At 41.0% G+C, this 122,525-nt stretch overlaps 2 protein-coding genes across 6 annotated transcripts; one reads left to right on the forward strand and one right to left on the reverse strand.

Moving 5' to 3' along the window:
* The first annotated feature begins 34,212 nt into the window (after positions 1–34,212).
* Positions 34,213–101,321, forward strand: LOC128703658 (zinc finger protein 271). 5 transcript variants are annotated; one of them, XR_011394154.1, is made up of 4 exons: positions 34,213–34,467; positions 69,015–69,278; positions 78,856–78,898; positions 100,530–101,321. XR_011394154.1 is itself a non-coding variant. In XM_053798411.2 (2 exons), the coding sequence occupies exon 2, from the start codon at positions 70,692–70,694 to the stop codon at positions 71,454–71,456; it is 765 nt and encodes a 254-aa protein (XP_053654386.1). In that variant the 5' UTR covers positions 34,219–34,467; positions 69,015–70,691; the 3' UTR covers positions 71,457–77,808. The 5 variants fall into 5 exon arrangements, 2 of the variants coding, with proteins under 2 accessions (XP_053654386.1, XP_053654387.1); XR_008409347.2 differs by lacking the exon at positions 100,530–101,321 and adding an exon at positions 89,170–90,459; XR_011394155.1 differs by lacking the exon at positions 78,856–78,898 and having other exon boundaries at positions 34,234–34,467.
* A 957-nt stretch (positions 101,322–102,278) lies between these two features.
* LOC128703721 (digestive cysteine proteinase 3-like) lies at positions 102,279–121,586 on the reverse strand (the record flags this gene model as incomplete). Its single annotated transcript, XM_070101390.1, is given in 5 exon segments — positions 102,279–102,972; positions 108,145–108,310; positions 109,619–109,810; positions 120,196–120,381; positions 121,434–121,586. Coding segments are annotated over 5 exon segments (903 nt in total), but the record flags the coding sequence as incomplete, so codon positions are not given.
* Between the last annotated feature and the right edge of the window lie 939 nt (positions 121,587–122,525).

Genomic DNA, 122,525 nt, shown 5'->3' on the forward strand with positions numbered 1-122,525 from the left:
GATTGAATAAATTATGTGGATGTTCCCAGTGATGGTGCAGCTGCGACGCCAGGATAACATCAAGTGTTGGTGAAGCAGCGTGTTCCATTGATAACCGGAGTTCACTGTCTCAGAGAGAGAGAGAGAGAGAGAGAGAGAGAGAGAGAGATGCACTGATATCAGAAACACTACCTGATCACCTGAACACCATGGGTTCCGCTGAACACCATGGGTTCCGCGGAACACCATGGGTTCCGCTGAACACCATGGGTTCCGCTGAACACCATGGGTTCCGCTGAACACCATGGGTTCCGCGGAACACCATGGGTTCCGCGGAACACCATGGGTTCCGCTGAACACCATGGGTTCCGCTGAACACCATGGGTTCCGACTTTGAGGTATTGTTGTTCTACACTTCTGTAGGATGGTTGTCACCAGGGAATGTACTCAACAGTTCTACTCTTCTGTAGGATGGTTGTCACCAGGGAATGTACTCAACAGTTCTACACTTCTGTAGGATGGTTGTCACCAGGGAATGTACTCAACAGTTCTACACTTCTGTAGGATGGTTGTCACCAGGGAATGTACTCAACAGTTCTACACTTCTGTAGGATGGTTGTCACCAGGGAATGTACTCAACAGTTCTACACTTCTGTAGGATGGTTGTCACCAGGGAATGTACTCAACAGTTCTACACTCCTGTAGGTTGGTTGTCACCAGGGAATGTACTCAACAGTTCTACACTTCTGTAGGATGGTTGTCACCAGGGAATGTACTCTACAGTTCTACACTTCTGTAGGATGGTTGTCACCAGGGAATGTACTCTACAGTTCTACACTTCTGTAGGTTGGTTGTCACCAGGGAATGTACTCAACAGTTCTACACTTCTGTAGGCTGGTTGTCACCAGGGAATGTACTCAACAGTTCTACACTTCTGTAGGTTGGTTGTCACCAGGGAATGTACTCAACAGTTCTACACTTCTGTAGGTTGGTTGTCACCAGGGAATGTACTCAACAGTTCTACACTTCTGTAGGTTGGTTGTCACCAGGGAATGTACTCAACAGTTCTACACTTCTGTAGGATGGTTGTCACCAGGGAATGTTTACCTGGAGTTTACCTGGAGAGAGTTCCGGGGGTCAACGCCCCCGCGGTCTGAGACCAGGCCTCCTGGTGGATCAGAGCCTGATCAACCAGGCTGTTGCTGCTGGCTGCACGCAAACCAACATACGAGCCACAGCCCGGCTGATCCGGAACTGACTTTAGGTGCTTGTCCAGTGCCAGCTTGAAGACTGCCAGGGGTCTGTTGGTAATCCCCCTTATGTGTGCTGGGAGGCAGTTGAACAGTCTCGGGCCCCTGACACTTATTGTATGGTCTCTTAACGTGCTAGTGACACCCCTGCTTTTCATTGGGGGGATGGTGCATCGTCTGCCAAGTCTTTTGCTTTCGTAGTGGGTGATTTTCGTGTGCAAGTTCGGTACTAGTCCCTCTAGGATTTTCCAGGTGTATATAATCATGTATCTCTCCCTCCTGCGTTCCAGGGAATACAGGTTTAGGAACCTCAAGCGCTCCCAATAATTGAGGTGTTTTATCTCCGTTATGCGCGCCGTGAAAGTTCTCTGTACATTTTCTAGGTCGGCAATTTCACCTGCCTTGAAAGGTGCTGTTAGTGTGCAGCAATATTCCAGCCTAGATAGAACAAGTGACCTGAAGAGTGTCATCATGGGCTTGGCCTCCCTAGTTTTGAAGGTTCTCATTATCCATCCTGTCATTTTTCTAGCAGATGCGATTGATACAATGTTATGGTCCTTGAAGGTGAGATCCTCTGACATGATCACTCCCAGGTCTTTGACGTTGGTGTTTCGCTCTATTTTGTGGCCAGAATTTGTTTTGTACTCTGATGAAGATTTAATTTCCTCGTGTTTACCATATCTGAGTAATTGAAATTTCTCATCGTTGAACTTCATATTGTTTTCTGCAGCCCACTGAAAGATTTGGTTGATGTCTGCCTGGAGCTTTGCAGTGTCTGCAATGGAAGACACTGTCATGCAGATTCGGGTGTCATCTGCAAAGGAAGACACGGTGCTGTGGCTGACATCCTTGTCTATGTCGGATATAAGGATGAGGAACAAGATGGGAGCGAGTACTGTGCCTTGTGGAACAGAGCTTTTCACCGTAGCTGCCTCGGACTTTACTCTGTTGACGACTACTCTCTGTGTTCTGTTAGTGAGGAAATTATAGATCCATCGACCGACTTTTCCTGTTATTCCTTTAGCACGCATTTTGTGCGCTATTACGCCATGGTCACACTTGTCGAAGGCTTTTGCTAAGTCTGTATATATTACATCTGCATTCTTTTTGTCTTCTAGTGCATTTAAGACCTTGTCGTAGTGGTCCAATAGTTGAGACAGACAGGAGCGACCTGTTCTAAACCCATGTTGCCCTGGGTTGTGTAACTGATGGGTTTCTAGATGGGTGGTGATCTTGCTTCTTAGGATCCTTTCAAAGATTTTTATGATATGGGATGTTAGTGCTATTGGTCTGTAGTTCTTTGCTGTTGCTTTACTGCCCCCTTTGTGGAGTGGGGCTATGTCTGTTGTTTTTAGTAACTGTGGGACGACCCCCGTGTCCATGCTCCCTCTCCATAGGATGGAAAAGGCTCGTGATAGGGGCTTCTTGCAGTTCTTGATGAACACAGAGTTCCATGAGTCTGGCCCTGGGGCAGAGTGCATGGGCATGTCATTTATCGCCTGTTCGAAGTCATTTGGCGTCAGGATAACATCGGATAGGCTTGTGTTAATCAAATTTTGTGGCTCTCTCATAAAAAATTCATTTTGATCTTCGACTCTCAGTCTGGTTAGCGGCTTGCTAAAAACTGAGTCATATTGGGACTTGAGTAGCTCACTCATTTCCTTGTTGTCATCTGTGTAGGACCCATCTTGTTTAAGTAGGGGCCCAATACTGGACGTTGTTCTCGATTTTGATTTGGCATAGGAGAAGAAATACTTTGGGTTTCTTTCGATTTCATTTATGGCTTTTAGTTCTTCCCGCGATTCCTGACTCCTAAAGGATTCTTTTAGCTTAAGTTCGATGCTTGCTATTTCTCTGACCAGTGTCTCCCTACGCATTTCAGATATATTGACCTCTTTTAGCCGCTCTGTTATTCTTTTCCGTCGCCTGTAAAGGGAGCGCCTGTCTCTTTCTGTTTTACATCTACTCCTCCTTTTTCTTAGAGGAATAAGCCTTGTGCATACATCGAGTGCTACCGAGTTAATCTGTTCTAGGCATAAGTTGGGGTCTGTGTTGCTTAGTATATCTTCCCAGCTTATATCGGTTAGGACTTGGTTTACTTGGTCCCACTTTATGTTTTTGTTATTGAAGTTGAATTTGGTGAATGCTCCCTCGTGACTAATCTCATTATGTCGGTCTGGGGCTCTGCGCATACATGACTGAACCTCAATTATGTTGTGATCTGAGTATATTGTTTTTGATATGGTGATATTTCTTATCAGATCATCATTGTTAGTGAAGATGAGGTCTAGTGTATTCTCCAGTCTAGTAGGCTCTATTATTTGCTGGTTTAAATTGAATTTTGTGCAGAGATTTAAAAGCTCGCGTGAGTGTGAGTTTTCATCAGAGGTGCCTCCTGGTGTTATTACTGCAACAATATTATTTGCTATATTCCTCCATTTTAGGTGCCTTAAGTTGAAATCCCCCAGGAGCAAGATGTTGGGTGCAGGAGCTGGAAGGTTTTCCAGACAGTGGTCAATTTTTAACAGCTGTTCCTGGAATTGCTGGGATGTTGCATCCGGAGGCTTGTAGACTATCACAATGACTAGGTTTTGGTTCTCGACCTTTACTGCTAAAACTTCCACTACATCATTTGAGGCATTTAGCAGTTCTGTGCAAAAAAGTGACTCTGCAATGTACAGGCCAACCCCCCCCCCTTTTGCCTGTTCACTCTGTCACATCTGTATAGGTTGTAACCTGGGATCCATATTTCGTTGTCCAAGTGATCCTTTATGTGGGTCTCAGTGAAAGCCGCGAACATTGTACTCAACAGTTCTACACTTCTGTAGGTTGGTTGTCACCAGGGAATGTACTCAACAGTTCTACACTTCTGTAGGTTGCTTGTCACCAGGGAATGTACTCAACAGTTCTACACTTCTGTAGGTTGGTTGTCACCAGGGAATGTACTCAACAGTTCTACACTTCTGTAGGATGGTTGTCACCAGGGAATGTACTCAACAGTTCTACACTTCTGTAGGTTGGTTGTCACCAGGGAATGTACTCAACAGTTCTACACTTCTGTAGGTTGGTTGTCACCAGGGAATGTACTCAACAGTTCTACACTTCTGTAGGTTGGTTGTCACCAGGGAATGTACTCAACAGTTCTACACTTCTGTGGTTGGTTGTCACCAGGGAATGTACTCAACAGTTCTACACTTCTGTAGGATGGTTGTCACCAGGGAATGTACTCAACAGTTCTACACTTCTGTAGGATGGTTGTCACCAGGGAATGTACTCAACAGTTCTACACTTCTGTAGGATGGTTGTCACCAGGGAATGTACTCAACAGTTCTACACTTCTGTAGGTTGGTTGTCACCAGGGAATGTACTCAACAGTTCTACACTTCTGTAGGATGGAAATATAAACACATATGCAGTATAATGTGATCCTTTATTGACAACGTTTCACCCACACAGTGGGCTTTTTCAAGTCACATACAGATCTACCTTGAAAAAGCCCACTCTGTGGGTGAAACGTTGTCAATAAATAATAATAATAATAATAATAATAATAATAATAATAATAATAATAATAATCTTTATTTACTACAAGTACATGTACATGGTATACAGCCCTAGCTGACAACAATGACATACTACTACATAGAAAGCCACTTGTTATGCTGAGCATCTCGGGCAAATTAGGTCAGTGTCCCAGGATGCGACCCACACCAGTCGACTAACACCCAGGTACCCATTTTACTGATGGGGAACATAGACAACAGGTGGAAAGAAACACGCCCAATGTTTCTACTCTGGCTGGGAATCGAACCCAGGCCCTCGCCGTGTGAAGCGTGAGCGTTAACCACCAGGCCACCATTATACTGCATATGTGTTTATATTTCCATTGTGTCGGTATTTGATACCATTTATTTCCACTTCTGTAGGATGGTTGTCACCAGGGAATGTACTCAACAGTTCTACACTTCTGTAGGATGGTTGTCACCAGGGAATGTACTCAACAGTTCTACACTTCTGGTGGATGGTTGTCACCAGGGAATGTACTCAACAGTTCTACACTTCTGTAGGTTGGTTGTCACCAGGGAATGTACTCAACAGTTCTACACTTCTGTAGGTTGGTTGTCACCAGGAAATGTACTCAACAGTTCTACACTTCTGTAGGATGGTTGTCACCAGGGAATGTACTCAACAGTTCTACACTTCTGTAGGATGGTTGTCACCAGGGAATGTACTCAACAGTTCTACACTTCTGTAGGATGGTTGTCATCAGGGAATGTACTCAACAGTTCTACACTTCTGTAGGTTGGTTGTCACCAGGGAATGTACTCAACAGTTCTACACTTCTGTAGGATGGTTGTCACCAGGGAATGTACTCAACAGGATTTTTGAACTGAGAGAAGAATTGATTTTTTTTATCCAGTCTCAAAGGAAAGAAGGTTTTACAAATATGCTAGAACTGTCGGAATTAGAACCAGCATACCTTACCTGGACTTTACCTGGAGAGGGTTTCGGGGGTCAACGCCCCCGCGGCCCGGTCTAAGACCAGGTCTTTTGATGGATCAGGGTCTGATCAATCAGGCTGTTACTGCTGCAGGCGCATGAACCACAACCCGGTTGGTCAGGTACTTTAGGGCTTGTCCAGTACCTTCTTGAAGACAGTCAGGAGTCTATTGGTAATCCCCCTTATGTATGCTGGGAGGCAATTGAACAGTCTTGGGCCCCGGACACTTATTGTGTTGTCTCTCAGTGTACTCGTGGCGCCCCTGCTTTTCATCGGGGGAATGTTGCATCTCCTGCCGATTCTTTTGCTTTCATATGGAGTGATTTTCGTGTGCAGGTTTGGTACCAATCTCTCCAGAACCTTCCAAGTGTATATTATCATGCATCTCTCTCGACTTATGAAAACTTTGAGGACCAGTCCCTGGACCCATTATGTACCTCTGTAATCTTTTGACTACCGCCCACAGGATGGGTATGGGGTGCATAATAAACATATTAAACTAAACTAAACATAACTCTCTCTCGCCTGCGTTCGAGGGAATACAGATCAAGGACCTTCAACCGTTCCCAGTAATTTAGGTACCTTATCGTACTTGTGTGCCGTGAAAGTTCTTTGTACACTCTCCAGGTCTGCAATGTCGCCAGCCTTGAAGGGGGCCGTTAGTGTACAGCAGTATTCCAGCCTAGAGAGCACAAGCAATTTGAAGAGAATCATCATGGGCTTGGCGTCCCTAATTTTGAAGGTTCTCATTATCCATCCTATCATTTTCCTAGCGGATGAGGTAGATACATTGTTGTGGTTTTTGAAGATGAGATTCTCTGACATTATCACTCCCAGGTCCTTCACATTACTTTTCCGCTCTATTGTGTGGTTAGAATTTGTGGTATACCTGGAGTTTACCTGGAGAGAGTTCCGGGGGTCAACGCCCCCGCGGCCCGGTCTGTGACCAGGCCTCCCTGACACATTTTTAATTTCTTCAAGTTTAACATATCTGAGTAGTTGAAATTTCTCCTCGTTGAACTTCATATTGTTTTGAGTGGCCCATTCGAAGATTTGGTTGATGTCCACTTGGAGTCTCGCTGTGTCTTCGATGGAGATCACTGCCATGGTGATTCGGGTGTCATCCACAAAGGAAGACACGGAGCTATCTATGGCTTACATCTCTGTCTGTCAGAAATGAGGATGAGGAATAGAATGGGAGCGAGTACTGTGCCTTGTGGAACAAAACTTTTTACCGTGGTTGCCTGGGACTTTACTCTGTTTACACTAAGGAACTAAAAAGGCTTTTCTTGAGAAATTTGAACTTTGGATCGGAAGAGCCGAAGGTAAAAATTTAGTTCAATTTCCATGTGTGGATGCCATGCTAGGGAAAAAGGAAGCATTCGGGTGCATATTCTCCAGCATTTACAAAAGCTGTGGGATGAATTTTAGCGATACTTTCCGGAGGTGGACGCGACAAGGGATGGGTTTTCTTTCATCAGGAATCCATTCGTAACAGATGTTTATGGTGTTCCAGAGGCTATGCAGGAGTAGTTCTTGGGCCTGAGAAATGATTTGGCAGCTAATGATGTGTACCAGCGTTCTACCATGGTCCAGTATGATGTTACTTAAATCTGTCAACACATGCAGTGAGATTTCTTTTGTCATTTGCATCAACTTACATGTATGAGAGTGGATTTTCATGTTTGTTGCCCACTAAGTCCAAACAGAGGAATCGGCTTGCAGTTGACAGCCATATTCGTTGTGTATTATCAAGTACCAGTCCTAACATTATCAAGTACCAGTCCTAACATTATCAAGTACCACTAACATTATCAAGTACCAGTCCTAACATTATCAAGTACCAGTCCTAACATTATCAAGTACCACTAACATTATCAAGTACCAGTCCTAACATTATCAAGTACCAGTCCTAACATTATCAAGTACCACTAACATTATCAAGTACCAGTCCTAACATTATCAAGTACCAGTCCTAACATTATCAAGTACCACTAACATTATCAAGTACCAGTCCTAACATTATCAAGTACCACTCCTAACATTATCAAGTACCAGTCCTAACATTATCAAGTACCAGTCCTAACAATATCAAGTACCACTCCTAACATTATCAAGTACCAGTCCTAACATCAAGTACCACTCCTAACATTATCAAGTACCAGTCCTAACATTATTAAGTACCACTCCTAACATTATCAAGTGCCACTCCTAACATTATCAAGTACCACTAACATTATCAAGTACCAGTCCTAACATTATCAAGTACCAGTCCTAACACTATCAAGTACCACTAACATTATCAAGTACCAGTCCTAACATTATCAAGTACCACTCCTAATATTATCAAGTACCACTCCTATCATTATCAAGTACCACTAACATTATCCAGTACCACTAACATTATCCAGTACCACTAACATTATCAAGTACCACTCTAACATTATCAAGTACCACTCTAACATTATCAAGTATCACTCTAACATTATCAAGTACCACTCTAACATTATCAAGTACCACTAACATTATCAAGTGCCACTAACATTAGCAAGTACCACTCTAACATTATCAAGTACCACTCTAACATTATCAAGTACCACTCTAACATTATCAAGTACCACTCCTAACATTATCAAGTACCACTAACATTATCAAGTACCACTCTAACATTATCAAGTACCACTAACATTATCAAGTACCACTAACATTATCAAGTACCACTCTAACATTATCAAGTACCACTAACATTATCAAGTACCACTAACATTATCAAGTACCACTCTAACATTATCAAGTACCACTAACATTATCAAGTACCACTAACATTATCAAGTACCACTCTAACATTATCAAGTACCACTAACATTATCAAGTACCACTAACATTATCAAGTACCACTCCTAACATTATCAAGTACCACTAACATTATCAAGTACCACTCTAACATTATCAAGTACCACTAACATTATCAAGTACCACTAACATTATCAAGTACCACTCTAACATTATCAAGTACCACTAACATTATCAAGTACCACTAACATTATCAAGTACCACTCTAACATTATCAAGTACCACTCTAACATTATCAAGTACCACTCTAACATTATCAAGTACCACTCTAACATTATCAAGTACCGCTAACATTATCAAGTACCACTAACATTATCAAGTACCACTCTAACATTATCAAGTACCACTCTAACATTATCAAGTACCACTCTAACATTATCAAGTACCACTCTAACATTATCAAGTACCACTCTAACATTATCAAGTACCACTCTAACATTATCAAGTACCACTAACATTATCAAGTACCACTAACATTATCAAGTACCACTCTAACATTATCAAGTACCGCTCTAACATTATCAAGTACCACTAACATTATCAAATACCACTCCTAACATTATCAAGTACCACTCTAAAATTATCAAGTACCACTCCTAACATTATCAAGTACCACTAACATTATCAAGTACCACTCTAACATTATCAAGTACCACTAACATTATCAAGTACCACTCTAACATTATCAAGTACCACTCCTAACATTATCAAGTATCACTCTAACATTATCAAGTACCACTAACATTATCAAGTACCACTCTAACATTATCAAGTACCACTCTAATATTATCAAGTACCACTCTAATATTATCAAGTACCACTCTAACATTATCAAGTACCAGTCCTAACATTATCAAGTACCACTCTAACATTATCAAGTACCACTCTAACATTATCAAGTACCAGTCCTAACATTATCAAGTACCAGTCCTAACATTATCAAGTACCACTCCTAACATTATCAAGTACCACTAACATTATCAAGTACCACCAACATTATCAAGTACCACTAACATTATCAAGTACCACTCTAACATTATCAAGTACCACTCTAACATTATCAAGTACCACTCTAACATTATCAAGTACCACTCTAACATTATCAAGTACCACTAACATTATCAAGTGCCACTAACATTATCAAGTACCACTAACATTATCAAGTACCACTCTAACATTATCAAGTACCACTCTAACATTATCAAGTACCACTAACATTATCAAGTACCACTAACATTATCAAGTACCACTCTAACATTATCAAGTACCACTCTAACATTATCAAGTACCACTCTAACATTATCAAGTACCACTTTAACATTATCAAGTACCACTCTAACATTATCAAGTACCACTCTAACATTATCAAGTACCACTCTAACATTATCAAGTACCACTAACATTATCAAGTGCCACTAACATTATCAAGTACCACTCTAACATTATCAAGTACCACTCTAACATTATCAAGTACCACTAACATTATCAAGTGCCACTAACATTATCAAGTACCACTCTAACATTATCAAGTACCACTAACATTATCAAGTACCACTCTAACATTATCAAGTACCACTAACATTATCAAGTACCACTAACATTATCAAGTACCACTCTAACATTATCAAGTACCAGTCCTAACATTATCAAGTACCAGTCCTAACATTATCAAGTACCACTCCTAACATTATCAAGTACCACTAACATTATCAAGTACCACCAACATTATCAAGTACCACTCTAACATTATCAAGTACCACTCTAACATTATCAAGTACCACTCTAACATTATCAAGTACCACTCTAACATTATCAAGTACCACTCCTAACATTATCAAGTACCACTAACATTATCAAGTGCCACTCTAACATTATCAAGGACCACTAACATTATCAAGTACCACTAACATTATCAAGTACCACTAACATTATCAAGTACCACTCTAAAATTATCAAGTACCACTCTAACATTATCAAGTACCACTCTAACATTATCAAGTACCACTCCTAACATTATCAAGTACCACTAACATTATCAAGTGCCACTCTAACATTAACAAGTACCACTAACATTATCAATTACCACTAACATTATCAAGTACCACTAACATTATCAAGTACCACTAACATTATCAAGTACCACTAACATTATCAAGTTCCACTCCTAATATTATCAAGTACCACTAACATTATCAAGTACCACTAACATTATCAAGTACCAGTCCTAACATTATCAAGTACCAGTCCTAACATTATCAAGTACCACTAACATTATCAAGTACCAGTCCTAACATTATCAAGTACCACTAACATTATCAAGTACCAGTCCTAACATTATCAAGTACCAGTCCTAACATTATCAAGTACCAGTCCTAACATTATCAAGTACCAGTCCTAACATTATCAAGTACCACTAACATTATCAAGTACCACTAACATTATCAAGTACCAGTCCTAACATTATCAAGTACCAGTCCTAACATTATCAAGTACCAGTCCTAACATTATCAAGTACCACTCCTAACATTATCAAGTACAAGTCCTAACATTATCAAGTACCAGACCTAACATTATCAAATACCACTAACATTATCAAGTACCAGTCCTAACATTATCAAGTACCAGTCCTAACATTATCAAGTACCACTAACATTATCAAGTACCAGTCCTAACATTATCAAGTACCAGTCCTAACATTATCAAGTACCACTAACATTATCAAGTACCAGTCCTAACATTATCAAGTACCACTCCTAACATTATCGAGTACCACTAACATTATCAAGTACCAGTCCTAACATTATCAAGTACCAGTCCTAACATTATCAATTACCACTAACATTAACAAGTACCAGTCCTAACATTATCAAGTACCACTCCTAACATTATCAGGTACCACTAATATTATCAAGTATCACTAACATTATCAAGTACCAGTCCTAACATTATCAAGTACCACTAACATTATCAAGTACCAGTCCTAACATTATGAAGTACCAGTCCTAACATCAAGTACCACTCCTAACATTATCAAGTACCACTCCTAACATTATCAAGTACCACTCCTAACATTATCAAGTACCACTAACATTATCAAGTACCACTAACATTATCAAGTACCACTCCTAACATTATCAAGTACCACTCCTAACATTATCAAGTACCAGTCCTAACATTATCAAGTACCACTCCTAACATTATCAAGTACCACTAACATTATCAAGTACCACTAACATTATCAAGTACCACTCCTAACATTATCAAGTACCACTCCTAACATTATCAAGTACCAGTCCTAACATTATCAAGTACCAGTCCTAACATTATCAAGTACCAGTCCTAACATTATCAAGTACCACTCCTAACATTATCAAGTACCACCCCTAATATTATCAAGTACCACTCCTAACATTATCAAGTACCACTCCTAACATTATCAAGTACCACTCCTAACATTATCAAGTACCACTCCTAACATTATCACGTACCAATTCTAACATTATCAAGTACCACTCCTAACATTATCACGTACCAGTCCTAACATTATCAAGTACCAGTCCTAACATTATCAAGTACCAGTCCTAACATTATCAAGTACCACTCCTAACATTATCAAGTACCACTCCTAACATTATCAAGTACCAGTCCTAACATTATCAAGTACCACTCCTAACATTATCAAGTACCAGTCCTAACATTATCAAGTACCAGTCCTAACATTATCAAGTACCAGTCCTAACATTATCAAGTACCACTCCTAACATTATCAAGTACCACTCCTAACATTATCACGTACCAATTCTAACATTATCAAGTACCACTCCTAACATTATCACGTACCAGTCCTAACATTATCAAGTACCACTCCTAACATTGAAAAGTTTATCAGTGAGAAGAGAATCCATAAATCTGGTTCTGAGGATAAGTGAAATTAATTATATTTCCAAGAAAAATGTTGACTGTGTACTTCATAATTTCAAAATTATCTTCGTTAGAAAGAAATTTCAAAGCAAAATGTTAGATATATATATCTCTAGAACTTTTTTCAAGGGTTCTGTAGAACTGTAAAGTAGAACTTAGTAAATCATTAGTATCTTCAACACAATCACTACAAATGGGTATTATATTGGGTTTGTTGAAAATTATAAATGTGATAATTATTTACAAAGTAAGAGATATGTCTTCAAGACTGGATGGAAGAAAACTGGACTTAGGGAAGCAAATGATGGATACAACACAACTTTAATTCCATCACTGGTCAATGGAAGGATTCACTGGGCTCCTCGGGTGGTGGGGAACCCATCACTGGATGGAAGGATTCACTGGGCTCCTCGGGTGGTGGGGAACCCATCACTGGATGGAAGGATTCACTGGGCTCCTCGGGTGGTGGGGAACCCATCACTGGATGGAAGGATTCACTGGGCTCCTCAGGTGGTGGGGAACCCATCACTGGATGGAAGGATTCACTGGGCTCCTCAGGTGGTGGGGAACCCATCACTGGATGGAAGGATTCACTGGGCTCCTCAGGTGGTGGGGAACCCATCACTGGATGGAAGGATTCACTGGGCTCCTCAGGTGGTGGGGAACCCATCACTGGATGGAAGGATTCACTGGGCTCCTCAGGTGGTGGGGAACCCATCACTGGATGGAAGGATTCACTGGGCTCCTCGGGTGGTGGGGAACCCATCACTGGACGGAAGGATTCACTGGGCTCCTCGGGTGGTGGGGAACCCATCACTGGATGGAAGGATTCACTGGGCTCTTCAGGTGGTGGGGAACCCATCACTGGATGGAAGGATTCACTGGGCTCCTCGGGTGGTGGGAAACCCATCAATAGATGGAAGGATTTACTCGGGGCTCCTCGGGTGGTGGGGAACCCATCACTAGATGGAAGGATTCACTGGGCTCCTCGGGTGGTGGGGAACCCATCACTGGATGGAAGGATTCACTGGGCTTCTCGGATTGTGGGGAACCCATCACTGGATGGAAGGATTCACTGGGCTCCTCTGGTGGTGGGAACCCATCACTAGATGGAAGGATTCACTGGGCTCCTCAGGTGGTGGGGAACCCATCACTAGATGGAAGGATTCACTGGGCTCCTCAGGTGGTGGAGAACCCATCACTGGATGGAAGGATTCACTGAGCTTCTCGGGTGGTGGGGAACCCATCACTGGATGGAAGGATTCACTGGGCTCCTCGGGTGGTGGGGAACCCATCACTGGATGGAAGGATTCACTGGGCTCCTCGGGTGGTGGGGAACCCATCACTGGATTGAAGGATTCACTGGGCTCCTCGGGTGGTGGGGAACCCTTCACTGGATGGAAGGATTCACTGGGCTCCTCGGGTGTTGGGGAACACATCACTAGATGGAAGGATTCACTGGGCTCCTCGGGTGGTTGGGAACCCATCACTGGATTGAAGGATTCACTGGGCTCCTCGGGTGGTGGGGAACCCATCACTGGATGGAAGGATTCAGTGGGCTCCTCGTGAGGTGGGGAACCCATCACTGGATGGAATTATTCACTGGGCTCCTCGGGTGGTGGGGAACCCATCACTGGATGGAAGAATTCACTGGGCTCCTCGGGTGGTGGGGAACCCATCGCTCGATGGAAGGATTCACTGGGCTCCTCGGGTGGTGGGGAACCCATCACTGGTTGGAAGGATTCACTGGACTCCTCTTGTGGTGGGGAACCCATTACTGGATGAAAGGATTCACTGGGCTCCTCGGGTGGTGGGGAACCATCTCTGGATGGAAAGATTCACTGGGTTCCTCGGGTGGTGGGGAACCCATCACTGGATGGAAGGATTCACTGGGCTCCTCGAGTGGTGGGGAACCCATCACTTGATGGAAGGATTCACTGGGCTCCTCGGGTGGTGGGGAACCCATCACTGGATGGAAGGGTTCACTGGGCTCCTCAGGTGGTTGGGAACCCATCATTGCATAGAAGGATTCACTGGGCTCCTCGGGTGGTGGGGAACCCATCACTGGATGGAAAAATTCACTGGGCTCCTTGGGTGGTCGGGAAACCATCATTGGATGGAAGGATTCACTGGACTCCTCGGGTGGTGGGGAACCCATCACTGGATGGAAGGATTCACTGGGCTCCTCGGGTGGTGGAGAACCCATCACTGGATGAAAGGATTCACTGGGCTCCTCGGGTGGTGGGAAACCCATCACTGGATGGAAGGATTCCGTGGACTCCTCGGGTGGTAGGGAACCCATCACTTGATGGAAGGATTCACTGGGCTCCTTGGGTGGTGGGGAACCCATCACTGGATGGAAATATTCACTGGGCTCCTCGGGTGGTGGGGAACCCATCACTGGATGGAAGGATTTACTGGGCTCCTCGGGTGGTGGGGAACCCATCACTGGATGGAAGGATTCACTGGAGGGAAGGATTCACTGGGCTCCTCGGGTGGTGGGGAACCCATCTGGATGGAAGGATTCACGGGTGGTGGGGAACCCTCCTTGGGTGGTGGGGAACCCATCACTGGATGGAAGGATTCACTGGGCTCCTCGGGTGGTGGGGAACCCATCACTGGATGGAAGGATTCACTGGGCTCCTCGGGTGGTGGGGAACCCATCACTGGATGGAAGGATTCACTGGGCTCCTTGGGTGGTGGGGAACCCATCACTGGATGGAAGGATTCACTGGGCTCCTCGGGTGGTGGGGAACCCATCACTGGATGGAAGGATTCACTGGGCTCCTCGGGTGGTGGGGAACCCATCACTGGATGGAAGGATTCACTGGGCTCCTCGGGTGGTGGGGAACCCATCACTGGATGGAAGGATTCACTGGGCTCCTCGGGTGGTGGGGAACCCATCACTGGATGGAAGGATTCACTGGGCTCCTCGGGTGGTGGGGAACCCATCACTGGATGGAAGGATTCACTGGGCTCCTCGGGTGGTGGGGAACCCATCACTGGATGGAAGGATTCACTGGGCTCCTCGGGTGGTGGGGAACCCATCACTGGATGGAAGGATTCACTGGGCTCCTCGGGTGGTGGGGAACCCATCACTGGATGGAAGGATTCACTGGGCTCCTCGGGTGGTGGGGAACCCATCACTGGATGGAAGGATTCACTGGGCTCCTCGGGTGGTGGGGAACCCATCACTGGATGGAAGGATTCACTGGGCTCCTCGGGTGGTGGGGAACCCATCACTGGATGGAAGGATTCACTGGGCTCCTCGGGTGGTGGGGAACCCATCACTGGATGGAAGGATTCACTGGGCTCCTCGGGTGGTGGGGAACCCATCACTGGATGGAAGGATTCACTGGGCTCCTCGGGTGGTGGGGAACCCATCACTGGATGGAAGGATTCACTGGGCTCCTCGGGTGGTGGGGAACCCATCACTGGATGGAAGGATTCACTGGGCTCCTCGGGTGGTGGGGAACCCATCACTGGATGGAAGGATTCACTGGGCTCCTCGGGTGGTGGGGAACCCATCACTGGATGGAAGGATTCACTGGGCTCCTCGGGTGGTGGGGAACCCATCACTGGATGGAAGGATTCACTGGGCTCCTCGGGTGGTGGGGAACCCATCACTGGATGGAAGGATTCACTGGGCTCCTCGGGTGGTGGGGAACCCATCACTGGATGGAAGGATTCACTGGGCTCCTCGGGTGGTGGGGAACCCATCACTGGATGGAAGGATTCACTGGGCTCCTCGGGTGGTGGGGAACCCATCACTGGATGGAAGGATTCACTGGGCTCCTCGGGTGGTGGGGAACCCATCACTGGATGGAAGGATTCACTGGGCTCCTCGGGTGGTGGGGAACCCATCACTGGATGGAAGGATTCACTGGGCTCCTCGGGTGGTGGGGAACCCATCACTGGATGGAAGGATTCACTGGGCTCCTCGGGTGGTGGGGAACCCATCACTGGATGGAAGGATTCACTGGGCTCCTCGGGTGGTGGGGAACCCATCACTGGATGGAAGGATTCACTGGGCTCCTCGGGTGGTGGGGAACCCATCACTGGATGGAAGGATTCACTGGGCTCCTCGGGTGGTGGGGAACCCATCACTGGATGGAAGGATTCACTCGGCTCCTCGGGTGGTGGGGAACCCATCACTGGATGGAAGGATTCACTGGGCTCCTCGGGTGTTGGCGAACCCATCACATGATGGAAGGATTCACTGGGCTCCTCGGGTGGTGGGGAACCCATCACTGGATGGAAGGATTCACTGGACTCCTCAGGTGGTGGGGAACCCATCACTGGATGGAAGGATTCACTGGGCTCCTCGGGTGGTGGGGAACCCATCACTGGATGGAAGGATTCACTGGGCTCCTCGGGTGGTGGGGAACCCATCACTGGATGGAAGGATTCACTGGGCTCCTCGGGTGGTGGGGAACCCATCACTGGATGGAAGGATTCACTGGGCTCCTCGGGTGGTGGGGAACCCATCACTGGATGGAAGGATTCACTGGGCTCCTCGGGTGGTGGGGAACCCATCACTGGATGGAAGGATTCACTGGGCTCCTCGGGTGGTGGGAAACCCATCACTGGATGCAAGGATTCTGTCGACTCCTCGGGTGGTAGGGAACCCATCACTGGATGGAAGGATTCACTGGGCTCCTCGGGTGGTGGGGAACCCATCACTGGATGGAAGGATTCACTGGGCTCCTCGGGTGTTGGGGAACCCATCACTTGATGGAAGGATTCACTGGGCTCCTCGGGTGGTGGGGAACCCATCACTGGATGGAAGGATTCACTGGGCTCCTCGGGTGGTGGGGAACCCATCACTGGATGGAAGGATTCACTGGGCTCCTCGGGTGGTGGGGAACCCATCACTGGATGGAAGGATTCACTGGGCTCCTCGGGTGGTGGGGAACCCATCACTGGATGGAAGGATTCACTGGGCTCCTCGGGTGGTGGGGAACCCATCACTGGATGGAAGGATTCACTGGGCTCCTCGGGTGGTGGGGAACCCATCACTGGATGGAAGGATTCACTGGGCTCCTCGGGTGGTGGGGAACCCATCACTGGATGGAAGGATTCACTGGGCTCCTCGGGTGGTGGGGAACCCATCACTGGATGGAAGGATTCACTGGGCTCCTCGGGTGGTGGGGAACCCATCACTGGATGGAAGGATTCACTGGGCTCCTCGGGTGGTGGGGAACCCATCACTGGATGGAAGGATTCACTGGGCTCCTCGGGTGGTGGGGAACCCATCACTGGATGGAAGGATTCACTGGGCTCCTCGGGTGGTGGGGAACCCATCACTGGATGGAAGGATTCACTGGGCTCCTCGGGTGGTGGGGAACCCATCACTGGATGGAAGGATTCACTGGACTCCTCGGGTGGTGGGGAACCCATCACTGGATTGAAAAATTCATTGGGCTCCTCGGGTGGTGGAGAACCCATCACTGGATGGAAGGATTCACTGGGCTCCTCGGGTGGTGGGGAACCCATCACTGGATGGAAGGATTCACTGGGCTCCTCGGGTGGTGGGGAACCCATCACTGGATGGAAGGATTCACTGGGCTCCTCGGGTGGTGGGGAACCCATCACTGGATGGAAGGATTCACTGGGCTCCTCGGGTGGTTGGGAACCCATTACTGGATGGAAGAATTCACTGGGCACCTCGGGTGGTGGGGAACCCATCACTAGATGGAAGGATTCACTGCGCTCCTCGGGTGGTTGGTAACCCATCGTTGGATGAAAGGATGGAAGGATTCACTGGGCTCCTCGGGTGGGGAACCCATCACTGGATGGAAGGATTCACTCGGCTCCTCGGGTGGTGGGGAACCCATCACTGGATGGAAGGATTCACTGGGCTCCTCGGGTGGTGGGGAACCCATCACTGGATGGAAGGATTTACTAGGCTCCTCGGGTGGTGGGGAACCCATCACTGGATGGAAGGATTCACTGGGCTCCTCGGGTGGTGGGGAACCCATCACTGGATGGAAGGATTCACTGGGCTCCTCGGGTGGTGGGGAACCCATCACTGGATGGAAGGATTCACTGGGCTCCTCGGGTGGTGGGGAACCCATCACTGGATGGAAGGATTCACTGGGCTCCTCGGGTGGTGGGGAACCCATCACTGGATGGAAGGATTCACTGGGCTCCTCGGGTGGTGGGGAACCCATCACTGGATGGAAGGATTCACTGGGCTCCTCGGGTGGTGGGGAACCCATCACTGGATGGAAGGATTCACTGGGCTCCTCGGGTGGTGGGGAACCCATCACTGGATGGAAGGATTCACTGGGCTCCTCGGGTGGTGGGGAACCCATCACTGGATGGAAGGATTCACTGGGCTCCTCGGGTGGTGGGGAACCCATCACTGGATGGAAGGATTCACTGGGCTCCTCGGGTGGTGGGGAACCCATCACTGGATGGAAGGATTCACTGGGCTCCTCGGGTGGTGGGGAACCCATCACTGGATGGAAGGATTCACTGGGCTCCTCGGGTGGTGGGGAACCCATCACTGGATGGAAGGATTCACTGGGCTCCTCGGGTGGTGGGGAACCCATCACTGGATGGAAGGATTCACTGGGCTCCTCGGGTGGTGGGGAACCCATCACTGGATGGAAGGATTCACTGGGCTCCTCGGGTGGTGGGGAACCCATCACTGGATGGAAGGATTCACTGGGCTCCTCGGGTCGGGTGTTGGGGAACCCATCACTGGATGGAAGGATTCACTGGGCTCCTCGGGTGGTGGGGAACCCATCACTGGATGGAAGGATTCACTGGGCTCCTCGGGTGGTGGGGAACCCATCACTGGATGGAAGGATTCACTGGGCTCCTCGGGTGGTGGGGAACCCATCACTGGATGGAAGGATTCACTGGGCTCCTCGGGTGGTGGGGAACCCATCACTGGATGGAAGGATTCACTGGGCTCCTCGGGTGGTGGGGAACCCATCACTGGATGGAAGGATTCACTGGGCTCCTCGGGTGGTGGGGAACCCATCACTGGATGGAAGGATTCACTGGGCTCCTCGGGTGGTGGGGAACCCATCACTGGATGGAAGGATTCACTGGGCTCCTCGGGTGGTGGGGAACCCATCACTGGATGGAAGGATTCACTGGGCTCCTCGGGTGGTGGGGAACCCATCACTGGATGGAAGGATTCACTGGGCTCCTCGGGTGGTGGGGAACCCATCACTGGATGGAAGGATTCACTGGGCTCCTCGGGTGGTGGGGAACCCATCACTGGATGGAAGGATTCACTGGGCTCCTCGGGTGGTGGGGAACCCATCACTGGATGGAAGGATTCACTGGGCTCCTCGGGTGGTGGGGAACCCATCACTGGATGGAAGGATTCACTGGGCTCCTCGGGTGGTGGGGAACCCATCACTGGATGGAAGGATTCACTGGGCTCCTCGGGTGGTGGGGAACCCATCACTGGATGGAAGGATTCACTGGGCTCCTCGGGTGGTGGGGAACCCATCACTGGATGGAAGGATTCACTGGGCTCCTCGGGTGGTGGGGAACCCATCACTGGATGGAAGGATTCACTGGGCTCCTCGGGTGGTGGGGAACCCATCACTGGATGGAAGGATTCACTGGGCTCCTCGGGTGGTGGGGAACCCATCACTGGATGGAAGGATTCACTGGGCTCCTCGGGTGTTGGGGAACCCATCACTTGATGGAAGGATTCACTGGGCTCTTCGAGTGGTGGGGAACCCATCACTGGATGGAAGGATTCACTGGGCTCCTCAGGTGGTGGGGAACCCATCACTGGATGGAAGGATTCACTGGGCTCCTCGGGTGGTGGGGAACCCATCACTGGATGGAAGGATTCACTGGGCTCCTCGGGTGGTGGGGAACCCATCACTGGATGGAAGGATTCACTGGGCTCCTCGGGTGGTGGGGAACCCATCACTGGATGGAAGGATTCACTGGGCTCCTCGGGTGGTGGGGAACCCATCACTGGATGGAAGGATTCACTGGGCTCCTCGGGTGGTGGGGAACCCATCACTGGATGGAAGGATTCACTGGGCTCCTCGGGTGGTGGGGAACCCATCACTGGATGGAAGGATTCACTGGGCTCCTCGGGTGGTGGGGAACCCATCACTGGATGGAAGGATTCACTGGGCTCCTCGGGTGGTGGGGAACCCATCACTGGATGGAAGGATTCACTGGGCTCCTCGGGTGGTGGGGAACCCATCACTGGATGGAAGGATTCACTGGGCTCCTCGGGTGGTGGGGAACCCATCACTGGATGGAAGGATTCACTGGGCTCCTCGGGTGGTGGGGAACCCATCACTGGATGGAAGGATTCACTGGGCTCCTCGGGTGGTGGGGAACCCATCACTGGATGGAAGGATTCACTGGGCTCCTCGGGTGGTGGGGAACCCATCACTGGATGGAAGGATTCACTGGGCTCCTCGGGTGGTGGGGAACCCATCACTGGATGGAAGGATTCACTGGGCTCCTCGGGTGGTGGGGAACCCATCACTGGATGGAAGGATTCACTGGGCTCCTCGGGTGGTGGGGAACCCATCACTGGATGGAAGGATTCACTGGGCTCCTCGGGTGGTGGGGAACCCATCACTGGATGGAAGGATTCACTGGGCTCCTCGGGTGGTGGGGAACCCATCACTGGATGGAAGGATTCACTGGGCTCCTCGGGTGGTGGGGAACCCATCACTGGATGGAAGGATTCACTGGGCTCCTCGGGTGGTGGGGAACTGGGCTCCTCCCATCACTTGATGGAAGGATTCACTGGGCTCCTCGGGAGGTGGAGAACCCATCACTGGTGGGGAACCCATCACTGGATGGAAGGATTTACTGAGCTCCTCGGGTGGTGGGGAACCCATCACTGGATGGAAGGATTCACTGGGCTCCTCGGGTGGTGGGGAACCCATCACTGGATGGAAGGATTCACTGGGCTCCTCGGGTGGTGGGGAACCCATCACTGGATGGAAGGATTCACTGGGCTCCTCGGGTGGTGGGGAACCCATCACTGGATGGAAGGATTCACTGGGCTCCTCGGGTGGTGGGGAACCCATCACTGGATGGAAGGATTCACTGGGCTCCTCGGGTGGTGGGGAACCCATCACGGGTGTTGGGGAACCCATCACTTGATGGAAGGATTCACTGGGCTCCTCGGGTGGTGGGGAACCCATCACTGGATGGAAGGATTCACTGGGCTCCTCGGGTGGTGGGGAACCCATCACTGGATGGAAGGATTCACTGGGCTCCTCGGGTGGTGGGGAACCCATCATCACTGGATGGAAGGATTCACTGGGCTCCTCGGGTGGTGGGGAACCCATCACTGGATGGAAGGATTCACTGGGCTCCTCGGGTGGTGGGGAACCCATCACTGGATGGAAGGATTCACTGGGCTCCTCGGGTGGTGGGGAACCCATCACTGGATGGAAGGATGGGCTCTTCGGGTGGTGGGGAACCCATCACTGGATGGAAGGATTCACTGGGCTCCTCGGGTGGTGGAGAACCCATCACTGGATGGAAGGATTCACTGGGCTCCTCGGGTGGTGGGGAACCCATCACTGGATGGAAGGATTCACTGGGCTCCTCGGGTGGTGGGGAACCCATCACTGGATGGAAGGATTCACTGGGCTCCTCGGGTGGTGGGGAACCCATCACTGGATGGAAGGATTCACTGGGCTCCTCGGGTGGTGGGGAACCCATCACTGGATGGAAGGATTCACTGGGCTCCTCGGGTGGTGGGGAACCCATCACTGGATGGAAGGATTCACTGGGCTCCTCGGGTGGTGGGGAACCCATCACTAGATGGAAGGATTTACTGGGCTCCTCGGGTGTTGGGTAACCCATCACTGGATGGAAGGATTCACTGGGCTCCTCGGGTGATGGCGAACCCATCAAGAACATTTAAGATATACAATTTATAAGGTTCAGTTATTCAGTATTTATTTGGTTTTGAGTGAGTAAGTGATCTTTGAGAAGAGACTTGAATTTATAAACAGGTAGTGTTTCTTTTATATTTACAGGTAATGAATTCCAGATTTTAGGGCCTTTTATGTGCATTGAGTTTTTGCATAGTGTGAGATGGACACGAGGAACATCAAAGAGTGATCTGTGCCTTGTGTTATGGTCATGTGTTCTGTTGAGGTTGGCAAGGAGATGTTTGAGGGGAGGGTTAATATTAGAGTTAAGTGTTCTATGTATGTAATAGGTGCAGTAATAAGTATGGATGTTTTGTATGGTGAGTAGGTTTAGTGTATTGAATATTGGTGGAGTGTGCTGCCTGTAGTGAGAATTTGTTATCATTCTAACTGCAGCCTTTTGTTGTGTAATTAGTGGTCTGAGATGGTTAATTGTTGTTGAGCCCCATGCACAAATTCCATAGGTGAGATAGGGGTAAATAAGAGAGTGATATAGGGCCAGGAGGGCTGACTGTGGAACATAGTACCGTATCTTCGATAGTATGCCTACAGTCTTGGAAATTTTCTTAGAAATTTGTTGTATATGTGTATGAAATTTGAGTCTATTATCAAGGTGGATTCCTAAGAATTTTCCCTCTGTTAGCTTTGTGATAGGTGATCCGTTTATCATTATGTTAAGAGGGACATCTGTAGCTCTGTTACCAAACTGAATGAAGTAGGTTTTGTCAATGTTTAGTGTAAGTTTGTTAGTCCTCATCCAGGTAGATATTTTCTGTAATTCGGTATTTACAGTATTGGCTAGCGAGACTGGGCTCGGGTGAGAGAAGACATATGTAGTGTCATCTGCAAAAAGTGTGGGTTTGAGTAATTGCGAAGCATTTGGTAGGTCGTTTATGTATAGGAGAAAGAGAAGAGGGCCAAGGACACTTCCCTGTGGGACACCAACTGTAATTGGTTGAGCGGAAGAGCTTGCCCCATTTGTGTACACATATTGGCTTCTGTTGCTGAGGTAAGACTTGAGGTAGTTGAGGGAGTGCCCTCTAATACCATAGTGTGACAATTTTACGTGGAGCAAGTCATGGTCAACTGTATCAAAAGCTTTACGTAAGTCAATGAAGATCCCCAGTGGGACTTCTTTTTTCTCTATTGCAGTGTATATATGTTTTAGCATGTGTATAATAGCATCATTAGTATTTTTATTAGGCCTGAATCCAAATTGGCAGGGGTTGAGAATGTTTTGGGAGATGAGGTAGGAGTAGATTCGTTTATGAATTAATTTTTCGAAGATTTTTGAGAGAAGGTGTAAATTGGATATTGGCCTATAGTTATTCAACTCTGTTTGGTCTCCTCCTTTACGGATCGGGGTGACCCTTGCTATTTTGAGAGCTGTAGGGAAGGTGGAGGATTCAATGGATTTGTTAAAGAGTGTTGCAATGATTGGTGATAGTACTTGTGACACTTTTTTGTATATAAAGGGTGGTAAGGTATTTAAATCTCTTGCCTTGTTTTTTAGTGCATTGATAATAAGGGAGACTTCGTATGGGTTAGTCGGAGCTAGGAACAGTGTGTTCGGGTAGTTGCCAGTGAGGTAGTCATTTGGTGGGGTATCTGAGCTTGGGATTTTATTGGCAAGGTTTTGTCCTATAGTGGAGAAAAAATCATTGAGTCTGTTTGCTGTTTCTGTTGGTGGGAGTTGGGGTTCATCTGATTTTGCTAATTTTATTTTGCTATTTCGTGATATCTTTTTTGTTCCCAGAATTTCTGATAGGGTCTTCCAGGTCTTTTTTATATCACCTCGTAAGTTGGATAATCTGTTCTCATAATACAGTTTTTTTGCCCTTCTTATCAGGCTGGTTAGGATTGACGAGTAACGTTTTGTTTGGTCTCTGGTTATGTGACCCATTCTGTACTGTTTTTCATATCGGTGTTTTGTATTTATGGATTTGAGAATGCTGGGTGTTAGCCAGGGACTGTTCAGTCTCTTAGCTGTCATCTGTTTAGTTTTTTTAGGGCAGTGCTTGTTATAGAGGTATTGGGTCTTTTTTAGAAAATTATTAAAACATTCGTCAATATCTGTATAGATTTCTAGCTCAGTGTGCCAGTCAATGTTTGTTACTGATGTTGTGAAGTTATTAATGGCTGCCTCATTGTGAAGTCTGAAGGTGACTTTAGTAGTGTCTTGGGGTATTTTACCAAGAGTTGTTATGAGGAAAGTAGGGTAGTGGTCTGTGGTATTATCTGTAATTATGCCTGATTTTAAAGGGGATATGGTGTTGGTCCAGATGTGGTCAAGTAGGGAAACACTAGTCTCTGTAACTCTTGTAGGTTTTGTTACTGCTGGTAGCAACATGCAGTTACTCATTGTGTTTGTGAATTCAGTAACGTGTGGGTCCTGGTCTTGTAGGAGATTTATATTGAAGTCACCTGAGAGTAGTAAGTGATCTTTGTTCATGCGTGCATCAGTTATCATACTTCCTAGGTTTTGACTAAATTGGCTAATGTTTGATTGTGGAACTCTGTAGATGTTTATCACTGTGAGAGGTTTTTGTAGGTATTTGGATTTGAATTTAGCAATTATATATTCCCCATGTTCATCCCTTGTGCAAGTATTAGTGATACATTCTAGTTGGTCTGAGTAGTATATAGCTGTGCCACCCCCTTGTTGGTCTGGCCTACAGTTGTGTATGGCTGTGTAACCAGGAATGGCATAGACATATGTAGTATCAGGCTTTAGCCAGGTTTCAGTTAGTGTAATGATGGACATATTGGCATGCAAGGAATTTAGTAATGCTAGGAGGTCATCGTAATGCTTGCTTAAAGATCTGATATTGTAGTTAAAGATAGTTATGTTGTTGTTGGCTCTGAGAAGTGCCTTTAATTGTTCTGCTGTGTAGTAATTACAGTAACTGTTTGAATCATTTAAGTCATTAAATAAGAGGTTGGTATCAGGATCAATGCTTGTAATCATAAGATTTGTAGTGAATCTATAGTTAGAATTAAGTATAAAACAAAGTAAATATTCTAAAGCTAAAAAAATAGCACCTGAATTATTTAACAAATGTAAAAATAATGAGCTAAGGTAGTTTTTTAAAGCTAAAATAAAGGAGACAATATAAAAGGGACTAAAATAATTTGTGGTGAACAAATAAAGTGATGATCAAATAATGGAGCTTGGGAATATGATAGTAGGTAGTACTTTAAAGGTAATTCTTTAAAGTTAGAATTATAATATAAAATTGTAATATAAAAGGGACTAATATAAGTTGTGGTGAACAATAAAGTGGTAATCAAATAATTGCACTAAGGTCTAATATAATATGACTTTTGTGGAGTCTATGTTTTGAGCTAGAATGAGCTATAGTATATAACAATATATATAACAATGTATATAACAATATATATAACAATATATATAACAATACAAATTAAAAATAGCACCAGTCTCTCACTAGTAATTGCAATATGGTCTAATATAATGAATTTGGTATTGACTATAGTACAACTGAGTTTAATCTAATAATATAAAAAAGGCACAAGACTCTCAATTGTAATTGCACTAAGGTGTTATATAAGTTGTTTACAAGAATTAGAGTATAACTAGATTTAAATTGACAAGATAAAATATACAAGTTAAGGTAGCAAAAGAATAAAAAAAGTAGAAAAAAAAATATATGAGGTAGTTGGTACTAGTTAGCAAAAGATAGTTAAGGGCCTTGAACAATAATATAATTGAAATATACACTAATTGCACACACAATATAGTCACTAAGATATGAAAACAATCTTAGAGTAGGAATTATAATATAAACTTATAATATAAAAATACAAATTGAAATGGTACTTGCAATTGCACTAGGGTCTGGTATAGGTTGTTGACAAGATCAGGAGTATAACTAGATTTAAATTGACAAAATATAATTCACAATTAAAGTACCAAAAGAATAATAGTAAAAAATAACCAGGGTAATGTCTTGGTTATAATATGATAGTAAGATGGTGGACAGGTACACAGGTACAAAGGATAATATATGGTTGGAGTTGAATATACAAACTTGAAAATTTGGCAACAAAATGTTATGGGAAGTATAAAATAATGTTTAACCCTATCAGGGTCCGTCCCGTAGATCTACGGCTTTACGTTCAGGGTCCAAACCGTAGATCTACGCCATGAGCTCAGCTCACTCTGATAAACTGTGAGTGGTACATTTGGGCCTAGATATGAGAGAATACATCTATGTGGTATGTGTGCACCACATAAAACAGATCCTGCAGCACACTGTGTATAATGAGAGAAAAAAACTTAAATCATGATTTTTCGATTAAAACGGCAACTTTGCAGTGTTTTTTCGTATGTTTTTTATAGTTGTATTTGCGATTTCTTGGTCTCATTTGATAGAATGGAAGACATATTACAGAAATAGAGATTATTTTGATTGGTTTTAGCACTGGAAATGGCTTGAAACTGAGCTCAAAGTAGCGGAAATGTTAAATTTTTGCCGATATTCAAGAGTAAACAAACGACCTCACACGTCTAATACACGTCAGCTGGTGGGTCTAATATACATTCACAAATATGGTGATGATATTTATACAATTATTACAGTATTGCATAACAGTAAATCTTCTATTTTTTGGTGTGAATAAAAATTCATTATGTGAATAAAAAATCAAAATGGAATTTATTTGTAAAGCCTCAAAACATAACTAATGAACAGAGGAAACGTTAGTTTAGTGCCAGGAATGCCTACATTGTTTATTCTGGACCCTATTTTGAAATTGGAATATTTTGAACTTTGTGTTAAATTGGCCAAATTAACAATTTCCGATCACTTTATTTTGTAGTTGAAACAGTTGACTTGGCGATTTCTTGTGTTCAATCGATAGAATAGAAGTAATACTAGTGAAATAGCTAAGAATTTGGTTGATTGGAATAATGTAATTGGCCTAAAATGGGAGTCAAAGTCGGCAAAATCGCCGATTCGTAAATGTCGCTGACACATCAAAATTCGCGAGAGCATAATTTCGTCAATTTTCCACCAAATTTCGTACTTTTTGTTTTATTACCTTCACAAAAAGATTCTCTACGATTTCATAAGAAAAAATAACAAATTTTTTTTTTGAAAATTCTTGGACACTGGTGCGTGACTCCAGATTTGGGCCTTGGACCCTGAAAGGGTTAATGTACAAAAGTAAAATTGACTGGTAGTAAATATGGTGTTTAATAAAATTTTAGTAAGTAATAATGATTACAAAAAAGTGAAAAAGTAATGTTTATTTCATTCAATATTGCACTGGTAGTTATACTAGAGGTTATATGGCAGTACAAGGTAATTAAGAGTACTCTAAGATAGTAAATGTGGTATTAAAACAGGTAAAGGTAATTAGACAAGTAATGGTTATTAAATGTCAAAAATGTTAAGAGTAAATTGAAATTATAGTAAAAATGATAATTATTAATTTTAGTAAGTAATATCAATTGATAGTATTTAAAAAAAATATGAGGTAGTAATATGGACAGAGAAAGTATCAATTCAGCTAATGTTTAAGCAAACAATAGTAAATAAGAAAATTACATAAGGTGACTTATGCTTACTAGTAAAATCACAAAATGAGGTAGTTGATTATTTAATTACTAAGAGATTGTACAATGAAATTTGAACAATAATGGAGCAAAACATACACTACACTACGTAGGCTTTTAGGTTGGACATTGTTTAGTTATTCTCTGTAAGATTAGTATCCCTGAGAAATCGTGATAGATCATTCTCGTTCGTGATTGTGTACAGTTGACCTACATTTGTTTTCCTAACAAGAATTTTCCCATCTCGTGTGAAGCATTGGTGTATTGTGTCATTATTCTCCCGCTTAAGTTTTCTGACTCTATACAGGAGGTTCTGACGTTTTTTGGTAAGACACTCGTTTATGTATACCTCTTTCTTTACTTTAATAGATGCAATAATTAAGTCTGATGCAATAATTAATAGATGCAATAATTAATAGATGCAATAATTAATAGATGCAATAATTAAGTGAGTGGAATCTAAGCATAACACTTTTTCTACCATGGGATCCTAGTAACCTGGCTTCTTTTATTTCAGACTCTGGTACAATAACACTTGTTTGGTCCTTTATGATCTGCAGAGTAATTTCTTTACTGTTTGTTTGGTTCATATCACTGGGAAAAAGTGGACTGTTAACTATTACTGCGTCCGATAGTTTATCTTGTTCAGTTTTATCTTCTTGGAGAGCAAAGTAGTCACTGAACTGGTTATCTAAGTTGTTCTTCCATTCTTTTACTGCTTCTTCAACCTTTGTATTAAGAGATATTATTTGTTGGGTATGGCTATCTATGACTGCTTGGATGGTCTTGTCACAGTTAGTCATTCCTGGTGTTGATAACTTTTGTTCAAGACTGAGGATTTTGTTCTCGAGTTGTGTCATCCTGGTGTCTTGTTTTGTTAGCGTCTCTCGAAGATTCATATTTTCAATAACTAAGTTGGAGATGCATGTTTTTAGGGTATCTGGATCGTTGGTCATACCTGAGAGCTGAGAGACTACTTGGTAGGTTGAATCCGGGGAAGAGAGGGGAGGATGGGCTGGTGGCAGCCATGTTTGTTGTTATTGTTGTGGTGTCGCCTTGAGCGGTGGTGAGTGGGGTGGTTGCTGGGGCCGGCGTCCTCCTGGCTACACTTGTTGAATAGTTGATTTTTCGGTGTTTTCTTGCTGGCCTTGGTGCTGTTTCCTCTTAGGTTGCGCCTCATAATACTACAGGAATTGTTGTAGTTAAGAAGAAGTTGTAGTTATACAAAGCTTAGGGTTACGTTGTTCGGCTGGCAGCGGGGTGTTGCTTTCGGTTTGTGGGCAGTCTTCCTTTAATCTCTATTATTTTCGATTTGTAGGTTTCACTGTTGGTAATCTTTGGTCATTCTGGGTGCTACGTTGGGTAGTGCAGTTTTGCTTGTAACTAGGTCATCATAGGAGCATTGGTAGCTCTGATAGTTGGAGAAAAGTACGGAGCTTGGAAGTCGCTGCTGCGACCAGGAAAAGTGTAAGGTAGGGTTATTGTATCTCACTCTTGTGTTAACATCTGAGCTTCACCAGTGCTCAATGTCGGTCCATATACATCCTTCATAACCTGGAATCAATTTGTTTATTATATACATTTAAATAAGTTTATATATTGGTGTGTGGAGGTCAATGTTTAATAAGTCTTATTATTACCCGGGAAGAACAAGATGGAAATAAATCACTTCGTCTGACATTTTTATTTTGTGTGGATTATGGTAAGTAATTTACATGAATATTTCTATGTTAATTCTGATCAACTTTATTTGTGTAACAATAATTGTGTATCTGTATCTAAATAAACTTAGTTGGTGAAAAAGATCATTGATAAAACAATATATTTCACCTCTTGTAAGGTCTTTAATTGAATATATTTAATTGTTTGGGATAATATATTTCACTGGTGTCTTATTATCTAGCTGCTGTATAGCCCTTGTGGTTTAGCGCTTCTCTTTGATTATAATAATAATTATTATCTAGCCTAGAACAAACTTATACAGATGGGATTTTTTTGTATATATCAATAATGTAAGTGTCAGTACTTTATTATGTTGTTCTTATTATGCAAATTTTCTGGTATTAAGTTACCTGTGCAATAGAAATATATTTAGTATCTAGGGAAATACTTTTTTTTTTAATGTAACCTAATGTTACTTTACCTAAGTTATATTTTATAGCTGGTCGCTTAGGTTAGGCTAAGGTTAATGTTAAGGTAAGGTTAATGTTAAGGTAAGGTTAATGTTAAGGTAAGGTTAATGTTAAGGTAAGGTTAATGTTAAGGTAAGGTTAATGTTAAGGTAAGGTTAATGTTAAGGTAAGGTTAATATTAAGGTAAGGTTAATGTTAAGGTAAGGTTAACGTTAAGGTAAGGTTAACGTTAAGGTAAGGTTAACGTTAAGGTAAGGTTAATGTTAAGGTAAGGTTAACGTTAAGGTAAGGTTAACGTTAAGGTAAGGTTAACGTTACGGTAAGGTTAACGTTAAGGCAAGGTTAACGTTAAGGTAAGGTTAACGTTAAGGTAAGGTTAACGTTAAGGCAAGGTTAACGTTAAGGCAAGGTTAACGTTAAGGTAAGGCTAATGTTAAGGTAAATTTAACGTTAAGGCAAGGTTAACGTTACGTTAAGGTTAGGTTAATGTTAAGGTAAGGTTAACGTTAAGGTAAGGTTAATGTTAAGGTAAGGTCAATGTTAAGGCAAGGTTAACGTTAAGGCATGGTTAACGTTAAGGCAAGGTTAACGTTAAGGCAAGGTCAACGTTAAGGCAAGGTTAGCGTTAAGGCAAGGTTAACCTTAAGGCAAGGTTAATGTTAAGGCAAGGTCAACTTTAACCCTTTCAGGGTCCAAGGCCCAAATCTGGAGTCACGCACCAGTGTCCAAGAATTTTCAAAAAAAATATTTGTTATTTTTTCTTATGAAATCGTAGAGAATCTTTTTGTGAAGGTAATAAAACAAAAAGTACGAAATTTGGTGGAAAATTGACGAAATTATGCTCTCGCGAATTTTGATGTGTCAGCGATATTTACGAATCGGCGATTTTGCCGACTTTGACTCCCATTTTAGGCCAATTACATTATTCCAATCAACCAAATTCTTAGCTATTTCACTAGTATTACTTCTATTCTATCGATTGAACACAAGAAATCGCCAAGTCAACTGTTTCAACTACAAAATAAAGTGATGGGAAATTGTTAATTTGGCCAATTTAACACAAAGTTCAAAATATTCCAATTTCAAAATAGGGTCCAGAATAAACAATGTAGGCATTCCTGGCACTAAATTAACATTTCCTTTGTTCATTAGTTACGTTTTCAAGCTTTACAAATAAATTTCATTTTGATTTTTTATTCACATAATGAATTTTTATTCACACCAAAAAATAGAAGATTTACTGTTATGCAATACTGTAATAATTGTATAAATATCATTACCATATTTGTGAATGTATATTAGACCCACCAGCTGACGTGTATTAGACGTGTGAGGTCGTTTGTTTACTCTTAAATATCGGCAAAAATTTAACATTTCCGCTACTTTGAGCTCAGTTTCAAGCCATTTCCAGTGCTAAAACCAATCAAAATCATCTCTATTTCTGTAATATGTCTTCCATTCTATCAAACGAGACCAAGAAATCGCAAATACAACTATAAAAAACATACGAAAAAACACTGCAAAGTTGCTGTTTTAATCGAAAAATAATTATTTCATTTTTTTTCTCTCATTATACACAGTGTGCTGTAGGATCTGTTTTATGTGGTGCACACATACCACATAGATGTATTCTCTCATATCTAGGCCCAAATGTACCACTCACAGTTTATCAGAGTGAGCTGAGCTCATGGCGTAGATCTACGGTTTGGACACTCACCATAAAGCCGTAGATCTACGGGACGGACCCTGAAAGGGTTAAGGATACGTTAAAGTTAGGTTAACGTTAAGGTTTGGTTAACGTTTAGGTTAGGTTAAGGTTGGGTTAACGTTAACGTTAAGGTTAGGTTAACGTTAACATTAAGGTTAGGTTAACGTTAAGGTTTGGTTAACGTTAAGGTTAGGTTAACGTTAAGGTTAGGGTAAGGTTGAAATTAGGTTAGCACAGCATGTTAGGTTAAGTTAGCACAGCATGTTAAGTTAGCACAGCATGTTAGGTTAGCACAGCATGTTAGGTTAGCACAGCATGTTAGGCTAGCACAGCATGTTAAGTTAGCACAGCATGTTAGGTTAGCACAGCATGTTAGGTTAGCACAGCATGTTAAGTTAGTACAGTATGTTAGGTTAGCACAGCATGTTAGGTTAGCACAGCATGTTAAGTTAGCACAGCATGTTAGGTTAGCACAGCATGTTAGGTTAGCACAGCATGTTAAGTTAGCACAGCATGTTAGGTTGGCACAGCATGTTAAGTTAGCACAGCATGTTAGGTTAGCACAGCATGTTAGGTTAGCACAACATGTTAAGTTAGCACAGCATGTTAGGTTAGCACAGCATGTTAGGTTAGCACAGCATGTTAAGTTAGCACAGCATGTTAAGTTAGCACAGCATGTTAGGTTAGCACAGCATGTTAAGTTAGCACAGCATGTTAAGTTAGCACAGCATGTTAGGTTAGCACAGCATGTTAAGTTAGCACAGCATGTTAAGTTAGCACAGCATGTTAGGTTAGCACAGCATGTTAAGTTAGCACAGCATGTTAAGTTAGCACAGCATGTTAAGTTAGCACAGCATGTTAAGTTAGCACAGCTTGTTAGGTTAGCACAGCATGTTAGGTTAGCACAGCATGTTAAGTTAGCACAGCATGTTAGGTTAGCACAGCATGTTAGGTTAGCACAGCATGCTAGGTTAGCACAGCATGTTAAGTTAGCACAGCATGTTAAGTTAGCACAGCTTGTTAGGTTAGCACAGCATGTTAGGTTAGCACAGCATGTTAGGTTAGCACAGCATGTTAGGCTAGCACAGCATGTTAGGTTAGCACAGCATGTTAGGTTAGCACAGCATGTTAGATTAGCACAGCATGTTAAGTTAGCACAGCATGTTAAGTTAGCACAGCATGTTAGGTTAGAACAGTATGTTAGGTTAGCACAGCATGTTAGGTTAGGTTAGCACAGCATGTTAGGTTAGCACAGCATGTTAGGTTAGCACAGCATGTTAGGTTAGCACAGCATGTTAGGTTAGCACAGCATGTTAGGTTAGGTTAGCACAGCATGTTAGGTTAGCACAGCATGTTAGGTTAGGTTAGCACAGCACGTTAGGTTAAGTTAGCACAGCATGTTAGTGGTTTTATTTTGTTCTTAACAGTACTTTATTACATATAAACTACATTTTGCACACTGCATAAAGAAATAGTTTGATAGTTTAACTTGGGTTATGTTATTAATGTTAATTATCACTTCTTACCTGTTTGTTTAAAAATACAGTGATACCCCGAGTTTGGAACTTTCTTCGTTCCACAGGGCTGTTTGGGCGCCGTTACTGAACGAATTTGCTCCAATAAAGAATAATGTAAATTAGATTAGTCCATTTCAGTCCCCAAAAATACACTTGCAAAAACACTTACAATAATACACTTACGTAACTGGTCGAGTTGAGAGCAGTTCAACACTCGAGGTACCACTGTATAGCTTTCCATTGTACAACTGCTTAATATCAAAGAATTTATGTCATAAATGATATTCTTATTTTGCAAATAGTAAAGCCTCCATAAAATATAAGATTTAAGATAAGATTTCATTCGGATTTTAACCCCGGAGGGTTAGCCACCCAGGATAACCCAGAGCAAGGTTATCCACCCAGGATAACCCAGAGCAGGGTTAGCTACCCAGGATAACCCCGGAGGGTTAGCCACCCACAATAACCCAGAGCAGAGTTATCCACCCAGGATAACACAGAGCAAGGTTATCCACCCAGGATAACCCAGAGCAAGGTTATCCACCCAGGATAACCCAGAGCAGGGTTAGCTACCCAGGATAACCCAGGGCAGGGTTAGCCACCCACAATAACCCAGGGCAGGGTTAGCACCCAGGATAACACAGAGCAAGGTTAGCCACCCTTGTGGTCCTTCCTGTAGCTTTGTAGGCGTCCTGTAACTCGATCGCTAGCGCACTCAGTTCACACACTGAGGTCCAGAGTTCAAATCTCCGGTAGGGCTGGAAAACATTAGGGACGTGTTTCCATAAGACACCTGCTGTCACTGTTCACCCATCAGTATGAAATGGGTACCTGGGTGTTAGTCGACTGGTGTGGGTCACATCCTGGGACAGAACTGACCTAATTTGCCTGAAATGCTCAGTATAATAAGCAGCTCTCTGTATAGTAGTATGTCATTGATGTCAGCTAGGCCTATGTACCTTGTATATGTACTTGTAGAAATAAAGATATTGTCCTCCCCAGGTGCAACCCTCATCAGTCAACTAACACCTAGGTACCTACTTACTACTAGGTGAACAGGAGGATTGATCCCAGGCCTGCACATGTCAAAGCCTGTCAGCATGAGCCAGTTCATGAAGAGAACCAAAAGGTACCTGATGAATGTAGCTTCAGAAAGGAAGGAGAGCTATTTTCTTGTATAGCTAACATACGTGTACCTATTATTGTGATCTGATCCTATCTTTAATATTAATGTAAATAACTCACTTTACCTTATTCCTAGTATATCTCCTTTTATTGTTTAAATAATAAGGTATTACAAGGACCCTAATGGAAATAAGTCACTTTGGCTATTTTTGGGGGGTTATCCTAGGTAATTTACACATATATTCCTATGTATGACAATTTATGTTTCTGTATTGATGTGTACCTCTACCTGAATAAATTACTTACTCGGTGTGTGAGCTGAGGATGCTGCCAGTCAAGCCATGAGCATCCCTGCAGTGCTTCCTGGTGTAATTTAGTGTCATCTAATAATGGTAGTGCACTTTTTAACTTTCAGGTAAAAATAGTTTGGCAAGGGATTTGGATACTATATTATTAGCTGTCTGATTTCTACATTATTTATCTTCATTATATGTATGGCTCAAGAAATAAGCATTATTATTAATACTACTACTATCATGTCTGCTTCCAACCACTTACATGTAAGCAAATTGCATTCACACAATATCAATTTGGCATCTTTAAATATTGTGTATCCCTCTGCTATTCTGTTATACCTGGAGTTTACCTGGAGATGGTTTTGGGAGTCACTGCCCCTGTGACTTAGTCTCTGATCAGTCCTCCCAGTGCATGGTGCTAGCATGGAGTCCTCCCAATGCATGGTGCTAGCATGGAGTCCTCCCAGTGCATGGTGCTAGCATGGAGTCCTCCCTGTGCATGGTGCTAGCATGGAGTCTTCCCAGTGCATGGTGCTAGCACGGAGTCTTCCCAGTGCATGGTGCTAGCATGGAGTCCTCCCAGTGCATGGTGCTAGCATGGAGTCCTCCCAGTGCATGGTGCTAGCATGGAGTCCTCCCAGTGCATGGTGCTAGCATGGAGTCTTCCCAGTGCATGGTGCTAGCATGGAGTCCTCCCAGTGCATGGTGCTAGCATGGAGTCCTCCCAGTGCATGGTGCTAGCATGGAGTCCTCCCAGTGCATGGTGCTAGCATGGAGTCCTACCAGAGCATGGTGCTAGCATGGAGTCCTCCCAGTGCATGGTGCTAGCATGGAGTCCTCCCAGTGCATGGTGCTAGCATGAAGTCCTCCCAGTGCATGGTGCTAGCATGGAGTCCAACATAAACATCACAGCTGGGCTGATCATGAACTAACTTTATAAAGTTACCAAGTTCCCTCTTGAAGACAGGGGTCTGTTGGTGATCCCTCCTGTTGAACTAAGGGAGGGTTTTAGGCTGTTATGGATAAAGTTCTTCTCAGAGCTTGACTGGCTGAGGTGCATCGATTGACTCAGTAATAACCGTTGATTGTCCCCAGGGGTGTCACTAGCACACTAAGAGACAACACAGTAAGTGTTAGGGGCCCAAGACTGTTCAACTGCCTCCCAGCATACATAAGGGGGATTTCCAATAGACCCCTGGCTGTTTACAAGCAGGCACTGGACAAGCACCTAAAGTCAGTACCTGACCAGCCAGGCTGTGGCTCATATGTTGGATTGTGTGCAACCAGCAGTAACAGCCTGGTTGATCAGGCCTTGATCCACCATGAGGCCTGGTCACAGACTGGGCCGCGGGGGCATTGACCCCCGGAGCTTTCTCCAGGTAAACTCCAGGTAAGCCCAAATCAAGGTGTTATTTTTGCTAATCTCCCAAAATAATAAAATTTGCTCTAGAAATAGCAATTCTTGCTATGGTATAGCTACCTTGTGGGTATTTAAAAGATTAAAATAATGCACAAGTTCTCAAAAAGATGGGCTTGCAATGTTAGGCAAAATTATTTCATGTGCAAATTGTTATTTTGCTGCTAGAATGCAGCATGGAAGGACAAGTTGATGGTTAGTATACAGTCGCATGACATGCCTGGCCAGTCATACAGAAGTCAGTTGACATGCTGGGCCAATCACAGTGAACATGAACAAAAACATGATACAGTGGTCCCTTTGAGTTATATCTGGAGTATAACTGGAGAGAGCTCCAGTGTAAATAGACTATCAGATTTAGTTAAATTAGTAATTAGGTTGTTGAAAAACAGTTGTGACAGTAATACTAGATACAGTCTGCTAAACTGGTTACAGTATGTATTAGGCAAGTTTAGGACATGTTTGATACAAAAAAATTTGAACCAAGTGTCAGAAAGGGAACTTTTTTGTACACTTTTCATGGAGCTTGTAAACAAGTTACAACTAACCTAATTTCTGTATGGAGATAAACACGCATACTTATTTTTGCATGATACAATATTTGTACAAAGGTGAATGACACTAGAGGTACATACTGAAAGCCCCTTAATATTAGTGCAGAACATTTCTGGCAAACTTAAGACTAACTTAAGATTAATAAGGCAATGCCAAATGGTTTTACATATACAATCTTTTAGGTAATTGTAAATATAAATTTATGAGTTAAAATGGATATAAGAATATCCTATTAGTATGTATTGACATTAAGGAGATACAATTAATGTTTTAAAGGTTGAAAGGATTAGATGTTAAAAGTAAGGTTATAATATATACATATTTTAGTGGCATTGAGAATATGGATATATAGTTATGTCATGTTTAGCTGGTGTTGGGATGTGTTAGAGAGAAGTGTTTTATAATGGTAGTTTTGAAGATGCTGGCTGAGACAGTGACTCTGATTTCTAGCAGAGAGTTCCAGATTTTGGGCCCTTTCATGTGCACTGAATTTTTACAGAGATTTAGCCAGATACTGGAAGTGTCACAGAGATTTTTGTGCCTAGTATAATGTCTACGGGTCCAGTTGCAGTTATCAAGAAAGTGTTTCAGGTCAGGATTTTTATTAGAATTTATTGTTCTGTAAATGTAGGATGCACTGTAGTAAGAATGAATGTTTTGTTTAGTGAGTAGGTTTAGGTCTTCGAAGAGTGGGGGGAGGGGGGGTTATCTAGCAGTGGACTGTGTGATCATTTGTGCTGCAGCATTTTTGTTGAGCTATTATTGGCTTAAGGTGATTGCTGTTGTGAATCTCCAGACACAAATAGCACAAGTGAGTAGGGATATATCAGTGAATAGTATAATGCAAGTAGTTGCATGTGCTACATAATAAACTATCTTTGAAAAGATGCCAACTGGTTTTGACACTTTTTTATGTGGGTGCTGAATTTCAAGTTACTGTCAAGTTTCAACCCCAGAAATTTTCACTCGTTATGTTTAGCAGTACGAGTATTGCCAATCATAATGTTTAGCTGAATGTTATTCGCTCTGCTTCCAGACATAATATAGAAGGTTTTGTCAGTGTTAAGTGAAATTTTATTGGTAGTCATCCAGGTTGAAATTTTTAAGAGCTTTTCATTAACAGTGTTGTTGAGTGATGCTGGATCTGGGTGGGAGATAACAAAAGTTGTGTCATTAGCAAAGAGGATAGGTCTAAGTTGTTGCGATACATTTGGAAGGTTGTTGATGTATAATAAGAATAGTAGGGAGCCAAGGACTCTTCCATGTGGAAATGTTTATGTCCAGAGATGTATTGCTGTCTGTTAGTAAGGTAAGACTTTATATATGCAAGTGATACTGTAATGATCAAGTTTGTGAAGTAGGATGCTGTGGTCAAATGTATCAAAAGCTTTCATTAGGTCAATAAAGAGTCCTAGTAGATATTAATTTTTTTAGTGCTGTGTAAAGTAGGTCTAGCATTTTTATAACTGCATCATATGTGCTTTTGTTTCTCTTGAAGCCAAACTGGCAGGGGTTGAGAATGCTTTGCGGTGTTATAAAGGAATATAATCTTGAAAATTTTGGATAGGAAAGGCAAGTTTGATATTGGCCTATAGTTATTTACGTCTGTTAGGTCCCCATCTTTGTGCACTGGAGTACCCTTCTTGCTATCTTGAGTAATGTCAGGAAAGTGAATTAATAATTGTGGTGACTTTCATGGACTTGGTTGGTGCAAGTATAATATAGTGCAGTACACATGTTTAAACTATAGAAAACCCTTTATGCAGAGTATTTACCTGGAGTTTACCTGGAGAGAGTTCCGGGGGTCAACGCCCCCGCGGCCCGGTCTGAGACCAGGCCTCCTGGTGGATCAGAGCCTGATCAACCAGGCTGTTGCTGCTGGCTGCACGCAAACCAACATACGAGCCACAGCCCGGCTGATCCGGAACTGACTTTAGGTGCTTGTCCAGTGCCAGCTTGAAGACTGCCAGGGGTCTGTTGGTAATCCCCCTTATGTGTGCTGGGAGGCAGTTGAACAGTCTCGGGCCCCTGACACTTATTGTATGGTCTCTTAACGTGCTAGTGACACCCCTGCTTTTCATTGGGGGGATGGTGCATCGTCTGCCAAGTCTTTTGCTTTCGTAATGAGTGATTTTCGTGTGCAAGTTCGGTACTAGTCCCTCTAGGATTTTCCAGGTGTATATAATCATGTATCTCTCCCTCCTGCGTTCCAGGGAATACAGGTTTAGGAACCTCAAGCGCTCCCAATAATTGAGGTGTTTTATCTCCGTTATGCGCGCCGTGAATTGAAGGCAACCTTAAAATTAACTTATAATTTCTGGACAGTTATACAGATAAATTACTGCAATGCTGTGGTTTGCAGCATCTGATATTTTATATACCGTAACAGTTTTATTTATGATTTATTGCATTTTGAGATCTTGTGTAATAATTTGGTATAGTATTTGTGTTGGTGAATACTGAGGTAGAACATATTTTCGGTTAATACAGCCTCTCCTCATTTAACGACTGAGTTTCATTCCTAAAACCACATCGGTAAACGAATTCGTCTCTAAGTGAGGAGCATACTGTATTGGTAGTGGGTTTGTGTCGACCATCTTTGATATTGTTTTAATGTCACCTTTGCATCATTTATAACATTTCTGGTATATTTTTAAATGTTTATACAGTAGTGTACTGTTTTTTGTAATAAACACAATATAAAAGAATTCAGCTCTAATATACATTATTTAGGTCTGCATACTGGTCCGAGAGCCCGTCGTAAGTCCGAGTCATCAGTAAACAAGTACATCGCTAAGTGAGGAGAGGCTGTACAGGTCTTCCTCAACATTCGCGGGCTTCACACATTCGCGAATTCCCAACCGCCAAATTCCCAGCTGCCAAATCATATTTAAGTTTACCGCCACGATTCCTTACTACCCTCCCTCCGACCCCCCACAACTGGCAGCCAGCCCTCCCACCACTCAGTGTGGTGAGTGTTTTGTTTGTTCATATTTGCTATTAAACTACAGTATAAATAATGTAAACCCATCCATGACTGCATATTAGAATGGCTATTCGGACAGGTATTGGAAGGTGACATCATGTGTTTACTCTTGAACACAGCAAAGAATCAAACATTTCTGCTACTGCTAATAATAATAATAATAATAATAATAATATTAATATAATAATAATAATAATAATAATAATAATAATAATAATAATAAATACGATAGAATTGAAGAAGGAAATTGTACAAAAATACGAGGGCTGAAGCAGTGGTGAAGGAAGTGGTTGACACATCGTCAGTGTGGCTTTGTTTATGCTGGAGTGAGTATTAGTCTCCGTGCAGTGGTAGAGGCAGTGGTAGAGGCAGTGATAGAGGCAGTGGGTGAGGCAGCAGTTGAGGCAGTGGTAAAGGCAATGGTAGAGGCAGTGGGTGAGACAGTGGTAGAGGCAGTGATAGAGGCAGTTTGTGAGGCAGCAGTTTAGGCAGTGGTAGAGGCAGTGGTAAAGGCAATGGTAGATGCAGTGATAGAGGCAGTGGGTGAGGCAGTGGTAGAGGCAGTGGTAGAGGCACTGGTAGAGGCACTGGTAGAGGCACTGGTAGAGGCAGTGGGTGAGACAGTGGGTGAGACAGTGGTAGAGGCAGTGATAGAGGCAGTGATATTTACTAACATATATGTTATAAATAATAATAGTACATTATGAATAACATTTATTATTATTATTATAAATGTTATTAATATTAACATGTACTATTATTATTTATAGCATATATGTTAGTATTATTATTATTATAATAAAAAAGAAGCGCTAAGCCACAAGGGCTATACAGCGTATATATGTTAGTAAATACCACTGCCTCACCCACTGCCTCACCCACTGCCTCACCCACTGCCTCACCCACTGCCTCACCCACTGCCTCTTCCACTGCCTCAACCACTGCCTCACCCACTGCCTCACCCACTGCCTCTATCACTGCCTCTACCACTGCCTCACCCACTGCCTCTATCACTGCCTCTATCACTGCCTCAACCACTCCAGTCACACTCAATCTACAAGCACCAAATACAATGAATTATTGTGAAATGTTTGGAAGAGCACGGAGACTAATACTCACTCCAGCATAAACGAAGCCACACTGACGATGTGTCAACCACTTCCTCCACCACTGCTTCAGCCCTCGTATTTTTGTACAATTTCCTTCTTCAATTCTATCGTATTTATTATTATTATTATTATTATTATTATTATTATATTAATATTATTATTATTATTATTATTATTAGCAGTAGCAGAAATGTTTGATTCTTTGCTGTGTTCAAGAGTAAACACATGATGTCATCTTCCAATACCTGTCCGAATAGCCATTCTAATATGCAGTCATAAATGGGTTTACATTATTTATACTGTAGTTTAATAGCAAATAATGAACAAACAAAACACTCACCACACAGTGGTGGGAGGGCTGGCTGCCAGTTGTGGGGGTCGGAGGGAGGGTAGTAGGGACTCGCAGTGGTGGAGGCAGTGGTATTTAACCCTTTGACTGTCGCGGTCGTATATGTACGTCATGGGAGATACTGTGTTTGATGTATCTATACGCATAAATTCTAGCGGCTTCAAATCAAGCGGGAGAGGGCTGGTTGGTCTACACGAGAGAGAATGGGTCTCATTGGTCGGTGTGCACCCTGTGAAAAAAATCTGGGACTCAGCGGTGCATTGTGGGAACGCCATCTTGGTAGTCCATTTTCACCATGCCTCGCGGTAAGAAGTTCCTCACTCCTCGGCGGATTGGAGGTCTTTTGTTCCCAAGTGATAGCTCAAACAGTGATGATAGTGTCAGTGAAAGTGAATTCCCTGGTTTTGAAGCGGGTGTGACCGAGAAAATTACCCAGGATAACATAATTAGTGATGAAAACCCAGATGACCCACAACCATCCACCTCTGGTGCTGGGCCGGCTCGTTCATGTTCACCTGTACCAGGACGAAAGAGGAAACTATTTGCCCGTGTACAAGACTCAGATGTGAGCAGTGCAAGTGATAGTGATAGTGATTTCAAGGTTATTGAAAGCACTTCTAGTTGTGACAGTGAGGGTGAATATTCCCCAGTGAAGCGGCAGTATATACGACGTCGCATGCGGTCTGGTAGTGTGCCATATGCTCTTCCAAGAGGAAGGAGTACATCTCGGAGCACATCCCGTGGCCCTACACCACGTCCTGATAGTGAAGATGACGATATTGTTACGATGGGTATAAATGATGTGAGTGAGGCAGCAGGCGGTGGTGGTGATAGTGACGGTGCCATGAGTCATGTGACACCAGCAGCGGGCCACGCTAGTGCCCGCGCTGCTGACTCTGCACAACTACAACCCGCCTCGGCCGACCCCACACTCTCACAACCACAACCTGCACAACCACAACGACATTACAATATCCAGAACGCACCAGCTGACCGCATCTGGGATTGGCATCAAGATGACGAGTTTGTTCCCAATCCCCATGACTTTGATGGAGGACAAAGTGGAATACGGCCATCATGTACACTTGGAAACAATCCCACTGAACTGGAATGCTTTCAGTTGTTCTTCGATGAACCCCTGATGGACATTATTGTCAGGGAAAGCAATACATACTATGAGTACACCATGGCAAACACTATGCTTTCACCAAGATCATGCCTACACCAGTGGAAGGACACAACTGTGGCAGAGATGTATCTGTTCTTTGCCACAATAATGCTTATGCCACATGTGTATAAGCATAGTGTCAACACATACTGGGCGACAGACCGCCTGATTTCAACCCCTGCTTTCAGTGACATTATACCAGTGAATAGATTTGTGTTACTGTTACGTATGTTACACTTTTCAGACAAAACCAGGCCTGACAGAAGCGACAGGTTATATAAGATCAGACGTGTGTTTATGTACCTGAAACAAAAGTGCTGTATGTATTTTTATCCCTTCAGGAAGCTTGTTATTGACGAGTCTTTGATTTTGTTCAAAGGAAGACTCTCATTCAAGCAGTATATACCAAGCAAGAGGAAACGCTTCGGTATAAAGTTATTTGTTCTGTGTGATTGCAAAACTGGTCTGGTTTTGGATATAATTGTGTACACTGGCGGTAAAACAATGGAAGATACCAGGAAGTTACTGGGTATCTCTGGTGATGTGGTTAGAACAATGATGGAGCCATATCTTGGTAAGGGGCATATTTTATATACTGACAACTGGTACACAAGCCCTATACTCAGTGATTTCTTGCGAGTGAACATGACAGATGTGTGTGGCACAGTGCGTAGAAATCGTAAACATATGCCTAGGTTCGAAGCTGGCAGTCGTAGAGGTGAAGTGCAGGTGTTTGCTGCCAATGACATCATGGCATTTCGGTGGCATGACAAACGTGATGTCACACTGCTGACATCAGTTCACCGACACGAAATGGTAGAGACTGGCAAGCAGAATAGAGAGACCAATGAACCTATTGTAAAACCTGCAGCTGTGATGGATTACAACCTCAATATGCGCTTAGTGGACAAATGTGACATGCAGATTGGGTTTGCTGACTGTGTTCGCAAGAGTTATAAGTGGTACATAAAACTGTTTTTCCATCTTCTTGACATTTCCATGCTGAATGCTTATAATATGTATAAGTTGAAGACCAAGAAGAAACCCAAATATGGTGAATTTTGTTTGTCAGTCATCAGACAAATAATATTCAAGTACCAAGAAACAACACCTGCAATAGACCAGCGCCCACGAAATTATCAACACATGTCCTCTCGTCTGAGGCCTGGTGATCACTACCCCATACCACTGCCTGCTACTACTGCCAAGAAAAATGCTCAGAAGAGGTGTTTTGTCTGTGGACATACCACAAAACGCCCACAAAAACGCAGAGACACTCGTTTTATGTGTGAGGAGTGTAAGACACCATTGTGCTTATACCCATGTTTCAAAGAATTCCACAAGCTGCAGCACTTCTAATAAAGTGTCCAGTGATTGTACATATGTATATATATATTATAAAGCAATCGTAATAAACATTTGTTTACATTGTTTGTTTGTGTAAACAAGTTTTAGCAACATTATAATGATACGAGTGTTTTTGCTATAATTGTGTTACATTCAACGAGTGTATATTTGAACATTGCACAATAATTTGGTCTCACAGGCCACAAAAGTTATGTGAAAAAATAAAATAGTGAAAAAAACAAGAAACCATCGAATACAAGTAAATAAAAGTTTACCGGGTGAGCGGCAGTCGCCGCTGTTGCCGCCAGCAGATCAATTTCAGCAAAGTTCAGGACTCTATATCTCGGTAAGTACTGATGGGAAAATTTTTTTTTTGGGACTAAAACAATCAGAAAAATAATCTTAACATTTTCATAAGAAAAAATAATTTTTGTTTTTTTTCGAATATTTTGCGACACCAGGAGACACTTCAGGATTGGGCCCTTTGACAGTCAAAGGGTTAACGACAAGTTAGGGAAGCAGTATTGTATTATATTTCCCTACAATATATTGGGGCACCAAACATTCACGGTTTTTCAACATTCAAATTCAAATTCAAATTCAAAGTTTATTCTCTATAAGGATTACAATGCTGAGTTTACAGAAATTTGGTTATTGTGTGGTTTACATGTAGTAAAATTGTGATTACAGAGTGTACCACTAGAACGCTTAGCATGGCTAGGCATTTCGGGCATACTTAGTTTTATTCTTAATTGTAAAATATTACAAATTATGAGGTAAGTTGGTATTATGGCTAAGTGACTAAATACTAGTTTGTGAGTTTAGCAATGTGAATGCTTTTGTTTTGGCACAGTACATAGTTTCAGTATTGGAGTATCACAGGATTCATTATTTTAAGATTGAGATTAATATTTCTGTTTATGGTCAAATGAGTGAGTGAGTGTAAGTGTGAACCACCAGGTGGTATTAGTGTAGTTAGTTGACGGGGTGTATCAGGGAGATAAGATGTTTTCTAATGGTAGTTTTGAAGGTGATGAATGTGTCTGCAGTTCTAGAGTTCTCAGGTAGGGTATTCCAGATTTTAGGGCCTTTGACATACATTGAATTTTTGTAAAGGTTTAGTCGGACACGGGGAATGTCGTAGAGATGTTTGTGTCTGGTGTTATGCCTGTGGGTTCTGTCACAACTATCAAGAAAGCGTTTTAGGTCAAGGTTGATATTAGAGTTTAAGGCCCTGTAGATGTAGATTGCACAGTAGTAAGTGTGGATGTACTGAACTGGGAGTAAGTTTAGGTCTATGAAGAGTGGGGGGGTGTGTTGCCAGGGATGGGATTTAGTGATTATTCTTACTGCAGCTTTTTGTTGGGTTATTATTGGCTTTAGGTGTGTTGCTGCAGTTGATCCCCAAGCACAAATAGCATAGGTGAGGTATGGATAAATAAGTGAGTGGTATAGTGTGAGAAGGGCATTTTGCGGCACGTAGTATCGTATCTTGGAGAGGATCCCAACCGTTTTGGATACTTTTTTGGTTATATGCTGGATATGGGTGCTGAAATTCAGGTTGTTGTCAAGGTATAAGCCTAGGAATTTTCCCCCATTATTTCTGGTAATTAGAGTGTTGTCAATCTTAACATTAATTTGTGCATCTCCTGCTCTGCTACCAAACATAATATAGTAGGTTTTGTCAGTGTTAAGCGTAAGTTTATTCGCGAGGCTCTTGATCCCCTAACCCTCGTGAATGTTGAGGGAGACCTGTATATATGTTGAAACAGATTGATGATAATGTTGACTTCATTCATCACTACGAATGTTAATATAATTTAGATTAACTGGGTTGCTCTTGATGCATCACTCTGTAGCACAATTCATCTAAGCAGGGTTTAACTCTTTCAGGCTCGGTCCCGTTGTATCATGGCTTTGAAGCCAGTGTTGATCCTGTAGTACAGCACCATGAGCTTAGCTCACTCTGATAAGCTGTGAGCAGTAAATTTAGGCCTGGATATGAGAGAATGGGTCTATGCATTCCAGGGTATAAAAGTTATTACTTGGGTTGCATAAAAATAGGCTAGACAGATATTTCTGCTGGAGGTTGGATAAGAGAAGGCTTGTTTCCATGTTCCTCCTCTGTAATGTGCTTGTATAATATTAGGAGGAGAGACTATGTGATGGCAGGGTTTACAGGTTTACACTGAAATTCCACCAATCATCTCATGAAATTCAAGGACTCCCGATTAGTGATCAAAGAAGCTAATTTCCGCATTCGTAAGTGCCTTGAATCAGCATTAATCACTGTTTCTAATGCAAACAAAACAAAGGCAGCTTCATCATCTCTGAAGTCTTAGCGAGAATCCTCCTGAAAACAGTAAACCCTGCCATCACATAGTCTCTCCTCCTAATACTACACAAGCACATTACAGAGGAGGAACACTGAAATAGGCCTTCTCTTATTCAACCTCCAGCAGAAATGTTTGTCTAACCTATTTTTATGCTACCCAAGTAATAACTTTTATACCCTTTTACTCAGGTGTAAGTTGATTGTTTTACCATATTGTGTTACTACTACAACTAATATTATTACTACTACTGCCACTAGTATTACACCTCACTCTAAGCCTATATATATCCTCTGTGTCCATGTATTGTTTGTAATGGCTTGATAAAGCTCCTGGAGAGCAAAACATTGCCACAATAAAATGTCACATTAGTTGCATTTGTGTCCTCTTACTTAACATATTGTCAGTAATTCTACCAATATTAATACAATATGCTAGTTATATTTACAGAAATATGTTGTATGCTTACTCTTATGGACCACTAAAAAGTTTTAATACCCAGCTGGAAAATTAAGTAAAGCTTTATGTTGAACATATATACAGTACTGACAAGATGAAGAATTAGACATATGTGCAACATCTGAGTGTCTCTGTGATTCACCATTCAGAGGTTTTATCAGTACCAGTTCAAAGACAAAATGGCAGTAGTAATAATACTCCTTATTTCCATAAGTACATGTGCAAGATATACAAGTCTAGCTGACATCAGTGATAGCCTAGTTGACATCAGTGACATAATACAGGTTGACCCATCACTAGTCCGGAATCAACGGGACCTGTAGGGTGCCCGATTACAGAATGGTTAGGTTAGAATACACTTAACCCAACAGCGATATTTACGCATTGCCAATTTCGCCCACTTTATGCCTTGTTCCAGTCTACCAAACTCTTAGCTATTTCACTAGTATTTCTTCTATTCTGTCAATTCAGTACAAGAAACTGCCCATTTACCAATTTCAACTACCCAATAAAGTAGTCAGAAATCAGTAATTTGGCCAACGTCACACAAATTTAAAGAGATGCCAATTTAAAAATAGGATCCAGAATAAACAGTGCAGATATTCCTGGCACTAAAATAACATTTTCTCTGTTCACTAGTCACATCTCCTGGACCCTCTATTATTATGCTTGCTTTCCATTTTGAATTTTATTCATACAAAAAATAAAAGATTTACTGTTATGTAGACTACTGCATTATTGTAATAATTGTATAAATAATGTTAACCCATTTGTGACTGAGTATTAGACCAGCCAGTTGGACACGTATTGGACGGTGATGTCATTTGTTTACTCTCGAACATTGGCAAAAATCGAACATTTCTGCTACTTTGAAACCAATCAAAATCATATGTATTTCTTTAATATATCTTCCATCTTATCAAATGAGACCACAAAAATGAGAATTCAACCATAAAATCCATACAAAAATGCACTGCAAAGTCGCTGTTTTACACCAAAAACATGGTCGTTTCTTTTTCTCATTATGCACTGCATGCTGCAGGATTTTTTTTTTTATATAGCGCACACTTACTACACAGACTTATTCTCTCATATGTAGGCCCAAATTTACCGGTCACAGCTTATCTGAGGGAGCTGAGCTCATGGCGACTGACAGTGGCTTAAAAGCTGCCTTATCTTTTATGGACAATGTACGGTGTATGTACTTGACATAGCAAAAAGCATTTCTTTTGTTCATTAGAACCATGGCTAGGGCTAAAAGTGAGCAGGTTATAATAATGGAGAAAAAGTAATTGGAATGACTTATGCAGCAAGTAGCACCACCGAACAGAAGCGGCAGGTTGGTATGGCTACCCCGGTATGATTTGAAATTGTTAGCTGAAATTAGTGCTGGATTACTGATGGAACCAGATTACTGATTGCCGGATTAGTGATGGCCGACCTGTACTATATAGAAAGCCCCTTGTTATGCAGATCACTTTAGGCAAATTAGGTCAGTTTTGTCCCCAGGATACAACCCACACCAGTCGACAGCACCCAGGTACCTATTTTACTGATAGGTACTGTGGATCGAACTATGGACCTCAGTGTGTGAGATGAGTGCTAGCAATCGAACTATGGGACTCTGTAAACAGTAGAATTATATACAAAAGACAAAGTAATCATTCCCTCAGCCTTGGAGTTGGTGAAGAACACTGCAGTTCTGAACAATCTACTGTCTCCCCATTATGTCCTTGAATTTGTATTGATAAAGCCACTGGATGGTGAAATGTCTACAATAAAGATACCCAGATGTTGCACATGTCTAATTCTTCATGAGAGCTTTATGCTGCTTTAATAAAATCTGTGTACATCATGTTATTTTTAATACAATTCCCTTTAACTATTTAGGGGACAGTAATTTTTATCTAAAGCTTACAACTTGCATGAAATATCTTGCAAAGTCAGGAGCTTTCCATGTCTACCATTAAGCATTACATGCAGACCCACTTATACAGCAAATTAGGTTCTGGGCTACTGCTGTAAAGTGAAAATTGCTGTAAAGTAAAACAGCGTTTTTCACTTTCAAATGCACATAAAAGCCTGATAACATGTTTTCACTATTACCATGTTTTGCGGCTTATGAGATGTGTCTTATAAAACTTATTTTAGTTTCAATGGCTTGGCATCGGACATAACTGGGAGAGCTACAGCCCACTCCACACCCCAAACTTATAGCTCCCATCACTGACCTTCGGTTTATAGAACGCAGGGTGGTTTTTGGAGACATTTCATGGAAAAAAACATGCTTCTAATAAGCTGCAAAATACGGTATATATTAAGCGAGCAATAAAGTTAGGTCTAAACAGTGCATATGCAGTACACATTACTTACCTTAAAATATTTTCATCCTTAGCTTATAGTGAGTGATGAATATGTATATTGTAGGAAGTTTGAAAGAAGAGTGAGTAAAATTACTGAAATGCTGTAAAGTGAAGCACTACATCATGTATATTGTAGGAAGTTTGAATGAAGAGTGCATAAAACTGAAAACCATTGCATTACTGAAATGCTGTAAAGTGAAGCACTACATCATGTATATTGTAGGAAGTTTGAATGAAGAGTGCATAAAACTGAAAACAATTGGATTACTGAAATGCTGTAAAGTGAAGCACTACATCTTGTGGAAATAAAACATTCATTTCACAACAAAAATTATTTGTTTTATTCCAAGAATTATAATTTTTTTACACTGCTTTGTTCTAGTATGTCAGATTAACCCTTTCCAGGTTGGTGCCATACTAGTACGGCTTGCACGCCAGGGTTGGTGCCATACTAGTACGGCATGCACACCAGGGTTGGTGCCGTACTTTTACACATAAATTCTAGCGCCTTCAAATCTAGCGAGAGAAAGCTGGTAGGCCTACATATGAAAAATGGGTCTATGTGGTCAGTGTGCACAGTATAAAAAAATCCTGCAGCACACAGTGCATAATGAGAAAAAAAACTGACCGTGTTTTTGCTTTAAAACAGCGGCTTTGCAGTGTATTTTTGTATGCTATTTATGATTGTATTCTAGTTTTCCTGGTCTCATTTTATAGAATGGAAGACATATTACAGAAATTTCGATGATTTTGATTGGTTTCACAATGAAAAGTACCTTGAAATTGAGCTCAAAGTAGCAGAAATGTTCAATTTTTGTCAAAGTTCAAAAGTAAACAAATGCCACGTGTCCAATACACATCAACTGGTGAGTCTAATATTCTTTTACAAGTGCGCTGATATTATTTATACCATTTCTACACTAATGCAGTAGTCTGCATAACAGTAAATCTATTTTTTTGTGAGAATAAAAATTCAAAGTGGAAAGCAAAAGAAATGTAAGAGGGGCATGGGGACATGACCAATGAACAGAAAAAATGTTATTTTAGTGCCAGGAATGTCTGTCTTGTTTATTCTGGACCTTATTTGGAAATTGGCAAAATTGCCAATTTCTGACCACTGTATTGGATAGTTGAAATTGGTAATTGGGTGGTTTCTTGTACTCTTTCGATAGAAAAAATGGAGCTCTAGCAAAATAGTTATGATTTTTGTCGACTGGTACATTGGAATTGACTGATAATAGGGCTCAAAGTGGGCAAAATCGCCGATGCGTCAACATCGTCAAGACTGCTAACTTCGCAATAGCATAATTCCGTAAGTTTTCCATCAAATTTCATACTTTTGGTGTCATTATGATTGGGAAAAGATTCTCTATCATTTCATAAGAAAAAATAATTTTTTTTTTTAAATTTCCGACCCTGAGAACAAGTTTAGGAGAGGGCCTGCCAACCCTGAAAGAGTTAAATTTGTGAGTTTTGTTAAGATCACTCTCTTGATTTCCAGGAAATAACAGGAAGAAGATCCCAGCCACTGAAAACTATGGTGCAGTGGACCCTCGGCTAACACCTGCATCGGATAACGCCAAAATCGGTTAACGCCTCACTTTGGCATAAAAAAATTGGCTCGGCTAACACCAAAAAACTCGGTTAAGAGCTTTTGTCCCAAACGTGTTGGCACGGCACCCTAAGCGGGCCCGGCCACTCGCTCCGTGTACCAGCCAGTGTGCTTTGTTTACAAAGCCAGTGGGAACGATTCCACGTGTACACGCTATATGTTTTTCTATTATTCCATTGTTTTTGGTGCTTGTAACTGCTAAATAAGCCACCATTGGCCCCAAGAAAGCTTTTAGTGCCAACCCTATGGTAAAGAATGTGAGAAACGCAAACAATTTAAGAAAAAGTTTGTAGAAAAATACGAAAGTGGTGGTAGTAGAGGGTGGTAGTGGTGGTGGTAGAGGGTTGTAGTGGTGGTGGTGGAGGGTGGTAGTGGTTGTGATGGTAGTAGAGGGTGATAGTGATGGTGGTAGGTGGTGGTACAGGGTGGTGATGGTAGAGGGTGGTAGTGGTTGTGATGGTGGTAGAAGGTGGTAGTGGTTGTGATGGTGGTAGAGGGTGGTAGTGATGGTGGTAGAGGGTGGTAATGGTTGTGATGGTGGTATGGTATGATAAGGCATGGTGAGGCTGAAAAATATGTGCAGGACTTTAAGGGGTACATAGAGGCTGAAAAATTAAAAACCCAACAAGTGTTCAGTTGTGACGAAACAGGCCTGTTTAGGAAGAAAATGCCAAATAGGACCTACATTACTCAGGAGGAAAAGGCACTCCCAGGACACAAGCCAGAAAAGGACTTGTTACCTGAAGTCTTTATGGAAGGGGATTTCCCTTCCAAACAATAGAACACCTTCATCGTCTGCCTTCCTCCGTCTCATCACTCAACAAGTCCACAATAAAGGTAAGTGTGATATTATTGTTTTATTCTTCATGTTTCATTGTTTTCTGTGTAGGGAAATGTGTATTTCATGTAAAAAAAATTTGTTTAATACTTTTCGGTGTCTGGAACGTATTAATTGGTTTTCCATTATTTCTTATGGGGAAAATTAATTCAGTTGAAGGCTAAATTGGTTAACCCTTTCAGGGTCGAGAGGCCCTTTCTTAACCCCTTCAGGGTCCAAGGCCAAAATCTGAAGTGGTGCCCCAGTGTCCAAGAATTTTCCAAAAAAAAGTTTGTTATTTTTTCTTATGAAATGGTAGAGAATCTTTTTGTGAAGGTAATAAAACAAAAAGTACGAAATTTGATGGAAAATTGACAAAATTATGCTCTCGTGAATTTTGATGTGTCAGCGATATTTACGAATCGGCGATTTTGCCGACTTTGACTCCCATTTTAGGCCAATTACATCATTCCAGTCGACCAAATTCTTAGCTATTTCACTAGTATTACTTCTATTCTATCGATTGAGCACAAGAAATCGCCAAGTCAACTGTTTCAACTACAAAATAAAGTGATCGGAAATTGGTAATTTGGCCAATTTAACACAAAGTTCAAAATATTCCAATTTCAAAATAGCGTCCAGAATAAACAATGTAGGCATTCCTGGCACTAAACTAACATTTCCTCGGTTCATTAGTTACGTTTTGAGGCTTTACAAATAAATCCCATTTTAATTTTTTATTCACATAATGAATTTTTATTCACACCAAAAAATAGAAGATTTACTGTTATGCAATATTGTAATAATTGTATAAATATCATCACCACATTTGTGAATGTATATTAGACCCACCAGCTGGCGTGTATTAGACGTGTGAGGTCGTTTGTTTACTCTTGAACATCGGCAAAAATTTAAAATTTCTGCTACTTTGAGCTCAGTTTCAAGCCATTTCCAGTGCTAAAACCAATCAAAATCATCTCTATTTCTGTAATATGTCTTCCATTCTATCAAATGAGACCAAGAAATTGCAAATACAACTATAAAAAACATACGAAAAAACACTGCAAAGTTGCTGTTTTAATCGAAAATCTTGGTATCAGTTTTTTTCTCTCATTATACACAGCGTGCTGCAGGATTTGTTTTATGTGGTGCACACATACCACATAGATGTATTCTCTCATATCTAGGCCCAAGTGTACCACTCACAGTTTATCAGAGTGAGCTGAGCTCATGACGTAGATCTACGGTTTGGACCCTGAACGTAAAGCCGTAGATCTACGGGACGGACCCTGAAAGGGTTAAACTCGTTCTCAGGGTTGAAAGTTTTTTGGGAAAAAAATTTATTTTTTCTTATGAAATGATGGAGAATCTTTTCCCGATCATAATGACACCAAAAGTATGAAATTTGATGGAAAACTTACGGAATTATGCTCTCGCAAAGTTAGAGGTCTCGACAATGTTGACGCATTGGCGATTTCGCCCACTCTGAGCCCTGTTTTTGGCCAATTTCAGTGTACTAGTTGACAACAATCATATCTATTTTGCTAGAACTCCATTTTTTCTATCGAATGAGTACAGGAAACCACCCATTTACCTATTTCAAGTATCCAATAAAGTGGTCACACAAATTTCAGAAGTTGCCAATTTCCAAATAGGGTCCAGAATAAGCAGGACAGACATACCTGGCACTAAAATAACATTTTCTCTCTTCATTAGTCACGTCCCCAGGCCCCTCTTACATCTCTTTTGCTTTCCACTTTGAATTTTTATTCTCACAAAAAATAGAAGATTTACTGTTATGCAGACTACTGCATTAGTGTAGAAATGGTGTAGAAATGGTATAAATAATATCAGTGCACTTGTGAAAGAATATTAGACTCACCAGTTGATGTGTATTGGATGCTGGGCATGATTTGTTTACTTTTGAAATTTGGTAAAAATCGAACATTTCTGCTACTTTGAGCTCAATTTCAAGGTACTTTTCATTATGAAACCAATCAAAATCATCTCAATTTCTGTAATGTCTTCCATTCTATAAAACGAGACCAGGAAAACTAGAATACAACCACAAAAACCATACGAAAACACACTGCAAAATCACTGTTTTAAACCAAAAAGACGGAGTTTTTTTTTCTCATTATGCACTGTGTGCTGCAGGATTTTTTTTATACTGTGCACACTGACCACATAGACCCATTCTTTCATATGTAGGCCTACCAGCTTTCTCTCACTAGATTTGAAGGCGCTAGAATTTAGGCGTTCTAGTACGTCAATATCCCTGGTGCGTAAGCCATACTAATATGTCGGAAACCCTGAAAGGGTTAAAGGCTAGCTCACTGGAACGGATTAAAGGTGTTAGCCGAGGGTCCACTGTACTCTACGTCTTCTAGTTAGTACAGGTCTCCCTCAACATTCAAGTTTTCAACTTTCACGGGCTTCACACATTCGCGAATTCCCAACCGCCAAATTCCCAGCCACCAAATTCCCAGCCGCCAAATCATATTTAAGTTTCCCGCCACCTGCGAGTCCCTACTACCCTCCCTCTGACCCCCGCAACTGGCAGCCAGCCCTCCCACCACTCAGTGTGGTGAGTGTTTTGTTTGTTCATTATTTGCTATTAAACTACAGTATAAATAATGTAAACCCATTCATGATTGCATATTGGAATGGCTATTTGGCCAGGTATTGGAAGGTGACATGTGTTTACTCTTGAACACTGCAAAGAATTAAACATTTCTGCTACAGCTAATAATAACAAAAATAATAATAATAATAATAATAATAATAATAATAATAATAATAATAATAATAATAATAATAATAATAATAAATATGATATAATTGAAGAAGGAAATTGTACAAAAATACGAGGGAGTGGTTGACACATCGTCAGTGTGACTTTGTTTATGCTGGAGTGAACATTAGTCTCCCTGCTCTTCCAAACATTTCACAATAATTCATTGTGTTTGGTGCTTGTAGATTGAGTGTGACTGGAGTGGTAGAGGCAGTGATTGAGGCAATGGTATTTAATAACATACATGTTAATAATAATACATGTTATTAATAATAAGTACTATTATTATTTATAACATATATGTTATTAAATACATACATGTTAATAATACATGTTATTAATAATAACATGTACTATTATTATTTATAACATATATGTTATTAAATACCACTGCCTCAACCGCTGAATTATTGTGAAATGTTTGGAAGAGCAGGGAGACTAATGTTCACTCCAGCATAAACAAAGTCACACTGACAATGTGTCAACCACTCCCTCGTATTTTTGTACAATTTCCTTCTTCAATTATATCGTATTTATTATTATTATTATTATTATTATTATTATTATTATTATTATTATTATTATTACTATTGTTATTATTAGCAATAGCAGAAATGTTCGATTCTTTGCTGTGTTCAAGAGTAAACACATGATGTCACCGTCTAATACCTTTCCTAATAGCCATTCCAATATGCAATCATGAATGGGTTTACATTATTTATTCTGTAGTTTAATATCAAATAATGAACAAACAAAACACTCACCACACTGAGTGGTGGGAGGGCTGGCTGCCAGTTGTGGGGGTCGGAGGGAGGGTAGTAGGGACTCGCAGTGGTGGAGGCAGTGGTGGAGTCTGTGGTATTTAATAACATACATGTTATTAACATACATGTTATTAAATAACATACGTTATTAAAGCATAACATGTATATATTTAGTACAATTTACGACGTTTTCATGTATTTTATGATTATTCATGGTTCAACAAGTTACGGAAGCAGTATTGTAATATATTTCCCTACAATATATTGGGGCACCAAACATTCACGGTTTTTCAACATTCGCGAGGCTCTAGATCCCCTAACCCTCGTGAATGTTGAGGGAGACCTGTACATACTTATAACTACGTACTCTCCAGTCTTCTAGTTAGTATGTGCTTAAAACTATGTACTCTCCACTCTTCTAGTTAGTACATACTTGAAACTATGTACTCTCCAGTCTTCTAGTTAGTACGTACTTCAAACTACGTACTCTCCAGTCTTCTAGTTGGTACGCACTTCAAACTATGTACTCTCCAGTCTTCTAGTTAGTATGTACTTAAAACTATGTACTCTCCAGTCTTCTAGTTATTACATACTTAAAACTATGTACTCTCCAGTCTTCTTGTTAGTACATACTTAAAACTCTACTTAAATTGCTTGTCATGTTTTTGGCAAGTACAGTAATTCATCTTAAATTTTAAAAGTTTGAATGTGTGGAGCTCTAGCTTTTGGGTCTCCAGAGGGTGTTAACCCATAGCTTCTATACAATTTTTATTTGTTTATGTGGTATAAATAATGTAATAAAACATTTGTAGGCACAAAAGAAAGTCACTAATATGCAATGTATTTCAGGCAAGTTGATTCTGTTGCTTAAATGTTACTTATAATAATAATAATAATAATAATAATATTTATTTTGACATGATACATGTATGTACAAAAAAGTATAATAGTTGGGTGTACATGCCAAAAGCCCTTTTATATGTAAAGCATTTTGGGCAAACTTAAAATTGACTTAAGATTATTAAGGCAATAGCAGTACATATGGTCATTAGATGAGTTACAATGAATACAAGAGACTTGAGTACAGTGGACCCTCGACCAACGCTATTAATCTGTTCCTGAGAGCTCATCATTAGTCGAAATAATCGTTAGTCGAGTTAATTTTCCCCATAAGAAATTATGGAAATCAAATTAATCCGTTCCTGACACCCCAAAGTATTGAAAAAAAAAATTTACCACATGAAATATTAATTTTAATACACACAAACTGAAGAAGACATGTACAATTACATGACACTTACCTTTATTGAAGATCTGGTGATGATTGATGAGATGGGAGGAGGGGAGAGTGTGGATGGTGTTAGTGTTTAGAAGGGGAATCCCCTTCCATTAGGACTTGAGGTGGCAAGTCCTTTTCTGGGGTTACTTCCCTTCTTCTTTTAATGCCACTAGGACCAGCTTGAGAGTCACTGGACTTCTGTCGCACAACATATCTGTCCATAGAGGCCTGTACCTCTCTTTCCTTTATGACTTTCCTAAAGTGGTTCACAACAGTGTCATTGTACAGGTTGCCAACACGGCTTTGCAGTAGCTGTCTGAGGGTGATTTTCATCAAAAAATGTTTGCACTTTAAGCCACATTGTGCACATTTCCTTTATCTTTGAAGTAGACAACTTCTTCAATTTCTCTATCTCCTCCTCCGGAGCAGTTTCCTCAGGTCTGGCCTCTTGCTGTTGAAGATAATCTTGCAGCTCATCAGTAGTTAGTTCTTCATTGTCCTCCTCCACCAACTCTTCCACATCCTCCCCACTAACCTCCAACACCAAGGACTTCCCCAATGCCACAATTGATTCCACAACTGGCATAGGCTTCTCAGGGTTAGCCTCAAATCCTTCAAAATAACTTTTGTCTAAACATTCTGGCCACAGTTTCTTCCAAGCAGAGTTCAAGGTCCTCTTAGTCATTTCCTCCCAAGCCTTACCTATAATGTTTACACAATTGAGGATGCTAAAGTGATCTCTCCAAAACTCTCTTAAAGTCAATTGAGTTTCTGAGGTCACTACAAAGCACCTTTCAAACATAGCTTTTGTGTAGAGTTTTTTGAAGTTTGCAATGACCTTCTGGTCCATGGGCTGCAGGAGAGGAGTGGTATTAGGAGGCAAAAACTTGACCTTGATGAAGCTCATGTCCCCAGAAAGTCGCTCTGCCAAGTCTGAAGGTTGACCAGGAGCAGTGTCTAATACCAGGAGGCACTTAAGGTCCAATTTATTTTCCAGGAGGTAATTTTTCATAGTGGGGGCAAATGCATGGTGTAACCAGTCATATAAAAAGTCGCTAGTGACCCATGCCTTACTGTTTGCCCTCCACAACACACACAAATTAGCCTTGAGGACATTGTTTTTCCTGAACACTCTGGGAGTTTCAGAGTGATACACCAATAAAGGCTTCACTTTGCAATCACCACTAGCATTAGCACAAATCAACAGAGTAAGCCTGTCTTTCATAGGTTTATGTCCTGGGAGTGCCTTTTCCTCCTGAGTAATGTAGGTCCTGCTTGGCATTTTCTTCCAAAACAGGCCTGTTTTGTCGCAATTAAACACTTATTCACGTTTCAGTCCTTCAGCCTCTATGTACTCCTTGAATTCCTGCACATATTTTTCAGCTGCTTTGTGGTCCGAACTGGCAGCCTGACCATGCCTTATCACACTATGTATGCCACTACGATTCTTGAATCTCTCAAACCAACCTCTGCTGGCCTTAAATTCACTCACATCACCACTAGTTGCAGGCATTTTTTTAATTAAATCGTCATGCAACTTCCTACCCTTTTCACATATGATCGCTTGAGAGATGCTATCTCCTGCTATCTGTTTCTCGTTTATCCACACCAATAACAGTCTCTCAACATCTTCTATCACTTGCGATCTCAGTTTCGAAAACATAGTTGCACCTTTGGCAAGAACAGCTTCCTTGATTGCCGTTTTCTTGGCCACAATAGTAGCGATGGTTGATTGGGGTTTTGTGTACAACCTGGCCAGGTCAGAGACACACACTCCACTTTCATACTTAGCAATGATCTCTTTCTTCATATCCATAGTGATTCTCACCCTTTTTGCTGTAGGGTTGGCACTAGAAGCTTTCTTGAAGCACATGGTGACTTATTTTGCAGGTGCAATCACTAAGAACGCTGTGATAATATGAAATGTTCCAATTGTATGTTTGGATGCGACTGCGGTGGCTGGCTTGTAAACACTGGCACCCACGGGACAAGTGAGGCGCGCTCGGGCCACATGTGGACTCGTCTAGAACAGAACGAATTGTGTTGGTCGAGTTTTTTAGCGTTAGTCGAGGCAAAATTTTGCGTTAAAATGTATCGCTAGTCGGATTTAATGTTATATGATGCCAGCGTTGGTCGAGGGTCCACTGTATTCTTTTAGGTCATGCTATATGGCTTTAACCCTTTGACTGTTTCAGCTGTATATATACGTCTTATGAGCCAGTGTTTTGGACATATATACAATGGACCCTCGACCAACGGCTTTAATCCGTTCCAGAGAGCTAGCCTTTAGTCGAATTTTCCGTTAGTCGAATTAATTTTCCCCATAAGAAATAATGGAAATAGAATTAATCCATTCCAGACACCCAAATGTATTAAACAAAATCATTTATTACATGAAATACATATTTCCCTAAGCAGAAACGAATGGTACATGCAAAATAAACAATAATTAAATGCTACTAATCTTTATTGTGGAGTTATTGTTGAGTGATGTGCCAGCAGCAGGGGAGATTCAGGTGTTCTATTGTTTGGAAGGGGAATCCCCTTCTATAAAGACTTCAGGTACCAAGTCCTTTTGTGGGGTTACCTCCCTTCTTGGTTTTTTAATGCCACTAGCTTGAGAATCATTGGACCCTTGTAGGACAAAATATCTGTCCAGAGAGCTCTGTTTCTCACGTGCCTTTAGGATTTCCCTAAAATGGGACACAAGAGTGTCATTGTACATGTTGCCAGTATGGCTTGCAACAGCTGTGACAGGATAAAATTCGTCCATAAATGCCTGCACCTTTGTATACATTGTACACATTTCCTTAATCCTTGACGAAGGCAACTTCCTCCGTCTCTCTTCCTCCTGATCTGAAGCACATTCCTGAGCTGTGATCTGTTGCTGTTGCACCTCAAGCTCTTGCAGCTCTGCACCAACACTTCCACATACTTGCCACAAACCTCCAACCCCATGGACTTTCCCAATGACACAATTGATTACACAACTGGCATAGGCTCCTGAGGGTTAGCCCCAAACCCTTCAAAATCCCTCTCTTGTACACATTGTGGCCACAGTTTCCTCCAAACAGAGTTCAAAGTCCTGCAAGTCGCTCCCTCCCAAGCCTTACCTATAAGGTTTATGCAACTGAGGATATTGAAGTGATCTTTCCAAAACTCTCTTAGGGTCAATTGAGTGTCTGAGGTCACTTCAAAGCGCTTTTGAAACACTGCTGTTGTGTAGAGTTTTTTGAAGTTTGAAATGACCTGCTGGTCCATGGGCTGGAGGATAGGAGTTGTATTAGGAGGCAAAAATTTAACTTTTATGAAGCTAAACTCCCCTGCAATTTGCTCTTGCAAGTCGTGAGGGTGAGCAGGAGCATTGTCCATTACCAGGAGGCACTTGAGTGACAATTTCTTTTCCAGGAGGTAATTTTTCACAGTGGGGCCAAACACACCATAAAACCATTCCAGGAAAATTTCCTTAGTGACCCATGCCTTACTGTTTGATCTCTGCATCACACACAAATTACCCTTGACGATATTGTTTTTTCTGAACACTGGGAATTTCAGAGTGATACACAAGTAAAGGCTTCACTTTGCAATCACCACTAGCATTACTACATAATATAAGTGTGAACCTGTCTTTCATAGGCTTGTGTCCTGGGAGTGCTTTTTCCTCCTGAGTAATGTAGGTTCTGTTTGGCATTTTCTTCCAAAACAGGCCTGTTTTGTCACAATTAAATACTTATTGGGATTTTAAGTTTTCAGTCTCTATGTACTCCTTAAAATCCTGCACATATTTTTCAGCTGCTTTTTTGTTTTAAGACAGAGTAAAGCAACTGAAGCTAAATCATGTTTATAAAATTGCTCACAAACAGTGTCCAGAATATCTTGCTGTCAGTTTTGTCAAGGTTGGGAACCAAAGCAATCATAGTACTAGGGGGAGAGAACACAACTTTGTAGTAGCCACAGTCAGTGGCCAGGCTTCAAACACCTTTCATTGTACAGCAATAAAGGAATGGAACAGACTGCCTGTACATGTCAAAGCCAGTCATAACATGAACCAGTTCAAGAAGAGTGCCAAAAGGTGTCTGATGAATGTAGCTACAGAAAGGGAGGGAAATGATTTTTTTATTTTTTTTAGCTAACATGTGTAATTTTACCTTATTCCTAGTAATGACCCTTGTATTGTAGATAGTCTTAATGACCCTCGTGTAGTAGATAGTCTTAATAGTATGATAATAAGATGTTATCTTCATTATAGAATAATAATAAGATATTACAACCTTTTTTTTTTTCAACAAGTCGGCTGTCTCCCACCGAGGCAGGGTGACCCAAAAAAGAAAAAAAATCCCCAAAAAGAAAATACTCTCATCATCATTCAACACTTTCACCACACTCGCACATTATCACTGTTTTTGCAGAGGTGCTCAGAATACACAGTTTAGAAGCATACACATATAAAGATACACAACATATCCCTCCAAACTGCCAATATCCCAAACCCCTCCTTTAAAGTGCAGGCATTGTACTTCCCATTTCCAGGACTCAAGTCCGACTATATGAAAATAACCGGTTTCCCTGAATCCCTTCACTAAATATTACCCTGCTCACACTCCAACAGATCGTCAGGTCCCAAGTACCATTCGTCTCCATTCACTCCTATCTAACACGCTCACGCACGCTTGCTGGAAGTCCAAGCCCCTTACCCACAAAACCTCCTTTACCCCCTCTCTCCAACCCTTTCGAGGATGACCCCTACCCCGCCTTCCTTCCCCTATAGATTTATATGCTTTCCATGTCATTCTACTTTGATCCATTCTCTCTAAATGACCAAACCACCTCAACAACCCCTCTTCTGCCCTCTGACTAATACTTTTATTAACTCCACACCTTTTCCTAATTTCCACACTCCGAATTTTCTGCATAATATTTACACCACACATTGCCCTTAAACAGGACATCTCCACTGCCTCCAACCATCTCCTCGCTGCTGCATTTACCACCCAAGCTTCACACCCATATAAGAGTGTTGGTACTACTATACTTTCATACATTCCCTTCTTTGCCTCCATAGATAACGTTTTTTGACTCCACATATACCTCAACGCACCATTCACCTTTTTTTCCTCATTAATTCTATGATTAACCTCATCCTTCATAAATCCATCCGCCGACACGTCAACTCCCAAGTATCTGAAAACATTCACTTCTTCCATACTCCTCCTCCCCAATTTGATACCCTCATCACCTTACTCTTTTCTATGTTCACTTTCAACTTTCTACCTTTACACACATTCCCAAACTCATCCACCAACCTTTGCAATTTTTCTTTAGAATCTCCCATGAGCACAGTATCATCAGCAAAAAGTAACTGTGTCAATTCCCATTTTGAATTTGATTCCCCAAAATTTAATCCCACCCCTCTCCCGAACACCCTAGCATTTACTTCCTTTACAACCCCATCTATAAATATATTAAACAACCATGGTGACATTACACATCCCTGTCTAAGACCTACTTTTACCGGGAAGTAGTCTCCCTCTCTTCTACACACCCAAACCTGAGCCTCACTATCCTCATAAAAACTCTTTACAGCATTTATTAACTTACCACCTATTCCATATACTTGCAACATCTGCCACATTGCTCCTCTATCCACTCTATCATATGCCTTTTCTAAATCCATAAATGCAATAAAAACTTCCCTACCTTTATCTAAATACTGTTCACATATATGCTTCAATGTAAACACTTGATCTACACATCCCCTACCCACTCTGAAACCTCCTTGCTCATCCGCAATCCTACATTCGGTCTTACCTCTAATTCTTTCAGTTATAACCCTACCGTACACTTTTACTGGTATACTCAGTAAACTTATTCCTCTATAATTTTTACAGTCTCTTTTGTCCCCTTTCCCTTTATATAAAGGGACTATACATGCTCTCCGCCAATCCCTAGGCACCTTCCCTTCTTTCATACATTTATTAAACAAAAAGTACCAACCACTCCAACACTATATCCCCCCCTGCTTTTAACATTTCTGTCATGATCCTATCAGTTCCAGCTGCTTTACCCCCTTTCATTCTACGTAATGCCTCACGTACCTCCCCCACACTTACATTCTGCTCTTCTTCACTCCTAAAAGATTGTATACCTCCCTGACCAGTGCATGAAATTACTGCCTCTCTTTTTTCCTTAACATTTGAAAGTTCCTCAAAATATTCTCGCCATCTACCTAATACCTCCATCTCCCCATCTACTAATTCCCCTACTCTGTTTTCAACTGACAAATCCATACTTTCCCTAGGCTTTCTTAACTTGTTTAACTCACTCCAAAAATTTTTCTTATTTTCATTAAAATTTCTTGACAGTGCCTCTCCCACTCTATCATGTGCTCTCCTTTTGCACTCTCTCACCACTCTCTTTACCTTTCTTTTACTCTCCATATACTCTGCTCTTCTTATAACACTTCTGCTTTGTAAAAACCTCTCATAAGCTACCTTTTTCTCTTTTATCACACCCTTTACTTCATCATTCCACCAATCACTCCTCTTTCCTCCTGCCCCCACCCTCCTATAACCACAAACTTCTGCCCCACATTCTAATACTGCATTTTTAAAACTATTCCAACCCTCTTCAACCCCCCCACTACTCATCTTTGCACTAGCCCACCTTTCTGCCAATAGTCGCTTATATCTCGCCCGAACTTCCTCCTCCCTTAGTTTATACACTTTCACCTCCCTCTTACTTGTTGTTGCCACCTTCCTCTTTTCCCATGTATAGAGTCAGAAAACTTAAGTGGGAGAATAACGACACAATACACCAATGCTTCACACGGGATGGGAAAATTCTTGTTAGGAAAACAAATGTAGGTCAACTGTACACAATCACGAACGAGAATGATCTATCACGATTTCTCAGGGATACTAATCTTACAGAGAATAACTAAACAATGTCCAACTTAAAAGCCTACGTAGTGTAGTGTATGTTTTGCTCCATTATTGTTCAAATTTCATTGTGCAATCTCTTAGTAATTAAATAATCAACTACCTCATTTTGTGATTTTACTAGTAAGCATAAGTCACCTTATGTGATTTTGTTATTTACTATTGTTTGCTTAAACATTAGCTGAATTGATACTTTCTCTGTCCATATTACTACCTCATATTTTTTTAAATACTATCAATTGATATTACTTACTAAAATTAATAATTATCATTTTTACTATAATTTCAATTTACTCTTAACATTTTTGACATTTAATAACCATTACTTGTCTAATTACCTTTACCTGTTTTAATACCACATTTACTATCTTAGATTACTCTTAATTACCTTGTACTGCCATATAACCTCAAGTATAACTACCAGTGCAATATTGAATGAAATAAACATTACTTTTTCACTTTTTTGTAATCATTATTACTTACTAAAATTTTATTAAACACCATATTTACTACCAGTCAATTTTACTTTTGTACATTAAACATTATCTTATACTTCCCATAACATTTTGTTGCCAAATTTTCAAGTTTGTATATTTAACCCCAACCTTTATATTATCCTTTGTACCTGTGTACCTGGGTACCTGTCTACCATCTTACTATCATATTATAACCAAGACATTACCATTGTTATTTTTTTACTATTATTCTTTTGGTACTTTAATTGTGAATTTTATTTTGTCAATTTAAATCTAGTTATAATTTTGATCTTGTCAACAACCTATACCAGACTCTAGTGCAATTGCAAGTACCATTTCAAATTGTATTTTTATATTATAAGTTTATATTATAATTCCTACCATCTGTCCATTTAACTTTGTTTATTTTTTTTTTTTTATTATTATCACACCGGCCGATTCCCACCAAGGCAGGGTGGCCCGAAAAAGAAAAACTTTCACCATCATTCACTCCATCACTGTCTTGCCAGAAACTTTGTTTACCATTACTTAATTTTAGTCCCTTATATATTTTCTCCTTTATTTTAGCTTTATATAACTACTCTAGTTTATATATTCACAATTGTTAAAATAATCAAGGTGCTATTCTCAGGTGCTAAAGTAGAATAAGTTCACAATTTTGCCATTACATTCCAAAGCTCATTTATTTGATTACCACTCTATTGTTCACCACAACCTATATTAGTCCCTTTTATATTATAATTTTATACTATAATTCTAACTTTAAAAAATTACCTTTATAGTACTACCTACTATCATATTCCCAAGCTCCATTATTTGATCATCACTTTATTTGTATTAGTCCCTTTTATATTGTCTCCTTTATTTTAGCTTAAAAAAAAAAAAAAAAAAAAAAACTACCTTAGCTCATTATTTTACATTTGTTAAATAATTCAGGTGCTATTTTTTAGCTTAAGACTATTTACTTTGTTTTATACTTAATTCTAACTATAGATTCACTACAAATCTTATGATTACAAGCATTGATCCTGATACCAACCTCTTATTTAATGACTTAAATGAATCAAACAGTTACTGTAATTACTACACTGCAGAACAATCAAAGGCACTTCTCAGTGCCAACAACAACATAACTATCTTTAACTACAATATCAGATCTTTAAGCAAGCATTACGATGACCTCATAGTATTACTAAATTCCTTACATGCCAATATGTCCATCATTACACTAACTGAAACCTGGCTAAAGCCTGATAGTACAGATGTCTATGCCATTCCTGGTTACACAGCCATACACAACTGTAGGCCAGACCAACAAGGGGGTGGCACAGCCATATACTACTCAGACCAACTAGAATGTATCACTAATACTTGCACAAGGGATGAACATGGGGAATATATAATAGCTAAATTCAAATCCAAATACCTACAAAAACCTCTCACATTGATAAACATCTACAGAGTTCCACAGTCAAACATTAGCCAATTTAGTCAAAACCTAGGAAGTATGATAACTGATGCACGCATGAACAAAGATCACTTACTACTCTCAGGTGACTTCAATATAAATCTCCTGCAAGACCAGGACCCACACGTTACTGAATTCACAAACACAACGAGTAACTGTATGTTACTACCAACAGTAACAAAATCTACAAGAGTTACAGAGACTAGTGTTTCCCTACTTGACCACATCTGGACCAACACCATATCCCCTTTAAAATCAGGCATAATTACAGATAATACCACAGACCACTACCCTACTTTCCTCATAACAACTCTTGGTAAACTACCCCAAGACACTACTAAAGTCACCTTCAGACTTCACAATGAGGCAGCCATTAATAACTTCACAACAGCAGTAGCAAACATTGATTGGCACACTGAGCTAGAAATCTATACAGATATTGACGAATGTATTAATAATTTTCTAAAAAAGACCCAATACCTCTATAACAAGCACTGCCCTAAAAAAACTAAACAGATGACAGCTAAGAGACTAAACAGTCCCTGGCTAACACCCAGCATTCTCAAATCCATAAATACAAAACACCAATATGAAAAACAGTACAGAATGGGTCACATAACCAGAGACCAAACAAAACGTTACTCGTCAATCCTAACCAGCCTGATAAGAAGGGCAAAAAAATTGTATTATGAGAACAGATTATCCATCTTACGAGGTGATATAAAAAAGACCTGGAAAACCCTATCAGAAATTCTGGGAACAAAAAAGATATCACGAAATAGCGAAATAAAATTAGCAAAATCAGATGAACCCCAACTCCCACCAACAGAAACAGCAAACAGACTCAATGATTTCTTCTCCACTATAGGACAAAACCTTGCCAATAAAATCCCAAGCTCAGATACCCCACCAAATGACTACCTCACCGGCAACTACCCGAACACACTGTTCCTAGCTCCGACTAACCCATACGAAGTCTCCCTTATTATCAACGCACTAAAAAACAAGGCAGGAGATTTAAATACCTTACCACCCTTTATATACAAAAAACTGTCACAAGTGCTATCACCAATCATTGCAACACTCTTTAACAAATCCATAGAATCCTCCACCTTCCCTACAGTACTCAAAATAGCAAGGGTCACCCCGATCCACAAAGGAGGAGACCAAACAGAGTTGAATAACTATAGGCCAATATCCAACTTACACCCTCTCTCAAAAATCTTCGAAAAATTAATTCATAAACGAATCTACTCCTACCTTATCTCCCAAAACATACTCAACCCCTGCCAATTTGGATTCAGGCCTAATAAAAATACTAATGATGCTATTATACACATGCTAGAACATATATACACTGCAATAGAGAAAAAAGAAGTCCCACTGGGGATCTTCATTGACTTACGTAAAGCTTTTGATACAGTTGACCATGACTTGCTCCACGTAAAATTGTCACACTATGGTATAAGAGGGCACTCCCTCAACTACCTCAAGTCATACCTCAGCAACAGAAGCCAATATGTGTACGCAAATGGGGCAAACTCTTCTGCGCAACCAATTACAGTTGGTGTCCCACAGGGAAGTGTCCTTGGCCCTCTTCTCTTTCTCCTATACATAAATGACCTACCAAATGCTTCGCAATTACTCAAACCCACACTATTTGCAGATGACACTACATACGTCTTCTCTCACCCGAGCCCAGTCACGCTAGCCAATACTGTAAATACCGAATTACAGAAAATATCTACCTGGATGAGGACTAACAAACTTACACTAAACATTGACAAAACCTACTTCATTCAGTTTGGTAACAGAGCTACAGATGTCCCTCTTAACATAATGATAAACGGATCACCTATCACAAAGCTAACAGAGGGAAAATTCTTAGGAATCCACCTTGATAATAGACTCAAATTTCATACACATATACAACAAATTTCTAAGAAAATTTCCAAGACTGTAGGCATACTATCGAAGATACGGTACTATGTTCCACAGTCAGCCCTCCTGGCCCTATATCACTCTCTTATTTACCCCTATCTCACCTATGGAATTTGTGCATGGGGCTCAACAACAATTAACCATCTCAGACCACTAATTACACAACAAAAGGCTGCAGTTAGAATGATAACAAATTCTCACTACAGGCAGCACACTCCACCAATATTCAATACACTAAACCTACTCACCATACAAAACATCCATACTTATTACTGCACCTATTACATACATAGAACACTTAACTCTAATATTAACCCTCCCCTCAAACATCTCCTTGCCAACCTCAACAGAACACATGACCATAACACAAGGCACAGATCACTCTTTGATGTTCCTCGTGTCCATCTCACACTATGCAAAAACTCAATGCACATAAAAGGCCCTAAAATCTGGAATTCATTACCTGTAAATATAAAAGAAACACTACCTGTTTATAAATTCAAGTCTCTTCTCAAAGATCACTTACTCACTCAAAACCAAATAAATACTGAATAACTGAACCTTATAAATTGTATATCTTAAATGTTTCTCACAATTATATCACATAAATGTTAAACCTAAAACCCAATCTAACTTTATTATTTTTTAAATACACTACCTAACAGAATACTCCATACGACTGAATGTACAACAATGCATGCAACCATATGACCTGTCTTTGTAATACTCATTTGTGCTTTATAGTTATCTGTTTACAATAATGTATTATCACTGATTTCATCATTGCTTAGTTAATTTTAAGCCAGCCCGAAATGCTATGCATAGTATAAGTGGCTTTGGCATGCTGCTCTTTTCTGTATTTTTTTGTACCTCTGTATGTATGCTCAAATTGTTAATAAATAAATAAATAAATAAATAAATAAATAAATAAATAAATTGCATATGACTCCATGAGCAATTCCTTGATGTAAGTTATTTTGTTGTTTGTCGATGGCTTTGGACCCTGTATGTTTGCAAAGATAAATGTTATATTGATGGAATTTAGGGAGGCTTTGTTTGCTGGCACTAATATCTGTTGTTCTGGAGTGGAGTGACTGTGCCTCTACTCCAGAAGTGATTTCAGTTGGTGTAGGATTTCTGTCATTTATTGCCAGTCTCTTTGTCTTCCTGGCACTAAAAAAACTGCCTTCTCTGGAGAGGTTTTGGCTCCCCTCTTTTGTTTCCCATGGTCTGAGTGATCTGTATTTTCTTGTATCCTTTAGATGATGATGTGCCTGACAGTATAATAAAATTTTTGATATAATAAAAATTGCGTTGTGTACAGCACATTGTGAGAGTCGATATATGCTATTGATATTTGTTTGTGTGTCTAGTGTGATTAAATAATAAATCTAAGTGAAATATGATATGAAAACATGTGTATAAAACATCTGATCCATAAAAAATTATTAGAAAAAATGGAAAGAATATTAAAACTATGCTTGTCAGTATGACAAACTCTCATGTTGTCATAAAATGAGCACAAATGTCACCTTCAGACCTTCATATCTCCATAATTAATATAATTTCACTCATTCTAGTTTTTTTTTTTTGTACATCTAAAGTCGGTGAGATTTTTTTTTTTTTTAAATATCCAGCAATGAGAACACATTGTTTTGAACCAATAGGCAGTTTAAGGGTTAAGTAAATGACACTTTTAGTAAAATATGTATTAGTTACTGTCTTGACAGTTATTTTCAGGATTTTATGGAGATTATTCATATATAGTAGGTTTCTTTTGTAGAACATTCTTCTGTGCTCATTAACAAATTTCATAACAAAAATATCACATTAAAACTCATAGAGGATAGATGTAATTTCTGTGAAGAGTGACTTTTTTTTTTTTCACATATTTCCTATCTTTACTCAGGCTAGGGAAAAATATCAGATTTTGAAATATAAATCTAATTACATTATGCAATTTTGAGTAACATTTTTACCCTCTTTTTGGGTTAGAATATGCATTATGACAGGATAATTTAAGGAAAATAAAGATTTTTGAAAGTGCTCACTATCTAATGAGACTATTTTCTTTATTCAGTAGCACCAGAGAGAACGTGCAACATCGCTCTTCATCACATCATCCACAGCAGTTTCTTGGCTCCTCCATAAACCAGCATTAAAGTGTTGCAGCATAACTCTCCAGCAGCATCATGACTTCTATTATCTTATATTTACAGTAGACCATCGATTAGAATGTTATCTGTAACTTTTTCGTTACGTGACTGTTCCAAAATTGTGACATATTTTTGATCATCACTCCATGGAACTTTTGGGGAAGAAAGCTGAAAGCATGTACAAGAAGGTTAGTAACTGCTAATTTCATTAACTACATATTGCTGCACCATTAACAGTCATTCACTTACCCTCTTACACAGATGGTGAATGTGTTAGTGATTGATAATTAAGTGTGGAAAGTAAAGGAAAAGTGAAAGAAGAGTCTCGTGGCACTGACATGATATAAGTTTGTATGTAAAGTTCTGAGTCTAGACAATATGCACTGTTTATAAATTGTTTATCACTATGAGAAAAAAAACAACAAATGTGACTAAATTAGTTTATTCCTGCATACAAGTCAATATGTGGTATTTTCATATCCTTTGCTTCATGTGTGCTAAAATTTGAAGATACTGGAGATAGTTTATATACAAATTAAGAGGATTGACAGGAACTTCACCTGACCATGAGAGCGATTCCCCCAGTGTTTATATCTGTTTATCTTTCTTTGCATAATAAATGTTAGAACAGAAAGGAACCTGGATGTAATATGTATATAGTACCTACTTCAGGTATGGTATTTTTTACTGATATTTTCAGGTGGTAGTGGTTTTGGTGGACCCAGGTGATAGTTGTCAGGTAATAGTTAAGGAACTGCTTGTCATATGTTTGCACAGGTACTGTACAGGGTCACATCCGTGCACTCCACACATTTCCATATCAACAAGAAAAGACAACTACAGTGAATAGAAAACTTGGTCATTTTTAAGTTTTGACAAATTACAAAGCTTTAAAAACATTTAGTTATCCTTTTTTTGGGGGAGTCTAATGAACATAACCCTATTTTTCCTATATGTTCTTCTGGGCCTAGAACAACTGATGCCTTAACATCAACTGTATGAAGTACTGCAGGGTAAAAGAGACCAAAGGTACATTACAGAATTTCTTACTCCAATACAACCATTACTTTAGTGCCAGAGCTTCAACCATCCACCTCAGCTAACAATCCACCTCAGCCCAGTAGGGTTTAATGTCTAAAATAAATTTGCAAGGATCTTAGAGATGTAAAATCACATCAGTGTCTAGTTTGTTGAAAAAATTCTCTTCATAACCTCTAATAAAATTCTATAATAGCATGTATGAATCTTTCGTCAAACATTATATTGGCAAAATAAGTGAGGGGAATTATGGTAGTGTTTTAGTGTCTTAAGCAATAACATTAATAAATTTAATATAACTTTATGTTCATACAAGGTATTAAGACAATTTTTTTATTCATTGTATAACAAACTTTTAAAATACTTTTTAGTAGAATGCAAAACTTGATACAGTGGAAGAGTCATACAGTTATAAAAAAAATATTTAAAAGAAAAGTTTAAATAATAAAAAGTGTTCATATGGAAAAAAAATATTTCTCGGCTTAAGAGATTCCAGTAAAGTTTAGTTTTGTTATATATATCAGAGTTCAAGGCTATTTTTAATAATAAAATTTGAGGTCAGAATGAGTGCTCATACTGAAAATAAATTGCATCAGTGTTCATTCTGTCTTAAGGACTTCACACGGCATGGAAATTTACTGAAACATATGAAAACTCACACTGGAGAGAGACCATATCAGTGTTCAGTGTGTCTAAAAGACTTTGCCTGTCATCAAACTCTTTCACGTCATTTAAGGGTTCATGCTAGTGATGAACCTTCTCAGAGCCCACAGAGTGTAAATGACTTAACAAATAAATCAAATTTACTCAAACCTGCACGAGTTTGTAAAGGAAAGAAATTGTATCCAAGTTCAGGGAGTCAACGACGTTTGCCTAGAAAGATAGTTCTTGGCTCAGGAAAGAAAGTTGTTAATCAAACTAAGAAGCTTCCTGTCAAAGAGAAGCGATATCAGTGTTTGGAGTGTGAAAAAGACTTCTTGCAACATGTAGGTCTCCTGAAACATATGAGAGTTCATATAGAGAAGACACTGTCCCAGAGGACAGTGTGTGAGAAACAAAATTCTAATGTGAAAGACGTTTGTCAAGATGAAGTTAATACCGCAGATAAATTATATCAGTGTTCAGAGTGTCCAAGAGAGTTTACACGATATGCAAATCTAGTAAAACACATGAGACTGCACACAGGAGAGAAACCATATAAATGTTCTATGTGTTCGTATCAGTTTCCATTATATGTACATCTAATAAAGCATTTGAAGGTTCATATTGGAGAGGAACAAACTCAGTGCTTAGAAACAGTAGAAGTTGCTGCAGATGAGTTGCATTAGGTGTCAGGTATAGTTTACATAAAAGAAATTACAGTGGACCCCCGCATACCGATTTTAATCCGTGCAAGAGGGGTCATTGTTATGCGAAATAATCAGTATGCGAATGAATTTTCCCCATAAGAAATAATGGAAATCAAATTAATCCGTGCAAGACACCCAAAAGTATGAAAAAAAAATTTTTACCACATGAAATATACATTTTCCTACACACAAAGAGAAGGATACATGCACAATAGTAGAGTAGTACATGCACAGTATATATTGTGCATGTACTAGTCTACTAAATGAAGAATAAATGACACTTACCTTTATTGAAGATGCAGCAATGACTGATGAGACACTGTGTCCTGGGAGTGCCTTTTCCTCCTGAGTACTGTAGGTCCTGTTTGGCATTTTCTTCCAGAACAGGCCTTATCACACTGTGTATGCCACTACGATTCTTAAATCTCTCAAACCAACCTTTGCTGGCTTTAAATTCACCAATATGAGCACTAGTTCCAGGCATTTTTCCCTGTTCACTTGGGTGTTAGTCGACTTGTGTGGGTTGCATCCTGGGAGACAAGATTAAGGACCCCAATGGAAATAAGTTAGACAGTCTTCGATGACACTGACTTTTTTGGGTTATCCTGGGTGGCAAATCCTCTGGGGTTAATTGTTTCTTGGTATTCTCAATAAGCCACACCAACAACGGTGCTACAGCAGCAGCAGCAGCTGACGGTGGTACAGCAGCAACAGACGATGCTACAGCAGCAGCAGACGATGCTACAGCAGCAGCAGACGATGCTACAGCAGCAGCAGCAGCTGACGGTGGTACAGCAGCAACAGACGATGCTACAGCAGCAGCAGACGATGCTACAGCAGCAGCAGACGATGCTACAGCAGCAGCAGCAGCTGACGGTGGTACAGCAGCAACAGACGATGCTATAGCAGCAGCAGACGATGCTACAGCAGCAGCAGACGATGCTACAGCAGCAGCAGCAGCTGACGGTGGTACAGCAGCAACAGACGATGCTACAGCAGCAACAGACGATGTTACAGCAGCAGCAGACGATGCTACAGCAGCAGCAGCAGCTGACAGTGCAGCAGCAGCAGCAGCTGTACCACCAATAGTAGCGATGGTTGATTGGGGTTTATTATACAACCTGGCCAGCTCGGAGACACGCACTCCACTTTCATACTTATCAATGATCTTTTTCTTCATCTCTATTGTAATTCTCACCCTTATTGCTGTAGGGTTGGCACTAGAAGCTTTCTTGGGGCCCATGGTCACTTATTTTCCAGAAAAAGCACTGAAAACACTGTAATAATACGAAATATTCCGATTGTATGCTTGGATGTTACCGCGGAGGCTGGCTGGTAAACAATGCCACCGGCGGAACATGTGAGCGTGGCTCAGGCCGCACATTGGACGCGTCTCAGACGAAAATCGGTGAGCGGGTTTTTAAGCGGTATGCGAGGCAAAATTTTTGCGATTAAAGCAAGCGGTATGCGGATTAATCGTTATGTGATGCCATCGGTATGCGGGGGTCCACTGTACATGAGAGTTCAGCGTGTCAAAGCTCGTTTTCAGAGAAAGAAATATCTTGATGTACAAGAGAGAAATAATATCTGCTTGGTGTGTCTAGCAGGTTTTTTATGACATGTAAATCTAGTAAAACTTGCAGAAGTTAATATAGTAGAGAATCTTGTTAAAACTCAGAGATATAATACACTTTTCATATAAAAATCTCTGGAAATCTAAGGCTGTCTGTATTATTAAAAAATCCACTCTAGATAATGACTTTTTTTTCAAAAATATTTAAAATATGTATATTTTTATATTCACTGTAAATTATGGTAAGAAACTAAGACAACTCATACAACATTATCCTAGTTATATATCATTATTGTGGTATTTACCATGTGAGTTACAATACTGTAAATTATACTCTAGTATGAGAAAAACTGTAATACGAGTCCTTTCTTCATACTACAGTTTAACCACCATTGGAATTTTAACAAGTACATGTACATAAGTTAAAGCCCAGTGTTGGGTAGAACAAACAAGTCAAGGACTCCACCACAGTTGCCTTTTTTAGCAACTGTTGGTATCTTGCTATTGTTTCCATCAATACCTTAGTAATTATACTCAAGCAGTGTGCCAGAGTATAGTGGTAAAAGCACTTTTATATGGGTGTGAGGCATGAGCTTCAAATTTTAAATTGAAGAGAAGGCTGGAGGCAGTGAACCTCTTTAAGGGAAACTCCTTGTAGCAGTCAAAAGGCTTGATCTAAGGAACTGGACCTTTTGGTCTTCTTCCTCCAACTGAACATAAATACCCCCATTCCTTCCTTCCCTGCCCCATCCCTCATCTCTCTTTCCTTTCCTGCTTTTGGCCTTTGGGGTCTTATTAATACATTGGCCGTTTTCCACCAAGGTAGGGTGGCCCAAAAAAAGAAAAACTTTCGTCATCATTCACTCCATCGCTGTCTTGCTAGAGGCATGCTTACACTACAGTTATAAAACTGCAACATCAACACCCCTCCTTCAGTGTGCAGGCACTGTACTTCCCATCTCCAGGACTCAAGTCCAGCCTGGATTGGGGAAAGAGTGTCGTTGTCCGTCCCATCCCGTTGAGGTCCTTAGTGGTGGTGGTGGTGTTTGCTGTGGAATCTGGATCTAGGGATGTCCTGATATTCCTCTGGAGTTCTGGGGGGTGGGGTTACAGTGTTCTTTGAGTGACGGGTAGATCTCTAGGCAGGCTTCTGACATCCTCTCTTTTGTCCACCGATGTCCATGGATGTGAGGTTACTGTCCTGGATTGCTGGTTTACCGACATGAATGGCAGGGTAGGGCATGGGTTCCATGCAGCATTTGCACTGCTAGCTACACTTGAGTGCCCCTTTGGGCACAGAGAGGGGGGATATATGATTCCTTTCATTCCTCCTAGGAGCTACCCTTCCACTCACCCCCCCCCCCACTTCCCTTTATTTTCTCAGAAAAAATGAAACCTTACCATGGAGCCCCATGTCTGTGAAATTCCTCGTCCTATACTCCTTTATGTCCAACGTCTGCAAGTCTTTGACTTAGCTTCCAGCTTCTCCCCATACAGTGCAACGATTTTCAGACTGTCCGCTCATATCAGGATAGACCACCTCCAGTCCTGCACCTAGACGACCACGACCATTAATGGATGACACTGTCTCAGTTACCTCTCACCCTTCCCAGAAATGATCGTCATTTTTTTTTTTTTTTAACAAGTCGGCCGTCTCCCACCGAGGCAGGGTGGCCCAAAAAAGAAAGAAAATCCCCAAAAAGAAAATGCTTTCATCATTATTCAACACTTTCACCACACTCACACATTATCACTGTTTTTGCAGAGGTGCTCAGAATACAACAATTTAGAAGCATATACAGTGGTCCCTCGTTTTTCGTAGTTAATCCATTCCTGGAGTTGCTACTATTATCGAAATTATGATTTTCGAATAAATTTTCCCCATAAGAAATAATGTAAATACAAATAATCCGTTCCTGACACCCAGAAGTATTAAAACAAAAAATTTTTTTTACATGAAATATAGATGTAGTACATAAACAATACAATGGGAAATGATGAATGAAACATTAACAGCATAACACTTACCTTTATTGGAGATTCTTCTTAGTGTATGGGAGACTGGAGGAGGAGAGAGATTGGATTGTTTACAGTTTGGAAGGGGAATCCCCTTTCATCAACACCTCAGGTACCAATTGCTTTTCTGGGGTTGCTTCTTTTCTCTGTTTCTTAATCTTAATGCCACTAGGACCACCTTGAGAGTCACTGGAGTCCTGTCTCGCAAAATAACTGTGGACAGCGCTCTGTTTCTGGCGTCTCTTTAACACTTCCCTAAAATGGCCCAAGACTTTGTCACTGTACATGTTGCCAACATGGCTTGCAACAACCTTGTCAGTGTGATGTTTCTCCATAAAGCTTTCCATCTTACCCCACATAGCAAAAATCTCTTTAATTTCTGAAGAAGGCATCTTCTTCCATCTGTCTTCCTCCTCCTCTGCAGCAAGATTCTGAGCTGCGATCTGTTGCTGTTCCTGCTGAAGCTCTTGCAGCTCCTCAGTGGTGAGCTCTTCATTGTGGTCTTCCACCAACTCTTCCACATCCTCCAAACTCACATCCAACCCCATGGAACTCCCCAGTGCCACAATTGATTTAACAACAGACATAGGCTCATCAGGGTCAGTCCTAAACCCTTCAAAATCCCTCTTGTCGACACAATCTGGCCACAGTTTTCTCCATGGTAGCTTATTTAGTACTTGCAAACACTAAAATGAGTGGAATATTATGAAATATTCCGTAGGAGCACGTGAGGGGACCTTCGCTCACTGTAAACAATGCCAGACTGGCTGGGTAGGGAGGCCGCCCCGGCTCACACTGTGCGTACGCGTTCCGGATGAACTACTATTCGCGAGTCAACCTATGATTAGCGAGCCCATGTTTATACGAAAATATCCCTATGATTTCCGAAATCTAGGATTCCTGAGAACTACGAAAAACGAGGGACCACTGTACATATAAAGATACACAACATATCCCTCCAAACTGCCAATATCCCAAACCCCTCCTTTAAAGTGCAGGCATTGTACTTCCCATTTCCAGGACTCAAGTCCGACTATATGAAAATAACCGGTTTCCCTGAATCCCTTCACTAAATATTACCCTGCTCACACTCCAACAGATCGTCAGGTCCCAAGTACCATTTGTCTCCATTCACTCCTATCTAACACGCTCACGCACGCTTGCTGGAAGTCCGACATGAAGACAGTTATTTCCTATACACACTACGTAATGGACTAAGTTTTTAATTTTCCAGCAGACATCTCCCACTGACTATCTTTCTGAAGTAGACAAAATATTTCGTTTCATGCTCTTAAGAGTGGTGCACACATTGTTGTGGTCTGAAGTGCTGGCCAGGCACTGGTCATGATTCATAAACATACAATTGTTCACCATGATTTTCAGTAATGTGATGCTGACATTTTGGAACAACCTGAGCTCCAAGACCTCCCAATTCTGTACTTCCTGCCTGTGGACAGAGATGATATCCTTGTAATATCGCTAAGTTAACTTTTGACTGCCATGAACTTCCATCCTCTGTTTACATTGCTGTACACCACTGATAAGTATGGAAATTGATTCCTTGGTAATAGCAATGTAGAAATCGCTGGTGCTTTGGTCACCTGGCAAAATATTGCAGGTCACTGGTAGAATGCTGCTGACCATAGCAATCCATCGTGTAGCCAACCTCCCCTTGTCTTCATTGTAAAGAGGTGCACTTAGCTTATTCTTGCCATTCCTAGGTTTTCTTAAGGCAACGAGAGATCCACTGTCTCGAAGAGAAAGAGGGTTACTCTTACGCAACCTCCCATTTCTTCCTTCAAGGGAGACTTCATTGGCTTTCTTATTCTGGAGATGCTAGACAGCCTCAAACCTGGGTAGTCCTTACTTATGCAGTCACCTCTTTAGTTTCCACTTCCACAGTCCTCTCTATGTCTAACCCTTTTGTCACCTTAGGCTACAAGGTTCCTACTTTATCATCTACTGTCCTTCATTTTGCATGTTTTTACATCTAAAAAAAATCACCAGAGCACAAATCTCCTTTTACCCCTAATTCACATATCATTTCCAAACAGTTTCCTTTTCCTTTCTTTGAATCTGGTCCTTTACCTCATAATGCATCTGTTACTGTTGTGGAAGTTCATCCACCCCCCCACATAGAGTTGCTCCTGCTCCTGTCCCCAATTAAGTTTCTTCCCAAAATACCTGTAATCTCTCCCCTTCCCCATCCTCTTCATCTTTGGTGACTCTTGTTGTCTCTCCACTCTTTACTCGACCAACATCTTCTGTCTGCCTCTGACTCCATGCTTCCTGCAGCTTTCCTGTCATCTGAAACCATTGAAGCCATCTCTGCATTTATCGAAGAGACAAATCCAATGATGGATACTGATCTTCCTATCACTTCTCACTCACACCTTACTCAGCCTTGTATACAACACCTTCACAGCATTCCAGTCCTTCTCTCCTTATACATCTGCCAATCCATGAAATATTACTGCTTAAACCATTAACTGTAATATTGTTTTTATTATGTGCAACTTGAAGATTATTATTATTATAAACCTCCACCTTGACTACCTCACATAAGTATTAAGATTAAATGAAGATTTTAAAAGTTAACCACTTATCTTGTCTAGATTTAAGTACTTATTTATTATGTACTAGTATTAGTCTGCCCAAAATGCCCCAGCATGATAGTGGCTTTCTATGTACTTGGCAAACCAAAATTGTAATTACACGAAGAATTAAAATCTTTATTCTTTATACTAATTTCTTGCTACCTCCACATGTAGACTTTACTGACCCTACTAGCGTGTAGACAGCTTCTGCTTAAGATTACAATACAAGCTTTCTGTTATAGAAACAATGTATCGTGCCAAGATAAAACCATTCCCATGCCATTACTAAATTATACTAATTGTAATAATGTTATATGTTTCTTGCTACCTCACTGTTGTCAGTCTTATTAATGATAAACTTTTTAATTACCTGACTTTTATATTATTGTAAAATAATGAATGTTAAAATGTACTGCTCCATAACTTGTGTCAATATAGAGTAGTCAGTAAGAATTAGGATTAATCTGCCCAGAATGCCTAGGCATGCTGGTGACTTTCTTTGTACTTAATATTTTGAGATGTCAAGTCTAAGGGCAATGTGTGGTGTAAATATAATTTGTAAATACAATTTGTAGTTTGGAAATTAGGAGGAGGTGCGGGATTACCAAAACTATTATCCAGAGGGCCGAAGTGTTATTGAGGTGGGTTGGACATGTAGAGAGTATGGAACAAAATAGAATGACTTTGAGAGTGTATAAATCTGTAGTGGAGTGAAGGCAGGTAGGGGTCGGCCTAGTAAAGGTCGGAGGGAGGCGGTAAAGGAGGTTTTGTGTGAGAGGGGCTTGGACTTCCAGCAAATGTATGAGTGTGTTAGATAGGAGTGAATGGAGGCAGATGGTTTTTAGGACTTGACATGCTGTTGGAGTGTGAGCAGGGTAACAGTTATGAAAGGATTCAGGGAAACAGGCAGGCCAGACTTGAGTCCTGGAGATGAGAAGTACAGTGTCTACACTCTGAAGGAGGGGTGTTGCAGTTTTATAACTGTAGTGTAAGCATGCCTCTGGCAAGACAGTGATGGGGTAAATGATGGTGAAAGCTTTTCTTTTTCAGGCCACCCTACCTTGGTGGGAAACAACTGATGTGTTAATAATAATAATAAAATAATAATTTTGTAATGTGTAAACCCCACATTGAAAGCTTTGCCAAGAAATAAAAATTTTCATTTTCATTTCAGTTATGCTTCTATTTCCAGGTCATGACTTAGAGTGGAATATTCGAGGCCTGAGGTAATCAAGGTGAGCTTCACGTGTTGCTCTCCTAGTTTTTCTCTGTTTAAAAGAACCAGAATTGCTCTCCACTGTTATCCATCCCATTTTAGATTATATCTTATTACATTCAACGAATCATTTTCTCACTGGGACATTTAATAAAAGTGCACTTCTTGTGCATGCTGGTATACAGTATTCCCAGATCTTTGTTCATGTTTCACTGTGTTACACTGTAGCCTATATCTGTTTGAACTGGTGGTATACAGTCTGCTCTTTTCTATCTTTCTCCATCTCAATTATTATCCATTCCTGATTTGATTTTATAGTTTCTTCCTTACCTCCACTTCTCTTAATAGGTGATTTTAATGTTATCATTCCCTCTGGGGAGGGACTCACTGTGAGTTTCATGGTGATCAGTTAGAGGCTTTTCTCACTTCTCTTCCACTCCTTGTTTTATATAGAGGTACTCCCACGTACTTTGACCCTCGCATTTGAACTGTCTTGCATGGATCCCTGTTTATTCTTCTACTGCAATCAATTTTACCTGGTCTGTGTTCCCAAATTTACACAGCAGTGATAATTTTCCTATCCTCCTTACTTTCCATATACAGTAGACCGTTATTTAGCACAAGTTTATTTGGCACGATTTGAGTATAGCACGATTGAAGAATTGCGGCACAATTTTATGTAACACGTCGTATGATGAATTTAACATGGTTCAGTTTGCGAGAAGGTAAAAAAAAAACTAAACTGACCCAGGAAATCGTAATGACACGTTTGCAAACAAACCATACCACGGGTGGGGATAGAACCCGCAATCAGAGAGTCTCAAAACTCCAGACCGTCGCGTTAGCCACTGGACCAGCTAGCCACAATGAGATTCGTCCAACTTGGTATATTTCTACACCATAGGAAGGTTAGCATAGGTGCCACTGTGACCACAAATGCAAGTTTTTACAGACGAATCTCCAGCTAGCGTGGCCATGACGAACTCTAGCTCAAGTCCCCTCAAAGCCATCAACATGACTCATGAAATCGTAATGACACGATTCCAAACAAACCATACCACGGGCAAGGATAGAACCCGTGATCATAGTCTCAAAACTCCAGACTGTCTGTTAGACGGTCTGGAGTTTTGAGACTCTATGATTGCGGGTTCTATGCCCGCCCGTGGTATGGTTTTTTAAAAAAAAAAAAAAAACTTCCCTTTTCCTCAAGTGGCCACCTTGTTGTAGTTCAGCTGGGGAGACCTCCCGCTGTCCCCAGCCACCCCCCGACACCACCCCACCATCAAAGCATTCGTACTTCATACATGTACAGTCCAACTTCTTTGCTACATGCTTGTGATTGTGAATTGTGTTTTGATCTTTTAATTGCTATATCTTGTATCTACCAAGCAATCATGATACCCAGTAAGCATACCAGTGTTGCTCAAAGTGGCAAGAAAAGGTGTAAACATTTAAGTCTTAGAATTAACGAAGGAAACGAAGATATTAGACAAGACATCCTGTGGCCATAATGAAGGGTTATTTTGTACACACAAAAAAAGGTAAACATAAGTTTGTGTGACTGACTGACTTAGTGACTGACTGCTTACTGAATGATTTGACTGACTTACTGAATGATTTGACTAACTGAATGACTTGACTTACTGAAAGACTGACTTGCTGAATGACTTGACTGATTTACTGAATGACTTGATTGACTTACTGAATGACTTGACTGACATTGAATAACTTGACTGACTTACTGAATGACTTGACTGACTTACTGAATGACTTGACTGACTTACTGAATGACTTGACTGACTTATTGAATAACTTGACTTACTGAATGACTTGATTGACTTACTGAATGTCTTGACTGACTTACTGAATGACTTACTGAATGACTTGACTGACTTACTGAATGACTTGACTGACTTACTGAATGACTTGATTGACTTAATGAATCACTTGACTGACTTATTGAATAACTTGACTGACTTACTGAATGACTTGATTGACTTACTGAATGTCTTGACTGACTTACTGAATCACTTGACTGACTTACTGAATGACTTGATTGACTTACTGAATGACTTGACTGACATTGAATAACTTGACTGACTTACTGAATGACTTGACTGACTTACTGAATGACTTGACTGACTTACTGAATGACTTGACTGACTTATTGAATAACTTGACTTACTGAATGACTTGATTGACTTACTGAATGTCTTGACTGACTTACTGAATGACTTGACTGACTTACTGAATGACTTGACTGACTTACTGAATGACTTGACTGACTTACTGAATGACTTGATTGACTTAATGAATCACTTGACTGACTTACTGAATGACTTGACTGACTTACTGAATGACTTGACTGACTTATTGAATAACTTGACTGACTTACTGAATGACTTGATTGACTTACTGAATGTCTTGACTGACTTACTGAATCACTTGACTGACTTACTGAATGACTTGATTGACTTACTGAATGACTTGATTGACTTGCTGAATGACTTGATTGACTTACTGAATCACTTGACTGACTTAATGAATCACTTGATTGACTTACTGAATGTCTTGACTGACTTAATGAATCACTTGACTAACTGAATGACTTGATTGACTTACTGAATGACTTGACTGACTTGCTGAATCACTTGATTGACTTACTGAATGTCTTGACTGACTTAATGAATCACTTGATTGACTTACTGAATGTCTTGACTGACTTAATGAATCACTTGATTGACTTACTGAATGTCTTGACTGACTTAATGAATCACTTGATTGACTTACTGAATGTCTTGACTGACTTAATGAATCACTTGATTGACTTACTGAATGTCTTGACTGACTTAATGAATCACTTGATTGACTTACTGAATGTCTTGACTGACTTAATGAATCACTTGATTGACTTACTGAATGTCTTGACTGACTTAATGAATCACTTGATTGACTTACTGAATGTCTTGACTGACTTAATGAATCACTTGATTGACTGAATGACAAAGTTAGACACTCCAGTACAACCAACAACTTCAGTACCAGAACCTCTACCATCCACCTCAGCCCAGTAGGACCACAACATAACTCTCCACTCTCTTCACAATCATCCACAAACACCAGCACCCACAATTTAAGGTAAGAAATACTATTATTTCTGTTACATAATACATCACAACAATGAACTACAATATACATATTCACTTTTATTTTTGTAAGATGTGGAGGCCTAAAAAAGAGTTGTTTGGCTTTTTTTGGGCTCTCAGGAACGTAAACCTGTTTTTCCCATAAGTTCTTCAGTTCATCTAACATGGTTTTTTACCTAACACGGTGTTTTCAGGAACGTAACTACCGTGTTAACCCGTAAATGGTCAAACCGCTAGTGCCCCAAACGTATATATACATTTTATTTTTCTTGCCTTCAAATTTGGCATGACTGGCCTGAGATGCCTTGTCAGCATAGAATGGGTCCTAACACTCAGTGTGCATGGTATTAAAAAATCTGGGACCACTTAGTACCTTGTGGGAGCACCAGTTCAAATGAGCGTCAGCTAGAGCAAACACCTGGGATTCACTGATGTCATGTAGTATTAACACTCCCATTTTAAGAGGAAAGTGATTTTTACGCTGAGTTTAGTGGCTTTGAGGTGGATGTGGCCACAAGTGGTCGAGGAAATATAAAAAAAAACTCGATAATAACCCATGTGCAATATTTGTGCAACACCCTTTCAGAATGTCTTATAACCTATGCCCTAAGTAAAGAGAAACAATTCTGGCTGGCTGGCAGGCTGGCTGGCTGCCTGGCTGGCTGCCTGCCTGCCTGGCTGGCTGATTGACTGGCTGATTGACTGGCTGATTGGCTGGCTAGCTGGCTGGCCAGCTGCGTGGTGGCCAGCTGTGTGGCTGGCTGGCAGCTGGCGGCCTGGCTCTATCTCCGTTTGTCTGTATCTATGTCTGTCTGTCTCTATCTTTGTCTCTGTCTATTTCTGTCTTTGTCTCTGTCTTCTCTTTCTATCTGTCTATCTCTGTCTCACGGGTACACGTAAATACAAGTATACATAGTATAAATTACCTAGGATAACCCAAAAAATCAAGACAAAGTGCTATACTCTGCTTGAAGATGTGAGTAAATGTGATGATGCAGTCTTGTGGCTCTCTCTGAGACAGAGAGCTAGATGGATAGACAGAAAGAGAGGGAGCTTGACAGACAGACAAATAGACAGACATGTTTGTGTACCAGCGAAAAGAAAGCCAGGCCCTAATCTTTTCTTATCAAGTCTGATCACTGCATCCTCGTGAATGCTCATCAAATGTCAGCTCTTATCAAATGTTATCTCATCTTATCCATGCTTCAAGGGCAAGGAACTTATTATTTTATTATTATTACGTACTCTTCTCCTCCTCCTCCCTCTCCTCCTCCTCCCTCTCCTCCTCCTCCCTCTCCTCCTCCTCCCTCTCCTCCTCCCTCTCCTCCTCCCTCTCCTCCTCCCCCTCCTCCTCCTCCTCCTCCTCCTCTTCTTCTTCTTTCTCCTCTTTCTCCTCTTTCTCCTCCTCCTCCTCTTTCTCCTTCTCTTTCTCCTCCTCTTTCTCCTCCTCTTTCTCCTCCTCCTTCTCCTCCTCCTTCTCCTCCTCCTCCTCCTCCTCTTTCTCCTCCTCTTTCTCCTCCTCCTCCTCTTTCTCCTCCTCCTCCTCCTCTTTCTCCTCCTCCTCCTCTTTCTCCTCCTCCTCCTCCTCCTCTTTCTCCTCCTCCTCTTTCTCCTCCTCCTCTTTCTCCTCCTCCTCCTCTTTCTCCTCCTCCTCTTTCTCCTCTTCCTCTTTCTCCTCCTCCTCTTTCTCCTCCTCCTCCTCTTTCTCCTCCTCCTCTTTCTCCTCCTCCTCTTTCTCCTCTTTCTCCTCCTCCTTTTCCTCCTCCTCCTTTTCCTTCTTTCCTCCTCCTTTTCCTCCTCCTTTTCCTCCTCCTTTTCCTCCTCCTTTTCCTCCTCCTTTTCCTCCTCCTTTTCCACCTCCTTTTCCTCCTCCTTTTCCTCCTCCTTTTCCTCCTCCTTTTCCACCTCCTTTTCCTCCTCCTCCTCCTCCTTTTCCTCCTCCTTTTCCTCCTCTTCCTCCTCCTTTTCCTCCTCCTTTTCCTCCTCCTTTTCCACCTCCTTTTCCTCCTCCTCCTCCTCCTTTTCCTCCTCCTTTTCCTCCTCCTCTTCCTCCTCCTCCTTTTCCACCTTTTCCACCTTTTCCACCTCCTTTTCCTCCTCCTCCTCCTCCTTTTCCTCCTCCTCCTTTTCCACCTCCTTTTCCACCTCCTTTTCCTCCTCCTCCTTTTCCACCTCCTTTTCCTCCTCCTCCTCCTTTTCCTCCTCCTCTTCCTCCTCCTCCTCCTTTTCCTCCTCCTTTTCCTCCTCCTCCTCTCCAAAACATTGCTGGGACATATAAATGCTTTGTATATATTCCAAGACAATAGTAAATGACCAAGTCAGGTGTAAATGTCCACCTGTCAGTGTGTTTGTGATAATTTCAGTACCTAATACTAGTGTCAGAACAAAGAATGGTTATAAAATGACAAGAACTACTATAAATTGTTTTTATCAGAACATAAAAATTATATAAAATATATGAAAAATAGAAAAAAGGTTTATCAGCAACACTTCTGCAAGTGGCAGGACTCCATGTTGCTGTCACTTGAGCATCCAGTGCCAACTTCTCGGCCTCATATCTCAGTAAGTACTGACCCTAAAAAATATTTTTTATCCTATAACACTTAGAAAAATGTGCTTTTTTTCAATAAAAAAAAAAGATTTTTATTATTCAAAATATTCGGGGCACTGGGGTAGGGAACATATATATACGTTTGGACCGTTTACGGGCTAAATAACTGTCTAGTGTATATTCCCAACCACCTCATAGCCCATGTTGACAATTTGAACTTGAGAATTGGGCCCTTGGTGAGGAACTCTTTCCTTGGTCCTCCTGTGATGAGCTGTTACAATTATTTATGACCTCTGTTTTAACTGCAGCTTCAAATGCAATCCCCTAACCTTGAGTAGGCACTTGTACTCATGGAGAACATGAGGAGTATGCTTCATGGGGCCATTATTGTTAAAGTAGGACCACAGAGCGGCTCCTTGATTTTCAGTGACAGAGGGCAATTGCCCAATGTGTTATCTGTTTTTTGGCAGGATTTTGTTTCCACTTCCTCTGAGTGCAGTTTGGAGAAAAGTACAGAAATTAAGTGGCGGGTACTTTCCAGACCCAGCTCTCTTTCTTAGAGTAGTTGGTGTCAACATTGCAGACCCTGCAGATGTTGCCACAGCAATTGGGAATTATCTGGTCCCTATATCTTGGACTCCATCGATGCCCCTCATATTTTCTTCCAAATTTGGGAGAGAGTTAACACCTTTAGATTTTTCCTCTAGCAGAGAAGAGTTTTATAATGTGCCATTTACACTTCTAGAACTTGAATCGACACTTTCTGCTTGCTGACTGTCAGCAGCTGGATGTGTTGGCATTCATATTTGTATGCTTCAGCATTTATATCTGTCAGCCCTCAATCCTATTACATCTCTTTAATCTCTTTTAGTCACAAGGGGTTCTTCCTTGTCCTTGGAAGATTGCTGTTCTGCCTTTCCATAAGACAGGTACTATGGGCCATGGTGCCTCCCACTGTCAACCCATTGCTCTTACTAGTGCAGTTTGCAAGCTGTTGGAATGTCTAGTAAATTAACATTTAGTGTGTTATTTAGACACCCAATTGTCTTTCCACTTGCCAGTTTGGCTTTCATAGGAATAAGAAATTTCAGAAGTTTGAGCCACCTATTTTCCAGCCTAATAACCACCAGAGTTTTAATAAGCCTAATTTTCCAGTACTTACCCAGGAAGGTTTTAAGTCAGCTGTCACAGGTCCAGGACTAACGGGGACAGGTAGGAAGAGCCCAGTTCCCCAGGGTCAAGGGCCCCAGCCTATGTCAAGTAAGCAGGGGTTTTTCAAACCTTATCACTGTACATACTGCAATAAACAAGGCTACCTGCAGCCATACTGTAGAAAGATGCTTGGAGACCAAGCTGCAGCAGATGCTTCTCCAGTGAGTATACCAATTACACATGCTGTTGCTTGCATTGCAGTCCTGCCCCAAAATACACAAGGAAGACCAGCTGTCTCAGACCCTCAGATGAAGGTCTTTTCAAGTAAGCCTACTGTGGCCTTGCACCAAAATGAAGGTAAGGTGGAAGGTGTAATGTCCTTAAGGGATGGATGTAGTACCTTCTCCTTCCTATGTAGGGGTGTATTACCAGTATCAGAAGGTACTTACACTGGTTTGGATATTAATCTAAGAGGTATTGCAGGATCCACTCTTAGGACCCCAGTTCATAGACTGTGGGTGGAGTCGGAGTATCAGTCTGTGTACCTACCTGCAGGTATTACAGAAGATATACCTTTTGCAGGTGTTGACCTTCTACTAGGCAACAATGTTTTGGAGAATGTTTGGTTTGGAGGGACCCTGCTTTAAAAGGTGTTAAGGTGAAAACTAAAGCTACTGTGACTGAAAATTTTTCAATGTGTACTATGACTAGCCAGGTGAGCAAGGGAAAAACCTTTGTACCTCACCTTGATCTTTCTACTGACTGTGGTGACTTGGGCCTGGGAAGCCTGTTCAGTGAGTCTGACTTGCAGGAGACTCTGGGCAGTGATGAACCTGTCCAGGTTAATACCCTTCAGGGGGCAAGGCAGACCAAAATGCGAATTTAAAGGTGATTTCGTATGAGGGGATAGAGCCGCTCAATGTAAGGTCAATGAGGCCATATAAATGGAGTTGTAAAAGTTACGTGTCGAGCAACTGCTGACATGCGAAGCCCGAGTAAACTCGGTCCTGCCCGTTAACCCTTTGAGGGTTTTCGTCGTACTAGTACGTCTTACGCGTAGGGGTTTTTGACGTACTAGTACTCATAAATTCTAGCGGCCTCAAATCTAGTGGGAGAAAGCTGGTAGGCCTTCATATGAAAGAATGGGTCTATGTGGTCAGTGTGCACAGTCTAAAAAAAATCTGCAGCACACAGTGCATAATGAGAAAAAAAAAACTTTGACCATTTTTTTTGAATAAATCAGCGACTTTGCAGTGTATTTTCGTATGGTATTTATTGTTGTATTCTAGTTTTCTTGGTCTCATTTTATAGAATGGAAGACATATTACAGAAATTGAGATGATTTTGACTGGTTTTACAAAGAAAAGTGCCTTGAAATTGAGCTCAAAGTAGCAGAAATGTTCGATTTTTACCAAACTTCAAAAGTACACAAATCGTGCCAAGCGTGCAATACACGTCAACTGGTGAGTCTAATATTCTTTCACATGTGCACCAATAATATTTATACCATTTTTTACACTAATGCAGTAGTCTGCATAACAGTAAATCTTATATTTTTTGTGAAAATAAAAATTCAAAGTGGAAAGCAAAAGAATATAAGAGGGGCCTTGAGACGTTACTAATGACTAGAGGAAATGTCATTTTAGTGCCAGGAATGTCTTTCTTGTGTATTCTGGACCCTATTCGGAAATTGGCATCTTTTGAAATTTGTGTGAAATTGGCAAAATTGCTAAATTCTGACCACTGTACTGGATAGTTGAATTTCATAAATGAGTGGTTTCTTGCACCCATTCGATAGAAAAAATGGAGTTCTAGCGAAATATTCATGTTTTTTGTCGACTAGTACAGTGAAATTGGCCGAAAATGGGGCTCAAGTGGGCAAAATCGCCGATGCGTAAACATCGCCGAGACCGCTAACTTTGCGAGAGCATAATTCCGTAAGTTTTCTATCAAATTTCAAACTTTTGGTGTCTTTATGATCGGGAAAAGATTCTCTATCTTTTCATAAGAGAAAATAATTTTTTTTTTTTAAATTTGGCCGACCCTGAGAACGAGTTTCGGAGAGGGCCTGTCGACCCTCAAAGGGTTAAGGGTATAACAATTTAAAATGTTGCAAGGTTGCAACTGTTAAAAAAAAAAAAATTAAATTTATTATACAAGTAGATAATATAAAAAACATAAATGGAACTCGTTTCTGATCAATTTGTAAGCATTAAAAAAATAGAAATAGGAACTACTTATCAACAATGACACATTGCAATGGGATACAACTTACAAATGAAATATTCCTGAGTTCCCTGAGAAAGAACAATTATTTTACATCACTGATTTCTGCAATGAAATTTTATGAAACAATTTCTATTGCTCTTGATGCATAGATTTACTTTGCATGTGGCACAGGAAAATGAGGATGTGACATGATTGTTGTTTTTGCTGCAATACTTGCATGTAAGCAAATATCTTCTTCTTGTTCAATTTATGCTTTTTGATGGTAGCATAGCTTCCTTCTCATTTGTTGACACCTCGGTGGCAAGTATTCATCACCACTGTCCACCAATTCCAGGTCATCTGGGTCTTGATCTGAATAATTTTCATCCCAAACACAGACAAATTTTGACTTATCCTTGGAGGACTCACCATAGAACAATTTCTGATTGATCTGGAAGGACAATAAAAACGTTCTGTACACACCCAGATCATTACTGAATTCATATATACACTACCAAATTTTATGGAAATATTTATATACTAAAACTTGAAAACATCACCTAAATGGGCAGGACCGAGTGTACTTGATCCTCTTTTGTTGCACTTTTTTCATTTGCATGGTGCACTCTTATTATGCTTCACAACGTCTTTATATACATGTATATATCAAAATATAGGTAAACTATTCATTTATGCACTAGACACACAAATCAGTACTTACCGACATTGTAGAGGGTGAAATACAAAAGTATGTGACGAGCACTTGACGAAAAAAACGAGTCTGGGCGACAAAAGCTAGAAGTGTTTACATTTTGCTCTCGACCAATGGGAAGCAAGGAGATGCCATCGCCTTTAGCTGGAGCGACTCAGGGAAGGCTTGTGATTGGTCAGAAATAGAGAATGGGAACCCAGATGCGCTGGGGGAGTAGGAGGACACGCACAAAAACCACGCTCTCAGGACCAAGTAAACTCGGTCCTGCCCGGTAAAGGGATTGTTATTAATTAAATCTGGTTTACGGGGGGGGGGATCTCGGTGTTGGCATGGGACTGAATACCCTGGCTCTGACGCAGTTGGTTGAAGTCCAGGGATGTGGTGACTCCGTGAAGGCTATTCAGTTGCCAGTTGCTACAGAGGAAGTGGTTCCCACATTTAACAAATGTTTATTTTACAGAGTATGTGACCAAGCAGTCATGTCAGAGCCATTTGAGAATAAGGTTCTAAATTTTTTACAGATTCCCAATAGAGAATACAGTGGAACCCTGGATATCGGCCTGTGCAGATATCGGCCAAATCGGATTTTGACCATTTTTTGGTCGAAATTCTGTCCTAGATTTCGGCCAGCAACTCTGAAATCGACCGTATTGGACACGTCCGCCCGCCATGCCGCATGCATGAGTCAGTCTGGCTGTGTCTCTGGGTGAGTGAGCAACACTCTGTGCATTCATCCAAATATTTCTTTATAATCTACTGTTTTTTGTGGTTGTTTATTGAGTGCGACTGCAAAATAAGTCTCCATGGGCCCAAAGAAAGTTGCTAGTGCTAGCCCTTTGGTAAAGAAAGTGAGAAACACAATAGAATTCAGTGACAAAACCTCGTCCAACTTCAGGCAAATCTTAGAGGCGCCAAAAACAGACCTCTCTTGACAGTTTTTTTGTGCGGCAAGGGTGCAGTGACTCATGCTGGTCCTAGTACCAGTAAAAAACAAAGAAGGAAAGTAACCCCAGAGAGCTTTGATATCTGAAGTCCTTATGGAGGGGGATTTCCCTTCTAAATAATAACCCCAACTCCCTCTCCCCTCCTCGCCTTCTTCAATAAGCCAACAAGAATCTTCAATAAAGGTGTGTAATGTTCATTTATCATTAAAATTTGTGCTTTATATTTATTTCTCATTGTTTTCTGTATGTAAAACTATAGTTAATCTTTAATCTTTCAACTGTCCAAACGTATATTTATGTTCGCTCGCGTAGCACTCCGAACGTAGATCTATGTTTTTTTTACACTCTTTCTTATGGAAAAAATCAAGGTCAGAGCGCTATGCGCGAAAATGTAGATCTACGTTTGGACAGTTTAAGGGTTAAAAATGTATTTTTTGTTAATATTTTTGGGTGTCTGGAATGAATTAATTGTATTTACATTAATTCTTATGGGAAATATTACTTCGGTTTTCAGCCTTTTCAGATTTAGGCTGACCTTCTGGAACGGATTACGGCCGAAATATGGGGTTCCACTGTTTTTCAGTATTGAGAAGGGAGAGCTGGATAATAAATGTTTACCAGTCACTTATCTTTTTCCCAGGTTACCAGAGTTCCTGCCCCTTCCTAATAATTTTGTGTGTGGGTTTTGAGATTTCTGGTGAAATTTTGTCAGTTAGGCTTTGCACAAGCCAACTAGAAGTCAAATTTTATAAAATATCATGTAGTTTTGAGCTCCACTTTGTGTGATGATGCTCCACTGTGGGAAAAAAAAGGATGGAATGATAATGATTTACTGTGCTTAAATTTGACTAAGGGGAGCGGCACACTTGCGGCCTTTTTTTTTTCTTTTTTTTTTTTCTCTCGTCTGATTTCTTTCAATTTTGGTGTACATTAAGAAGTGTTCACTCTCCTTATTGTGTGTAAGTTTCAGTAATTATTTTTTTATTATCACACTGGGCGATTCCCACCAAGGCAGGGTGGCCTGAAAAAGAAAAACTTTCACCATCATTCACTCAATCACTGTCTTGCCAGAAGGGTACTTTACACTACAGTTTTTAAACTGCAACATTAACACCCCTCCTTCAGAGTGCAGGCACTGTACTTCCCATCTCCAGGACTCAAGTCCGGCCTGCCGGTTTCCCTGATCCCCTTCATAAATGTTACTTTGCTCACACTCCAACAGCACGTCAGGTATTAAAAGCCATTTGTCTCCATTCACTCCTATCAAACACGCTCACGCATGCCTGCTGGAAGTCCAAGCCCCTCGCACACAAAACCTCCTTTACCCCCTCCCTCCAACCTTTTCTAGGCCGACCCCTACCCCGCCTTCCTTCCACTACAGACTGATACACTCTTGAAGTCATTCTGTTTTGCTCCATTCTCTCTACATGTCCGAACCACCTCAACAACCCTTCCTCAGCCCTCTGGACAACAGTTTTGGTAATCCCGCACCTCCTCCTAACTTCCAAACTACGAATTCTCTGCATTATATTCACACCACACATTGCCCTCAGACATGACATTTCCACTGCCTCCAGCCTTCTCCTCGCTGCAACATTCATCACCCATGCTTCACACCCATATAAGAGCATTGGTAAAACTATACTCTCATACATTCCCCTCTTTGCCTCCAAGGACAAAGTTCTTGTCTCCACAGACTCGTAAGTGCACCACTCACCCTTTTCCCCTCATCAATTCTATGATTCACCTATCTTTCATAGACCCATCCACTGACACGTCCACTCCCAAATATCTGAATACATTCACCTCCTCCATACTCTCTCCCTCCAATCTGATATCCAATATTTCATCACCTAATCTTTTTGTTATCCTCATAACCTTACTCTTTCCTGTATTCACTTTTAACTTTCTTCTTTTGCATACCCTACCAAATTCATCCACCAATCTCTGCAACTTCTCTTCAGAATCTCCCAAGAGCACAGTGTCATCAGCAAAGAGCAACTGTGGCAACTCCCACTTTATGTGTGATTCTTTATCTTTTAACTCCACACCTCTTGCCAAGACCCTTGCATTTACTTCTCTTACAACCCCATCTATAAATACATTAAACAACCACGGTGACATCACACATCCTTGTCTAAGGCCTACTTTTACTGGGAAATAATTTCCCTCTTTCCTACATACTCTAACTTGAGCCTCACTATCCTCGTAAAAACTCTTCACTGCTTTAAGTAACCTACCTCCTACACCATACACCTGCAACATCTGCCACATTGCCCCCCTATCCACCCTGTCATATGCCTTTTCCAAATCCATAAATGCCACAAAGACCTCTTTAGCCTTATCTAAATACTGTTCACTTACATGTTTCACTGTAAACACCTGGTCCACACACCCCCTACCTTTCCTAAAGCCTCCTTGTTCATCTGCTATCCTATTCTCCGTCTTACTCTTAACTCTTTCAATAATAACTCTACCATACACTTTACCAGGTATACTCAACAGGAACTATGCATGCTCTCTGCCAATCCCTAGGTACCTTACCCTCTTCCATACATTTATTAAATAATTGCACCAACCACTCCAAAACTATATCCCCACCTGCTTTTAACATTTCTATCTTTATCCCATCAATCCCGGCTGCCTTACCCCCTTTCATTTTACCTACTGCCTCACGAACTTCCCCCACACTCACAACTGGCTCTTCCTCACTCCTACAAGATGTTATTCCTCCTTGCCCTATACACGAAATCACAGCTTCCCTATCTTCATCAACATTTAACAATTCCTCAAAATATTCCCTCCATCTTCCCAATACCTCTAACTCTCCATTTAACCCTTTGAGGGTCGACAGGCCCTCTCCGAAACTCGTTCTCAGGGTCGGCCAAATTTAAAAAAAAAAAAAATTATTTTCTCTTATGAAAAGATAGAGAATCTTTTCCCGATCATAACGACACCAAAAGTTTGAAATTTGATAGAAAACTTACGGAATTATGCTCTCGCAAAGTTAGCGGTCTCGGCGATGTTTACGGATCGGCGATTTTGCCCACTTTGAGCCCCATTTTCGGCCAATTTCACTGTACTAGTCGACAAAAAACATGAATATTTCGCTAGAACTCCATTTTTTCTATCGAATGGGTGCAAGAAACCACCCATTTATAAATTCAACTATCCAGTACAGTGGTCAGAATTTAGCAATTTTGCCAATTTCACACAAATTTCAAAAGATGCCAATTTCGGAATAGGGTCCAGAATAAACAAGAAAGACATTCCTGGCACTAAAATGACATTTCCTCTAGTCATTAGTCACGTCTCAAGGCCCCTCTTATATTCTTTTGCTTTCCACTTTGAATTTTTATTCTCACAAAAAATATAAGATTTACTGTTATGCAGACTACTGCATTAGTGTAAAAAATGGTATAAATATTATTGGTGCACTTGTGAAAGAATATTAGACTCACCAGTTGACGTGTATTGCACGCTTGGCACGATTTGTTTACTTTTGAAGTTTGGTAAAAATCGAACATTTCTGCTACTTTGAGCTCAATTTCAAGGCACCTTTCATTGTAAAACCAGTCAAAATCATCTCAATTTCAGTAATATGTCTTCCATTCTATAAAATGAGACCAAGAAAACTAGAATACAACAATAAATACCATACGAAAATACACTGCAAAGTCGCTGATTTATTAAAAAAAAATGGAAAAAGTTTTTTTTTTCTCATTATGCACTGTGTGCTGCAGGATTTTTTTTAGACTGTGCACACTGACCACATAGACCCATTCTTTCATATGAAGGCCTACCAGCTTTCTCCCACTAGATTTGAGGTCGCTAGAATTTATGAGTACAGGAGGGCCCCGCTTTACGGCGTTCCGCTTTACGGCGTTCCGCTAATACGGACATTTCAAATTATGACCAAAACTCACTATACGGCTCCCCCCACCTGACTTTCTAATACGGTCACCGTGCCCCACCCTGTTTGTTTACATTCTCCATGAGCTCAGTAAGCACTAAGTCTCTCCATTTTGTCTGGAAACTCCAAAATTTCAAATGTTTTTAAAAGTTATTTCATATTTTATATATACTCTGATAATTATACTTATGTATACCTGTACCTAAATAAACTTACATACATCGAGTCATTTAAATGTCGTATATTATGTTAATATACACATTTTCATTAATCCATCCATGATATTTTTTTCAAAATTATATAATAAACACGATGCATAACATATAAATAAGATAAATACACCCCACAGTAGAATAAATAAACAAATGTGAGATGTGAGCAGACGACTTGCACAAGTGGTGATAATAACAATACTGAGTCTCATTAAATGTCGTATATTACGGTAATATACACATTTTCATTAATCCATCCATGATATTTTTTTCAAAATTATATAATAAACACTATACATAACATATAAATAAGATAAATACACCCCACAGTAGAATAAATAAACATAAATGTGATCTCTGGTAGCAGACGACTTCCACAAGTGACGCCATAATAACAATAGTCACGGAGTCTCATTAAATGTCGTATATTACGGTAATATACACATTTTCATTAATCCATCCATGATATTTTTTTCAAAATTATATAATAAACACGATACATAACATAAAAAGATGATAAATACACCCCACAATAGAATAAATAAACATAAATATAAGATGTGGGAGCCACATAACTTGTACAAGTGACGCCAAGAATAACATTTTCTCTAATCTAACATAAGAGTAAATGTGTTACTGGGGGTAACTGTAGAAAATTATTCCTTTCGTATGTATGTAAGTAAATTTATTCAGGTATACACAAATACAGTTACATAGATTATCATACATAACAACATACGTGTAGAGAACCTAGGATAACCCAAAAAAGTCAGTGTGACTTATTTCCATTGCCTTCACTCAGAGCTTCATTTCTTCTCAAAATGATGTTACATGAGAATGGGAGTGTTCTTCTTTATTAATTCTACCGTATCAATGTAGAGACAACCTGTACACAATGTAACTTGTACACAAACCAGACGTGTACACTTCGTTTGTTTACAAAACTTACCTTCCCCTGGTTTGTTTACATAACTGCGCCTGCCCCCTCTCATGTATTCATTCTTTCTCTCTCTCATTTATTCGTTTTATCTCATTTACTTACTCCTGACCCTACATTAAGACTACAAATATTTTAAGGTAAGTAATGAGTGAACTGTATATACATTTTATCGCTCTGGGATGCTTAAATATCATAGAATAGTATGTGTGGGTGGGGTGGCCTGGTGAGGCTATTACAATACATACCACACTTGATTTCTTACAATAAATACTACTTGTCTCACCCTAGATTAAGACTATAAATATTTTAAGGTAAGTAATGAGTGCACTATGTGTGTATTGTACCTTTTTATTGTTTTTTGATGCCTGGTTCTATTGCTAACTTAATATATGTTAGTGTAAACTTGTTATCTAGTGTTTGTATGCATTTATAAGTGGAAAAAAAGGGTGTTCCACTTTACGGCGATTTCCGCTTTACGGCGGTAGCCTGGAACCTAACCCGCCGTATAAGTGGGGCCCTACTGTACTAGTACGTCAAAAACCCCTACGCGTAAGACGTACTAGTACGACGAAAACCCTCAAAGGGTTAATAACTCTCCTCTCTTATTTTTAACTGACAAATCCATTTGTTCTCTAGGCTTCCTTAACTTGTTAATCTCACTCCAAAACTTTTTCTTATTTTCAACAAAATATGTTGATAACATCTCACCCACTCTCTCATTTGCTCTCTTTTTACATTGCTTCACCACTCTCTACACCTCTCTCTTTTTCTCCAAATACTTTTCCCTCCTTGCATCACTTCTACTTTGTAAAAACTTCTGATATGCTAACTTTTTCTCCCTTACTACTCTCTTTACATCATCATTCCACCAATCACTCCTCTTCCCTCCCGCACCCACTTTCCTGTAACCACAAACTTCTGCTGAACACTCTAACATTACATTTTTAAACCTACCCCATACCTCTTCGACCCCATTGCCTATGCTCTCATTAGCCCATCTATCCTCCAATAGCTGTTTATATCTTACCCTAACTGCCTCCTCTTTTAGTTTATAAACTTTCACCTCTCTCTTCCCTGATGCTTCTATTCTCCTTGTATCCCATCTACCTTTACTCTCAGTGTAGCTACAACTAGAAAGTGATCTGATATATCTGTGGCCCCTCTATAAACATGTACATCCTGAAGTCTACTCAACAGTCTTTTATCTACCAATACATAATCCAACAAACTACTGTCATTTCACCCTACATCATATCTTGTATACTTATTTATCCTCTTTTTCTTAAAATATGTATTACCTACAACTAAACCCCTTTCTATACAAAGTTCAATCAAAGGGCTCCCATTATCATTTACACCTGGCACCCCAAACTTACCTACCACACCCTCTCTAAAAGTTTCTCCTACTTTAGCATTCACGTCCCCTACCACAATTACTCTCTCACTTGGTTCAAAGGCTCCTGTACATTCACTTAACATCTCCCAAAATCTCTCTCTCCTCTACATTCCTCTCTTCTCCAGGTGCATACACGCTTGTTATGACCCACTTTTTGCATCCAACCTTTACTTTAATCCACATAATTCTTGAATTTACACATTCATATTCTCTTTTCTCCTTCCATAACTGATCCTTCAACATTACTGCTACCCCTTCCTTTGCTCTAACTCTCTCAGACACTCCAGATTTAATCCCATTTATTTCCCCCCACCGAAACTCCCCTACCCCCTTCAGCTTTGTTTCGCTTAGGGCCAGGACATCCAACTTCTTTTCATTCATAACATCAGCAATCATCTGTTTCTTGTCATCTGCACTACATCCACGCACTTTCAAGCATCCCAGTTTTATAAAGTTTTTCTTCTTCTCTTTTTTAGTAAATGTCTACAGGAGAAGGGGTTACTAGCCCATTGCTCCCAGCATTTTAGTCGCCTCATGCGACACGCATGGCTTACGGAGAAAAGATTCTTTTCCACTTCCCCATGGACAATAGAAGAAATAAAGAAGAACAAGAGCTATTTAGAAAAAGGAGAAAAACCTAGATGTATGTATATATATATATGCATGTGCATGTCTGTGAAGTGTGACCAAAGTGTAAGTAGGAGTAGCAAGATATCCCAGTTATCTAGCGTGTTTATGAGACAGAAAAAGAAACCAGCAATCCTACCATCATGCAAAACAGTTACAGGTTTCTGTTTCACAGTCATCTGGCAGGACGGTAGTACTTCCCTGGGTGGTTGCTGTCTGCCAACCTACTACATATAAGTTTCAGTAATATAGCCCCAAAAATAACCAAAAAAAGATTTACTGAAAATGACATTGGGCACGGGGAACAGCCTAAATGGCACTATGAAAAGTTGTTTGGGACTTGCTGCTGATAAAATAATGCTTATCCAATATTCTAAGGAAGAGGAACCCTGTAAATATCTTATCTTCATTCTACAAAAAAATAAAGTTGGTAAGATTTTGACATTGTGCAAAATATCTGCCCTTTACTCCCACACAAATCCCAAAATATTTGGAATATTTCCAATTTCCTTTTATCAGCTTGTAGAACAATCATTGTTTTATGATTCCTATGCTGTATAGTCCTTGTGGCTTAGCGCTTCTTTTTGATTATAATAATAATAATATGATTCCTATGAAGCTCATTTCATTTAATTCAATATTAAACACTGTATTTCATGAAATAAGTCAATAACTTCTGAGATATTCAGCAAAAATGCACACATACCTCATGACTCATGAAAAAAAAATTGAGAAAAATCACTTTTTTTTTTTTCAGTTTTTCCGTATGAAACTAGTGGGTCTGACCACAACCGCTCTTCACATTATGGCCTATTTTATTCATTCTAGAGTATCTATCGTGTTTCTATGTTATTTACATGTTGTCTTATGTCATATTAGATCAATTGTGATAGATACGTAGAGAAACCATAGTTTGATATGAGCGTAATTATAAAGTATATTTCCCTGCATCACAAGACTCAGGAATTCCTGCTGACGTAAACAAATATTTCCAGATAGTTCTTGATTATTTCTCAGACTCTGTATTAGCCCCACCCTCTCTGTTATGATGCCAAATAGTCAATTACAGTGGACCCCCGGTATTCGATAAATCCAGTATTCGATGCATTATATCGCAAAAAATTTTCCTCGGTATTCGATTGAAAACCCGGTACTCGATACGATTCGTATGAGACCTGTCCACGTGTGGCCTGAACTGCCCCATGTGTGCCATTGTTTACAAGCCAGCCAGTGTGCGTGCATCTAAGGATACATTCGGTACATTCCATATTATCCATATTATCACTGTGTTTGGTGCTTGTTTCTGCAAAATAAGTCACCATGGACCCCAAGAAAGCTTCTAGTGCCAACCCTGTGGTAAAAAGGGTGAGAATTAGTATGGAAATTGAGAAAGATTTTGAAGGGTTTGGGGCTAACCCTGAGAAGCCTATGCCAGTTGTGGAATCCATTGTGCCGGAAAAGGACTTGCTACCTCAAGTCCTAATGGAAGGGGATTCCCCTTCTAAACACTAACACCTCTCCCCTCCTCCCATCCTATCAATCATCACCAGATCTTCATTAAAGGTAAGTGTCAATTATTTTATTGTTATTGTAATTATTCTATTGCATTAAACTTAATATTTCATGTAGTAAAATTTTTTTTTTCATACTTTTGGGTGTCTTGCACCGTTTAATTTGATTTCCATTATTTCTTATGAGGAAAATTGATTCGGTTTTCGATATTATCGGTATTCGATGAGCTCTCAGGAACGGATTAACCCTTCGACTGTTTACGACGTATAAATACGTCTTACGAGCCAATGTTTCTGACGTATTTATACGCACAAATTCTAGCGGCTTCAAATCAAGTGGGAAAGGCCTGGTAGGCCTACATGAGAGAGAATGGGTCTCAGCGGTCGGTGTGCACCCTGTGAAAAAAATCTGGGACCCAGCGGTGCATTGTGGGAACACCATCTTGTTAGTCCATTTTCACCATGCCTCTCGGTAAGAAGTTCCTCACTCCTCGGCGGATTGGTGGTCTTATGTTCCCAAGTGATAGCTCTAATAGCGATGAAAATGTCAGTGACAGTGAATTCCAGGGTTTTGAAGTGAGTGTTACAGGAAAAAGTGCCCAGGATAACGTAATTAGTGATGAAAACCCAGATGACCCACAACCTTCCACCTCTGGTGCTGGGCCGGCTTGTTCACGTTCACGTTCGCCTGTACCAGGACGAAAGAGGAAACTATTTGGTCGTGTACAACACCCAGATGATAGCAGTGAATGTGATAGTGATAGTGATTTCAAGGTCATTGAAAGCAGTTCTACTGACAGTGAGGGTGAATATTCCCCAGTGAAGCGGCAGTATGTACGACGTAGCATGCAGTCTGGTAGTGTTTCATATGTTGTTCCAAGGGAAAGGAGAAACTCTGGGAGCACATCCCGTGGCCCTACACCACGACCTGATAGTGAAGATGCACAACCACAACCTGCACAACCACAACCACGGTACAATATCCAGACCCCACCAGCAGACCGCATCTGGGATTGGCAGGACGGTGACGAGTTTGTTCCCAGTCCCCATAACTTTGATGAAACACAAAGTGGAATAAAGCCATCATGTCCACTTGGGAACAATGCCAGTGAACTGGACTACTTTGAGTTCTTCTTCGATGAACCCCTGATGGACATCATTGTCAGGGAAACAAACACATACTGTGATTACACCATGGCAAATACAATTCTCTCACCAAAATCATGGCTACACAAGTGGAAGGAGACAACTGTGGCAGAGATGTACCTGTTTTTTGCCACAATAATGCTTATGCCACATGTGTATAAGCACACTGTCACCACATACTGGGCAACAGAACGCCTGATTTCAACTCCAGGTTTTAGTGACATTATAGGTGTCAGTCGTTTCCTGATACTGTTACGTATGTTACACTTTTCAGACAAAACCAGGCCTGACAGAAGTGCCAGGTTATATAAGATAAGAAATGTGTTTATGTACCTGAAACAAAAGTGCTGCATGTATTTTTATCCCTTCAGGAAGCTTGTTATTGATGAGTCCTTGATTTTATTCAAAGGAAGACTCTCATTCAAGCAATATATACTAAGCAAGAGGAAGCGCTTTGGTATAAAGCTATTTGTACTGTGTGACTGCAGAAGTGGTCTTGTTTTAGATATTATTGTGTACACTGGCAGTAATACTTTGAGAGATACCATGAAGTTATTGGGTATCTCTGGTGATGTGGTTCGAACAATGATGGAACCATATCTTGGTAAGGGGCATATGTTATTTACTGATAACTGGTACACAAGCCCCTTACTCAGTGATTTCTTGCGAGTGAACTTGACAGACGTGTGTGGCACAGTGCGTCGTAATCGTAAACATATGCCAAGGTTCGACGCTGGCACTCGCAGAGGTGAGGTGCAAGCCTTTGCTGCCAATGACATCATGGCATTTCGGTGGCATGACAAACGTGATGTCACATTATTGACATCAGTTCACCGAAACGAAATGGTACACAGTGGCAGGCACAACAGAGAGACCAATGAACCCATTCTAAAGCCTGCAGCTGTCATGGACTACAACCTCAATATGCGGTTAGTGGCAAATGTGATATGCAGATTGGGTTTGCAGACTGTGTACGCAAGAGTTATAAGTGGTATAAAAAACTTTTTTTCCATCTTGTTGATATCTCTATGCTGAATGCTTATAACATATACAAGTTGAAGACCAACAAAACACCAAAATATGGTGAATTTTGCTTGTCAGCAATCAGAAAAATAATTGCAAAGTACCAAGGAGCAACACCTGCAATAGACCAGCGCCCACGAAATTACCAACACACGTCATCTCGTTTCAGGCCTGGTGATCACTACCCCATACAACTGCCTCCTACTACTGCCAAGAAAAATGCTCAGAAGAGGTGTTATGTATGTACACATACCACAAAACGCCCACAAACACGCAGAGACACTCGTTTTATGTGTGAAGAGTGTCAAGTGCCACTCTGCATATACCCATGTTTCAAAGAGTTCCACAAGCTGCAGCAGTTCTAGGAATATGTTTAGTGACTGTACATATGTATATATATTATGGAACAATAGTAATAAACATTGTTTTGCATTGTTTGTTTGTGTAAACAAAGTGTATACACAAACTAATAGTGATAAAGTTTGTTCAGTTATTGTGTTGTAAACAATGAGTGTATATTTGAAGAATGCACCTTACATTGGTCTCACAGGCCACATAAGTTACCTGGAACAGAAAAATATTGAAAAATGCAAGAAACCTTTGAATTAGAGTAAATAAAAGAATACTGGGTGGGCGGCAGTCGCCGCTGTTCCCGTACGCACGTCACTTTCTGCAAACTTTGCGGCTCTGTATCTCGGTAAGTACTGATGGCAAAAAATATTTTTTAGGCTTAAAACACTCAGAAAAATATTCCTAACATTTTCATAAGAAAATTTGTTTTTTTCGAATATTTGGCGACATAGAATGACAGTTTCAGAGAGGGGCCTGAAACAGTCAAAGGGTTAATATCGAATACTGGGGGTCCACTGTATTATACAGGTCGGCCGTCACTAATCCAGCAGTCAGTTATTCGGTTCCATCAGTAATCTGGCACTAATTTCACCTAGCATAATTTCAAATTTCATCATTATACTGACTCAGAAATTGTTCAGATGGTTGTAAATCCACAGCAGCAAGCCAGTGGCGGAGATAACAGTGATGAAAATCAGGAAGATGTAGCAGAAAGAGGCTCTATTGATGGGTTAATTGTATTCTAACCTAACCACTTCATAATCTGGCAAACTCACTAATCCGGCATACTACAGGTCCCAGTGATGCCGGATTAATGATGGCCGACCTGTATTAGAAAGAATAATACGTATGTACAAGAAATGTTAAAAAAAATCTAAAAATATACTGCATGTGAGCAGGCAAGCTACAGGCATCATTGTCACCATACATGTTATAAATGATTATAATTCCTTGTAGGAACATTGTAGAACAATGAGACTTATACCAGAGTGTTGCCAAAGTGATAAGCTACTTTTCTATATGATTAACTCCATTTCCATAATTTTCTATTTTTTTTTTCACTCGCGCACTGTGCATGTCGCTCCCCCTAAGTCCCACTGTAAATGAGATTAACATCTGAAGCCCCACTGTGAGTGAGATTAACACCTGAAGTCCCACCGTGAGTGAGATTAACACCTGAAGTCCCACTGTGAGTGAGGTTAACACCTCAAGTCCCACTGTGAGTGAGATTAACACCTGAAGTCCCACTGTGAGTGAGGTTAACACCTTAAGTCCCACTGTGAGTGAGGTTAACACCTCAAGTCCCACTGTGAGTGAGGTTAACATCTAAAGTCCCACTGTGAGTAAGATTAACACCTTAGTCCCACTGTGGGTAAAATCTACATTTTAACACGTTTAAAGCTCATAAATGAATATTTTATATTATATGAAGTTTACCAGAGTTAGGATATATTAATTCATTAGTTTCCTCGCTAAATAAAATAATTACACTAGGAATGTTAAACCTTGTTCTAGTGGGCAGAGAACCTTCAAGTTATCTCATAGCAGGATAAAATAAATTGAAAGATTGAAATCTAGATTTATTGCAAATTTACATCATTAACCTCTCTCTACTGGCACCATAAGAGTATAAGTGCTTGTCATAGGCCTTTTGAAGTTGTTGCACTTTACTAAGTTCCCTTCAAGTGGTCAACTACTTATTTATAATGACTGATAAAGTAGTAATATATGTTTGTCTGACTGGCTTATCAAAGTATTTTTTTGGCCTATGTTGAATTTAGCATCACTTGAAGTGGTCAGTTAGTCAGGTCAGTTAGTCAGGGTGTAGCTTGTTGGAATTACGTATTTACTCGGGTGCCTGTTGAAAGATGGGTTAGCAACATTCACTTAAGAGCAGGTGTAAGTGATCAGTCAGTCAAATTGAAGCCTGTTGGGATTTTTGACTGAAGTGTCTGTTGAATATTGCATCAGCAAGATTCACTGAACGAGCCTTCTTTGCCATTGCTAGATTCAAGGAGAAGTTCTTCAAGGGGTCAATGATGAATATTTTAAAATCTAGACAGTTGGGTAGGAAGCATCAGTAGCAATACCACAGTTGTTGTTTCTACCACGAGACATTTTGATGTATCCATCCTCACCCCAGCTGGTACCCCAGGAGTTCTTAACGAGCCAGTATTCTTCTCCACCCTCTGTGCCATAGCCAACTGCCAGAACTCCGTGATCCAGGATCAGCTGTGAGCACTGGGACTCGTAATACACACCTGTCATGAAATTAACACATTTTATCGTTAGAAAATCAGAGTATCTTTAAACAAAAACAATTTTTGACTATGACTTCCTTCAAGAAAGGTGATGGGGGTGAAGGACTCTTGAAACAAAGAATGGGAGTTACCCCCCTCATTCTGTGAATTAAACCTGGTTATCTCTCATTTAAAGAGGACATCTTAAGATAAGATTTGCTCGGATTTTTAACCCGGAGGGTTAGTCACCCAGGATAACCCAAGAAAGACAGTGTGTCATCGAGGACTGTTTGTCTTATTTCCATTATAGTCCTTCAATCTTGTCCCCCAGGATGCCATCCACACCAATCGACTAACACCCAGGTACGTACCTACTTACTGCTAGGTGAACAGTGACAACAGGTGTAAGGAAACATACCCAAGTGTCTACCCAGCCGGGGATTGAATCACGGACACTCAGCATGCTATGCGAGAGTGTTGCATACGTGTGTGCACTCACCTATTTGTACTTGACTATTTGTGGTTGCAGGGGTTGATTCACAGCTCCTCTTCACTGGTAGCTACTAGGTCCACTCTCTCTCTCTCTGCTCCAACAGCTTTATTGTATCTCTTCTTGAAGGTATGTATAGATCCTGCCTCCACTATATCACTCTCCAGATTGTTCCACTTCCTGACAACTCTATGACTGAAAAAGACTTCCTAACATCCTTGTGACTCATCTATTGCTGTGTCTGATCTCTGAAACATTTTGTCCCTATCCACCTTGTCACTTCCTCTCAGTATTTTATGTCATTATCAAGTCCTCCATATCCTTCCTCCCCTCCAGTGTGGTCAGGTTGATTTCTCTTAACTTCTCATTGTAGGACATACCCCATAGCTCCAGGGCCAGTCTTGTTGGCTCTGGAGCTATGGCACTCTCTCTAATTTCTGGAGCTGGAGCTTTCTCAAATTTTATGACGTGCTTGACAAGGTGTGGGTTCCATACTAATGCTGCATACTCCAATATGGGCCTGGCATACATGGTGTACAGTATCTTGAATGACGCTCTTACACCTCAGGAGATGTGCTCTGTATGATGCTCACTCCAAGAGCCTTTTTCTCGAGTGAGGTTTGCAACCTTTGACCCCTCTAGCATGTACTCCATGTGTAATCTTCTTTGATATTTCCAGTCTTCATGACTCTTTTCATTTGGTGGGGTTAAATTTCAGGAACTATTTGTTGCACCAGGTTTGCAGCCTGTCCAGATCCCTTTGTAGCCCTACCTGATCCTCATCTGCTTGAATTCTCCACACCAATTTCACATCATCTGCAAACAGGGACACCTCTGAATCTATTACTCCGTCATGTCATTCATAAATATCAGAAACAGCACCGGTCCTAGGACTGACCCTTGTGGAACCCCACTCGTCACAGGCACCAATTCTGACACCTTGTCACATACCATGACTCGCTGATGCCTTCCCATCAGGTATTCCCTGATCCATTGCAGTGCTTTTCCTGTTAATCCTGCCTTTTCCTCTGGCTGTCGCACTAATTTCTTGTGCAGAACTGTGTCAAAAGTCTTCTTTCAGTCCAAGAAAATGCAGTCTGCCCACCGCTCTCTCTCTCCTGTCTTCTGTTACCCTGTAAAATTCCAGTAGGTTTGTGACACAGGATTTGCCCTTCCTGAATCCATGTTGGTTATCATGTGTAAGCTCATTCCTTTCTTGGTTTTCCACCACTCTTCAATAATCTCTCCATGACCTTGCATACTATACATGTCAGTGACACTAGTCTGTAGATTGATGCAGCCTGTCTGGCTCATTTCTGTATTTGCTGTCTTCTACACCGATAGATGTCTTGAAGATTGTTGTTAGTGACACACACAATGCCTCTGATTTCTCTCCCAGGACCCGTGGAGAGGTGTCAGGGGCCCACCGCCTTTGAGGTGTCTAGTTTGCATAGCAGTCTCTTTACTTCTGCGGTTGTGTGTAGTGTGTCCATCACTTGTTAGTGTATCCTATCATCTTGGTTTGCTGAAAACCTTTCTGCTCCACTGAAATTTAGGTAAGTAAGATTTAGGTAAGTACCTAAATCTCGTGCTAAGCTCCTCATATACTTCTTGGTCTTTTCTTGTGATCTCCCCTCCTTCCTTTCTCATCCTGATTACTTGGTTGTTGACTTTTTTTTTTCTTCCTGATGTGGCTGTATAACAGCTTTGGGTCAGATTTGGCTTTCAATACTATGTCATTCTCGTATTGCTGCTGGACCTCTTCACTGGTTGCTACTAGGTTCACTCACTCCCGGCTCCAAGAGCCTTATCTGATCTTATCATGTGTGTGTGTGTACTCACCTAATTGTGGTTGCAGGCATCGAGTCATAGCTCCTGGCCCTGCCTCTTCACTAGTCGCTACTAGGTCTACTCTCTCCCTGCTCCATGAGCTTTATCATATCTCTTCTTAAAGCTATGTATGGATCCTGCCTCCATCACATCACTCTCCAGGCTGTTTCACTTCCTAACAACTCTTATCACTCAGGAAGTACTTCCTAACATCAATGTGACTGATCTGTACTCACCTAGTTGTACTCACCTAGTTGAGGTTGCGGGGGTCGAGTCCAAGCTCCTGGCCCTGTATATGTGTATGTGTGTGTGTGTGTGTGTGTACATACTCACCTACCTAGTTGAGGTTGCAGGGGTTGAGTCCAAGCTCCTGGCCCTGCCTCTTCACTTGTCACTACTAGGTCACTCTCCCTGAACTGTGAGCTTCATCGTACCTCTGCTTAAAGCTATGTATGGATCCTGCCTTCACTACATCGCTTCCCAAACTATTCCACGTCCTGACTATGTGGCTGAAGAAATACTTCCTAACATCCCTGTGATTCATCTGTGTCTTCAACTTCCAACTGTGTCCCCTTGTTGCTGTGTCCCATGTCTGGAACATCCTGTCTTTGTCCACCTTGTCAATTCCTCTCAGTATTTTGTATGTCATTATCATGTCCCCCCTATCTCTCCTGTCCTCCAGTGTCACCAGGTTGATTTCCCTTAACCTCTCCTCGTAGGACATACCTCTTAGCTCTGGGACTAGGCTTGTTGCAAACCTTTGCACTTTCTCTAGTTTCTTTACATGCTTGGTTAGGTGTGGGTTCCAAACTGGTGCCGCATACTCCAATATGGGCCTAACGTAGACGGTGTACAAGGTCCTGAACGATTCCTTATTAAGGTGTCAGAACGCTGTTCTGAGGTTTGCTAGGCGCCCATATGCTGCAGCAGTTATTTGGTTGATGTGCGCTTCAGGAGATGTGCCTGGTGTTATACTCACCCCAAGGTCTTTTTCCTTGAGCGAAGTTTGTAGTCTCTGGCCCCCTAGACTGTACTCAGTCTGCAGTCTTCTTTGCCCTTCCCCAATCTTCATGACTTTGCACTTGGTGGGGTTGAACTCCAGGAGCCAATTGCTGGACCAGGTCTGCAGCCTGTCCAGATCCCTTTGTAGTTCTGCCTGGTCTTCGATCGAATGAATTCTTTTCATCAACTTCACGTCATCTGCAAACAGGGACACTTTGGAGTCTATTCCTTCCGTCATGTCGTTCACAAATACCAGAAACAGCACTGGTCCTAGGACTGACCCCTGTGGGACCCTGCTGGTCACAGGTGCCCACTCTGACACCTCGCCACGTACCATGACTCGCTGCTGTCTTCCTGACAAGTATTGCCAGATCCATTGTAGTGCCTTCCCTGTTATCCCTGCTTGGTCCCCCAGTTTTTGCACTAATCTCTTGTGTGGAACTGCGTCAAACGCCTTCTTGCAGTCCAAGAAAATGCAATCCACCCATGCCTCTCTCTCTTGTCTTACTGCTGTCACCATGTCATAGAACTCCAGGTTTGTGACACAGGATTTCCCATCCCTGAAACCATGTTGGCTGCTGTTGATGAGATCATTCCTTTCTAGGTGTTCCACCACTCTTCTCCTGATAATCTTCTCCATGACTTTGTGTGTGTGTGTGTGTGTGTGTGTGTGTGTGTGTGTGTGTGTGTGTGTGTGTGTGTGTGTGTGTGTGTGTGTGTGTGTGTGTGTGTGTGTACACTCACCTAGTTGAGGTTGCAGGGGTCGAGTCCAAGCTCCTGGCCCTGCCTCTTCACTGGTTGGTACTAGGTCACTCTCCCCCTGAACTGTGAGTTTATCATACCTCTGCTTAAAGCTGTGTATAGATCCTGCCTCCACTACATCACTTCCCAAACTATTCCACTTCCTGACTACTCTGTGGCTGAAGAAATACTTCCTAACATCCCTGTGATTCATCTGTGTCTTCAGCTTCCAACTGTGTCCCCTTGTTGCTGTGTCTCATCTGGAACATCCTGTGTGTGTGTGTGTGTGTGTGTGTGTGTGTGTGTGTGTGTGTGTGTGTGTGTACTCACCTAGTTGTACTCACCTAGTTGAGGTTGCAGGGGTCGAGTCCAAGCTCCTGGCCCCGCCTCTTCACTGGTCACTACTAGGTCACTCTCCCTGAACCATGAGCTTTATTGTACCTCTGCTTAAAGGTATGTATGGATCCTGCCTCCACTACATCGCTTCCCAAACTATTCCACTTCCTGACTACTCTGTGGCTGAAGAAATACTTCCTAACATCCCTTTGATTCATCTGTGTCTTCAGCTTCCAACTGTGTCCCCGTGTTGCTGTGTCCAGTCTCTGGAACATCCTGTCTTTGTCCACCTTGCCAATTCCTCTCAGTATTTTGTATGTCGTTATCATGTCCCCCCTATCTCTCCTGTCCTCCAGTGTCGTCAGATTGATTTCCCTTAACCTCTCCTCATAGGACATACCTCTTAACTCTGGGACTAGTCTTGTTGCAAACCTTTGCACTTTCTCTAGTTTCTTTACATGCTTGGCTAGGTGTGGGTTCCAAACTGGTGTGTGTGTGTGTGTGTGTGTGTGTGTGTGTACTCAGTTGTACTCACCTAGTTGAGGTTGCAGGGGTCGAGTCCGAGCTCCTGGCCCCGCCTCTTCGCTGATCGCTACTAGGTCACTCTCCCTGAACCGTGAGCTTTATCATAACTCTGCTTAAAGCTATGTATGGATCCTGCCTCCACTACATCTGTGTGTGTGTGTGTGTATGTGTGTGTGTGTGTGTGTGTGTGTGTGTGTGTGTGTGTGTGTGTGTGTGTGTGTGTGTGTGTGTGTGTATGTGTGTGTGTGTGTGTGTGTACACACACTTACCAGAGTTGTACAGCTGGTAGGAAATGTGAGAGGCATCAATGCCAACAGAGACTGGTCCAACATTACTGACAGCTGACAGCAAGGAAGATTCACTCAGGAACTGGATCTTCACACTGCCTGTGACTGTAGCGGCCACATTGTTTGCATTGAAGCGACATCTTCCGTCCTACAAAAGAAAAATCGTTAGTGACCATATTTCTTGCATTTGAGTGTCATCTTTCATCGTACAAGCAAGAAAAGTTGTTAATAATCACGTTGTTTACATTGAAGCAACATGTTCCATCTTACAAGTAAGAACAATAGACTTGTTTTATTTCACAGATAATGCAAATTTTTATACCAATGGTGTTTCAGTTGTTCATCTCTTTAAGAATAATATCCAGTTTGAGTGAACTAGCAGTCAAGAGTTGTAATTAACATCACTTCATATTCTTAAATTCCTAAATTTTACTAGAGTTTGCTCTGACTACCGATGCTAGTGTTGTTGGTATTGGCACAGAACTGAAAAGAATTACTTTGCACTGGCCTCAAGGTAATTTTAGAGACTGTGTCAGTATCACATTGATATACTATACTGATCATTGGCCTATATTGTCCTTTTTCTTTTCCTATTGTAGAGATTTCAGGAAAGGAAGATAAATGGTCAGTAACATTCAAGTGACTACAGAGTTTACATTCAGTTTATTCCTGGTCAGAAAAATGTAGCATTGATGCCTTACTGAGATTGAGGATGTTGAGAAAGTTTAACATAAAAACCAAGCTAGTTATGTGTGATTAATTTCATGATGAAAGAGGATTACGATCTTTGAGACCAACCACTTCTGCCTGTGATAGGATACTGCTGTATCCTATCACTATGACCAATGTTTTTAGTGCTTTTCTTTAGTTATAAGAAAGCATTTTTTTGAGATTGTATTCCTTACTGTACTATATATAACAACTTTATGAAGTAAGTGTAAAAATGTGAAATTACTAATAATCCTTTCTAGTAATGAAACAGTGCTCATTGGGGTTTGACAAAGACCCATTATGACCTCTGTAATCCTGTTTTTTTGTGTTGCCACTCACAGCATGAGCTGCGAGTGCTCGGTTAACTAGCCGCTCAGGCGACATAACTAATCTATTACTAAGGAGCCGGGGCAATGAACGGAGCGCCTTGAATTCGTGTGTTTGAGGCATTTCCCAACTATGTGGTTCATATTGTCTATTCTTTCCCATCAACTGCTTTATTCATGGCCTACACTTCACAAATAACCCACAATACCATGGCTTAAACAGCTCAAAATTAATCAACAACACAGTGGCATAAACAACTTACAATTAACCAATAACACAGTGGCTTCAACAACTCATAATTAAAAGAAAACACAGTGGATGGAAAATTAATTATTTCATACATCTATTATGAAATTTCCCAAAGCGAAGCTGAACTTTTTCATACATCTGTTATGAAAGTTTTAAGAGTGATACTCACAACAGCTTCGTAAGGGTAGGAAGCCTCTGTTACGATGCCATCATTGTCTCTGATATAGTCAAAGGCAGCTACCATATCTCCTCCATCACATCCCATGTTACCATAGGCACCAGAACAGTCAACTAACTGTTGCTCTGACAGACTGATCAGGTCACCAGTCTTCAGGAAATGTTGCCCCTCCAGAGAGCCAGTCTGTAAACACAGGGTTAACCACTGTTAATACACCTTCTTAGACAATGATCATTAAAGACAGGGATAACCTCAAGGTTAAGAATACTTTTTTAATAACCTTGTATTACTGGGACAACTTCAGGGTTAAGAATACTTCATAATAACCTTGTATTACTGGGATAACCTCAGGGTTAAGAATACTTTGTAATAACCTTATACAGTGGACCCTCGAGTTTCGGCAGCCTCGACTTTCGTGAAATTCGACCTTCGGCGAGTTTTTTTTTTGGAAAAATTTGGCCTCGAGTTTCGTGAAAAAACTCGTGTTTCGGCGACCGTCTGGTACCCGTCCGCCCATCACCACACACACAAAGCCAGTCTCCCATGCCATTCACGCTCAGTGTGCCATTGTTTACCAACACGTGGCCATCACCCCGCGGGTTCATACGTAATAATCCATTGTTTTTTGTGATTACAGCTGCTAAATAAGTAACCATGAGCCCAAGGAAAGCTAGTGCAAGCACTTTGGTAAAGAAAGTGAGGAACACGATCGAATTCAAGAAGGAAATCATTGAAAAATATGAGAGTGGAGTGCGTGTTACAGAGCTTGCCAGGATGTATGGCAAGCCCTATTCAACCATGACTTCGATCATGGCGAAAGGAAAGGAAATAAAGTGTGCTGTTGTTGCAAAAGGGGTGGATATGCTGACAAAAAGGAGATCACAAATCCTCGAAGAAGTGGAGAGGTTATTGTTGGTGTGGATTACCGAAAAACATTTAGCAGGAGATTGTGTTACGCAGTCGATAATATGTGAAAAGGGAAGGCAGTTGCATGACGATCTCGTAAAGAACATGCCTGCAACAAGTGGTGATGCTTGTGATTTTAAGGCCAGGAAAGGTTGGTTTGAGAGATTTAAGAAGTGTAGTGGCATTCACAGTGTGATAAGGCATGGTGAGGCTGCCAGTTCTGACAAAAAAGCAGCTGAGCAGTTTGTACAGGAGTTTAAGGAGTGCGTAGACACTGGAGAATTCAAACCCCAGCAAGTGTTTGTGACGAAACAGGCCTCTTCTGGAAGAAAATGCCGAAGAGGACCTACATCATGCAGGAGGAAGCGGCACTCCCAGGACACAAGCCTATGAAAGACAGGCTTACTCTCATGTTTTGTAGTAATGCTAGTAGGGATTTTAAAGTGTAGCCTTTACTGGTGTATCACTCTGAAAATCCCAGAGTGTTCAAGAAATACAGTGTCGCCAAGAGTAACTTGTGTGTGATGTGGAAGGCTAACAGTAAGGCATGGGTCACAAGAGGAATTTTCTTAGACTGGTTTAATGAAGTGTTTGGCCCCAGTGTGAAGAAATACCTCCTGGAAAATAAATTGCCACTCAAGTGCCTCCTGGTAATGGACAATGCTCCTGCTCATCCTCCAGACCTGGAAGAGCAAATAGTGGAGGAGTTTAGTTTCATCACGGTGAAGTTCTTGCCTCCTAATACCACTACTCTCCCCCAGCCCGTGGACCAGCAGGTCATTTCAAACTTCAAAAAAACTCTACACCAAAGCAGTGTTTCAGAAGTGCTTTGAAGTGACCTCAGACACAGAATTGACCCTAAGAGAGTTCCTGAAAGATCACTTTAATATCTTCCATTGCATAAACCTTATAGGTAAGTCTTGGGAGGGAGTGACTTCCAGGACTTTGAACTCTGCTTGGAGAAATTTGTGGCCAGATTGTGTACAAGAGAGGGATTTTGAAGGGTTTTTGGCTGACCCTAAGGAACCTATGCCAGTTGTGGAAACTATTGTAGCATTGGGGATGTCCCTGGGGTTGGAGGTGAGTGGTGAGGATGTGGAAGAGTTGGTGGAGGACCACAGGGAAGAGCTAACCACTGAAGAGCTGCAAGAGCTTCATCAGCAACAGCAACAGATCACAGCTCAGGAAACTGCTGCAGAGGAGGAGGAAGAGAGATGGAGGGAGGTGCCTTCTTCAAAGATTAAGGACATTTGTGGAAAGTGGACTGAAGTGCAAACATTTATGGATGAACTTCTCCCTAACAAAGCTGTTGCAGGCCGTATTGGCAACATGTACAATGACAGTGTTGTGTCCCTCTTCAGGGAAATCTTAAAGAAACGCCAGAAACAGACCTCTCTGGACAGATATTTTGTGCGACAGGGGTCCAGTGACTCTCAAGCTGGTCCCAGTGGCATTAAAAGAAGAAGGGAAGTAACCCCAGATATGGACTTCACACCTGAAGTCCTAATGGAAGGAGATTCTCCTTCCAAAAAATAGTGTACACCTTCCTCCTATCCCCTCCTTCCGTCTTCCATCCACCCAGAAGTCTTCAGTAAAGGTAAGTGTAATGTTATTATTATTTATTTTAAATGCATGTAATACGTGATTTCTGATTGTTTTCATTATGTAAATCTTTATTTAATTTGAAAAAAATATTTTAATATTTTTGGGTGTCTGGTATAGATTAATTTTATTTCTATTATTTCTTATGGGGAAAATGGTTTCGAGTTTCGTGAATTTCGACCTTCAGCGGGCTCTCTGGAACGGATTAATCACGAAACTCGGGGGTCCACTGTACAGTGGAACCTCAATTTTCGAACTTAATCCATTCCAGGAGCTAGTTCTAAATTCGAAAAGTTTGAAAAGCGAAGCAATATTTCCCATAAGAAATAATGGAAATACAATTAATCCATTCCAGAAACCCAAAAATATTCACAAAAAAAAATACATTTTATAGAGATTAATTATAGTTTTACATACAACAAATACAGTGTACAATTATGTATTAATAAATTTAAATAAACATATAACATTTTTACTTGCCTTTATTGAAGATTGGTGATGGCATCCGGAATATAGGGAGGAGGAGAGAGGGAGTTGGGATTAGTGTTTGGAAGGGGAATCCCCCTCCATAAGGACTTTAGGTATTAAAGCCCTCTTTGGGGTTACTTCCCCTCTGTCTTTTAATGACACTAGGACCAGCTTGAGAGTCACTGGACCCCTGTCTCACAAAATAACTGTCCACAGTCCTCTGTTTCTGGTGCCTCTTTAAGATTTCCCTAAAATGGGACATGGTTCTGTCACTGAACTTGTTGCAAAGATGGCTTGTTTCAGCTTGCTCAGGGCGGTACTTCTCCACGAACATTTGGACATCATTCTACTTGGCGCAAATCTCCTTAATCTTTAAATCAGCATGCAATTTCCTCGCCTTTTCACTAATAATCGTCTTTGAAGCACTGTCACTTGCCATCACCACATCTATGGTGTTTCTCACTTTCTTTACCACAGGGGTACCACAATAAATTTCTTTGGGCCCATGGTAGCTTATTTCACAGTCCCACAAGCACTAAACACAATGAATTAATCGTATAAGTTTGAATGAGAGCACAGGTTAGTGTTCACTCAAGCATCAACAAAGCCAAACTGGCTCACGGCACCTGCGCGGGGACGCGGACAGAGCAGGCTGGCGGACAGGTCCGGTACCCGGTGGTTCGAAAATATGGGATGAGTTCGATAATAGGGACAAAGTTCGAAAAAAACGATCGATTTTCGAAGAGTTTGATAAGCGATACGTTCAAAATTTGAGGTTCCACTGTATTACTGGGATAACCTCAGGGTTAAGCATACTTTGTAATGATCTTGTATTACTGGGATAACCTCAGGGTTAAGAATTCAGTGGACCCCCGACATTCGATAAATCTGACATTCGATGCATTTTAACGCAAAAATTTCGCTTCGACATTCGATGGAAAACCCGACATTCGATACAATTCGTATGAGACGTGTCCACGTGTGGCCTGAACTGCCCCGTGTGTGCCAGTGTTTACAAGCCAGCCAGTGTGCGCGCATCTAAGGATACATTCGGTACATTCCATATTATCCATATTATCACTGTGTTTGGTGCTTGTTTTTGCAAAATAAGTCACCATGGGCCCCAAGAAAGCTTCTAGAAAAAAGGCCTTCAAGAAAAAAGGCACTAATGACTATTGAAATGAAGAAAGAGATAATTGCAAAGTACGAAAGTGGAGTGCGTGTGTCGGAGCTGGCCAGGTTGTATAGTAAACCCCAATCAACCATCTCTGCTAGAGTGAGCAGGAAAACGGCAATCAAGGAAGCTGTTGTTGCAAAAGGTGCAACTTTGTTTTCGAAACAGAGATCGCTAGTGTTGGAAGTTGTTGAGAGACTGTTATTGGTGTGGACAAATGAAAAACAGATAGCAGGAGATAGCATCTCTCAAGTGATCATTTGTGAAAAGGCTAGGAAGTTGCATGATGATTTGGTAAAGAAATTGCCTGCAACTAGTGGTGATGTGAGTGAATTTAAGGCCAGCTAAGGTTGGTTTGAAAGATTTAAGAATCGCAGTGGCATACAATGTGGTAAGGCACGGTGAGGCTGCCAGTTCGGACCACAAAGCGGCTGAAAAATACATGCACGAATTCAAGGAGTACATAGAGGCTGAAGGGTTGAAACCTGAACAAGTGTTTAATTGTGACGAAACAGGCCTGTTTTGGAAGAAATTGCCAAGCAGGACCTACATTACTCAGGAGGAAGAGGCATTCCCAGGACATAAGCCTGTGAAAGACAGGCTTACTCTTCTGATGTGTGCCAATGCTAGTGGTGATTGCAAAGTGAAGCTTTTATTGGTGTATCACTCAGAAACTCCCAGAGCGTTCAGGCAAAATAATATCCTCAAGGCTAATTTGTGTGCTGTGGAGGGCAAACAGTAAGGCATGGGTCACTAGGGACTTTTTCTATGACTGGTTACACCATGCATTTGCCCCCAATGTGAAAAATTACCTAACTGAAAAGAAATTAGACCTCAAGTGCCTCCTGGTATTAGACAATGCTCCTGGTCATCCTACAGACTTGGCAGAGCGACTTTCTGGGGACATGAGCTTCATTAAGGTCAAGGTTTTGCCTCCTAATACCACTCCTCTCCTGCAGCCCATGGACCAGCAGGTCATTTCCAACTTCAAGAAACTGTACACAAAATCTATGTTTCAAAAGTGCTTTGTAGTGACCACAGAAACTCAACTGACTCTAAAAGAGTTTTGGAAGGATCACTTCAATATCCTCAATTGTATAAACCTTATAGGTAAGGCTTGGGAGGAAGTGACTAAGAGGACCTTGAACTCTGCTTGGAAAAAACTGTGGCCAGAATGTGTAGACAAAAGGGATTTTGAAGGGCTTGAGGCTAACCCTGAGAATCCTATGCCAGTTGAGGAATCCATTGTCGCATTGGGGAAGTCCTTGGGGTTGGAGGTTAGTGGGGAGGATGTGGAAGAGTTGGTGGAGGAGGACATTGAAGAATTAACCACTGATGAGCTGCTAGATCATCTTCAGCAGCAAGAGGCTAGACCTGAGGAAACTGCTTCGGAGGAGGGGATAGAAAAATTGAGGAAGTTGCCTACTTCAAAGATTAAGGAAATGTGTGCAATGTGGCTTAAAGTGCAAACCTTTTTTGATGACAATCACCCTAACAGCTATTGCAAGCCATGCTGGTGACTATTACACTGACTATGTTGTGAACCACTTTAGGAAAGTCATAAAGGAATGAGAGATACAGGCCTCTATGGACAGATACGTGCGACAGAAGTCCAGTGACTCTCAAGCTGGTCCTAGCGGCATTAAAGGAAGAGAAGTAACCCCGGAAAAGGACTTGCTACCTCAAGTCCTAATGGAAGGGGATTCCCCTTCTAAACACTAACACCATCAACACTCTCCCCTCCTCCCATCCCATCAATCATCACTAGATCTTCATTAAAGGTAAGTGTCAATTATTCTATTGTTATTAATCTATTGTTATTGTTGTTATTGTAATTATTGCATTAAACTTAATATTTCATGTGGTAAATTTTTTTTTTCATACTTTTGGGTGTCTTGCATGGATTAATTTGATTTCCATTATTTCTTATGGGGAAAATTAATTCGACTTTCGATATTTTCGACATTCGATAGCTCTCAGGAACGGATTAGTATCGAATGTCGAGGGTCCACTGTACTTTGTAATAACCTTGTATTACTGGGATAACCTCAGGGTTAAGAGTACACTCTGTGATGATAAAAATAATAATAATAATAAGTGGAACAGTATTCTTCCTCTGTAAGCCATGCATGTCATAAGAAGCGACTAAAATGCCAGGAGCAAGGGGCCAGTAACCCCTTCTCCTGTATAATCTACTAAAAATGAGAAAAAGAAAAACTATAAAACTGGGATGTTTGAATGTGCGTGGATGTAGTGTGGATGATAAGAAATGATTGCTAATGTTATGAATGAAAAGAAGCTGGACATCCTAGCTCTAAGCAAAGCAAAACTGAAGGGAGTAGGTGAGTTTAAGTGGGGAGGAATAAGTGGGATAAAGTCAGAAGTATCTGAGAGAGTTAGAGCTAAGGAAGGGGTAGCAATAATGCTGAAGGATCATTGTGGTAAGAGAAGAGGGAATATAAATGTATAAATTCAAGGACAATGTAGACTAAAATATGGGTCAGATGCAAAAAAGTGGGTCATAACAAATGTGTATGCACTCGGAGAAGAGAGGAGTATCGAGGAGAGAGAGAGAGAGATTTTGGGAGATGTTAAGTGAGTATGTAGGAACTTTTGAACCGAGTGAGAGAGTAATTGTGGAAGAAAACCTAAATGGTAGGTAAGTTTGGGGTGCCAGGTGTAAATGATAATGGGAAGCCCTTGATTGAACTTTGTATGGAAAGGGGTATGGTTATAGGTAATACATATTTTAGGAAAAAGTGGATGAATACATATACAGTGGAGCCTCAAATATCGAACTGCTCCCAACTCAACTAATTATGCAACTGCTTTTATAAGTGTATTTTTGAGGGTGTGAAATGAACTAATCTAATTTACATTATTCCTGATGGGAATAAATTCGCTCAGTAACGGCACTTGAACAGCCGTCTGGAATGAAGAAAGTTCGATATTTGAGGTTCCACTGTACAAGTTATGATATAGAGCGTAATGACAGTTTGTTAGACTACGTATTGGTAGATAAAAGACAGTTGGGTAGACTTCAGGATGTACATGTTTATAGAGGGTCCACAGATATATCAAATCACTTCTTAGTTGTAGCTACAGGGAGAGTAAATGGTAGATGGAATACAAGGAAAATGGAAGTAGCAAGTAAGAGAGAAGTGAAGGCTAATAAACTAAAGGAGGAGGCAGTTATGGTAAGATATAAACAACTGTTGGAGGACAGATGGGCTAGCGAGAGTATAGGCAATGGGGCCGAAGATGTATGGGGTACGTTTAAAAGTGTAGTGTTAGAGTGTTCAGCAGAAGTTTGCGGTTACAGGAAAGTGGGTGCGGGAGGGAAGAAGAGCGATTGGTGGAATGATGTAAAGAGAGTAGTAAGAGAGAAAAATTTAGTATATGAGAGGTTTTTACGAAGTATAAGTGATGCAAGGAGGGATTAATATATGGAGAGAAAAAGAGAGATTAAGAGAGTAGTGAAGCAATGTAAAAAGAGAGCAAATGAGAGAGTTGGTGAGATGTTATCAACAAATTTTGTTGAAAATAAGAAAAAGTTTTGAGTGAGATTAATAAGTTGAGAAAGCCTTGGGAATGAATGGATTTGACAGTTAAAAATAGGAGAGTTATTAAATGGAGAATCAGAGGTACAGTGGACCCCCAACATTCGATGGCATCGACATTGGATAAATCCGACATTCGATGTGTTTTAACGCAAAATTTCGCCTCGACATTCGATGGAAAACCCGACATTCGATACGATTCGTATGAAACGTGTCCACGTGTGGCCTGAACTGCACCATGTGTGCCAGTGTTTACAAGCCAGCCAGTGTGCGCGCATCTAAGGATACATTCGGTACATTCCATATTATCCATATTATCACTGTTTTTGGTGCCTGTTTCTGCAAAATAAGTAACCATGGGCCCCAAGAAAGCTTCTAGTGTCAACCCTTCGAGAAAAAAGGTGCTATTGACTATTGAAATGAAAGAGATAATTGCAAAGTACAAAAGTGGAGTGCGTGTGTCAGAGTGCATGATGATTTGGTAAAGAAATTGCCTGAAACTAGTGGTGATGTGAGTGAATTTAAGGCCAGCAAAGGTTGGTTTGAAAGATATAAGAATTGTAGTGGCATACACAGTGTGGTAAGGCATGGTGAGGCTGCCAGTTCAAGTCCTAATGGAAGGGGATTCCCCTTCTAAACACTAACACCATCCACACACTCCCCTTCTCCCATCCCATCGATCATCACCAAATCTTCATTAAATGTAAGTCTCAATTATTCTATTGTTATTAATCTATTGTTATTGTAATTATTCTATTGCATTAAACTTAATATTTCATGTGGTAAAATTTTTTTTTCATACTTTTGGGTGTCTTGCACGGATTAATTTGATTTCCATTAATTCTTATGGGGAAATTAATTCGACTTTCGATATTTTCGACATTCGATGGCTCTCAGGAATGGATTAATATCGAATGTCGGGGGTCCACTGTATTGGGAAGATGGCGGGAATATTTTGAGGAATTATTAAATATTGATGAAGATAAGGAAGCTGTAAATTTGTGTATAGGGCAAGGAGGAATAACACCTTGTAGGAGTAAGGAAGAACCAATTGTGAGTGTAAGGAAAGTGTGAGACAGTGGGTAAAAGGGGGTAAAGCAGCTGGAATTGATGGAATAAAGATAGAAATGTTAAAAGCGGGTGAGGACATAGTTTTGGAGTGGTTAGTGCTTTTATTTAATAAATGTATGGAAGAGGGTAAGGTACCTAGGGATTGGCAGAGAGCATGCATAGTTCCTTTGTATAAAGGCAAAGGGGACAAAACAGTGTAAAAATTATAAGGGAATAGGGGATAGGGGAATAGGTCTGGTAATGTGTATGGTAGAGTTATTATTGAAAGAATTAAGAGTAAAATGGGGAGTAGGATAGCACATGAACAGGGAGGCTTTAGGAAGGGTAGGGGGTGTGTAGACCAAGTATTTACAGTGAAACATATAGGTGAACAGTGTTTAGATAAGGGTAAAGAGGTTTTTGTGTCATTTATGGATTTGGAAAAGGCACATGTTAGGGTGGATAGGGGGCAACGTGGCAGATGTTGCAAATGTACGGAATAGGAAGTAGGTTACTGAAAGCAGTGAAGAATTTTTATGAGAGTAGTGAGGCTCAAGTTAGAGTATGTAGGAGAGAGAGAGATTATTTCCCAGTAAATGTAGGTCTTAGACAAGGATGTGTGATGTTACCGTGGTTGTTCAATATATTTATAGATGGAGTTGTAAGAGAAGTGAATGCTTGGGTGTTGGAGAGGTGTGGGGTTAAACGATAAAGAATCTAACACAAAGGAGTTGTCTCAGTTGCTCTTTGCTGATGACACTGTGCTTTTGGGAGATTCTGAAGAGAAGTTGAGGAGGTTGGTGGACGAGTTTGGTAGGGTACGTAAAAAGAGGAAATTAAAAGTGAATATAGGAAAGAATAAGGTGATGAGGATAAAAAAAAATTAAGTAATGAAAGATTGGATATTAGATTGGAGGGAGAGAGTATAGAGGAGGTGAATGTATTCAGATATTTGGGACTGGACGTATCAGCAGATGGGTCTATGAAAAATGAGGTGAATCATAGAACTGGCAAGGGGGAAAAGGTGAGTGGTGCACTGAGGGGTCTGTATAGACAAAGAACTTTATCCAAGGAAGCAAAGAGAAGAATGTATGAGAGTATAGTTATACCAGCATTCTTATATGTGTGTGAAGCATGGGTGGTGAATGTTGCAACAAGGAGAAGGCTGGAGGCAGTGGAGATGTGTCTGAGGGCAATGTGTGGTGTGAATATAATGCAGAGAATCCATAGTTTGGAGATTAGGAGGAGGTGCGGGATTACCAAAACTATTATCCATGGGGTTAGGAGAGGTTGAGATGATTCAGATATTCAGAGAGGATGGGACGAAATAGAATGACTTCAAGAGTGTATAAATCTGTAGTGGAAGGAAGGCGGGGTAGGGGTCGGCCTAGGAAAGTTTGGAGGGAGGGGGTAAAGGAGGTTTTGTGTGTGATGGGCTTGGACTTCCAGCAAGTATGCGTGAGCATGTTAGGAGTGAATGGAGGCAAATGGTTTTTAATACTTGACGTGCTGTTGGAGTGTGAGCAAGGTAACATTTATGAAGGGATTCATGGAAATCAACAGGCCGGACTTGAATCCTGGAGATGGGAAGTACAGTGCCTGCTCTCTGAAGGTAGGGTGTTAATGTTGCAGTTTTATAACTAGTGTAAGTGCGCCTCTGGCAAGACACTGACAGAGTGAATAATGATGAAAGTTTTTTTTTTTCGGGCCACTCTGCATTGGTGGGGAACGGCCGATGTGTTTATAAAAAAAAATAGTAGCATTATTAATGACAATAATAATGATAAGAACAGTTTGGTATAACTCACAGCAGAGAAAGACCAGCAAGAACCACACTGGCCTTGATCTTTAACTCCAGTAACAGCTCCTTGATTCCTCCAGTCAACATCAGCTGCCTTGGGTGTGTAATCATCATGGGCACTGTGTTCCCTTGTGAAGCTTCTAAGTGGGTTCCTTTTGTATCCCTTCATGACTGCGTTGAACTCCTCGTTAGTCTGGAATAACGAAAAGTTGTTTGGAGAATCTCAATAGCATGTATGTGTGTGTTTCTCGGTGTATATGCAGAGGTTTGCATGTATCAGTGTATTTACACAAAGAGGTGTGTATGTGCACAGAGACAACTGTATCTATACAGAAAGGAGTCTTCACAGAGGTGTGGAGATACACAGAGAGGCGTGTATCTTTCAATGTATATACACAGAGAGGTATGTATGTAAAAAGTAAGGTGTGTGTATATACACAGTTGTGTATCTTTCATTGTGTATACATAGATCGGCATCTCTCAGTGGATATACACAAACAAGTGTGTATCCTCAGTATACAAAAAGGAGTGTGTATCTCAGTGAATATACACAGGTACATATCTCACTATAGATATACACCGAAAGGTGTGTATCTCTCAAGGACATACACGTAAAGGTGTGTGTGTATATGTGTATATTCTGAAAGAATTGCGCATCTCAAAAGATATACACTGAAAGATGTATATTTCTCAGTATCAATGCTTACTTAGTATCTACTAGTGTATATACACAGAGATGTGTGCTCGCATTACCTCTATACAGTGGTTTGTATCTCTCAGTGGACATACAAAAAGTATATCCCTCAGTATATAAAAAGGGATGTGTATCAGTGAATATACACAGACACGTGTATATTTTAAGATAGACACTGAGATGTGTGTTGTGTGTGTGTGCATGTGTATATTGAGAGGTGTGCATCTCAGAGGATATACATAGAAATATGTGTATCTCTCAGTGTAAATGCTCTCTTAGATGAGTATCTAATAATGTATATTCACAGAGGGGTATCTCTCATTGTATATGCTCTTACACAAGGAAGTCTGTATCTCCCAATGGGTGTGCATATTACCGTGAATATACACAGAGATGCGTGTCTCTCTCAGAGGCGTATTTCTCTTAGGTTATGTACACATAAGTTTGTATCTCTGAGGATATATACACCCAGAGATACACACCTGAGAGATACATACCTGTAAGGAATTAAGTCTTCTTCACATAACTGGGAACTAAAAACATATACTAACCATGTCAGCGAACTGATTGACAGCAAGGTCAAAAGTCACTTCCCCATTGGCAAATTTCTTGTTATGTTCCTCGATGTAGTTGAGATTGTCCTGGAAGACTTTGAGTCTGTAGACCTCTTCTTCTGCGTCCACATATTTCCTTCCAAACTTTTCCTGTCAAAAGCAACAGAAATGTGTTCATCACAGTCTTGCTCCTCATTTTTCCTGTTTTAATTTCCTTGCAGTCCAGGAATATGCAGTCTATCCACTCACCCCCCCCCCCTCTCTCTCTCTCTCTACCTGTCTTATGTCTGGAGATGAATGGTTCAGAGAACCCATAAGTTTATAAATTAGACACATGTGTAACACTTGATTATCTTTAGTGAGGAAACATTTCGCGCTACAGTGGTTTTATCAGTCCATACAAAGGAGAATGGTGAAGAACAGGAGTATGAGGTAATCAGTCCCTCAGCCTTGAGTCGAAGTAATCAGTCCATCAATCTTCACCATTCTCCTTTGTATGGACTGATGAAGACTGTATGGCGAAACGTTTCTTCATTTATCTGCCTTATTTCTGTCTCTGTATTATAAAACTTCAAAAAAACTCCAATTTTGTGGTATATCACACTATATTCTGTAGAGCAGCTTCTGGTTAAAAGACAGTTTAGAGTATGCATTGTTTCTCGACTTGCGATGACCACTAGTTTACAAAGTCACACTAACGAGAAGGAGAGCAGGAAGAACACCAGCTCCCTTGCAGTGCTCCTCTTCAACTTGTCGGTTTTTCAAACCATTCATCACACAGTGCTCCTCTTAGTATTTGACTGGCCCCTCCTCTTACTACCTTCCCACTACTACTACCTTCCACCTTCACTACTACCACTACCTTCCACCTTCACTACTACCACTACCTTCCACCTTCACTACTACCACTACCTTCCACCTTCACTACTACCACTACCTTCCACCTTCACTACTACCACTACCTTCCACCTTCACTACTACCACTACCTTCCACCTTCACTACTACCACCTCCTGCCTATATATACACTGTGTCAAACACAGTCAATAATGCCCACTGTGTCAAACACAGTCAATAATGCCCACTGTGT

This window comes from Cherax quadricarinatus, chromosome 76 (genome assembly GCF_038502225.1).
Source record: "Cherax quadricarinatus isolate ZL_2023a chromosome 76, ASM3850222v1, whole genome shotgun sequence".
NCBI lineage: Eukaryota > Metazoa > Arthropoda > Malacostraca > Decapoda > Parastacidae > Cherax > Cherax quadricarinatus.

Coding starts and splice junctions, on each gene's coding strand:
- LOC128703658 (XM_053798411.2), top strand. CDS start 70,692: ATGAGTGCTCATACTGAAAATAAATTGCATCAGTGTTCATTCTGTCTT.